This window comes from Brassica napus, chromosome C8 (genome assembly GCF_020379485.1).
Source record: "Brassica napus cultivar Da-Ae chromosome C8, Da-Ae, whole genome shotgun sequence".
NCBI lineage: Eukaryota > Viridiplantae > Streptophyta > Magnoliopsida > Brassicales > Brassicaceae > Brassica > Brassica napus.
Genome location: NC_063451.1, coordinates 44,757,373 through 44,882,266, shown reverse-complemented (window position 1 = coordinate 44,882,266; position 124,894 = coordinate 44,757,373). Strand labels below are relative to the sequence as shown.

The following is a 124,894-nucleotide window of genomic DNA, read 5'->3' as shown; positions in this document are numbered from 1 at the left end:
GGCTAACAAAATAAACAATATTAACATCACGCACAGATAAACAAAAGATTAAACTGACAGTTGACATGCTGTTTTGTGCGGATACTGAGTTTAACCTGAGAAAGAAAAACATTTTTTTGTGAAGTTACTCTTTTGTATACAGATTTGGACATTGTCTGTGACGAAAACTATTCTTGATCATGGCTAAGTTATGACTCTTTTACATTGGGTTTGTATTGTCTTGTCTCATCACAAATTTCTAGCACTCTAATTTACACTGAAATCTGTGCTGAAAAAAAAAACTAATCAAGAGTTTAATCTACTAATAACAATAGAAGCAGTTACAAGAAACACAAAAACAGTTTGAGCTTTTGATACTAACGTTTAGAAGCTTTCACATACACATTATACATCAAGGAAACAGAGAAAGATAAAACAGAACACTACATGGTACAGGTTCCACCTCTTACTTCTATTGTGGGTTTTATCTTTGTGATGATGCTTCCACAATTTGTTCATCTTCTGATGCTTCCATAATCTTCCAAACTTCCACTGCTTCTTTACTTTGCTTTGCACTGAGTTTAAGAAGTGTAGCTTCCCATTCCTCTTTACCTCTACCAGTTAAAAAAGACCCAAACAGTCTAATGGCCATTGGAAGAAACCCTGCGAGCTGAACCGCACGAACTGAGAGGCGTTCGAACTCAGGAGGAGGGTATGGCTGCCTGAAAGCAAAGCGTGAGAAGAGTTGAAGTGCTTCATCATATCTTAAAGACCCGACTTCGTACACATGATTTACTCCTGACTCCTCAAGAACACTCTTGTCTTGAGTAATTAAAATGATTCTACTTCCTGGAGCAAACCAGTTAGCATACTCTTTGATCCATTGCCCTTGTTCACTGTCCTTCACACCATCAGCTACAAGGAGAACTCTCCTGTGTTTGTTCCTTGCTTCGGTTATTTCATTCCTCTCATGATCTGAACTTGTTACATCTTCTTCCACTTCAATGTTTTCTAGAAGCTTTAGTTTAATGTCTTGGATGTTTTCTAGAAAAAGATGTGTATGAAACTTTACAAAGATCTCAGCATAGCAGTACCTCGCAAGCGTTGTCTTTCCCACACCAGCACAACCCCAAATGCCAACAGTACGAACCTCTTTGTCAGAGTCCAAAGCCAACAGCTCATGAAACGCTTTCAAGTGACGATCCATTCCCGCAAGACCTTTGAAGTCACTAGACGCACAAGAGAGAAACATAAGCCTAACGTCATCCGCCACCTGCTTGATCCGGTGCGTTCCGTGAATCACCGCAAGGTTCCTAGAAAGTGAATACTGCGCAGCTATGTTCTCCAGCTTGGCGATCACGGTCCTCCACATCCTGTCTCTCTCCGGAAACAGGTGAGAGACTTCTTCCATATCCAAAGGACGCTTTGTTAAAAAGATTGGTATGACTGTGAGTGAACGCTTCTCTTGAAACTCTAGTATTACAAGGAGCTCTTCAAGGAACCCAACGGAAGAAGCTTCTTCATCAGAGGTCATGACGACTGCTACTTTGGACTCTGTCAAAGCCTCCAGTGTTTGTCTATCGATCGGCTTGAAACTCTTCTCCTTCCAGCTTTCAGATTTAAAAGACTTGATGCCATTTCGTGACAAATCATATCCGAAGTCCATGTCAAGAGCTTTCTTACCGCTGAAACTCAAGAACACATCCAACTCTCTTCCAGCCAACAAAAATGAATAAGAAGAAGACATTTGGTTTCTGGTTCACTTCTATCTTTTGTGTCTTTGTTTGGGACACTTTTTTTTGGGACCACTTCTATCTTTTGTGTCTATGTGTGACAGTGTGAATACTAAAGTGAGTCCCATGTGGAGGAAATAGAGAATGAAGCCACTTAGCGTTGACTTGTAACTGAAAAGTCAGTCAACCATTAGCATAAAATGATACTATATGAGGAAAATATATATTATAAGAGAATTATTTTTATAGAATGAAAATTTCACACAAATTTTCTTCAATCAACAATTACTCAGAAATAACCAAAGCTGCTCTCACATCACATTTAAGAAGAAGAACGAAGCCATGGTCCATTATGCATTAACCACCATAGAACAAACCGTTCAACGACTTTGGTTTACTTCAACAATGGCGTCCTCCTCCTCTGTTCCTCGTGTATCCAAGTATGACGTGTTCCTCAGCTTCAGAGGAGAAGACACTCGCAAAACCATCGTCAGCCACCTATACGCCGCACTTGATAGCAGAGGGATTGTTACATTCAAAGACGACCAAAGACTTGAGATAGGTGATCACATTTCCGACCAACTCCACATAGCCCTCAAGGGTTCGAGCTTCGCGGTTGTGGTTCTGTCCGAGAACTACGCTACCTCGAGGTGGTGCTTAATGGAACTTCAGTTGATAATGGAGTTTATGAAGGAGGGAACACTTGAAGTCTTCCCTGTCTTCTATGGAGTTGATCCTTCCACCGTCAGGCATCAGCTAGGGAGTTTCTCTTTAGAACGGTACAAGGGTCGTCCAGAAATGGTGCACAAAGTTCAAAAGTGGAGAGAAGCTCTTCACCTAATAGCTAACCTTTCAGGCGTGGATTCAAGACACTGGTAAGCTCTTCTTACCATATATAGTTACAAAATATATATATACTTACCTCTTTTCTTTAGAAATATATTTTCTAGTGTTTTCACACATATTAAGAAAACACATTAAATCATTATTATAAATAAATCATTTTCTGTAATTATTAATTTCCAGTAATTTTAACTAATAGTAATTTAATAAACTTAATGTTTTTGAAGTTTGCAATTTACGCATAAGAAACATAAAAACATCTATATTTGTAAAACAATTTTTTTGTTCTAAAACATCTATTGGAAAGAGGGAGTGTCTTTGTAAGTATTGGAAACTTGAAGTAGCATCAGTGTGTGTTCATTTTGTTTAGCGTTGATGAGGCTGTTATGGTTGGAGAAATTGCCAAAGACATATCAAGACGTGTGACACTGATGCAGAAAATAGACTCAGGCAATATTGTTGGGATGAAAGCTCACATGGAAGGTCTTAATCATCTACTGGATCTTGAGTCCAATGAGGCTGTAGTGATAGGAATCTGGGGAATGGGAGGGATTGGGAAAACCTCAATAGCCAAGTGTCTCTATGACCAGCTCTCACCTAGATTTAGAGGTCGTTGTTTCATAGAAAACATCAAGAGTGTTAGTAAAGAGCATGACCATGATCTAAAGCATTTTCAGAAAGAAATGCTCTGCATTATCCTCTCTGATGATATTAGCTTATGGAGCGTGGAAGCTGGATGTCAAGAGATAAAGAAGAGGCTTGGGCACCAAAAGGTTTTTCTTGTGCTTGATGGTGTGGATAAAGTGGCGCAGGTACACGCTTTGGCCAAAGAGAAAAACTGGTTTGGTCCAGGGAGCCGAATCATCATAACAACTAGAGATATGGGCTTGCTGAACACCTGTGGAGTAGAAAACGTTTATGAGGTTAAGTGCTTGAATGATAAGGATGCTCTCAAGATGTTTAAACAGATTGCTTTTGAAGGAGGAGGAGGAACAACTCTCAATCCTCCTCCTTGTGATGGTTTTGAACAACTCTCAATCCGAGCTACTCGGCTTTCTCACGGTCTTCCTTCTGCTATTCAAGCCCATGCATTGTTTCTCCGTGGAAGGACGGCTGCTCCTGAGGTGTGGGAGGAAGCTTTAACTGCACTTGAAAGCAGCCTTGACGAGAATACAATGGAAATCTTGAAAATTAGCTACGAGGGATTACCAAAACCACACCAGAATGTGTTCCTTCATGTTGCTTGTCTCTTCAACGGAGACACTCTCCAGCGTATCAATTCCCTTCTCCATGGACCCATACCTCAGAGCAGCCTGTGGATAAGAGTTTTAGCTGAGAAGTCTCTCATCAAAATATCAACCAACGGATCTGTAATCATGCATAAGTTGGTTGAACAAATGGCAAGAGAAATGATCCGTGACGACAGTTCTTTGTCTCGAAAATTCCTCAGAGATCCTCACGATATTTGCTATGCACTGACTAATTTCAGAGATGTAAGCATTAATAGACAATTCTTTGACCTGTTCTAACCTGACCTATGTGTTTTTTTTTTTTTTTTGCTTGTCTTGATATCATCAGGGAGGTGAACAAACTGAATGCATGTCCCTACACTCGTGTAACCTGGCCTGTGCATTTTCCATGAAGGCCAGTGTCGTTGGCCATATGCATAATCTCAAGTTTCTAAAAGTCTACAAGCATGTAGATTCCAGAGAGTCAAAGCTGCAACTCATTCCAGACCAACATCTCTTGCCTCCTAGCCTACGGCTATTCCACTGGGATGCATTCCCCTTGAGAACCCTGCCTTCTGATGCTGATCCATATTTTCTTGTTGAACTCAATCTGCGTCACAGTGATTTAGAAACGCTCTGGAGCGGAACACCGGTAATTTTTCTCTTTCATTCTGCAGCTAATTAATGTCTGTGTGAATATTCTGATCCAACCTTTGTTGTTGTATCTTGCTTAGATGTTGGAGAGTTTGAAGAGACTAGATGTAACAGGATCTAAGCATCTCAAGCAACTTCCAGATCTTTCAAGTATCACTAGTCTTGAGGAACTGGCTTTGGAACACTGCACAAGACTAAAAGGCATTCCAGCGAGTATTGGAAAAAGATCTAGCATAAAGAAGCTTAAGTTATCTTACTGTGGAGGCCTTAGAAGTGCCTTGAAGTTTTTTATACGGAAACCTACAATGCAGCAACATGTTGGACTGGAGTTTCCAGACGCAAAAGTGAAAATGGATGCACTTATAAACATATCCATTGGTGGAGACATAAGTTTTGAGTTCTGTTCAAAATTTAGAGGAACTGCTGAATATGTTTCTTTTAACTCTGACCAACAGATCCCTGTCACATCTTCAATGAATATGCAGCAAACGCCTTGGCTTATCTCAGAGTGCAACAGATTCAACTCCCTTTGGATCATGAGGTTCAGCCACAAAGAAAACGGTGAATCTTTCTCCTTTGACAGCTTTCCAGATTTTCCTGATCTTAAAGAGCTAAAGCTAGTGAACTTAAACATCCGGAAGATACCATCTGGGGTTCATGGGATCCATAAGTTGGAGTTCATAGAGAAGCTGGACCTCAGTGGGAATGATTTTGAGAACTTACCAGAAGCTATGAATGGTCTCTCCCGTTTGAAAACTCTCTGGCTTAGAAACTGCTTCAAGCTCAAGGAGTTGCCAAAGCTAACACAGGTCCAGACACTGACTCTTACCAACTGTAGGAACCTCAGATCACTGTTGAAAGTATCTGACACAAGTGAGGAACAAGGAAGATACTGTTTGCTTGAGCTTTGCCTTGAAAACTGCAACAATGTTGAGTTTTTGTCAGACCAGCTCAGTCATTTCACCAAGTTGACAAATTTAGATCTCAGCGGCCATGAGTTTGATGCATTGCCATCAAGCATCAGAGATCTTACCGCACTGGTAACTCTTTGCCTTAATAACTGCAAGAATCTCAGATCAGTGGAAAAACTCCCACTGAGTCTACAGTTTCTTGATGCACATGGATGTGATTCCCTTGAAGAAGCTGATTCTGTAGAACATTTTAGGGACAAACCAAACGAAGAGGTGAATATTTATACTCTGGATCAAGTCTCTACTATTATTTATGTAGTTCTTTTTTGAAACAATCTCCTTTCTTTTATAGGTAAAGCAAAGAACCTTTTTCAAAGAAACTGAGATGCCCTTTTATGTACTGAATCATCAAGCCACAAGGATCTGCCATATCATCCACCTTCTCAAGAATACAACTGCACTCATGTTTATAGGCATTCCTATCTGCATCATGCTAGTGGCTGTTCTAGTTGCTTCTCTCCTACGTGTTTTCAAGTGAACTTCAAGGCTCAAAACTAATGTGTAACCGCTAAGTAATAGTGTTATACATTATTTTGCAGGGAGCGCGACTGTGATCAGTTTCACCACACCTCCTACAGTTCCTTGCTCTTCACCCTATGACACCTTGTTGCATGAACAATCAATTTGATGTTGAGAACTTTCAATAACGGTTAATGATATTAATAACAACTCACATCAGTGCATGTTCGGTATAGCTGAAGTTATCTTAGGTCTACCTTGAATTCACCTTTTGACAACATCCTTGTCTTCTTTGGCCTACCAGGATGACACTTTGTAATTGGAGGTTGTTAGGCTTAGAGATCCAAGTGTGTATGCCTCTGGTGCATGTGTCATGTAATCTCCAGCCGTAATCAAGTATAGATGCTGACTTTGGTTGTGGTTCAACTATTAAAATAACACATGCGTTTATAGTTAGCATATAAGATCAAAAATTAACATTCAATATAAACTAATATGTCACACACTTATGGTCAGTACCATACTTTATCTACTACACATAGACTTTCCCAAAAATTTCTTCAGATTTTCGAATGTACCTAACATACTTTCCTAATAAAATGAGTGGAAAGAGAATATAATAGCTGTAGACCTACATGACTACATCTAAATAGTGACCTAGGAATGTACATAAAAAAATCACGCCAAATCAAATTCCTCTCTCTTTTTCATGTTACGTGTCCAAGGTACATTGGCAAAACGGGAATGTAGGACACAATTATCTACAGTGGATGGAGATTTTTTATTGTTTCGGATAGTTACCTAATCTCTCATTGATTTGGGTATATTGACCCAATTCGTTCTAAAAATAATTGATTGTTTGTTAAAAAGAATGTCAACATTTTGTCAACTTCCTTTTACAAAAAAAACATTTTGTCTTCTTTATGTTTATTTTTTTTCCATAAAAGGTTTTATAATAGCTTTATACTCCACGTGTCATTTTCCAATCATTAGAAAACACAAAGTAAATCAATAAAGAAATACAATTCTGTTGTGTCAGTTATGATAAGACTGGCGGTATCTTTCTCTCTCCTAGACTCACACAAAGATGGAATCTCTGAACAAAGTCATCGGTAGAGGAAGGCAACCTCGATCGCGAGCGATAGAAGATCAGAAGATAAAGGATGAAGTTCAGAGCAGCTTGAGTTTGCTTGTGGAGAAGGTTACAACCGAAACTAAGGCGCCTTCAAAGACGGTGGGAGTTAACAGAGAACACCGGAGATTCAGACGGAGGAATCTGATCTGAAGAAGAGAGCAATGGTGAAGTTAACTCACTTGTGGAAAAGGTTACGACGGAAACAACTCCGGCATCGGCGAAATCTCTCACAAAAAGCGGTGTGAACGAAACTTTGGGCGGATCTGGAGATAAGGTGGATCCGAGGAGCAGTTGTGAAGCTCGGAAAGAGGACATGATTTGTAAACAAATTTCAATTTATATTTTTTTTGTTTATTTGTGTAATTTAAAAAAGAACGAAACAAAAACTTTAAAATTTCAATCTTTTCATAATATAACCTTAATCTTAAATTTAAACTTGAAATTTAATTATTTTAAAATCTTAACCTCAAACACCAAATCTTAAATCTACACCCTAAACCCCAAACTTAAATCTTACATACAAAGTCATAAATCTAATATTTCAAACTTATAATATAAATTTTAAATTTAGAGTCCAAGTATATTTTTAAACTCAAACCATATACTTAATTCTAAATCTTAACCCTAAACCATCAAATTCATATTAACCTACATCATAAATTTTAAATTACAAATTTCAAAAATCTAAATTGTACTCTAAATTCTAACACATACACTATAACTATGAACTTTAATTACAAAATCTAAATTCTAAACTTAATCATACGCATACACTATAAACGCCAAACACCAAACCCTATGTCAAACCCTATTCTTCCAATTTATACTCAAACTCTAAATCTTTTTTAATAATTCTTAGAAATTTTTTTTAAGAAAATCATAAGTATATATCATAATTGACATTTTGCAATTACAACTTGTAATTACTGAAATTAATCATCACTTGATCTTCGAACATTAGTCATTGTAAACATATAAAATGATATGTTAAACTTAACAAAGTGTTGAAAAATTAAATTAAAAAAAATAAAAGAGGATAATCTCTCTGTCTCACATCCTTTTAGAGCATGATTATTGGTGGTACCCTTAATTGGGTTCTTAAGGAATATTATAGTAATAAAGTACACTTAAGAACTTTTCTTAAGAAACACATTGTTTAAATGCTCCAATGGTTGTTTCTTAAGTAAGGGTTCTTAAAAAAAATTAATAAACATAATTTAATTAATGATTAATTTTTTTATTAAATATGACATAGTGAAAAATAACATTTTAATCATATATTTTAAAATAAAAACATAAAAACATGAAAACAAAAATTACAACAAAAAACGATAATAATTTAAAAGATGCATCGAAGCTTAATTGTTATCTTGATCACGTCCAAATTTACGTTACTTTTCTTTTTTTTAAATAGCAATCCTCGTGATTTTTTCCTATTGGTTAATACAAGAAAGCGAGGATAACTTCTTGTTGTAATCTTAACCGTTGATGAGTATAATCTAAAGGACATAAACATTTTGCTTTTTTAATGGTTTTCCCTCTCTCTTGTTCTCTCTCCATCTTTTTTAATGGGGGGGGGAGAGGATTAATATTGTTGAGACCAACGGCTCCACTCAGGGGGTACGGTGAGTCCACTCTGGTGCCTACGGGGACCAACGTCGGCTCCACCCCCGCCACCCCCACCATTGGTTCCTGCCGTGAGCAACCCCGCCTCACCTACGTGGAGAACACCACCACCCCCACCATGGGTCCTGCCTCTGCCTGATAAACACGAGCTTTCAACCCAAAACCTTAAAGCTATAGGTGAATTGGCTCATGTGTATTATATATTACTTGAACGACTATGAGATTACCGATGTGGGATTTATACACTAACAAGATAGCTCTTGACATGGACTTTGGATATGATTTGTCACGAAATGCCATCAAGTAATTTTAAATCTGAAAGCTGGAAGGAGAAGAGTTTCAAACCGATTGATAGACAAACACTGGAGGCTTTGACTGAGTCCAAAGTTGCAGTCGTTATTATTAGGGACAAAGGTCCCACATCGGTAGTTGGAAATGATCTTTAGTAATATATAAGATAGATGGACCACTCCACATATCACCAATTGGTTTTAGGTTGAAAGTCCATCTAGCTTAACTTGGTATCAGAGCCCGATCCACGCAGTCCAACCCGATCCACATCGACCCGGCCCAAAGTTGGCCCTCGATCCTTGTCCAAACATTCCGAGATTGACGCTTAAAGAGCCATCATCTCGAGGGGGCGTATTAGGGACAAAAGTCCCACATCGATAGTTGGAAGGGATCTTTAGTAATATATAAGATAGATGGACCACTCCACTTATCACCAATTGGTTTTAGGTTGGAAGTCCATCTAGCTTAACAGTTATGACCTCTGATGAAGAAGCTTCTTCCGTTAGGTTCCTTGAAGAGCTCCTTGTAATACCAGAGTTTCAAGAGAAGCGTTCACTCACTGTTATACCAATCCTTTTAACAAAACATCCTTTGGATATAGAAGAAGTCTCTCAGCTGTTTCCAGAGAGAGACAGGATGTGGAGGACTGTGATCGCCAAGCTGGAGAACATAGCTGCGCAGTATTCACTTTCTAGGAATCTTGCGGTGATTCATGGAACGCACGCACCGGATCAAGCAGGTGGCGGATGACGTTAGGCTAATGTTTCTCTCTTGTGCGTCTAGTGACTTCAAAGGTCTAGCAGGAATGGATCGTCACTTGAAAGCGTTTCATGAGCTGTTGGCTTTGGACTCTGACAAAGAAGTTCGTACTGTTGGCATTTGGGGTTGTGCTGGTGTGGGAAAGACAACGCTTGCAAGGTACGCTTATGATGAGATCTATGTACAGTTTCATACACATCTTTTTCTAGAAAACATTGAAGTGGAAGAAGATGTAACAAGTTCAGATCATGAGAGGAATGAAATAACCGCAGCAAGGAACAAACACAGTAGAGTTCTCCTTGTAGCTGATGGTGTGAACAAGGAGAGTGGATAGCTGAGTATGCTAACTGGTTTGCTCCCGGAAGTAGAGTCATTCTAATTACTCAGGACAAGAATGTTCTTGAGGAGTCAGGAGTGAATCATGTGTACGAAGTTGGGTCTTTAAGATATGATGAAGCTCTTCAACTCTTCTCACGCTTTGCTTTTAAGCAGCCATATCCACCTCCGGAGTTCGAGCGATTCTCAGTTCGTGCTGTCCAGCTTGCAGGGTTTCTTCCAGTGGCCATTAGACTGTTTGGCTCGTTTTTAACTGGACAAAGTAAAGAGGAGTGGGGAGCTACACTGCTTAAACTCAATGCAAAGCAAAGTAAGGAAGCAGTGGAAGTGTGGAAGATTATGGAAGCATCAGAAGATGAACATATTGTGGAATCATCATCACAAAGATAAAACCACAATAGAAGTAAGAGGAGGCACATGTACCATGCAGTGTTCTCTTTTTATCTTTCTCTGTTTCCTTTATGTATAATATGAGTATGTTTAGCAAAAAAGATGTATAATATCCAAAGAGCTTATATTATGTATAATCATCATCGTCGTCCTGTTTAGCAAAAAAAAAAAGTATAATATGAGTATGTGAAAACTTCTAAACAGTAGTATCCAAAGAGCTTATATTGTTATTTGTAGATTAAAACTCTGATTATTTCCTTTTTTCAGCACAGGTTTCAGTGTAAATTAGAGGTGCTAGATATTTGTGATGAGACAAGACAACACAAAGCCACAGTAAGAGAGTCACAACTTAGTCATGATCAAGACTAGCTTTCTTCACAGACAATCTGTATATAAAGAAGCAACTTAGGGTGCCAACACTTGGAATTATGACGAATAATCTAGTTGATTATGAAGAGTAACTTCACAGAAAACATATTTTTCTTTCTTTCATCAAAGCAAACGCATGTAATTGTCAGTCTAATCTCTGGTCTCTGTTACAGAAACGTTACGTTACCATTTTATGTATTTTTGCAGCTCCTTCCCGAGCATCTGAGTCGTTGTAGTATAGTGGTAAGTATTCCCGCCTGTCACGCGGGTGACCCGGGTTCGATTCCCGGCAACGGCGTATTTTTTTGTTATATTCTAATAAATTTAAATATTTTCATGAAAAAACATTTTAATGGCTTCGCCCGGGTTCGAACCGGAGACCTTCAGTGTGTTAGACTGACGTGATAACCAACTACACCACGAAACCCTTGTGCTTATATTGGCAACAAAGATTTTTGATAATTTTGAAATTTAAGAAAGCTTAGATGTTTTGGTTTCTGTCTATAAAGTCATCTCGACTGCTCTGAACTTGATATTCAGCTGATTGATACAGTATTTTGTTACTCGTATTTTTAAAAAATGAATCTTTATATCAATTCAATCTCTAAGTTAAACTTATCGGTTCAAACCGGCTAATGTATATCTGGCAATAGCAAAAAGAATAGGGATCGAAACTGAGGCGAGTAAAATCACCAAAGTAGTAGCAACATGTGTCTTTATACCAACAAATCATTTGAGTTTCAAACTGAATAACAAAAGGCTTTGGATAGGGCATCTTTGAACAATCAACTCCTTAACAGAAGATGCTCTTCTCACAACTGATCATTCTGTTTGGGTCGAAAAGCGCCTTGCTGCACACGGAATTATTCCCATATCGAACCAATAATGTTAAGGAATGGAACTTTGAACGATATGTAAAGAACATGAATAATCCAACACTCGTGAGGTTTTTTATTAACTTGTTTATAATAAAACTATTACACCAAAATTGAAGAAAATCAAAATCTTGCTATCTCTCAAAATCTATATACTGTAGTACTATTATTTCTCAGGATTCTGCTCTTTATTTTTTTACTTATTTCCTATATTACGCCATTCCATTTTTGGAATATTTTAATTTCAATTTAGACAGCTATAAATTCAACCAATAGAAATCATCCATTTCATGACCATTCACATTGCAGTTTAGAATTATATCTCTCGACTAATCACAAGATCCATCGAAACAATGTATTATAGTTTCAGACCTATAACATAAATCTTAACATTCGTTTATATTATCAGACAGATGATATTATCTTCGACAAACAATCGTTGCCTATGTCTCATATTTTTTGAAGTATTGTATACCAAAAGTATGCCAGTATATATAGAGCTTAGAAAATATTATCAAGTAATACTTTTATGATGTTTATAATATAACTGACTTTCATCGTATAAAACTTTTAGCAAGCCTTAATAAGAATATCGATTTTTGTTATAATAATATTATTGAACTACCTTTTATAATATGGTCATAATTTTATTAAAAAAAAAAAAATTCCCGAAAATTGCTGGATATTCAAACTACTTGCTCATCTAGGCTTGGGCGTTTGGGTCTTCGGGTCGGGTTCGTATCGGTTCTTTTTGGATTCGGGTCCATCGAGTCTTAGACATTTCGACCTAACTAGATATTTGAAAACTTTTGGTTGGTGTTCGGATTGGTTCCTCTCGGGTCGGTCGATTCGGATTTATAATTAAAATACTTATAAAATACATATAATTTTTAGGTCCATAGAGGGTTCGCAATCGAAAAAGACTCAAAATACTTAAACTCCATCAAAATTTTGCTAAAATACACCATATTTATCTTACATTTTGTAAAATAACCAAGATAAACTATTAATAACTGAAACTAAACATTTTTAAATATAAATTTGACATTTATAGTTTTATATTACTTGAAAGTGTTACAAAATAATAATAAAGATCGCTAATAATTAGACTTTTCAACTAAATTATAAACTAAAATATATAAAGCAGAACAAATAAACTTTGAGTTTTTGATATTCATATTTCTAGATCGAGTACTAATCGGTTTTTATCTGGTCGGATTTATTCACGTCGGGTTTTTTTGGGCCGGAGTCTATTTGAGTTGGTTTTTTTTCGGTTCTAATTCTTTCAGGTATAGGAATATTGTACTCAACTAAGTACCTATAAATTTTTGATTCGGTTTTAGGTCGGTTATTTTCGAATCGGATCTGATTCATTTTTTTGAATCAGGTAGAATGCCCATGCCTATGCCATGCCTATGCTCATCGATCAATATCAGTGATCAATATCATTGAACACAAACTAACTCCACGATTTGCTATATACAATAGATGGAAAACAATATCTTTTATTCTTTAATTATTAACTTGGGCAACAATCATTTTTACTGAACGCCATTCTTACATTACTGCACACCATTATATATTTAAATTATATTGCAAGTCATTTTCAATTTAATTTATATTGCAAGTCACTCTTAATTTAAATATATTGCAAATCATTTTTAATTTAATTTCTTTGTGAAGTTTGTAACAACAAAATAATTATTTTCACAACATTAACATTTTGTAAAGATATTGTTCTTTAAAAACATATAAAAACAACTCTTAAACAAAATCACAAAACACATGATATAATTTTTTAGTAGAAATACATATGATATAAAAATACATATGTAATAAGAAACAATCACGCGCTTTAAAAGCGCATGTCAAAATCTAGTGTAGTAATTAATTTAGAAACATTCTTCGTTATGCTAATCCATTTTCAGTAGAGACTATTCTCTTCCTTGCCTTCTCAGCCTGCAAATTATATATAGATTCCATTTACTTAAAAGCATTATTAAAAAAAAAAAAAAGAATGTGATATAGATCAAGCTGAAATGTCTTTGTACCTGTTCCTTCCAATTCATGGAAGATGTGACTATAGCCAGAATAGTTGCTTGCACAGCGGATCCAACCACAACACCGCACCACAATCCTTTCCCGTTAAACCCACGTCTGAAAGCTAAGTACAGTCCAACCGGAGCTCCTACGAGATAATAGGCCACCACGTTGTTCCAAGCTCCAATGTGTTGCCACCCACTTCCCCTAGCAACACCGTTAAGAACTGCAGTAAATCCATCGAGAATGAAGGAAAGACACAGCAGAGGAGATAGCTCCGCAACATAGTCCACTACTTCGTTGCTGTTGCTGAATGCGTAGCCTACGATATTCCGGCAGGTGAAAAGAAGTGTGCTAAAGAAAACTGACTCCATCAGCCAGAAACAAAGCCCTGCCATTACTGATACCCTAGCAACTTCAGGACTCCCAGCTCCCAAATTGTTTGACACGCGTGTGCTACAAGAAACCAATCCATGGTTGAGGAGAGGAGGTTAAAGATGTTTTGAGTTAAAAATTCAGATCATACCTCACACCTGCCGCAATTCCAGATGAAATTACATAATGCAAAGTTCCTGTTGTAAGGCTGACATAGTGACATGACATGAAACAAATATGATTAATACTAAGGGCCCTGGGGGACAGCCCAGTAAAATTATATAAAATTTACTTTTTATCAAAGTTCTTAATAAATGTTAACTGCTTTCAAAATCTCAGATCCGGCCCTATTAATACTTTGTCAATCAATTGAAGTATGTGTATATTTTACTTACCATATTGAAAGCACAGAGGTCTCGAGTTTAGGGTTTGGGAGTAGTCCTGAGGAGAGTATGAGCAGCTCAAATAGCCACCATTCTAGGCTATTATACATATAAAAAGGACGAAAATTGAAAGTGAGATAGGAGGATGCAGACCCTGACCCATCAATAAAGGTAAATTGACTTACCACACCATTGCTGCTGATGGGACCCCGAAATGGAAGAACTGTTTGACACAAGACACGAAATCATCGGATACAAAGGAGCGAGTCTTCTCACAAGAGGTGGAGAATCTCACGTAGCATGCGAGTATCACAGCGTAAAACCAGAAAGACACACTCATAGCCAAAGCAGCTCCATTGCTTCCAAGACCAAACACGGAAACCAAACTCCAGCAAACCGGGATGTGGAACAAAAGGGTGGTTAGGGCACAGTAGAGAAGAGGAACAACCAACCCTTGCGTCAGCAGAAACCGAGTTACTGGTATGACAATAGCATGTCCGAACAAAGCCGGTATGAGCCAAAAGGCGTAGGAGCCAGCGACTCTGGAGATGTCAGGGTCTTGTCCAAGAGAGATCAAGAGCTTGTCCATGTAAATCCAAATAATTGATATGAGGATACAGATTGGGATATTGGAGGCAATGGCAGAGTATGTGTACGTTCCGAGTTTCTCGTATTCTTTGGCTCCATAAGCTTGACCACAAAGGGTGTCCAATGCACCCACTAATCCATACTGCACAAAGAGATTTCAAGAATTTAGAGCCAGTTTGAACAGGAGGGTGTCCAGTGTTAAAACCAGATGGCTTCCAACTGGAGTGGTTTATCTATCTTATATATTACTAAAGATCATTTCTAACTACCGATGTGGGACACTTTGTGTCTAATATCTAGTCCCGTGTCTAGGTGTTGGGAGTCCTAAGGCTAAAGTTAAAAATGTTTCCATAATTTTATAGTAAACATTTATTACATAAAATCCCACAAAATGATATATTCAATATTTATAAATCCATATGAAGAACCAAACATTACAAGAATACAAATTGTATAGTTTACTATAAAAAAATAATTAAGAAACATAAAAATGTCTACAATTATCTACGCTAATTTTGTAACTATTTAATCAAATATATTATATATGTTAATCTAAATAGGTTAAAGGTGGAGATAGAAATGTATTACTACAATAATAGAAATAAATTTATATGCGCTAATAATTTTAGGATACAAACAAGAATAAAAATACTAGTTTTAGGAATACATATGATGGGATCTCAAAGGTTTGTTAAGACCAAAGACTAATCCCACGAGGCTTTGCATCTGGATACGAAACTAGCCCATCAAAATGGTACGGCTAGGTGGAATGTGAATTGATCCTAAGGTGGAAGCTTCAGCTGAGCTTTTTTACTATTAGACCAAGACAACTTGGTTTACATACGAAAGTTTAAATTCGTAAATTCTATAATAGCTTGAACTGAAATATATCTAAATATTATAAATTAAATTATAGTAAGAAATTAATGCATATACTTAAGATAAATAGAAAATCTCTATATATGAAAGTGTAACTAATCGAATAGAACCATATATATATATTTTTTTTTTTTTGAAGATTCAATAGAACCATATTAAAATAGAAAGTCTAGCATAGTTATTACCATAATACTGAAACCGGAGACATTTGTGAAGGAGGTGGCAAGAGCGACGCCGGAGAGCTGAAGCTCGCCTTTGTGGCCGGCGATCATAACTGATATGACAGGCAATAGGTATTGAGCAATGGTCACGGTGGCCATAGGAGCAGCTAAGCGGCCCACTTTCTTTAGCTCGTCAGTAAGCTGACCTCTTTGCCATGTCGTTTTAACGGGAACTAACTCCTCCTCTCTCAGAAGAAATGGCTCTTCCATTGTAGTGTTCCAAGTTCTTGCAGGCTTTGCCTTTGTTTTCAAGAATGAAATGGAATCTTTATAGACAGAAAGAAACCAATATCAACGAAGAAATTTCTCTGCAAATCGTGAAAGTATATTATTATTATTAATTTACTTGACTTTCGAGTAACAAAATATTATAAATTTTTCACGAGGATCCTGGTGAGATCTTTCGTATCATCAGATAGTATATAATAAAAATAAATTATAATGTATTAACGGAGGCGAGAGGATGGCGGGGGAGACCAAATTGTATTTATGAATCACCAGATTAATGAATTTTCTATAATATGGAGAGTCAAGTTGGTAAACCTTCGGTTGGATGATATAAGGATCGTCGGATCTGTGAACTTTCAATCGCATAGATTGCCAGTGGACTTTTGGTAGTATATACGTGGATCGTCGGACTGGTAGGCTTTCGATCGTATGGACCGATAGATCAGTGTTGGACATTTGGTTGTATGATATGTGAACGGACCGTGTGATCAATGGTGTCGTCAGTTCACTGGACCTTCGATTGTATGGACTATGGCATCATCGGATCTTTAATGGTAAACATGAATATAGCTTAGTAAAAAATATATCAAGTATCGTCGAATATGTTAAGTAATAGAAGTGCCAAAATACTACAGAATTAACTAAATAATGAATAGGTAAAACAGTTTGGCATATTGCTACTTGCTAGTATGAAATCGGGAAAAACGGCCGATTAGTACCTGAACTAGGGTCATATTGCCTAATCAATACCCAAACTATTTCACTGTGCGTATTTGTACTTGATCTCACAAAAATTTGAATTTGATACCTGGATTTATAGAAAAAGGCTTTTACGTACCCACGACTGAAACCGTGTCAGTTGACCAGTCATCTAATAGGTCATCATGCTGATGTGGCACAGAGTTACGGTCAAACGTTTCAAACGATGTCGTTTCAATTAAAAAAAAATAAATGGAGCTTTCTAGCGCCGAACCCGCGGGTTTAAAGATTAACTCGGACATCATAAGCCATTTGTGCTACTGAATAAACTTTGTTCATATACTTAGCTTCATAAGAAGAAGACAAAGAATAAAAATAAATTATATTTCCTCAATCTAACATATATTATTATTAATTCCGTATATGAACAAAGTTTATTTAGTAGCACAAATGGTTTAGGATGTTTGATTTAAAGCTTCAAACCCGGGTTCGACGATAGAAAGCTCCATTTATTTTTTTTAATTGAAACGGCATCGTTTGAAACGTTTGACCGTAACTCTGTGCCACATCAACATGATGACCGATTAGATGAATGGTCAACTGACACGGTGTCAGTCGTAAGTACGTAAAAGCTGTTTTCTATAAGTCCAAGTATCAAATTCAAATATTTGTGAGATCAGGTACAAATACGCACAGTGAAATAGTTTGGGTATTGATTAGGCAATATGACCCTAGTTCAGGTACTAATCGGCCGTTTTTCCTATGAAATCGTATGATTAGTTCGTTAATTATACCGTGTTCCAAAAATGTGTGTGTGATATCGAGCGTTTTTAACTTTGATGTAAATGATAATTAGTTGTATGATAATGAACATGAAGCGGCTATATAGAAACCATCAAAACATGAATATTTTGACTTAATTAAAGACTTTCTGTGTTTTGTAATAACAAAATTTGTAACTTTATTGTACTTTTGTGAAGGGTTGTTCACTAATAAAGTTTGATATTTTACATTATTCTTTTATGTCTATTCGACGAAAACATTTATTGGATATTTTACATAGAAAATTATCGGTTTTAAAGACCCATGTTTTAAAAGAAAAAAAAATATTTCAAAAAAATATATTTTATATTTTTAATGCGTTTTTAAAAATTAACAATTGTAAGTTGTAAATTTTGTTAAAAATAATTGTGATTATTAAATTTCTATTGATTAAAAGTTATGGGAAATATAAAATCACGAAATAATACATTGATAATAAATTAATTTAATATGTTATTTTAATATATCCCCTATATATTATTTGAGAAGCATTACAACTTCTTTTTGTAGCCACATGTCATCACTAGAATGATTCTTAGAATCATTAGAGAAATATGTTGGTCCATCTAATTATATAATAAGCTTTTTATTAAACTAACAATAAATTCATCATTAATGTACTTTATTATTTCCTTAAATAAAATTTACGGAATTTCCTAATGTGGCTAAAGTATATATGGCAATTAATGATTTTGAATAATAAAAATTTGATAAAAAAAATAGTGTATCTTCTATCATATTTGTTTAATTTTAAACTATTAAATAAATTAAACAACCATAATAACCATATAATAAAAATTTAGATTTTTATTTATATGTTATATTTTGAATTTATACAGACGGCTATAAATTACTAAAACTGTTAAGAGTCTCACATTCAAATTTTATGATCCATGGTTTAAAAATTTTGTTATGACAAAATACAAATGATTACAAAAGTTATATAAGTAAAAAGTCTAATTTAATTAATTATTAAGATTAATATATATATATATATATCGTTTTAAATTAAACTATAAACCATATAAAATACAATATTTTAGTTTCAAAATTTACTTTGAACAATTTTTTTTGATAAAAATTTTAAACAATCATTGACAACTTATTTTTTTAAAAAAAAAATTATAAATTACTAAAACTATTAATCCCACAATGAAAATTTTGTTATCAGTAATTTAAATTTTTTTCTATAAAAGATATAAATGATCAAAAAACTATATGAGTAGAAATCATCATTTAATAGACATTAATATTAAAAATATACTAAAATATATTATCTATATCAGTATCATTTAAATTTAATTACATATCATATCAAATATAAAAAAAAATTGGATTAATAAAATTGGTTTATATGTTCGCATCAATTTAATTATATATTTAATAGTTACTGAACTTTAATTATTTAATATATATTAATTATTTCATAATATGTAAAAATATTTAATAAATAATATAATTTTTATATATAATGTTGATCCCGCGCAAGGTGCGGATCTTAACCTAGTATATATATATATATAATTGTCCGTCAGCATCCATTTGAAATACAAAAACAGTCAATGCGTTATTAAAGAAATATAGGATAATATACTTGGGAGTCACGTACAAGCAGCAATCAACGACTAAAACAAGAAAGAGAAATTAGTCAAAATTTTGAGCTCAACAAACGTGACATACATGGAGCAAAGAAGCAAATTCGTTTTGACTTGTTTTCAGTTTATGAACTATTACCAGCAAATAGGCAGCAAATTCCGTAATACTATATTCATCAAAACTATACTAAAAGCAGGATATCAGGGTCTATGGAGGTGTCCACGTCGACAGAAAAAATCGACCAATAGGAGAACAGCTATCTGCCACGTCAGATACGCGTTGACAAACCCTTATTTTCCCAAAATCGAATCTCGGACCTCTCTCTTCGTCGTCTTCGTTTCATGCGTTTACAGTTAATCGTAACCCACAGGCCATTTGCTTTTGGAATCTATGTTTGGAGGCGTAATTTTCTGTGCCTGTGAATAATCCTCACTTGCGCAAATCTGGAAGTATACTGCGACTTCGCGTGCCTGATCTATACCCTCCTGAGGATGAAGCTCACGGAGGAGCGCGTGAAGTCGATTGTCTGCGACGCGGTCGAGATCGAGAGGGAGTTTGTGTGCGACGCGCTTCCGTGTGCGTTGGTGTGGATGACCCGTGAGCTGATGAGTCAGTATATCGAGTCCGTGGGGGATAGGCTTTTGGGTGCGCTTGGGTACGGGAAGGTGTACGGTGTGGCGAATCCGTTTGATTGGATGGAGTTGATTTCGCTTCAGGGGAAAACGAACTTCTTCGAGAAGAGAGTTAGTGACTACCAGAAAGCTTCTGTTATGTCTAGCTTCCGTTTGATAATCATTGAAACTCATGGCTAGGTACTATTGCCAAATTGTGAAGCCCTTTTAGTCCTTAGCAGCCTCGAGGTTTTTTCTTCTTTCACCCAAATTCTTGGACTTTCTGTAGAGATTTGATTTTGTAGCATAGAAAGGAGCTCTCATGTTTGGCTTTTTTCTTTTTCTGTGTAATATAATGGACTGATTTGAGATTTAAATCTTTGATTCTTCAGGTTGCTCTGTATGTTGGTGGTCTTTATATTTGTGGAAAGGTTGGAGATTTTGATTTAGCTTTTGATTTGCCTCTTTAGTTTTGAACTCTTTTCATTATATGAACATGTTTAAAAAACTTGCAGATTGGATGGGAATCTGTAATGAAAATGGGACAAGACACACGAGAACTGTTCTTCAATGAAACATTTCTATATTACAACCCTCTCCTTCTCATTGTAAGTCTTTGTCTAAATCAGAAACTCAAACCCTTAACGTGTGTTTCATTCCTCTAATATATATTCAATTACTTTCAGACAATGATGGTTTGGCTCTGGGGTGTTAATCTTTGGGTGTTTTCTCGAACCGGAGTCAGCAATATTTTATCTAGGACCAGATCATCATAGTCACAAAGAGATATGGAAGGTATTACAATTCCTTAGTTACCTACCATCTTTATCCAATGATTTTCTAAAAAATCTGAGGGTGTAACAGTGTGCTAGGTGGATGACGACGATAATATTAACTAGCATGACTGCGTATCTGTATCTATACTCGCATGGAGATGTGTCCTTGGCTGCTTCTCAACCAGTGTAATAGATGCATCTTCTCTTATTTTTAGAGATATTTTTTATTCATTTTGTTTCATAGAGTTTTGACATTTTTTTTCTGATGTTTTCCAGATTGTTTTGTATCTCTCTGTTGTGATCATTCCCATCACCCCTTTCGATATCTTCTACAAGGTAGGTTGATCTCGACGAAAAAACATTTCGATCCAAGTGATTGTTCCTGCAGTAGAAAACGTTGAGGTACCAACCAAGACAGTGGAGGAACCCGTTGTGGTTACCGAACAGGCGGAAGAAGTCGTGGCCGCGACAGAGTCTGCTCCAGCTCCAGTCGCCGTAACTGAACAATCCGAAGCACCAGTCGAAGGAACGAGCAAGGAAGTGGTTGTGGAAGAGGCAGAGAAAAAAGATGAAGAAACTGAGAAGAAACCAGAGGAGCCAAAGGTAGAGGAGGAAGAAGACAAGACAGAAACTCCGGTCGTTGTGGAGGAGGCAAAAACAGAAGAGAAGGAGGAGGTGACTGAAACTCCGGCGGTTGTGGAGGAGGAGAAGAAGGCTGAGGCAGAGGAAGTTGTGGCTGTTGGTGAAGTCGCCGCTGAGAAGACCGAGGAGTAAAGCGGAAGAAACTATATATGCACCTTTGGTCTCATTTCGTTATCTTATTAAAATATTTATTTTATCAACATTTTATAAGTTTCTATGTTCTGTTGTGTTTATTATGATGAACTCAGATGTTTGGATAATTTGATGGTTGCTATATTGCTTACATGCTTGGTCTAGCTTCTTTTTTTTTTGTCAGCAAGCAACTACTACTTGCCTACTTGGTCTTAGCTACAAAGTCCAAGCTAGGACATGGAATATTAAAACCGTTTTGCGTTTACAATTAGTCAAAAGAGAGTATAATTGATGATCCAAGTGATATACAAATCCTCAAATTTCTTTCCGTTTTTCAAAATGAAAACATAATCCGACGTTTCCAAAAAGAACACCGACCATAAGTGGATCATCACAGATGATTGTTCCCATGAGTTTTTGAAAGAGTTATTCAAAAGTAAAGATAATAATTTCCAACGTACCACTAACTAACAAAATATTCGTAGTATACATGAAAAAAATCATAGAACTAGGGTATTGATCAACAAAAAAAATACTGAATAGTTTTAAAGTCATGTTCGGCCCAGCTCACTTTACCGTATTATTCAGGCCTATCTTTAATCCAAATCTATGTTTTGGTTTTACTATAAAAGCCTAATTCCATTCATTAACTGAGCATAACTCGCGTTTAACTTAGAAATAGCAGTTTACTGGGCTATGAGTGCGGAACATCATATTTGCCGACGGTTGCGAAACCTCAAATTAAACCTTCATTACAGACTGAATTGTGAACAAAATATTTTACGTAAAACAAAATCAACGTAGGAAAAAAGGGGTAGCGATCTTGATAAATTCAATCACCCAAAAGAACCGGATAGATCTCGACAAAGATAAATATTGGGCCCATTTGTTAATTACTGTAACAACTAGATTGATGTGCCCATCAATAAGAGCGGACAAACTTATCAAAACAAGTTGAAATTCTTTAAAAGCAACTGCAAATCAAATCTTAAATTCGAAAACTCGAACGAGATTTTAAGTTGTTACATTTAAATCACCATACTGCAATAAAATATCCTAAAATACAAATTCCAATGTTTATTTAATAAATATAATATCAATGTTTTGGGAGAGTTCGGTCGCTATGTAGCGGCAGTTGACATCTATTAAAGATATCTATTAAAGTTGGTATCGGCAGTTGAAATTTATTGAAGTTAGTAATCTTGAAGAAGTTGACATCTATTAAAGATATCAAATCTCTCGACATTAAAACACGAATTTCTATGTTCTCACTACATAAAAAACCTGGAATCATCTTTCGTAGTTGTTCAGAATTTGATTGCTATAGTATTACTTCTATGTTTAATTTTGCCACTCTTTCTTTACCAGGATCTTCGAGATCACATGAGCTCCAATGTTACAAGTGGAAGCTTAGAAACATTTCCATGAGCTGAGCCGAGGTAAAAACTTCACCTGCATAGCTGTTAAAAGCTAACATTTGTCTGCTTTCTAACCAAAAAGAGTCTTAGCCTATTGTATCTGATGTTGTTTAATTTATATGCCCCAGATTCAATGGTCCTTGCAATTAAAGATTGGAAAACAGGGCAGTACCTACAGATTATGTTTGAGAAACCACAAAAGTTACAAGAGACCAAGAGCTATTCCATCACTCAAGCAATGAAATCGCACATCTGCCACATCCGAATCTGGTTTCCAAACTGATCCGCTTTGGTATCAATGAAACTAAAAGTTCATTCCATTTTTTGTTTTTATTTTTAATTCGTGTATATATATATGTGCGTGTATATATTTGGTACAAAAATCCATATAAGAGAATGCAATTTCTTAATTAAAAATTGATTAAATATAAAGAGTAAAAAAAAGGTGTTATTAAATATATAAACTACAAATTAAATATGCTCAACGCAAACACACATAAAAGTGAGACATCATATTTGGATATATTTAAATAAATAATTTTAAATACATTATATTCTTGATAATTTTAAAATTACTTAAATAGAAACTAAATTATTAAAAAATTAATATACAAATAAAACTAAAGCAATATTTTGTAACGCCAAAATAATAAATGAATAAAAATATATTATGTTAATAAAATAGATTTTAGATTTTAAAGACTTCTAATTCATGTAATATTACAAAATTCAAAAATTGTTTATTACAATTAATATTTTACCTTTAGATATATTAAAATAATATTATAGATTGATATTCAATTGTCAGTTTTCAACTATTACACGTAAAAAAAAATATTATTAAGTACGCTTATTTTTTGAAAAGGGGGTTTTATATTTTAAATAGGTTATTGGAGTACTTTTTCTTTTCGTGAATTTATTCAAGATGAGATTCCGATCTTTTAAACTAAGTTAATATATGTTTTATACATAATTATATTTTTTTACATAACTCTAAAATCTCGGACTTGATTCTTCATATTTTATTAGTTAATTGTGTTACATATAATAGAAATGCTTACTTCAAACTAAAAATATAAAAAAAATCAAATTTAAAAATTAGTTAAATATAATTTAACATACAAAAATTCGCATACAAATAAAAATGATAAATGTAACAAATTTAAATATATTATCCGCGCGTAGCGCGGAGAAAAGATGTAGTTCCCATAATGATTAGATATCGTTTAATCTGTAATGATTCTCGGTCCGAAAGATTATGAAACTAAGACTTACCATTTTTTTATTACACAAAGAAAAGAAGAGAAAACGGTCGTAAAAATAAAGGGAAATCTGTTTTTTTAGAGCAAAAAAATGGTAACTATGTCCCTTTAGACTAAATTATACTACTTTATGTCCTATTAGACTATTTTTTTTCCAAAATGGCAGTAATGCCCTTAAAATTGTATTTTTTTTAAAAAGATATATATTGAGTTCGACAAGGGGGATCGATCAATCCCACTTTACAAGTTATAGTGGATCGATCGATCCCGATCATTATTCAGAACAAAAAAAACGCGAAATATATACTGATCGACCTGATCCATTTCACTCGATCGGCGAAGGTCGATTTACACAGATCGACCGATCTGTAAGAATAGATCGATCGATCCCGTGCCGAGGAAAGAATCCCAAATCGATTTTTTTGGTTTTGTATGATTATATCCGGATTGATTCCCACTTGATTTGAACCGACCAAGCATGATTTCAACTCTTTAAACTCGATTTCTCTGGGATGAAAGTGAATATTCTCAAATATTCTCAAATATTTGAATTTCTAAAAATAGGAATTTGAATTTCTAAAAATAGGACACGCCTCTTCAAGAATGTTCTATCGACAACAACCAGTAGCACCCCTTTGAATTTGAATTTCTAAAAATAAGATATGTTTCTCTGGGATGAAAGTGAATATTCTCAAATCGATTTGTCGCTTTTTTTTGTTCCTTTTTCGTTTTTTTTTAAATCGATTTTTATAAAAAATATAAAAGTGAATATTCTCAAATATTTTGTTTCCATATTTTTAGGAACTGATTTCTTATCCGTAGAATACAACTAATATGTAGAAATCAGTTTCTACAGTTTTTTAGAATTATAGTAATGTTTAGAATTTGATTTCTACATGTTTTAGATTTATAGTAAATCTGTAGAAGTCGGTTTCTACATGTTTTAGAATTAGATTAATGTCTAAATTTTGATTTCTAAGAATTTTAGAATGGTAGGTTAAGCGCGGAATGTGTATTCTACATATTTGTAGAATACTCCTATTTACGTAGATCACGTATTCTAAACATTGTAGATTCAATGAAAAAAGTAGATTTCGTTTTCTACTTCGTAGAATATCATTTCTACTTTTTTTAGAACATAATCTGAAATTTATAATTTTAACTTTTTTATAACTGAAAAATATACCATTAAGTTTATATAGGTATTTTAACAAATGTTACTATTTTTCCAAATGTTTTTTGTTTGTAAAACTATTTATTAAAATTATTTTCATAAATATTAAATGGTATTATAGGAAAATATGACACAAAATATAGATTAATTTAAAGGGACATAGTTACTATTTTTTTGCTTTAAAAAAACAGTTTTCCCAAAAATAAATGATATGTTGTTGTTAGGATAAAATATTTGTAGTGATATTATGAAAACAAAGAGTAAGAGATCAAAATAGATGATTATTGAATATGAGCCAATGGAACTGCCAGTGGCGGAGGCACGTAGGATAGCATGGGGCAGCTGCTCCCAATAAAAAAAAAATTAATTTAATGTTATTTCCTTAGATTAGTAACTATTGTCCCCATATTAACAGCAAAATTTGTTTCCACTATTCCATTACTTATTTGATAAATTTGTTCCACTTTAAATAATTTCTAGATCCGCCATTGGGAGATGCCAAAGTTTAGCCCTCTGGAAAGACTAAGTTGTTGTCACATGATATATGTGACCCCGTCAAATCCGTAGTCATCAACCACGTTACGAGAGAAATGTGAAACACTCGGAAGCAAAGTGTGCGTGCTTCCTTGAGATAAAAGAGCATATTCAAACCGCGTAACTCCTCTTATAAAGCAGGACTGGAGTACGAGAACAAAGTCACCAAGGACTTAGCTGAAGGATAGTATTCCCAAGCAAAATCTACTCTTTGTAACTCATTTGTTTAACCATCAATTTAGTATTCATTTCGATTTATTTAATACTTATCCGACAAAGATCTTGGATCCTTTTATATCATCTCAACCTGAAAAACTCATTGTGAATCTAGCATCCATAATCGTGATTCTATGATCACTATAACATTATATATTATTATTTTCCTCATACCAGCATCACTATAATCAGTTGTTTAGCATTGTCCAGCCGCAGAAAATTAGCAGAATTGAAGGTTTCCAAGTTGGAGGGGAGTGGTGGGCTTAAATGAGCCACGTTCAATTGTTCATTTGTTCAATAACGCTATATTTAGATATATAATATATAATAAAGTAATTCGGCAAGTCTGCTCTTTCTGGCCTGGCCTTTCATGACTTTTGCAGTTTTCTCCTCGTTCTCTTATATTACAATCCCCATATGGCATGTTTTATTGGCTATCAATCACCTCTTTTCACGTGTAAATTCAGACAATGCCAACGTGGCCTGCTCTTGTCCCCGTGGCACCTTTCTCCTCGTCGTTTTGTGACTAGACACATTTGTATAGTTGTATATGTGATTTGTGGTGATTTTATACGTCGTTCTTTCATGCTGAACACAAGAAGCATGTCCATTAAACTCGGATGCGATGGTGTCGGTCTTGGTCAGTTGGAAATTATTATTTGTTTTTTTCCTAACATTTCATCTACTAAATAAGAATATCAATCATGATTAACAAGCCAATCTCTAATGACAGAGATTACCAATGATTAACATAAAATGTGATAATATGATCATCAAATAATATCAATTAAGTTTGTGAATTGCATAATCTACACAATAAACCACGTGAAAAAAAAATGAAAGAAATAAACTTTCCTGACAAAAGAAAAGTTTGGAAATAAACTTTCCGGTCATGTAAGAAATTATTGGCCTATCATCGAAATAGCCAAGTCATTGGATCAATTCGTCATAATAGTGGTATGTTGTTATGATGAGATATTATTACCTTCGGAAATCATATCCCATATATTAGATGATTAGCGTAATTATCCTCTAGTGATTGGAGTAATTATCTGACTAATTAAATTCCTAAGATCATTTACATTTACGTATAGAGATGTATTTAAGAGTCGAAGATATGTCCTTGCATATAAATGAGTTGTTATTACCTTCATCGAAGATATGTCCTTGCACAATCCCCTGTATATTAATTGAGAAGCATTTGAAAAATTAGAACCTTAATTTTGTATTAATTAAAAAAAACCCCAAATCCTAGGTGGCACTCTAAATGCCTTCTAAATTCTATTTCAAAGAATTCTAGAGCATCTAATATAAAGTATAGTTTAATCTAATGGTGTCACATTATTCCATAATTATATAACACTAGAGAACATTATATTAACCTAAAATATAGGAAGTGTGTATTATTTCCTTAAATAAAAGCTACGGAATTACCTAATATGATTTACATATATATGGCAATTAATTAATGATTATGAATAATAAAGATTTGATAACAATTTTTGCATCATTCTTCATTTTTGTTTAAATTTATATTATTAAAAAAATTAAACAATCACATTAACCATATAATAAAAAAAATAGATTTTTTCTTATATGTTATATTTTGAATTTTTTTAAATGACTTTAAATTACAAAAATGAGCAAACCTTATATGTTATATATATTTTTTAAATGACATTAAAATACAAAAATGAGAACACCTTATATGTTATATTTTTCTTATATGTTAGAATTTTCTTATATGTTATATTTTGATTTTTTTTAAACGACTTTAAATTACAAAAAATATAAGTTTTCCTTAAGTATACGACTAAAAACATTAAAATGACATGTATCAATTCGATGGTTGATTTGAAAGCTTTCAAAACCATATGGAAGATAAAAATAAAAATAATTTAATTGTGGAAACAATACTGTTCAATTTTTTCAAGAATGTGTTCGATGGAAAAAATAAGGTTTTTATGTCATAATTTGTTTAATGTCCACTAGAAAACATTATATTAACCTAAAATATAAGAAGTGTGTATTCTTTCCTTAAATAAAAGTTACAGAATTACCTAATATGATTTACATATATATGAAAATTAATGATTATGAATAATAAAAATTTGATAACAATTTTTGCATCATTCTTCATTTTTGTTTAATTTTATATTATTAAAAAAAATAAACAATCACATTAACCATATAATAAAAATAGATTTTTTCTTATATGTTATATTTTAAATTTTTTAAAATGACTTTAAATTACAAAAATGAGGAAACCTTATATGTTATATTTTTTTTAAACGACTTTAAAATACAAAAATGAAGATACCTTATATGTTAGATTTTTTCTTATATGTTATATTTTGAATTTTTTAAAACGACTTTAAATTACAAAAATGTAAGTTTTCCTTAAGTATACGACTAAAAACATTAAAATGACATGTATCAATTCGATGGTTGATTTGAAAGCTTTCAAAACCATATGTAAGATAAAAGTCAAAATAATTCAACTGTGAAAACAATACTGTTCACTTTTTCAAGAATGTGTTCGATGGAAAAAATAAGGTTTTTATGTCATAATTTGTTTAATGTCCACTAGAGAACATTATATTAACCTAAAATATAAAAAGTGTGTATTATTTCCCTAAATAAAAGCTACGAAATTACCTAATATGATTTACATATATATGGCAATTAATGATTATGAATAATAAAGATTTGATAACAATTTTTCCATCCTTCTTCATTTTGTTTAATTTTATATTATTAAAAAAATAAAAAATCACATTAACCATATAATAAAAAAAATTAGATTTTTTCTTATATGTTATATTTTGAATTTTTTAAAATGGCTTTAAATTACAAAAATGAGGAAACCTTATATGTTTTTTTTAAACGACTTTAAAATACAAAAATGAGGACACCTTATATGTTATATTTTTCTTATATGTTAGATTTTTTCTTATATGTTATATTTTGAATTTTTTAAAACGACTTTAAATTACAAAAATGTAAGTTTTCCTTAAGTATACGACTAAAAATATTAAAATGACATGTATCAATTCGATGGTTGATTTGAAAGCTTTCAAAACCATATGGAAGATAAAAGTCAAAATAATTCAACGGTGAAAATAATACTGTTCACTTTTTTCAAGAATGTGTTTGATGGAAAAAATTAGGTTTTATGTCATAATTTGTTTAATGTCCAATCCGATCAATCTATGATGTATTAATTATAGTTTTGTTCCATTATTTTTAGTAAAAATTGATCTGATCCATCAGAAAAAAATTATATAATAACAACAAAAAATATTATATATATATAAATAAAATGATCAAATATATAAAAAAACTATCGATAATATATACAAATAAACTCACCCTGCGCAAGACGCATGTCTTATCCTAGTAACATGTTAATTTTCAAGGAACATTAAGGAATGCAATGATAAAAACTTCCTTTTTAGTGTGTTCGAGCGCATTATACGTATCCCATTTTCCACTTTTCTAATACATACACGATCACTGTTCAATATTTCACTTTATGGGAGCTTAAGGCTTTATAAAACCTCTCAGTTGTATACAGCTCTATCTTCACATTCACAGCACATCACACTTGCAGCAAAGATAATCGCTCTCTCATATTTCAAAAGAGAAAAAAAAAAAAGTAAATGACGACATACGGCACAAATCCAACGTCAGCTAACGACCTAGCACCAAAACTCGAGTACATCACACGAGCCGATGACCACCACAACGTAAGACCCGGCCTCGCCACGCGCCGTCCATGGAAACAAATGCTAGACCTCCGCTCTTTCAACTTTCCGCGCAAAATAGCCACCGTGATCACCAGAATCAAAGCGAACACCGTCTACTTCCAGACAAACTACACCATCGTTGTCCTCTTCTCCGTGTTCCTCAGTCTGGTCTCGAATCCCTTGTCACTCCTAATCCTACTCGCTATAATCGGCGCGTGGCTCTTCCTCTACTTCCTCCGTGATGAACCACTCACTGTATTCGACCGCGAGATCGACCACCGTGTCGTTCTTATTGCCATGTCCGTTCTCACTCTCTTGATACTTTTCTTAACCGACGCAAAGCTCAATATTGCGGTGGCCGTCGTGGCAGGCGTTGCGGTTGTATTGTCCCACGCGGCTGTTAGGAAAACCGAAGACATGTATCAAAACGAAGATGAAACCAGTCGTTTAATTCCCTAAGTATAAAATGATATTCAATTGCTAGAATATTTCACATTATTAGTTCGATTGTTTAGTTGCGTTAGGCTTTTCAAATCTGTTATCACTAAAATCTTGTAACAACCATTGTTTATTATGTTTGTTTTTTATGTTCCACGTTATAGCTTATTAGTATTCGTCCCATTTTCTCTATAACCACTGACAATAGCCTATATATGTATTAGGTAGGTTAACAGAGAGTCGTGAATAATTGAGATAATTTCCAACTCCGGTTAGGTTTAATATAGCAAGATGAACTATAATTGTTGGTAGTTAATAGCAATCAAGAAAAAAAAATTATCATTCAATATAGTTTGAATTTTTCAAACTCAAAATAGATTTTCTCTTGTAAGAGTTTGTCCTTGCAACTAGTGGGTAATTAACAAAATATTCAAAATCAAGATATAGAAAATATAAATTAAATTAAAATTTAGGTGGTGTGACTATGAAATATATAAATAAAGCTGAGTTATCTAATTATTATTCATTACCTATCTATTAGAATTTTATATTTATAAGATGCTTAAACCAAAATTTTCTCGATATTTTTTTCTTCACTCGCTACTAATGTATATAAGTTTAATAAACTAATTTTCAAAATCTAACATTATTATTCACAAAATATCATTAAATCTTGATTTTAATTCAAACTAAATGAAAATAAATAGCACTGTAAACATAAATTTTTATTATGAATATATTGAATTCATGATTTTTTATTTTATTGTAGTAATATAAGTTTTTAATGTTTTATAGTTATATAATATTGTTAACTTGTGTTTAACTGTATGATAATTGACTAGTTATAACTTATAATTATTCTAAAAATGCACTTGTTTTCAACTACTACATCAAATATCATATGTATCGTCTAATGCCACCACAAGTACCATCCACTATGGCAAACTCTAGCACCACTGCAGTTAAACCAACTACGGGAAATATGATTCGCGTTTTAAAATTTGTGGGGCGAGGCCGGCTTTAATTTGAACCATGATCTTTGATGGACCGATGGGCCAGAATTTGTAACAACAACAGAAAAAAAGGAAAAGAGTATCACACAGCGACACGGGATAAAGGGTTACATTATGATTTTTTGCAATAAGTGAGCCTATTAATTTAGACTCTGACGTAAGGCCCGTTAAGCTTCCAAGGGAATTACATCAATAAAAATTAACGTGGTACAGACACGTACATTTTTCTGGATGCATGAATAACATTGGATGAACAAAACAAAAAATCTAAGATTCTTTGTTCTCTTCAGTCTTCATCAATCACTTAACGAGGTGTAGAGGAACTTGGAGAGAAAGAGGCAACAGAGGTTCATGAACAATCCCAACAACAGATATTTTGCAGTGATCAGCTGAGCTCAACATCTTCTCCTTCTCCTCTTCTTCATCTGATAATATAATCTCGTTGACAGTTCCCACTAATATCTTTTCCATAGCTTCACCATCGGTCCAATCTCTAATCATAGCCTTAACCAAGGTCTGGTTTTGACTTATCAAATCCCAAACCGGGAAATACTTCCTTGGCATCATGTAATCTTCAGCTTTGAGACTAAGACTCGGACAGTAATCACCAGCACCATCTCCAAGATAAATCATCTTCATCTTACTTCCTTCTTTGGTAAAAGAAGCTTGAATCCTCTCAATTATCAAACCCTATAAATAAATAAAAAGTTAAGTTAAGGCTTAAGAGTATAAAATAACACAAGTGGGTACGTAAAGATTCAGCACATGACATGTACTGATCGTAGAATACATAAAACAGAATCAAAGATAACATATTCTATACAAAAAGTTCTCCAAAATTCATGGAAGTATATTTGACAATTGGAAGTGACTTAATGTTTATTCTCTCCTTAATGAAATAATGGTCGAAAGAAGAGCAATATTAATTGTAATTAATTTGTAACTACTAGTGCATGTAATTAAAGTCGTATAGAGTACGTACCTTGCACATGTGAGGAGGGCAACGAGGGCAACCATGGGAAGACTTGTTGAAATCGTGGTAAGGAGAGATTCTTAACCTTCCTTGTTCATCTACAAGTCCAGGGTTTGTGTTAATCTCGGAGAAATACTTCCTAATCCCGAGATGTTCAACGATCGTTTCGATGAAGAACGTGTTCGCGTCACTCACTATTCTCAGCTCGCACCTGGAAAATTACCAAAACGTATTAATGAAAACGTGTTCATGTGATTTCTTTAATCAGAGTTTAATAAAACGAAATTAAACTTATGAAATTAATTAAAGAGAAAAAAATAAAAATAGCACTAAATCAAGTTTTTGTTCTCAAACTAGCATTCAAGGTCAAAAAATCACAAAAATAGCACAGAGTTTAGGGTTTAGAGTTGAGAAATGAGGTTTTGGGGATAAGATTTCAAATTTTGAAAAATAAAAAAATTAAAATTTTCAAAAGATAAAATGCTATTTTGGTCATTTTAGTTTTTGAGTGTTATTTTTGTGATATAAAAAAATAGAAAGATGATATTTTGGAGATTTGCACTTAATTAAATACCCTAAAGCATGAGCGGATTTGATGGCAGGGATGACACGAGGATGAATAGGGATTCTTCTCAAGACTTGTTTGATTTCTTCTATGGTTTTACCATGATCATGAAGCTCCTTCATCATCCTATCCTGTTATTTATGTACAACCAAATATCGCTTTAGTGGTATGCTTAATTAAATTTCAGACAGAAGATCTAGTTAGAGTACTAGAGATCAAGTGAACAAACCATGAGAGAGTTCCAAGGCATTGTCGGAAGAAGCTGGTCGAACAACTCGGTGAACCCAAGTTCATCGACGACCCAATTATCGCTATCCACGTCAATGATAGTCTTGTCGAAATCGAACACGACGACAATGTTGTTGTTCTTGTTAGCCATTGTACAAGAAAAGAATATTGTTGAAAACCTTAAAAGTTTCAAAGTGTTTTAGATGTATGTGTGTGAATATGGAATGTGAAGAAGATGAATGTGATTTATATACAAGTGGAAGAGAGTGGAGAAGAGAGATCAGCGAATAGGGATTTTCTAAGAAGATGCTATTGGAATATTACCTTGAGAGTATGGAATGTGGTTCTTATTTTCGTAAACCGTTGGATCTGATAACATTTTGGCTCAAACATTGACTAGGTGTGCTGATCCAACGGTGTTTACGGCTCTTGTTTTATCTTGTGGGTATTATTAAAAGGGCAAATCTCCAAAATAACACATTTCTAAGTTTATATCACAAAAATAGCACTCAAAAACTAAAATGACCAAAATAGCAACTTTCTAAGTTTATCCTTTGAAATTTTTAATTTTTTTATTTTTCAAAATTTGAAATTTTATCTCCAAAACCTCATTTCTCAACTCTAAACCATAAACCCTAAACTCTAAACCCTAAACCCTAAACCATAAACTCTAAACCCTAAACCCTAAACCCTAAACCCTAAACCCTAAAATCTAAACCATAAACCCTAAACTCTAAACCCTAAACCCTAAACCCTAAATCCTAAACCCCACCCTTTAACTCTAAACCCTAAGTTTGTGACTTTTGATAAAACATTAAGTGCTATTTTTGTGACTTTTGACTTTGAGTGCTAGTTTGGAAACGTAAACCTGATTTAGTGCTATTTTTGTCTTTTTCTCTTATTAATATTTAGTTTGACTTTTATTCCTTTTTTATCATGTGGGATTAGGCAGTTGAGAAGACAAGGGAATGAGATAAAAGAATATTCCCCCTATTAATCCGTTTCTTTATTTTGTATTTATTATAGGGAAAAATAATTCTTTACCAAAAAGAGCTTTTTGGTACATGCTATGAATATATTGTTTCGGCAAAACCAAAAGAAAATGGATTTTTTGGTACGGATATGATTATGGATAATATTTCACTATTGAGGGGTCACATTTGTTCTTGTATATTAGACTATTAGTTTTGATGAAAATTTTCAATTTTTCATAATTTTTCAGACGTTACATTTCTTATGGGCAAAACATTTTGTTTTATACTGATACCAGATTTTGGATGAAAAATATAAATGCATGTATATGCATGGGTGTAGTGGCTATATATATCGATTAGGTCACATACTTTATCGATAAAGTTTAAACCACAATATTGTAACTCGGTTGGATTAAACCTTAAAACATTGAATTTATCAATATATCAAAGATTGGAATACATATATGGGATTTGAATCAGAAGGCACTAGCACGTAGCAAGTAGGGGAGGAAAGTTGGAAGGAATATTGAGTGACAAATCTAAAAAAGGAATATTCTTGGAGTTAAGGAACATCAGCTTTCTTCGGTGGCCACATCTTTCAATATTCATCAATTTGATTTCTTCAATATATCAATTAAATATTTCCTAAAACTCGAAAGCAATTTGCAGTTGATCACCAAACATGTCTTAGCATGACAACACAACACTGTTTGTGTGTATATCTCTCTATCTATAGAATATACATATTTTATCAGACGTTATCAGAAGATCCGCATCAAAACAAGCTTCTTTTATTCTCTCCTCACGTCTTTAGATAACAACCATCTGTAATATATATAAAGAAGGAAATATTTTCGTTGTAAATCTGTAGCACCACGAAAATCCATGGTAGACATGCCAAGCTGATCATGAGATTTAGTGAACTATAACCATTTTAAGATGAATAATAAAAAAAATTACATTTTGGCACTATACATTCTTTGTATAATAAGCTTTTGAAAATTTAGGGACCAAGGTAAATGTTTGTGGAAAACCGACCCTATAGACATAACTAATCACTTGACCAACTAGTTGAATGGTTTACTTCAATATGTTTTGCTCCCTGCACTGTTTCAGGAAGGGCAATTCTATATTCTCCATACTATATCCTATACACTTAAAGATGCGTTTTCACAAGAATTATTAGTAAAAAACCTCAGTCTTCATACTCCCTTATTTTGCTCTATTAACTTGCGAAACAGTCATCATAAGAGTCTGAGTGCCGAAAGCAAAAGAAATTGTAGTCAATTATAATATTGTTACTACAATTGAAGATATGATGATACAACTACTTTTTATTGGTAAAAAATCAAAAAAGGGTGTCTGAAAATATAATTGAAAAGGAGACATAGAGAGATCATAAGGTGTGTTCAAGTAAAAAAAAAGATATGACAAAAGAATCAATAAACAAATTTGAAGCACAACCCTCCCAATCGTCTCATCCTAAGAAAATCACAGACAATAAAAGAGTAATAGAGTCGAAACTGAAAAAAATATTATCCTCGGCAACAAGGTCTCTTCTTTTCTTCCCCAACATTTTGTACCTTCTAACTCCTGAAAGATTATACTGTTGCTTCTTCCATGGCCTGCGTCGCAGTGACTGATCAGTGTTTGGTGTTGTTCATAGCATAACTCTGTTACTACACCTTTTGTGGTTACATGATCACTTTGGTAGTTAAAAGAGAAAGAAAGAAAGAAAAGATAGAGAGCCAGAAAGGGAAAGTTAAACTGGAGCAAGCTAGTTCCATTTTTTTTTCTTCTCTCTATCTCCAGTTCCAGTTCCAGTTCATGCATAGTACATGTACAAGCTGTTTGCTGCTGCACAAGCAATTGAGTTCTCTGTTGGATGCCAAGCCATATGCAGCAACTTATTTGTAAAATCATTTGCGTTCCCATTCTCAGCTCCGGGACTCTCTGATCCTGCACCCAAACACTTTTTCACACCACAAGATAACAGTAAAAGCTTGATGGGTTGTACTGTGACCACTACCACTAACCTCGTCTAATCATACTGGTCATAGATCTGGAAGGTCTTGCAGGTGTCTGGATTTGCCTCCTAGTATAAACCATTGATTTGCAATTAGTCAATATATAATTCTATGACTTGTGTTTAACTATCAATGTTATCTGTTTTCTGATTTACCTGGTGGGGTTTTTGCTAGCTTCCAAAGTTGCAGCTTCAGTACTTCCTTTAGACGCTCCAAATACACGGAATAGATTGCTGGTTTCACGCATAATAAATTGTGTAATTTATCCATCTCTTATATAAGCTAGAATAGTACTGAAGTGACCATAAGATAAGCAATCAAACCTGTAAGAGCCTGTTGCTACCCTCAATCCATCGCCACTGAGACAACACTCAAATTTATCAAAGATGGAGTCATTTTCATATAGATCGCATAGCTGCAACCAGGTAAAAACACAATGTGATTAGTTTTCAAGACATAATCATCAAATGAGAGATGCCTACAGAAAGAAGCTCTTACCTTGGGTCTCAGATGTTCATGAACCTGGTAAGATGCAACTGGGCCAGAATCCATGTTTATGTCCCACAGCTGAAACGTCAGAAAGGGCAGATATCAGAAAATACTTAATGATACACCTATATTGGCCCACTATCAGAAAAACTATACACAAGGGATTCAGATGATTTCAACCTTAAGGGTCATGTAATCGCGACTAAGTATGTATCTCCCATCCCTTGAGAATTTAATATCTGAAATCGAGGCAATTATCTCTGTGAAAAATGATCTTGAACCAGGCGCTTCCGGTTCTTCAAACCTGTGATAGGAAGAAGCAATCGTCAGTGGTCTTCAGCCTAATAATCTTCACTTACTAGTCATTTCTGACATTGACTACTTATTTATATCCCCTTCTTACTTAAAACATATCCAGAAAAAGACATTTTCGATAAAAGATGAAGAGAACAGAACTTACAATTTCGTGTGAGAATCACACAGAGCTGATTGCCTCATATCAATCAAACGGATGGAGCCTTTTGAACTGCTATATGCGAGCATATTACAATGGATTGGATGAAACTCAGCTGATGTAATAACCTCTGCAGAGACCATGTAGTATAATGTTTTTAAATAGTAAACGTGAAAAGAAGAGAACTCCAAATTGAGGAGGTTGTTAACATATACAACAATGTAAAGACAATACCAGATATAACTTCAAACAAAGTAAGGGAAGAAAGCATACCAGTTAAGTCCTCCATGTTTGTGGGCTTAACATCAACAATATTGAAACTCTGGTTGCTGATCTCCAAATTCCAGAGATTTACTCGCAGATCATCAGCAGAAATGAAGGTTTCTCCATCGCTTCAAAAATTAGGGGAACGATACATTATTTCAAGGAACAAAATCATGGAGAAATACATTATAAACGTGATCTAAGAGATATCTTGTGAGAATACTTAGGAAAAAAAAATACCTGCTATTTGAGATTGAATTAATATGGTAATCATGAGCATGAGCATACACTCTTCGGCACCTGGCCACGAGGCTGGTCTCCTGACTAGTCACCTAAACATGCAGAACAACCAATTATTCCAAGAAAAGTATCGATTGAGTAATGCGTGATACTATGTTGGTACTGAGCTCTAGTTACGACAAACGGGAAAAACCAACTAGTTCCTACGTTTCACAACTCATGTAGTAGGATCATCAACACGATGAACACAGCCACATCTTCCACTCTCAAAGTATAAAGCAATCAAAAATATTACTGGATCAACTGTTTTTACTGGACAAAAGCTAAAGGCATAACCAAAAAATATAGTGGACATACTGGATATCTATATGCCTTTAGGTTTCAGAATCCTGAAACTAAAACTCACTTCATTTGACAGTAAAAGGGGGAAAAAATATTGCATTGAGTACAAATACCATAGGCAAACGCAGAGATGGAATGCCTCCTGGCGGGAAAGAGAAGTCCTTGCTGAGGTAGTCATGTACTCCATTAGCAAGTAATTGAGGAGGGCTACTTGGACTTGGTCGATTGTCTCCTAAAGCTTTCGACGGATCAATATTCATTTCAGAAATTTTCTTGATCTTCTTCTCTTGTACCTGTTTGATCAAAATGAGTGGAGGGGTTAACAAAAAATTTCATCTTTTCTTCTTAATGGTCTTGGAAGCATAACAGTTTCTAGAACCTTATCACATGTCACACCTAATATATTTTGAAATAAAGATAAAAGCCCGTCCAGGTGTCTCACCTTCCAGTATTTGATGGTTTTATCATTTGTGGAAAGCAGAAACAATGCACCATTTGCTGGCTGGCACCATCTGATTTTGTTGATTTTCTCCTCTATTTCCAAACTCTTGAGATAGTCAAACTGAAAGAGATTGGAGAGCGATATTATTTCGTAGCAAGTAGCAACACACTAATTCGTAAGTGGAATCCCGTGGCGTGTTTCAATGTACCTCTGGTTCATGAGACTGAAACTCTGTTTTATATCGAAACTCAGGATGCTTAGCTGCGTAACCCATCTGCTCAGCATCCCTCCTGGATCCACCATGCTGAAAAACATCGTACAAGAGTGAATTACGCATTTTTTTCAAATAAAAACTGAAGTAAATCTGGCAGAAGAGAAAGGAAGACGCACATCTTTAGTATCAGTCCTCTCAAAAAGAACAACTCGGCCCCCACGGTCACCAGTTGCAAGATGGTCTCCACTTTTATCAAACTCAATGGCTGAAATGATGTCAACTGCAGAAAGAAATCGTCACATAAGAATTCATCACAAAAATTGTAAGAGCTAAAACACATTAAAACCATAAACTGCAGCTCGAATACTCTCTTCTCCATAACATAAGAAGAGTAAATCTACTCACAGTGAAAATCTTTACAAATTCAAGTCACACAGATTCATCAATAGCTCACTAATCATCCAAATCAGATCCAAACCACAAATCAAATCACTAGTCTTCAAATAACCTCCGGATCTAAAACTCAATCTCTAACGCGTTACGCCAATTATTACCTTCCTGGACTTCTTCTCCGGCGGTTCGCTCGCCGAAGACCTGAGAGAATCTCCACTCTAGAGGAGAACCAGCGGAGGAAGCGGCACCGTTCATGTCTTTTTTCCTTTTTGGTGTAGATAATCCGGATTAAAAACCAGAGCTTGGAGAAAAATAGAATCTGAGCTTGCAAATCTTAATCACCGAGTCGAAGATCGCGTCATCACCATAACCAAATCCATCGATTCACATTCCATTCAGATAGTTTTCTTCATCGATTGAACCACTTTGATCGATGATTGATCTCTATCTCTCTCTCTCTCTCTAGAAAATGGAAGAACGAGAGAAGAAGAAAAAACGCCTTCCCCTTTTTCTCACTCTAAAAGGGTAAAATTGTAATTTCCGATATTTCTTTCTTTCTTTGGGACCATCACAATATCGAATAAGTTAATGTTTGTCTTTGATATGAACTATAAAGGTTATCGATTCGTTAGAGTTACAAGGTGGTGCATTTCTTTAATCAGATCCAGTATACATGAGTCGAGGGTTGACATGTGATGTCGCATATCATTGTTCAGTTGCTGAGGTGAGGTGCGCTTTGCCGCTGTTATATGACGTGAATACGTGTAATTATCACCAGGCCCGGCTCTGAGGAAAACATGGACTTCCGGTCTTTAATATTGTTATTTGCAAAGTTTCTTTTAGTTTAGTGGCAAAAGCACATTAGTTAAATGTTAAAGATATAATGGATGCTTTTAATTTGTTTTCAACACTAATGGCTAGTTTCAGCACAAGTGGCCATAGGTTATAGGTTCATCCTGTTGAAGAAGAAAAGATATTCTTGGTCTTAATATTGTCATAAGATTTGAATACTACTGCTTTTCCAATTCACTGATTCCTAATAGGTTTCTTCTTAATCATAATCATCAGAAAAAATATAATGGATGCTTTAACTTCGAAAAGAAAGAAGAGAGAAGGAATATGAGCAGCTTGCAGTATGGTCCGGAGATGCATACATTGGTTTTTGATGTGATCAACACTAAGAAACATGCGACAACATCTCTGTACCCCAAAGGCTCATAGTCAAATGTGCCATTTGCATCAGAAGATTCTGAGTGGGAGCTATTGTTATGATAAGGCTCATGTAATGCTTTGAACAATGTATACCAAGATCCTATCTGCATCTTATTCTAAACAACTGTTCCAACTAAGACGCAGGGAACAAACATGTTTAGTAGATACATCTAAAAATTGTTCATTTTTTTTTTACAGTAAAAAATCCTAATAAAGAAAACAATTAGACGGGGAAAAATCATCTGCGTAGAAAGAATCTAACTAAGCTATTAAAAGAGATAGATAACAACATACTCTTACTCTAAAGCTAACCACTTTGTTGACTTGTCGGCCCTAATCGCCAGTATCTGATCCACATCCTGAGGGGCTGTCACTGTCAAAATCTACTGATAAAAAAAAAGAGTGATGTGATGCTGATAAGGTGAAAGGGCTGACACAGAGTTTCAAAGTTTACCACTAAAGCAAGATCATGTGTCACTGCTAGAACTATTACAACTACTTGATCCAACTACCTTGTTTTCTTGCCGGACAGGAGATGACATGCCAATTGCTTTTCTGGTTAAATATAAATATATAATCATTATTCCATTGTATTCTTTTTATTAATAAACAGTAATTGCATCTGAATATGGCATGACCTTGTGAGCTAGAACCTTACCTGATTCAGTAACTCTCAATGTTTGGTCCGATTGGGCTAGATTGGTCTGTGAAAGCAAAAGAAGAAACAATGACATGAGCCTCAAAAAAAAAAAAAAAAACATAAACACCGGAAACAATAACTTTGGCCATGGAAAGAAATCATACTTTACATTTATATTTCTACTTTACTAGTAACAAGAACCATCTTGTTGCATCACAATTTGCATTGTGCGGCATTTAAATGAGATAGATTAAGTTGTGAATTAATACAAGCTTTGTTTGTACATATTGAAATGAAAATTTGAGTTCTGACAAGTTTCACACACAGGGATAACCTCAAAAAATTGACTACTAGCTCTTTCTAGAACAAGCTTTTGATTAACTCCATTAACGTGTACTTGGGAATTCTTCTGCATTTGTTGTATTGTCAATTGATCACTTGCACATTGTACATCAAACGAACACAAAAAGTGGGGATGCAATGAGAAATATTGAAAGTTACATACATCTCATTTTCATATCTTTGTAAAAGCATTTCTAACCATTTTTAACTTACAATAAAATATGTTTAAATTCATCTCTATTTTAAATTCTAAAATAAAAAATTACTAATTTATTTTATATTTAAAATAAATAAAGAATTTTATTTTATAATTTGTAAAATAGCCATTCAAATTTTGACTTTTATTTATAACTAAAATTAATAAATTAACAATTTATGATATAAATATATCAATATTGATGGTTGAACCAAATTTATTGGTAATTTGTGGATACAAATGTATCATTATTTATGGTTAATCCAAACTAATTATTATATATTTTATATGATATAATGTAGTTTTATATAATAAATGTTGGTCTAAACGCAATAATGCAATGAACAACAACATTCTTTTAAGTAGATTGCACAACGTATGAACCAATGATAAAGATAAGTTAAGAAAATCAATGACACATTTCTGAAAAACATTGGCTGGTTCTGGAGTTCCAAGTTCCAATTTTAAGTTGATCTTTGTGCATCATTTTGATCAGCATGAAATCCATGTAGATATGTTTTCTTCAATAACATATATTGTAACTATTCTTTTTTCTTTTGCAGTTAGCGCAAAACTTTGGTGATCATTTCATCTTGTGAGCGATGAAGATAATATTCTTATGGAGATAATATCTTTATGAAGATAATATCTTCTTCGTGCATCGACTCTTCCTCCTCTCTTCATGCCACTCCTTCTCTTTCTCTCGTTGTGATCTTCTTTATTCTTCCCCTTGTTCTCCTTCTTAATAACTTCGTCAAAATCTTTTGAGCAATATCTTTCAAGAAGAAAGTCGTTTGTTGTCCATCTTCCTCGTACATATATGTAAAAACCAAAAAGTACAGTTAAGATCGGTTGTTTTCAAACTAGAATGGAAACCATAATGAAAAATAACTATTATCCTTTAGCTTCTTCCATGTGTTTATTCCCACCGTCTTGGCTAGGGGATTAGAAGAGCAAGTATATGTCATGATCTTGAAAAAATAATGTATCTTTAACTTCGAAAACAAGAAGAGAGAAGGAATATGAGCAGCTTGCGATATGGTTAGGAGATGCACACATGGGTTGTGATGTAATTAATACTAAGAAACATGCGACAGCTCCAGAGACCAAAAGCTCAGAGTCAAATGTGCCGCTTGCATCAGAAGATTCTAAGTGGTAACTATTGTAGATAAGGCTATCTGAACAGTATATATACCAAGATCCAATCTGGTTATAATATGGAAAAATCAAACTTTCAATTGTTCCAATTAAGACGCAGTGGAACAAATATGTTTATTAGATCAATGACAAGAGACAAAGACATCTAAAAATTTTTGTTCAGCTTCTTTCTGTGAAATAAAAAAAAAACTCCAAAAACAGATAACAATCCGAACGTGAAAAGTGATCGACGTAAAAATATTCTAACTGTGCTATTAAAAGAGATGGATAACAACATACTCTGACTCTAATTAAGCTAACCACTTTTTTGACTTGTCAACCCTAATTGCCAGTATCTAATCCACGTCCGGAGGAGCTATCACTGTCAGAATCTGCAGATCCAAGAAGAGAAGTGATGTGAGCTGTGATCCTGATAAGGTGAAAGAGCCGACGACACAGCTCAGTTTCAAAGTTTACCACTAGAGCAAGATCATGTGTCACTTCTAGAACTATTAGAACTACTTGAATAATCATTATCCCTTTTTTTTTTGTGTGAGAATAAATACTATGGTAGGTCCTCTGTGAGCTAAAACCTTACCTGATTCATTAACTCTCGATGTTTCTGTCCCAGTTGCTAAAGTGGTCTATGAAAGCAAAAGAAGAGACAATGATATGAGCTAAAATCAATAAGAGCATAAAGACCTGAAAACAAATATCATTTAGCTACAGAAGCAAATATTGCCGGTTCTTGGATAATACTGTGAGCAGATTCAGCATCTCTTTCTGAACCAGACTCCTGGTCCTCTTTTTTATTACTCAAGCTCTCCTTATACCCAGTCACAAATCTATACAACTCCCAAAGCGTTTCGATGTCAAGACAATCAATATCCAGCTCAATCTCATCGTCTTGTTGAGAGAGTTCCGGATTACTCTTCTTTATAATCTGAACAACTGTCTCTAATTTGTCACAAGGCAAGTCCTGAAGCTCTTCAATGAGTCTCCATTTCTCATCCAGCGTAAGGTCCCTATTATCTACATTAGCCTCCTCTTCTTCTCCAACATTAGCTGGTAATGGGTCTACAATGGGAGCTATTTTCCTATCACGAGTTGGTTTAACGTTCCTAAGAAGACTATCAAGCTGCACTTCAATGGAAACCCACTTCTCCTCAAACATACTCAGTAACAATTTAGCCATACTATGCACATCATTCCCTATTGGATTATACAAGATGGCATTGTTAAAAGTAAGTCTAACATCTTCAGCGAAATCCAACGGTGAGTTATACAAACTCTCCCCCAACTTAGCCTTCACTGTACCCAAATCCATAGGCTCTTTAACAATGGTGTGGTAATCACGCAAGCAAAGTCCTTCAGCATCCACTGGGACATTGAACACCCATCCATACTTATGCGTCATCAACTTCCTAAGCAAGTTGTTACAGTTCTTGAAAATATGAACCGTATAACCTCCATGCCCGCTCTTCTTAACTGTTTCTATCTTCTTGTTTCCACCTTGGGGATCGAACCGTGTGATTACGATCCTAACTTTATCCACCTCAGAGATTAGTTTTAGCTTCAAGGCTTTAACCTCAGGCTTTGAAGTTGAGCTTAAGCTGACGACCTTTAGCATGGGATCTTCGTCTTCAGACGCAAACGAGTGCGACGTAGACACGAGAGGAACATTCACTGACCGGTCATGTCTAGCAGCCACCATTGGTTTGGTGCAGTTATGATCGAAGGTCAGACGATGAAGTCGAAAACCCTAGGGAAGCAATGTAGCAGGGGATCGCGAGAATAGCGTAAGCTTTAATCACGCGCGAGAGATTATATAGGGGAAATAAACACGTGTGTAATAGAAAAAAGGAAAGCAGCAAGATACAGAACCGGTACTAAACCGGATAATACCAATTGAATGCCCCTTTTTGGCATCAGGGTCGGCTTAACGGATTAAACAAAAAATTTACCCTCAAAATTTTATATTCATTTTAAAATTTAATCAGTAATATTGTGTATATTATCAAATAATTTTTAGTCCTTTTTCAATTTTATTTATTATATTTATAAATTTTTCATATATAAAAATATAGATTTATAGAAAATTGGACCTTTTAACTATTATTATAAGGAGCACACGGACTTGTGTTCGGGACGGTCGCACTGCTTATCCCCCAAGGTGAACCGGCCATGTTTGGCGTGACGTGTATCTGTAAACCAATTGCAACATCCAACCTTGGTTTTGATTTGAGTTTTTGGCTAAATCCCATATATTCAGACTAAGCATGTAAACAGTAAGAATGTCATGCGACCTAAGAGCACTTTTAACAGCAACTCTTATTGTTGTCTTTAAAAAAAATATATTTAAAAATAAGTAAGTCCCACCTTATAATCAAGAGTTGCCCCTTCTGCTTCTCCCGTAGGAGGCGACTTTAGTTTGGGCTTTGGACCATACGCGGACTCCATCGATACGTTGGCGATTCACGATTGGTTCGATTTTTTATTTTTGCTTTTTTTTTAAAAAAAACACCTAAAAACTTGTGCCTAAGAGCTGTGGCCATTAATTATGCTCTAAGACCGTCCACAACGGTGGTCCATAACAAATCCTTAGCATTAATCCTTAAGATTAATGAAATATAATAATAATATTTTGGCTTACCTAACCAAGGATCAATCCTTCGAGAAGGATTCGAAGGACTCGATCCTTGATACACGTGTCCCCTTACTCTGCTCTTTTTCTCTCTCTATCTCTCCTCCCTCGCTCTCTCTCAATCTCTCCTCGCTCGCGCCATCATCTCCCATGGCGGAAACAAGGGTCGAAATCTCAGATCATGTGGGTGGTGAGGTCTCTCTGACGGACTCGGAGGTTTGTTCATCTGATCTGTGCTATTTTCTTTTGTTGCCACTGTGTTCCATCTGATCTGATTGTGTGGATAACTGCCACTTCTTCGTCGAGGAGTGAGGAGGTCTCCTTTTGGGTCAGCAGAGAAGCTCTCATTCACTATCCAGATTCCTCCGTAAGTTGTTCGAACCTCTGATCTCTCGAAATCAATTTAGTGAGGTTGTTTAGCTAAGAGATGATTCATTTATAGCCCTTCTCTAAAGATGTAATTTTTATTCTATCTCTATTAGGTTTTTCAAGAATCGCAAATGGACGGAAGCGGCGGCGGTGGTGACGGTGGTGGTTCCATAGCCACGGTGGCGGTTGATCCTGAGCTCGACCTCTCCTCTGATGCTGGAGCTTCTCTCCCTACTCGAGGCTCTGATGAGTTCAAGCCTTTTATCCGCCGTCTCCCCGAGTTCAAATTCTGGTTACTCTCTACGCTATTTATTACCTAGCTTGGTTTCTTTAATTTGATGGGATTGAATCTGTTTTTCAGGTACTCCATGACTAAGGCCTTCTGCATAGCTTTCCTCATGACGTTCTTCTCGGTCTTTGATGTCCCTGTCTTCTGGCCTATTCTGCTTTGCTACTGGGTCGTTCTCTTTTTCCTCACCATGAGACGCCAAATCTCCCACATGATCAAGCACAAGTACATCCCTTTCAGCATCGGTAAACAGGTAACCTTTCTTTGTTTTCTTCCAATAACCCTTTTTTTTTGTCATTAGTAATCTTCTTGAGGTTGAAGTTGCTAATGTATTCTCAACTGTGTTGGCAGAAATATAGTGGCCGTAGATCTTCTGCGAGTAGCGGTGGTGCCTCTCGTGCGGATTGATTCTGATTATTAGTTCCAGTTTGTTTCATGTTGCTCTCTGTTAGTTCCCTCGGAAGTACCTCTTCTGTAAATATGATTCATTTCTACTTCAAACCGAACTCATTCTCTTTGTTTTTTGTTTCGTTAGTTTCATTTCAGCTGAGTGAGCAAGAGGATCTGATTGTGTGGATAACTGCCGCTTTGATTTCTAAGAACTCATAAAAGGGGAACACCATTAGACACACAAAATAGTGTAGAATCCTTAATTATTCAAAAAAAAAAAAAAAAAACTATAATAATCTTAAGGACTCCAAGAGCAAGTCCACCATTGTGGGTGCTCTAATGCACCTGTCTCAAATAAAAAGACAAAATAAGTGAGGAGAAACCGGATCCAATATATTTAGAGACCTATGACTATCCATATGTCAGACATGCATAGACGTATAGTCACAACATGGATAATTTAAACACATATACACTCTAGAGGATCAGGTAGGGTCGAGGAATGGATAGACACGAACAGGATCCACGTGCTAAGCTTCAGACACTCTCATATAACATCTGTCTCCAAATTACTTCCACTTTGCTGCTTCTTTTAAGCGCTCTCTCTTTTCAACTCTTCTTTTCTTGCCTTTTCTTCTTTTATCAACCATCTAGGTTTGATCTTCTCAGGTTTATAAATGGCAACATATGCTAGAAGAACATACGGATTCGGGAGAGCCGACGAGGCGTCTCATCCGGACTCCATTAGAGCCACTTTGGCCGAGTTTCTTTCCACTTTTGTTTTCGTCTTTGCTGGAGAAGGCTCCATCCTTGCTCTAGGTACAAAATGAAACATTCGACAAAAAAAAAACATTTTGAGCCAAATATTATTGCCATCTTTTCTTGAAAAAGTTTTAATCAAAAGTTCAGAGACGTATTTGTATAAATGTCTATGGATTTAACAAGATTTTTTGGTTTTGATAAGTAAATAAACTATAGGAACAAGAAAAATATATAATTCATTTGATAATAATATTTGGTTCGAACCATGCATCGTCATGCATTTGTGATTTGAACTATATACGCGTTATTGGACAGACAAGTTGTATTGGGACACGGCGGCTCACACGGGGACAGACACGCCGGGAGGGCTAGTATTGGTGGCGTTAGCTCATGCACTGGCCCTGTTTGCCGCTATTTCAGCGGCCATCAATGTCTCAGGTGGTCACGTGAACCCGGCCGTCACTTTTGCTGCTCTAGTAGGAGGCAGGCTCTCAGTGATCCGAGCTATCTACTATTGGATTGCTCAGCTTCTTGGTGCTATCCTCGCTTGTCTCTTGTTGAGGCTTGCCACTAATGGCTCGGTATCAAAACTTCCAACCAATCTCTATATTACTACTACACGTATATATACGATCGTCTAAGTTTTGATATGGTTTCCGTCTTGCAGAGACCAATAGGTTTCCATGTAGCGTCTGGAGTGAGTGAGCTTCATGGGCTATTGATGGAGATCATACTTACGTTTGCCTTGGTTTATGTCTTCTACTCGACCGTTATCGATCCGAAGAGAGGGAGTATTGGGATCATAGCGCCGCTAGCCATCGGTCTCATAGTTGGGGCAAACATGTTGGTAGGAGGACCATTCGAAGGCGCATCAATGAATCCGGCAAGAGCCTTTGGTCCATCATTGGTGGGATGGAGATGGCATAACCATTGGATCTATTGGGTTGGGCCCTTCATTGGCGGTGCACTCGCCGCACTTATCTATGAGTACATGATCATCCCAAACGTTAACGAACCTCCTCGCCACAGTACACACCAACCATTGGCTCCAGAAGATTACTAGACCGGACCAAGCTTCATGTTGAAGGTTCACTCTTTGTATCAATAATCTCTGTTTTGCTTGTGTTGTTTGTCTCTTTGGTTTTTTTATATGTATAATTGAGTCCAGAACAGTACCTGTTTTCTTGTAATTTATCAAAATAAAAATAAAGGATAAAAAAATGGAGGCATTGATGGTTTTCTCTCAAGGAGCTGTACATGTAACAATGCCTAACTTCCTCTGTTTCTATAAATTAGCTTTATGTATATGAAACCTGCAAAAATCTTATTCCTTCTCTATGTTAAGAAGGTCCTCTCATCTTTTCAACAATCTGTCTACTCTTTTCCTCCATGTGACGCCTCTTCTCCTCCAACTTCTCCCCCATTTTCTTCCCAAGACCCAGCATCCTTGCTCTCCTTCCCAGTTTCTTCCCGCTTGAATCATCTTCATCGCTTGAACGTATTGACCTAGATGGTGACTGAGCAGTAGTCATCTCTCCGGTCCAGTCTCTTGAGTTTGTATACTGCTTTTCACTGCTGCTCGGTCGCAGTAATGGAGTTTTCAGTTCTTCCCGGGATTTGTCACTTGATAATGTAACGGTTGTGGATGATCTTGACAATGGCGTAGACATGGCTTCTGCTTCAGTATTCGGTTTCTGAATGGCACTGGCAGCTTCCTGCACTTGTTCAGACTGAGCACAGGAGGAAGATGGTTCAGGAATAATCGGCTTCTGAGTGACGTTTATAGTCTTCTGCATTTGCTCGGAGTGAACAGAGGAGGAACAAGTGGGTGGCTTGTCGGATTTAGATTTCGCTTCTGTTGCATGTGAGCTATTGTGATCGCTTTCTTGATTCATCCACATGAATGGAGCGGCGTTGCGTTGAACCCAGTCGTCTTTTTCAGCAATCATCCAAGGAATCGTTAGGCTTTCGCAGTTTGGAAGAACCACTGTTTCTCTTATTGCACTCTGTAGAATCATAATGTTAGCTCATTCTGTAAGCTCAAAGAGAAGAGACCCCTAAAGGTGGAAGGTGTACCTTAAACCGGTTGATCAAGAACATAGCAACATGGCTGTTGGTGATTTTGTGTTCCCCAACAGAAGATGCGAGATCGAATTCTATATCAGGCATGCTCGTGAAACCAAACCATAACTGATCAGAAGGAGGCTGCTTCAGGTGTACCCTCAGTGTCCCTCGAAGAGAAGACACCCGTATTGACAAAGAGATAGGCACCTGAAATTAAGAAACAAGAGACAATCTAGCAAATCCAACTAGCAAGAAATAATACATTGAAAAGGAGAATCAACCTGGGAAACTTGTTCAGCAATGTTTTTAATAATAGACTTCCACCTAGATACACCATTTGGAGATGTCTTCGTTCCTTTTGATCCCTTGGATTCATCTACAACCAACAACAAAAATGGTAAGAACAGTCCTACTCTCTAGCAAGAACTCTGACTGCATTAATCAACATTGAACTAGCCTGTTTTATTGGATCCACCATTTTGAACTAATTGCTTTTCAAAATCTTCAACACCTCCAACAGGGTTTGACGAGACTTCCCCTGCAGAACTTGGGTGCAACCTTGTGTCGTTTATACCTTTTTGCAGATCAACCTCACGGATATCAACCCTTGTTTCAACGTCAATCATCGCGTCACCAGAGTATTCAATATCTAGTTCGAACGCCCAGACACCACTCATCTCCATTGGAAGAACCCGAGTACCATGTATATGAGGTGGGAGGTTTCCAGTGTCAACATCGGAGCAGATTAACTCGCCTATGTAGCTTGGAGTCCTCATGTTGGATAACACTCTCTGTTTAAAACACAAAGATACATCTTTGTTTGGTTAAAGAAATCAATTCATCTCATAATCATGGATAGTGCAGACCTGGATTCGTGCTTGCACTGAGCTCGTCACTCCTGTTTTCCGTTTGAGATCGAAAAACAGCCTAGAGATCAGCAAGTTCCACGCCAACGTCCCTTCATCCATGTCGAACTTCTCTTCAGAGTCTCCATCTGAAACCCCAGAGATCTGACTGCTGCTATGGCTCACAGAACGTGAAAAGATAGGCACATCAGCTTCATCAGCGCTATAATCTCCCGTCTTCCTTCCAGAACCGCTCCTCCCTGAGCTACTTCCATGTTGCGAATCTTGGTAAGAACGCACAGAGTTTTTCCTATCTTCCCGATGCGATCGCTTTCTTGAAAACCTCTTCAAGAACAAACGAACCTTTGAAGAACCACCACCATCAGTTCTGTTCCCTTTGTCAAACGTCTCAAAGCTAAACCCAGCGGATGGTTTCATAAACGAATGATACGCAACATTGAGAGACGTGACGTAGCTGCGAAACTCTTGTTGCAGTTTAGTAGAGTACCAAATAAACCTTTCCGGAGAATCGCAAGCAGCAAGACGAAGAGCTTTACACCACGATTCCTTCTCCCAAGAAGTCTCGAGATAGATGTAAAACACCTTGTTTCCCTTGTATAACTCTGAAGATATCTTGCTTTCAACTTTTATAGGAAACCTTTTCGCCCTAAGAAATTCAAAAAGAAGAATGAAACTTCATATATTCAAGAACCTGATTCTACCAAAGCTTCACAATTCAAACAGCTATATAAGATACCACAAGAACAATGAAGCTTCATATATTCAAGGACCTGATTCTACCAAAGTCTCACAACTCAAAACTGCTACACAGTTATAGATAAGAGCTGATACCATTTTCTTGTAGGGAGATGGTTGCCAGAAACAGCCTCAATAGAGCAGCATTTTAAAGAAACTATCGCCGGAGTGCTATCAGAACCAGCATCTGATAAGAGCAGCTTGTGATCTTTGATCCTAGCGAATTTTCGAAGAGGATGAACCTCCAAGAAATCTCTCTTCTTCTTGTGCTCCTTTGGTACCTTCTCCTTTCCCCAGTTCTTAACACCTTCATCCACCTCCAGAATCCAAACCATTCCCTGTCATTCATTCATTACCAAACATCTCAAACTTTGAGAAATTGTCCGAAATTGTTAAAGACTTCAACATTTTCAAAATTTTCAACGGATAATCGAGGAATTGAGATCGATCACCTGTTTGTTGAGAGAGAAATCGGCTGGAGGATTGACGATATCATCGGTGGATGGATCAGAGGCGGGTTTAGAACCTCTCTTCCGGTTCAATCGGTTCACGAGATACATCAATCCGGCAGCTTCGGCGGCCAAGATGGCGACGATTCCGAGGAAAACTCCGGAGAGGAAGACGAAACCAACGGACGAGAACATCTTCTTCTCCCTGCTTCAATGCGGTGAAGGTTTCTTGTGAAGGAATCAAAAGGAGATTCGTGGCGTCGTGGTTGGTTGTTCATGTCAGTTATACGAGGGACCAAAGGAAACAGAGGAGAGAGAGAGAGATACAAGTTAAACTAATGTTTAATTAATAATATTAATTAAGTTTGATACTATATATTCAAAAATAGAAATTAGCTTAGTGATCAAAAATAAATATTTTAAAATTCCCCACCAGGACCTTTTCAAAAATAAACTTTCATAAGGAATAGATCATTGCAAATTTAAGGTGCAAAAAGTAGTAAAATTAACTAGCACTCTAGATCATCTCTAGTTCTGCAAGTTTTGAAGTAATCAGATACGTGTCTGTTTTTTGTGTTTGAAGGATCCATGGTGTGAGGCCTTAGGATTGAGTTGTGTGCATGTTTGTTTCATCATGTTCTCTTGCAGCTCCTTCATGACCCAACCCAAGAACCATAATAAGTATATTAAGTTATTAACTGGTGTTTCAGAATATCTAATGCATGCATACACATTATTTTCACACTTTAAAATGGTAACCAAACTTGCAAAATCCCTTTTTGATGCAGCAGATATTGTTATCTTGAATCGAGATAATAAAGATTTGTATGAGCTATACTGTAACGTACTTGCTATCTCTGTAACGAGATGAAAGTTCCGAGTAAACCATATCTAAGGAGATAGAGAACCTCAGCAAAGGGATTAAGAACATCAATCAATTGGATAAAAACCTTAAATAATTATCTGAGAACGAACAATCTGGTCGGAAACACTACAAAAACGGATCGAGCGAACAAACGTTTATAAAAGATATGTAATAATCAAAGTGCGGTTTCATATGCTGTGATCTCGCTCTTCTTCTCTAAGAAGAAGCAGCAGCAGCTACTTTCTCTTCAGCAGCAGCTTCGAATGTCTCACCAGCTACAAGATCTGGGACATCATCGTCATCATCCTCTTGGATGGTTGCTGAGGCATTCCCTTCAACAGGGGAATGATTCTTAAACTGCTCTGCTAACTTCCTCAGATTGTCCATGTTGTCTGGTCCTGAAACAGATACATATTTTAAGGATCTTTGATTTGGGGTTGGTTGGGGGAAGAACATGTAACAGGTAAAACACATTCAAACATACCGAGTTGGCTGAGAATCTGAGGAAGGATATCTTCCAATTCTACACAAAAGCAAGTTTTATATTAATCAGGTTAAGCTGAAACGAAGATGAAGATAATAGAGATGATCAGATGAATACTTTTGGTCTGAGGAGAACCGCTAACAACCCATGTGTTTGCAGCAACTGAAGCTTGAACTGTAGTTAAGTAGGAGACACACAATGATCATCAATAACATGAAAAAAGTTTTACAAGAAACAAGATGGTAAATCAAGAAATAATTACCCTTGGGGTTGGTGAACTGAATAACAACATCATCCTTAAAGATGTTAACTTCTTCAATAGCTGGAATGGAATTAACTCCAATTCTCTTGAGGGTGCTTTGGAGCTTCTTGTCATCAGTTGTATTGGTCTTGTGCACAGCCTTCTTCTTCCTACAGCCAAAGATCAAATGGTTCATATAAACATAAACCATAAGTAAAATGGAGAAAGAGAAAAATTTGTTACCTTCTGACTGTACCCTTCCCGCCAGTACGGACAGTGTTAGCCATCTTCATCAATTTCTCCCGATTCATCTGTGTATACACCATGAGAGTCAATATAACCTTGTATATTGCGATTAAAACTATATATTATACAATCACAAGGGCTGGGCATTGATACTTGTTACTCGGTCAATACTTGCTACTTGATTCGTACTCGGCTTGAAAAATCAAGTAAAAAGTCTACAACTCTTATTACTTGCAAGTACAAGTCAAGTAACAAGTATAATGATTTTTTCTAATACTCGACCCTTTACTTGTTATAGGTTCTAAAAATATGTATTACCAATTAAAATACTTGTTTTACTACTACTATTGTAATAAAAATGAAAAAAGTATATTAGCTTTTAGGTATTTGATTTAATATGTAGTTATTTCAAATGAGTCACATACACACACTAAATCAAATGACTTGAACGGATTAAATAGAATAACAAGTATATGAAAAATAAAAGTAATTGTTCCAACTGTACTTATAAGTTTGGATACATTTATTTAAAAATGTAAATATAACTAAATAAACAAGTATCAAGTATTACCAAGTAACTTGCAAGTATATTTAAAATATAGATAAGTACTTGACTATCTAAGACTCTAAGTACTTGATCGAATCAAGTACAAGTACAAACCTAAAAACTCTAGTCAAGTAGCGGATAGGGCAAAAAAACCAAGTACCCGCCCAGGCACAAGAGCTTTGATTTTATACAAGAAATCAATGAGAACATAATCAATCAAATACAAAACAGAGCGCCAACAAATTTAAATTCAGATGGGTGAGCTAACGGATACTATTGAGATTAGCCTAGGAATCAATTAGGTTACTCTCTTTTCGATCAAAAATATGCAGAAGTTGCAGATCAGTAAATAAACACCGACACAACTCATGTAAAATCCATGAAAGAGGCAACTAGGGTGGTGGATTTACCTTGAGGATTGATGATTAGGGTTCACTGTTCTTCGATGAGTGGAAGGAGATAAGTGAAGAGAGACGGGGGGGGCGGCGCAGAGAGGGTTTTTTTTGCGTTTTAACTATTTGCTATTCGGAGCCAACCTCTTCTTTTAATCCAACGGTTGACATCGTACCGATCTACAAAGAAGCATCGATCTCTACCGTTGAATCGTGTTAAAAAGGCTCGATTTAAATCACGGCCCAATCATTTCCCTCATCTATAGGCCTAAAATAAGATGGGCGTTCTCATTTAATGGGCTCTCTTGTGAAATTATCAAATAACCAACCCGTTAGCTTAATCGTTTCTTCAAGTTTCAAAATCGATGATACATATCATATCAATTACCGCGTTTTTGAAAGGCTTTTTTTTTTTTGTCTGTTTCCTTTTGATTGGAGTTCAAATGTACAATGAAGCTACGTTCTGGATATCATTGATGAAAATGAATTGCAGGCTCATTGATTATCTCCTTGGTTTTGCCTTTTGCTTTCTGATAAACATAATCGTTTAAAACCTAGACCGGTTTAGTGTAACCAGAATCATGTTTGCTTGTGAGTGTTAGAATAAATGCTATAGGTTTTAGTTACGAAATATGGTAAGAGTTTGGAAGCCAGTTTATTTTTTTAGTATGGTAAGAATGTATTGACTTCCTTCCCAACTAACTCCACCTATTTTCCTACTAAAATTCACCAGTAATTAATTTGGTTTTCTTCCTCCACACGTGCAAGTGAGCTCTAAAACAATTTGATTATGATTTACCTAGGATTTAATATACTTCCAACCAGTCCTTAAAAACAACCTATAAACAGTTTTGCAAGCAATCCCAAGGAAAGTTTAAAGTACAATATATATTACCTTTTCAGGTTTTCACCTTTTTTCCAGCTCTTCTTTATCACTCACAATAATTTTGATTTTTCTTATTTTTAGGATGTGTGGGACATAAGTTGAAAATAGAAACCGTGATGAATACAAATTTCATGTTCTAAGTATTTTTTTTGTAAAAACATTAGTCTCTTAATTTTAGAAGGCTAAGAGTACAACCGCCGTAGAAAAGAGATAAAGTAAGTAGTGATGTGCTTCGAGACCAAATGCCCGAGCAAATAAGATGCGACGACTTGTCGAAAATAATATTTTTAAAGTATAAATTGCGCCACTAATATATCAATCAGTTAGCCAATTAATTAATCAAGACACACGGTCGTTTTAGGGTTTCCACGTTGATCCGATCTAAGCAAAAGAAACATTTGGTTAGGTTTGAAAGGTTAACAAAACATATTCATAAGATATTTTATGATTTATTATACGTGACCTGCAATTAAACCTCAGGTCCCCAACAGCTTTACCAAACCATCTCCTTCCCACCAGTTTTCAATCTTTTTAGAAATGTGTTGATATCTTCGGAAGTTAGAAAAGCAGTTAATGTCTTGTAAACTGTAATACTCCATTAGTTATACCAAAGGCAGTACGGTAGGAATCTATTCATCAAGTTTGATATCCACAAATCCTGGAATAACAAAAGTTCCATTGTCCCATGTTTTGGCCAACTATATTGTCTTTAGTATGTAAGATGAATTAATAACTAAGCTGAAAAATATTTCCACGTGAGATAATACATCTGTGGTATGTACATGATTACTTTTTTTATATAGTTTCATAATTAATGCATTTAAGTTTTTCTTCAACTCTTACAAATTATAATCTTAAAACAAAAATAATAACATATTTTCCCTTTAATAGTGTATCTTAGACTAATTTGTAAATATATCCTTCATAAGCAAACAATATACATTTACATAGGAAAAGCAAATATTCATAGTTTTTAACCTTTTTGTAATTAACTTTCTTTCTTCTGATAAGGATATAGTTTTTAACATCTGAAACGTATAATGTATATTCGGTGCCGTAAATTGTAGTACGTACCTCCCATCTTGAATCATATGTTCTAGAAGTTGTCCATATATGTAAAACTGTGGAGTATAAATTATTTCGTACCTATATACGGTTATATGATTATATATGCGTATAGAATTGCTGAAGACAGTGAAGAGTGTACAACGTAATTGAAGTATATATTGATTCTTTCTCAAAAAAAAAAAAGAAGTAATATTGGTGGCCGAAGTAGAGGGTTTAGGTTGGAAAAAATATATTTAAGAGTAGACGTTGAAAGTTTAACGAAGATTCACCCCACCAAGCAATCTCTGATCCCTCTGTGTTATCTCCTTTTCTCTTTTTTTTTGTGTTTTATTTTAATTATTCATCAACTAAAAAAATCCCACATAAACGAAAATCTGTAATGGAATATATTTATACAAGAAATAAAATATTATAAGAAAAAAGATGTGGAAAGTGTTCCAAAAAAAGATGTGGAAAATTAATAAGAACAAAAGGTGGATTACTTAAAAGAGTGTGTTTGGTTAGGGAAGACGTTGGCATCAGTCACCGGTGAAAACGTCTCTCCAAACTCCTAACGAAACTTATAATATTCACTATTTTCAATTCTCCATATAATATATATGTGTATGTATGGTGCTGTTGCTCTTCAGCTTTCTTCTTGTTCCTACATACACATCTTCTCTCACCTACATCAAACCTAGGGTTTCTTATTATACCAACATCTAAACATCTATATATATTTATCTGTCATAACATAAATCACAGATTCACAGAGATTCAAAATGATGTGTAGTCGAGGACATTGGAGACCTGCAGAGGATGAGAAGCTTCGAGAACTCGTTGAACAGTTTGGTCCTCATAATTGGAACGCCATAGCTCAGAAGCTCTCTGGTCGATCTGGTAACAGCCATTTACTTTTTTTTTAACAAAAAAATCATTTACTATAATTTCTTATAAAAAAAATTATTATGTTCATTCGGGTAGGTTTTATTTACTTATTTATTTGATTTTCAGGTAAAAGTTGTAGACTAAGATGGTTTAATCAGTTGGATCCTAGAATTAACCGAAACCCGTTCACGGAGGATGAAGAAGAAAGGCTTTTAGCTTCTCATCGGATCCACGGGAACAGATGGTCCGTGATCGCAAGATTTTTCCCCGGTCGAACCGATAACGCCGTTAAAAACCATTGGCACGTCATCATGGCTCGTCGTGGCCGAGAACTGTCCAAGCTACGTCCACGTGATCTTGGCCATGATGGCACGAAGGCTGCGACGATTGGTTATGACGGCTGCGATAAGAAGAGAAGATTGGCAACCGCAACCACTATCAGTTATCCTCACCAGTTCTCACATATTAGTCATTTTCAGCTCCTCAAAGAGTTCTTGACCGGAAAGATCGGGTTATGCAATAATACTACTCCAATCAACGAAGGTAATTAAATTAATATGGATTAAACTTGTGTGTTTATGTAGATAGATAGATGCATATATAAACAAACATGTGCATTTTCCTTCATAACCATTAGATAAATTGCAGTTAGTGGTGCAAATGATTAAAAAAAAATCATTTTCTTTTAGTTTATATGGATTATAATTCATGTTTTTCAGCAAATATTGATTTAATTTGGATTATCAAATTTGTAAAGAATTCTTAAATAGTTTTTGAATCGAACATGATAAGTAAAGATGCATATATGCACATGCTTGCTTGTGTGTACAATTATATAATTGTGAGATATCTAAAAATTAACGATATGATCATCGTTGATTTGGTCAGGAGCGATAAACCAAAGCAAAAGACCGATGGAGTTCTACGATTTTCTCCAAGTCAAGACGGATTCAAAGAAACCCGAAGTGTTAGACAATTCAAGAAAATACGAAGAAGAAGATGATGTTTCTGAACACAACCACAATCACAACGAGAATTGTGTTCCCTTTATCGACTTTTTGTCTGTTGGAAACTCTGCCTCTCAGGGTTTATGTTAATCCGTACAACATGTACTATAAGGTAGATCATCTGTTAATGACATGTAAAGCTTACTAATCAGTTAGAGCTCTTGTTTGAGCCAAATGTTAACTAAGACAGCCCAACTTTTCTTGTACATCAAATCTAAGATTGTTTATTTAGATTTGTTTGGTTTGATTACGAATCAATTAGAGCTCATTAAGAGGTTTTATTGTCAACATCAAACACAATGTTACTAATGATGAAGAAAATGCATCACTAAATGATTTTCTTTATTGAACTTATGATTTCATAGGCAGACTATTTTGACTCGGATAACTTGTGCTGATGAATGAAGCTCTGATCTTTTACGTAACTAGATGTAAAGAAATAAAAGAAAATTTTGAAAATTGTAAAAAAAAAGACTTTTACAAGGTTTTGTCTAGCATCTTTAATTGTGAAGTATAATAAGTTAATAACGGAAAGACGAAATCGAGGTTGGAGTATAGATATGATTAAGTTGGGAGTAGTTATCAGCCACCAAGAAATATATATCCAAAGTAGCAAAAATCTACCTTTGTTTTATTATAATTCGTTTTATTTAGGTGGAGATGAAGAACATACATCTTGACACGACTTATAACCATACTTCTACAGGTATACTTTCGAAATAGATTAGTTTATATTAATTTAATTAGAAAGTTTTTCTTCCACTTTGTTTTCCTGAAATTGATGTCATTATGATTGCAAGGATTTCCTCGTTGAGTTAACTAAGTATGTCACTTTTTTTGTTTAAGACAATACGAAAGAACAACCCAAATGATAAATACATAATTTTTTATGAAACATAATCAAGTGCAAACGTTGATTATTGTACAAAGATGTTGAAATCAATCAAATTTGGATAAGATTAAGAGACCCGCTAGGACATGTATAATTTCTTGATTAGATGTGTATACCTCACAGGAGATAATACATTTTATGGTGGTGAAAAGTCGATCACTTTGAGACGGATCTATTTTTCAAAGAATAATTAATTTAACATAATTTTAACTTTGTTCTATGAAAATATAGGAGCCTCCGGATCAAAAAATTATAATCATTAAAAATTGAACACTTTGAGATATAACATACGAAATCATTAAAAGTGTTCACTTTTTGATGATTAGAATTCTTATATTTACAATAAATAACGAAAAAAAAAGAGGAAAAAGAGTGAGATACTCATTTAAAATATTGCTCTTACTCATATACTATTATTTTGATGATTCAGTTTTATAAAAAAATGAAATATTAATATATTTTTATTTATTGAGAGACAATGTAAGTTTTTCCTGATGATGATGCTCTAATAATTTTTAAAGGAAACTATAAATCTTCTGCAAGAAAAACATGGAATAAAAAATTATCCTTAGAAAAAAATTGAACAAAAACAACAGAATCCAATATGAAATACCATCCCAAATATTACTCTTTTAAATAGAAGTTTATAAAGGTTTTGTAATGCGATAACATCCATAACAAATTTATAGAGGTTTCCACTGAAAAGACATAAACCAATATGAAAACCAATAAAGAAACACATGATCAACAAACTATTAAGTTTAAGCCCATTGAATTTCAAAGAAATTTGACAATCCTGAGCTTGAACACATCGAGCAGAGCGTCAACGCTCATCATTGGAACTTTTGAACGGTCTGAACAGCTTGAGTCTCTGAGCAGAGCAGTCACCTGAACACAAAATATTTAATGTTTAAGAGAGGCTTGATCGATGCTCATACAATCTCATATATAGGAATGAGTATAACTGATAGCTCTAACCTGTCTCGTCGCAACTTCTTCATCACCCACAACTAGAATGTAGTTGTACTGCACGATCTCAGCTTCTCCCACCTATAAAACAATTCAAATCATCACTCAAAATATGCATGCATACAGGAAAGAACTATACAATTGTGTATGTGTTCAGGGACCTTGTAAAAGTTACCTTCTCACTGATGTTTCTGTCTGTTGTGTCAACATCAACATGGTACCCAGCTTCATGAATCTGTCTTCTCACCTGTTTGAATAATTACAAACAAAAAAAAATAAAAAAAGGCAGAGATAAGACTCTCCAAGTAACTGCAAGTGCTCATATGGAGGAGTTGCAGTCAAGACTGTAAAACCTCTTCTGCTTAGGAACGATCATTCTCATTGTTTGATGAAGAGCAAACTATGACCTGCCTTGGACTAATCCAGAACGGCCATTTTCCTTTGTAATGGTCTAACAATATGGCAAGCATACGCTCAAAAGATCCCAACACCGTTCTATGTATCATAAAAGGTCTCACCCCTTTATCCTTATCCTCAGATCCCAACACTTTACTATGTATCATAACATTTTCCTTTTTTTCCTCATCTGAGGGTGAGTACCGAAGTTTGAAGTGATCAGGTAGTTGAAAATCGAGCTGATATGAGCAATAACAACAAGCGTTACACTAAATAACCTACCAAGATAAATCCAGCAAGCAAAAAAAAAGGTTAAAACTAAAAGAATTTGGGAGCTGCCTAACCTGTATACTAGCACACTGGAACTTCCTTTTCATTGCATCAGACAATGTTATGTCTATCTTTGGGCCACACAATGCACCCACTCCTCTGTTCACCTGCAGAATCCATAAATATTTATTAGAATGGATGCATACTCTGTGACTAATAAGCTTTGAGTAGAAGCATCAGAAGTGGTTTAATACAGTGAATGGCTTTCCAAATTCTTGTAGTGCTTCTACAAGATCATTTTCACCTTCCTCCCATCTTTGAAAATCTTTAGTGTTTTCCTCTGGCCTCTGAAATTGAGATAACATGCAATGATCATATCACACAAAGTGTATCCACATGTGGTAGATGAAATCATAATATCCTACCGTTAAGAGCTTTAGCTCATAGGTAAAGCCAAATTTTGTGTAAACATAGTCAACAAAATCCAATACATCTTTGACTTCCCTTTTAACCTGCAAAATAGACAGAATACTTCTAACAAGAAACTGGGAGGATATGAAAATCCAACTTTGCTGGATAAAAAACAAATAACACAAACCTGGTCCTTTGTACAGAATATATGTGCATCATCCTGAAAAAAAAATGCAGCATGCAAAGGGGTATAAAGTAAGTGTTGGACTCTTAACTTCACCATGTCTCTAATGTTAATGCTAGAGTGCAAGAATTTTTATTTCTGATCTAGCTCTACTCCTAGAGAAGTTTAACTACTCCATGATCATTGTATGTCTCTTGATGTTGTTTTTCTCCAAGTTACTCTCACTGTCTCACATAAACCTTAAAGTTTTCTTAGTTCTCTTTACATAAAATTTTAAACAGGAGAAGTCTATAAGGATGCAAAATATACCTGCTGGAACCGACGGGTATGGGTCAAACCACTAAGAGCTTCACTTGCCTCATTTCGATGTAACACTCCAAACTCAGCCAGCCTAATGGGTAATTCTACATACCATACCATAAAGCTGGCGTCAGCAAAGATAAAAAGATAGATTACATTCTTATCATGAGTTAGATTTATAAAGAGAAAAGCATTAGTTCTCCATAATTTTCTTGTAGAAAAGTCACAAGGAACAAGGTTCATGTGTTCGAACTAGATCAAACTGCAGTACAGGAACGGAACCAGACCTCTACAGGACCGAACTCTGTGTTCGAACATCAAGCAGTGACCAGGGCCATTGATAGATTTGAGCCCAAAGTCTTGTTTATCAATCTGCACAAGAAACAACAGAGAAAGTCATTTTAAATTTCACCTATATAGATAAAGTAACAAAGTCAAGAAGACTGCGTGAAGCTTTCGTTGCATTCTTACATCAAATGTAAACATATTTTCCTTATAGCTTGCAGCATCTTTGGATTTTTCCCTGAGTTTCATGTTGTAAATATTCGGTGAAATAACCTGGAAAAATTCAAGATTAAACTTAGCAAACCCTAGTGCACACTGTAATCAAAGTATACTGAAAGAGTAAAAATGACTAGTAAAGATAAAACCTCTTCGTAACCCCTTTTCCAATATTCTTTCTTAATGAATTCAATCAACTTGTTGTATACACGAGTGCCGTGAGGGAGGAGAAAGCAACTCCCAGGGCTGAAATACTTACATATATCATTAGTTTTTGTCGTGGAACACAAGAAAGAGGAACTACTGTATTACAATAGCAGTGAAAAGAACCTCATTTTGTGACAATGGAAAAGTTCATCTTGTTTCACTGATGAAGTATTCTGGATGACGACTGAGAGAGAAGGCTCATCCTCGGGATGATTATCCGCCATCGATGGAGGAGCACAGAAAGTGATGGAGCAGAGGAAGTCTAAGAGATCTTGTAGAATTCGAAAGGACAGATGAAAGAAAATTCTCAAAGACCGAAGAAGTTTTTTAATTTATAAACCTTTTATGTAGAAAGTAACAAATCTGATAGATTTTAATCATTTCTTTTATATTAAAGAGATTTTCCCTCAGATGTAATGATGTAATGGTATAATATATTTATTGTATGTAAATACTGTTATTAATTTCATTATATAAATATATAATATAATTTAACAAAAAACAATTATAGAATAATATCCATTATATTTCAATTATAGAATATAATCTTTCATTATATTCTATTTCAATTATAGAATATAATCTAACAAAAAACAGTTATAGAACATTATATTATCTTTTAGAGCTAAATTTTCTTTTTATCTTTTATTGTCAAATAAAACTAATTTTCTAAAGAGAAATAACGCCTAAAAAGTCCTTTTCAAAACAAAATAACGCCTAAAAAGTTTTTTTTTTTTTGGGCAACCGCCTAAAAAGTTAAAAAGAAACGCCTAAAAGAAAACGTGCATGTCAAAGCTTTTGGTAATGACACCAAATATTTGTGGTAACACCAAAAAGGAGAAAAAAACAATCCAATTTCTGCTGTCGTATTCTAGTGCCTAGTTTTAAGCACCCAAAGTACCTAATCAGTTTCAAGCCGTGTTCGGGAACGCGCTAGGCGCTAGTCGGACTGTCGGATTGGGCCTAGCGCCTAAAGAGAAAATCGGGGATTAATCGGAAATTATGCGGGACGGAATTTTTAGATGGTTTACTATGTTATAAAACATGTTAATCTTTATTTGTATATAACATTAATACATTTTCATGTTTAAGATTGTATAAAACACACAAATAGAATATAAAAACTTAATATAGTGTAATTTTCATCAAAATTATGAATATAAATGATATTTATAAAATTTTAGATCAAATAAACAAATAAAAATATTATTTAAAATAAAATAATAGATTAGGCGGCTAGACGGTCATTTAGGCGGTCTAGGCGAAAAAAATCGGATATCCGATTTTTTTAACCGATTTTGCATAAATCGGAGCGGAAAAGTGACGCGTAGCGCCTAGGCGACCGATTTTTAGAACAGGGGTTTCAAGTGGTGTCATTGATTCGATTCAGTAGACAGATTAAACTGTTTGGAGCTATAGTCAGTTGTAGCATCCCTGCGCCATGTTGGTTTATAAACTCCTACGCGGCCGATTTTTAGAACAGGGATTTCAAGTGGTGTCGTTGATTCGATTCAGTAGACAGATTAAACTGTTTGGAGCTATAGTCAGTTGTAGCATCCCTGCGCCATGTTGGTTTATAAAGTTGTCTGGTTTTAGATTCTTTAGCAATCACAAGGGTTTACTTTGGTACAGATGTTCTTTTGTTAGTTTTTGTTTGGTGTGTGGGTTTGATAAGCAATAAACAAACTCAGAAATGAGAACTCTAGTTCGGTTAGAGAATGGAATCTTACCATCCTTTTGTCTATAGCTTGGTTAAAGTATGTTTCAAGTATTCAAACCATTTGGCTCTTGCTGCAGACCCGGAACTCAAAGTCTTTAGGACTTGTATTTTATGATTCTTATCCAAACGAGTTTTACATCGAACTCAAGTATTCAGAACTTGCTTTAACATCTTAAGAGACGAAGCATAATAATATTAAATCCTTCTTTTACACAAAGTAAGAAGCAGCCTTCAGTTTAACCACTCGAATTTGGATAAGCTCTGAGATTCTTGGCCATGTAGGGCACAATCTTTATTACTTGCCATTGGTTTTGCCTAGAGACGTGAAGTTCAATCTGCGAATAATCAGACAGCAAAAAGCAAGCAAACGTTGTCAAATCCTATATGCAGATTCAAATGGAGTACAAGTATACAAACCACTTACTTGATTATCGGTTTTCTCTGCTGCACTGAAGCCCTATGCGTCACCTCAGGCTGTCGCATTGGAAGAACCTTTAAGAAACAAGGAGAAAAGAAAAATCAGACAAGAACAAGATCACGAGACCATTTGAAGTATCGAAAGACAAATAAAGAACCTCGAGTTCTTCAAGTGCTTCATTGGAGAATGGTGAGCCATTTGAAGTAGTGGCCTCGAACGGAGGTATAGTTCCAGTAGCAGTGACTTGGTTTCCAAAGTCAAAGCTGCCTTCAAGCTCCTCTGTTTCTTCACTAGTAGGAGCTTGAGGAGTGGCTATCTTCTCTATTGGATGACTCTCTGGTGCATCCTCCTTACTTAAAACAACAACATTCTCCTGTGGATCCGTGCTGATGGGATCAGATTTACCGTTTGTACAACAATCTTTCATAGGACTAGAGCAAATGGATCCAACAGATGGATCCGGGCTCCCGCCTTCACCGTTCTCAGCAGGCATTGGAACAGCAACGTGTTTAGAGTTCCTTAACTGATCCGCGAGTGTCTCATCATCTCCCCGTTTTCTCTTCTTCTCATCTCCTGGACTGTTGGAACCAGCTTTACTTTCAGAACTCGTTTCATTTGTTGTTGTTGCAGTAGTAGTAGTAGCTGCACTTGCTGTAGAAGAAACTCTATGCTCTGCGCGGCGTTTGCTGTCCCATGTTCCTTTAGAGGCATGCGAAGGTCTAACACCACCAGGAAACACAAAGCTCGGTAGACTCCTTCGCTTTATGTGGCTGACACTAATCTCCATCCCGGGAATCCACAGCATGTAACCGTTAACTGTGTGTTTAAACTCCTCAACTGTTCTTCTGATATCAAACGGCTCGCCTTCGGCTGCTGGAACTCCTTGTTTGCGCTGCAGACCCATGAAGTAAGAGCAGTGAAGCGGTCGGGATGCGTCTTGAAAGTCATGTGGATGAGGGTGGCATTGAAGCATGTCATAAGTATGTCTCTCAATCTAAGAATACATTGTAAATATCTAAGTCAGATAGATTCTTTTTTATCAACAATCAACAGAGAATAGACAAAGAGTATCACCTTCAGTGTGAGCTGTCTGAGACGAGACTCAACCCATCCTTTCCACTTTCTTAAATCATCGACATTAGCGGCAGAGATGTCGATCTGAAGATAGTTTTTATACGCTTCAAAGAATGCAAATGGCTCAAAGAGAGTATCCCAGTCAGCTTTGTTCGCTTCCATAGCCTGCAATGCATCAAACGACTATCATAAGCCCCCACAATCTGCATAGAAGCCAAAACAATCCAGACTATCTAAATCTTTACCTCACATATATCTTTGCCTCTCTGAAACTCTCCTGTCATAATCCGCAACGTACTTGCAGAGACATTGTAACTTGAGTTCATACAAGGATAAGCAGGGGTAATGATGGGCATCATGTGCAACCGGTCTTTGGGGTTTCTTCTAGGATCCCAAACTTGAAGACCGAGGGATCCTTCATCCATAGAACAAAGAAGGACTGGATTCGGCCAACGCCATTGAGTGTAGACTCTAAAGAACCGAGACGCCAACATATTAGGGAGAGCGTTAGGATAAAGTTGGCATATCCGAGCTACAAGCAATGCCCAGTTTATACCACCAAGAAATCCAGAGACCTAGCAATCGTCGGAAAAAGACTTTGACATAAGTAACTTGGGAGTCACATAAATGAAATGGAGTTAAAAGAGTTCTGGAGAAGAAATACATTAGAGTATACTCCACGTCGCTTGGCCCAAAACCGCATGCATCTTAATGTTGTCCTGAAATTCTGCTCATAAATAAAACATAGAATCAACTAAGCAATTCATATGGATAATTATAAAGTTTTATAAAATTAAGACGTGTCATCAGTAAGCACAAAACCTCAATGTTAGGAACCAGACGCAAGATCTGGTCAGTAACTCTACAACCGTTGAGGCTTCGAACAGTTTGCTCATCAGCATTCTGTAGAATGGAATCCTGTGATATATCTAAGTCCTGCACCATAAACATCAGGCAGGGAACACTGTTAAGATTCTTCCAAGAGATCCACTCATAACATCCATTCAAATCATTAACATATTGGAAGTGCATAAACAACGTGAAACTATTTGGTTTTAACTAGTAGGAATGAGTTTAAACTGAGCTCAACAATCAAACAACCACCTCTCTGTAAATCCAGAAATTACCTTAGGTATAACCCAGAGTGGAAGTTGTGCATAGAGGAGATCTATAGACACTCCATTAAGTTTGAATCCCATCAAGGGAACATGAGCATCAGGCACAGGGTGAAGCTCAGTTACTTCCGGCATTTCGGACAGCATCCTTTGCAGCTCACCAAAGAAATCACCCTATTGGCAATTTAAAAAAAGAAGAATATTACACTTAATACATATTCAGGCCAACGTATAGATGCAAGAGATTAATAGTACTTCTCTAGTTGCATGTCTAGGCCCCACACATAAAGTGTCTATATCAGCACCAGGTCCATGTACCTATTTGAGGAAATAAAACAAACTGTTATAGGAACACCAGATACAGTAAAATAAGGGTGTTAGTCATGTTACAAAGAACAATCATCAACTGCAGAGGAGTTCACTAGGACACTGACTGTTTAAGAAGAAAAAAAAATTATCTCCAAAAACCAATTGCAACCAGTGTGTCCGACATTTAACAACAATTGAAATGCCTGAAAAGCTCATACAGAGATGATACAAGTGATATAACATTGATCTCAATATGTTTGAGTGACACAAAAGAGCATCTGAGACAAGTCACAAGTGATGCCACTTCCCACACATGTACATCTAAAAGACAACAGCAAACAAACACACAGCTTTCACCAATTCATGATATGTCCCTTGCCTCTACACCAAAGTGTACACAGTACAAAAGGAATGAGTAAAACAAAGTTAATCTTGTATAAATCTTAATGGTTACCCCTAGCCGATAAGAACCGAAAGTAAATATCTCGGCGTTAGCCTCATGAAGCAGCTGATCATTCAACCCTTTGGCGCGGCTGATTGTTTTTATCCATGTTTTCACAATCTGTACACAAATAAACAACGAAGACCTTACCGTGGATCTTTTACAAACATCAATCAAAAATCCATAAACCTTCCAAAAAAAAAATAGTAAGAACCTGATCAAGTCTCCCAAGAACCTCCTCCCTTCTAACAGCTTCCTCCTTACTCTCGTACAATCCAACATCTTGCAAATACTGAACGAGTAACATAAACATATTAGAAATCAGCAAAGAAACAAATATACAGTAAACTATATAGCATAGCAAAAAAAAATACAAGCTTTAAGATATGAGCAAAACCTTCTCGAGCTCTCGTGTCTTGACCACATCAAGCTCCGTTGGTCCTCCCAAAGAGATAGGTTCTGTAATACCATACCTCTGCCCATTCTGCTGGACACTAGCCATCGATCTTACCTACTTTTTTTTTTCCTAACTTTTTTCTTTGCTCTCAATGTTTCAATTAGATTCTTCTACAAGCATAAACTTTCATCTTTTTTTTTTCTCAACGAGGATAATTCGAATAATGTTAAGCTAAAAAAAGGAAGACTCTGAGAAGATTACTATGGAGAAAAGTGTTGATCATACATCAAAGGCTTTGCTAAATCAAAGAGAAAGCCAAAAGTAGAAAAGAAAAAAAAAAAGCGAAACACTATGGAATCATACAACAGTAGCCAAGCTCTTCTCGGGAACAACCCTTAAAACCCTAATCCGAGAAACTGGTATTACAACGAAGAGAATCGCATAAAGTCTCGTCCTTTTGAACACCCGGCGCTAGATGCAGGCCGAATCCACCAATCGGAGATGATTCTCCGGCGAGAAGAAGAACAACAACGAGTTTCACCCCCTTCTCTCGCTTTGGGATTAGAGATGATTAGCTATATTCCTAGGAACCGTGTTTCTAAACCTGACCCGTTTTAAGATCCGACCCAGTATTTTAACTGGGCCTCGCTATTTATCCTCTTTAAATATTCCCGATTTTTAGATCAGACACGATTTTAGATCCGACCGTTTTTAAACTGCGGTTCACTATTTTTTCTATTTAAATATCCATATTTTTTTTTGTTTTGGTCAACGTTGAGAATTAATTAGTTACTAGATCTTGATCCGCGCTACAAAGCGCGGGTATATCGTTTGTTTTGTTTTTTCGGAATATTTTTTATATATAGCTTAAAATGAATATCACCTCGTTCCTGGTTGAACAAAAAAGAAGAATATCACCCGTTCCACATTCGTAAAATCAGTTAAATGTAAAAAGTAGTTAAATGAAATAGGTATGTGTTTTGCTCGTAGGAAGCAACAAACATATCAATATACAATTTAGTTCTCAATATTATTTAGTATATGAACTTTAAGATTTTTAAAATAATTTCAATGGGTTATTCGAACCAGAACTAAAATTTAAAAATATCTGAATGAGGCTAAAATATTAAACTCCGAAAACCCAAAATCCGAATTAGATCCTAACCAAATCGGAATGAGTACTCGAACGACCACCCCTAATTTCTGTATAAGATATTGTATAGGTTTAGACACATTTATCCAGAACCAAAAAACTAAAACCAAATGTAAACCTAATTCATAAATAATCAAGTGAATCATATATCTCTGGAACCAAAAAATTGAATTGAACGGAACCAAACCGCTAACCAAATAGGTATCCAAAATTTTAAAATGGAATTATATACCCACAAATATTAATTATACTTAATTTTTAAATAGTTAAATATACTAAAAATACTATTTATTAACAAAATTACCCGAATATTTTTATCCATAAATTTAAAATTATCTAAATTATTTGATATTTTTATTCAAACCGTCCGATATTTAAAGCTGATATAATTATTTATTTATTTGTAAACATAGTTATTGATACTATGAATATAAATGCTATTAATTGTTATTGATAATGTATATACAGAATGGTATCAGGCATGCGAAAATCAAAGCATCTAATAGATGAATTGGTTGCTGTCAATGATTGTAGTCGAATACTTTTTCCACTCAAAGTAATGCATCCCGAAATGATAGGAAGTAAAGGGAAGAGGAAGTTATTTTTTTTCATTTTTTTTTCATCGGGAAGTTATAAAATATCAAGGAAAGAGGAGGTTATAATATATATATACATGTCATGGCAGTTAAATTTTTAAGAAAATGGTTATAAATAATTGGACCAAACAAATATCAATTGGTCATACAGGAGTTTTAATAGAATAGATATATTTTTTTAAAAATATTTATTCTTATCGGAATATAAGAAACGTCTTTTAATTTTTAATTAAAAAAACTAAGAACCAGCTTTTAAATAAGAATTTTTTTAGTTAAAAATTAAGATACGTTTTTTATATTCCGTTGAAAATCCCATTAATCATAATCATGATCTTAGGTAGCCATAATTAATGGTCATGTACCTTTCGCTCTCGAGTTATTACAGTTAGATACTAGATCAGATTAAAACTTAAATTCATTAATTAATATTCTTTTTCCCCGTGACATCTCCGCCATTGAAGGAAGAATCATTTCAAAATCACAAACTAAAGATCCGAGCTTTGAGTTGTAGGACAGAAACATTCTTATCTTCAACTGCTTTCTGACCATGAGTGTAATAACCGAAGAAGAAAAAACGAATCACGGCGGAGTTGTAGAGGAGAAGCCAAAACGATGGCGACTCAACTCTCCTCTGTCTCAAGTCACCTTAATGGGCTTCGTCTGTTTCTGCTGCCCAGGCATGTTCAACGCTCTCTCCGGCATGGGAGGCGGCGGTCAAGTCGATCCCACCGCCGCTAACAACGCCAACACCGCCGTCTACACCGCTTTCACCGTTTTCGGCGTCTTGGGCGGCGCGTTCTACAACGTCCTCGGTCCGCGCCTCACGTTAGCCGCCGGCTGCTCCACTTACGTCCTCTACGCCGGATCTTTCCTCTACTACAACCACCACCACCACCAGGCCTTCGCCATCGTCGCCGGAGCCCTCCTCGGCTGCGGCGCCGGGCTTCTCTGGGCGGGAGAAGGGGCAGTGATGACGTCGTACCCGCCTCCGCACCGGAAAGGCACTTACATCGCGCTGTTCTGGAGCATCTTCAACCTCGGCGGCGTGATCGGAGGTTTGATCCCGTTTATCCTCAACTACCGCCGTAGCTCCGCCGCGTCGGTCAACGACGCGACGTACATAGCTTTCATGTGCTTCATGTTCGCCGGGGTTCTCCTCTCGTTCGGCATCCTCCCGGCGAACTCCGTCGTCCGCGACGACGGATCTAGGTGCTCCGCCGTGAAATACTCCCGCGCCTCGACGGAGTTCGCCGCGGTGCTGCGCCTGTTCCTCGATAAGAAGATGCTGCTCATCGTCCCCGCGGCTTGGGCGAGCAACTTCTTCTATAGCTACCAGTTCAACAACGTGAACGGTCTCCTCTTCAACCTCAGGACCAGAGGCTTCAACAACGTCTTTTACTGGGGAGCTCAGATGGCTGGCTCGTTCGCCATCGGGTACATAATGGACTTCAGCTTCAAAAGCAGGAGAGCGAGGGGGTTCGCCGGAATATCTTTAGTGGCGGTGATCGGGACCGTGATATGGGCAGGAGGGTTGGCGAATCAGCACGGTTACTCGTTTGACAATCTTCCGGTGAAGAAACTTGACTTCAAAGATTCAGGGAAAGACTTCGCCGGACCGTTCATGCTGTACATGAGCTATGGTTTGTTAGATGCGATGTATCAGAGTATGGTGTATTGGTTGATCGGTGCACTTGCGAATGATTCGATGACTTTGAGTAGGTACAGTGGATTCTACAAAGGAGTGCAGAGCGCAGGAGCTGCGGTGGCTTGGCAGATAGATACACGTAAGGTACCGTTAATGTCGCAGCTTGTTATAAACTGGTCACTCACTACGGTAAGTTATCCTTTGTTGGTTATACTCGTCTATGTGTTTGTTAAAGACGAAGTTGATGGTGATGATGTTAGTGGTAATAAGGTGTAGAGCATTGAGTAGTTTCTAGTACAACTGCGTTGAAATGCATTTGATAATCATATGCAGTGTTTTCTCGTTTAAATTACATTTGATAATCGATTACGTATCTAAATAACAGAAAGAAACAAAGATTGGAGGCAGTGCAATGTCTATGTACTTTAAGGTATTTATTGAGACTGGGTAAAGAGAAGTCCTTTGTTGAGTGTTGTACACAACTTTTTGATTTTGATTAGTAGCTAAGGGTACAGAATCTGACTTCACTGAATGTATATAGATGTCTTGTTGCGCGCGACAGTGTGATCTGTGTTATTTTTGGGACAGATGAATAAAACTGACTGAAAACATCACCTCGATAAAATTCTCAAAATCTGGAGAAGTTTTTGAAACAAGACAGTATGATAAGTTGTTTGCTTCTTCATGACACTCATCAGTTTGAGTTTTGCCTCAATATAGCTTATTCAAGAAGTTATATCAATTGTTGTACTATCTGAATCATCATCACAAGATGGAGAGAAAATATCTAGGGTAGACCCAGCATGCAGTGTTCATTGTAGACTTTATGGAAGAAAAAAAAAGTGGCCCTTGGTCTAATAAATGTTCATAGAAGACGACGGTTTACCTACACAGAGTAGTCAACACACGCTAGCACCACCAGATCGTCCCATGCATATATTTATTATTTTTCCACATGTCACGAACACAGACTCCAAAGTCTTGGATCACATAGGCAAGACACAGTACATGGTCTAGGGTAAAGCTAAGGGTACAGAATCTGACTTCACTGAATGTATAAAGATATAACTTGTTGCACACGACAGTGTGATCTGTGTTTTTTTTGGAACATATGAACAAAACTGACTGGCTAAAACATCACCTCACTAAATTCTCAAACCGGGAAATTTTAGTAACAAGACAATATAACGAGTTGTTTGCTGCTTCATGACACTCATCACTTTTGAGTTTTGCCTCAAAATAGCCAATTCAAGAAGAGTTATACCAACTGTAGTACTATCTGAATAAGAGTTGATTTAAAAATGTGGGCCTTGGTCTAATAATTGCTCACAGAAGACGACGAGTATGCGCCGCTTTGATCACAAATGAAAGCCAATCAACACACGCTATCACCACCACATCTGTACCATTTGAATATAATTATCTTTCCACATTTCACATACACACACTCTCTACTCTTGGATCACATAGGCAACAAACAGTTTCACTATTGTCATTGGATTCCATGGAGACCAAAGAGAGTAAGAGTATCCCTCTCCTCAAACCTATAAGATGGGACCTTTCAATCTTTCTCACAGGTAACTGTTATTCTTCTCCTGAATCGTCAGTTTAGTCTGGAAGGTAGGAACTAGGATACTTGACTTTTCTCTTTGAGTTGTAGTAACAGACGGTTCTGAATCAGGGTTGTTGTAGCGCCAATGACGAGACAGAGAGCGTATGGTTACATAGCTCAGCCTCACGCCAAGTTATATTACACTCAAAGAACAACACCTGGTGGTTTTCTTATTTCTGAATCTTGTGCAATGTCCCACACAACAAAGGGGTATATATACATATATTAAAACTGCTTTGGATCAATCCTCATCACTTACATCTTGTCGAAGTCCACCAACACCATCACCTCTGTTTGTGAAGCTATCCGGATATACCTGGAATATGGACCAGAGAGCAAGTGGAAGCATGGAAGCCCATCGTAGATGCGGTTCATGCCAAAGGTGGCATCTTCTTCTGTCAGATTTGGCACGGTGGCAGGGTCTTTCATCAAGGTTTACCATTTGGAATGAAACACATAATGTTTTCAGTCCTTGCTTTGTATATTTATTATTTGCCTCCATTCTTTAGACCAGCCAAATGGGGAAGCTCCTGTCTCCTCTACAGACAAGCCATTGACGTGTAATAACATCTATGGAGGGCAGTTTACTCCTCCAAGACGGTTAAGTACCAAAGAGATCCCTGCCATTGTCAATGACTTTAGAATTGCTGCAAGAAATGCAATGGAAGCTGGTAAGAAAAGTCTTTTTCCCCTTTGGATGTACGATGATGTTAGCTGAACATGACACTTGTGGTAATCATAGGCTTTGATGGGGTGGAGATTCACGGTGCACATGGTTACCTCATCGACCAGTTTCTGAAAGATAAAGTAAATGACAGAACTGACCAATACGGTGGGTCACTGGAGAACCGCTGCAGATTCGCTGTGGAAGTAATAGAAGCAGTGGTGAAAGAGATTGGTTCAGATCGTGTGGGAATCAGACTCTCACCATTTGCAGACTACATGGAGTCAGGAGATACGAACCCTGAGGCATTAGGACTCTACATGGTGCAAGAAATGAACAAGCATGGGGTCCTTTACTGTCACATGGTTGAACCTAGAATGAAACTCCTTGAAGATGTGTTTGAATGCACTGAGTCGCTTACGCCAATGAGAAATGCCTTCAAAGGAACGTTCATAGTAGCTGGAGGTTACTCTAGAGAAGATGGGAACGAGGTGGTGGAAGAGGGAGGAGCTGATCTGGTGGGTTATGGACGGACGTTCTTGGCTAATCCTGATCTGCCAAGGAGATTCGAACTCAATGCACCGTTGAACAAGTATGACAGATCAACGTTCTATACTTCTGATCCTATCGTGGGTTACACTGACTACCCTTTTCTTGACAACACAGACACATCTGCTTCATGTTGATGCCACTTGCTCTAATTTTTTTTTTTTTTTTTTCCACTTACAACTAATTAATAAAACCTTTTTGAGGTGAAGAAGATAAAACACTTGCACGTTTGATTATTGAACTGAGAACTCTTTCTGGTGCAAAAGATGCCCAGAGGGAAAAGTGGAGAGCTTTATATTCATATAGTACATGATTATTAGTTTACAATCAATAAAGCAAATAAGACAAATACAATTAAGTAACATTGTGAAATTAAAGGAGGGACAAAGGAATAAATCGCCACTTACACCAGCGGTAGTAAAAATGACAATCTAACAGTGTTGTAAACTGAATATAAGAGAAAAGAACATTACTATTAGAAATCAAGATCGAGCTTCCTCTTCAGATGAGATCTATCGGCACTACAAAATGAACAACAAGAAGAAGCTTTTAAAACACATTCAATCTTGAGCCTGCAAAAACAACTAATCAAAGTAGATTGCTCTATTTGTTGTACCTGGTGATGGTTGGTCGGTTAGAAGGCCGCTCAGCGAGGACGGTAAAATCTAATGACATGGGTGCTTGTTGATCCTTGTCAACGTGAGACTTCATACCATCAACCCTCCCACGCTCAGGCATTACTCTTCTAATCTTACGTGGTGGTGATACCACTTTAATAGCCTCATGTTTACCGTAAGAGGCTTTAGATTCCTGCTTTCGAAGTGGCTTTGGGAGTTTAGCAGGGTCAGTAGGAGAAGGTGCAGAAGTAAAGTACCTAAAAATATGAAAGCAAAGTTGTGGTGAAAACAGAACTATATATGTACCTTCTGTCTATAAATATGTGGTGAGCTTTAGGCACCTGTGTTCTAGAGCCTGCTTAACAGAAATTCTAGCCTTTGGGTCATATGTAAACATCTTGGATAACAAGTCGAGAGCATCTTCACTAACTGATGGGAACAAAGAACGTAGAGAAGGTGCAGGGACAAATTGATACTCCACGTAATCAGGAAGTTTTTTCACGTCAGGCCATTGATCCGCTTTTGGTGTCCCAAAGGCAGCAAATATTTTGCTTAATTGATCGATATCACTGTTTCCCTGTGACGAAAGGAAGACTGAATATGTAAGCATACATAACAAACAATGCTTAAGAAGTATTAAGTAGACTGACTGAGAGTATAAGATCCAACGAAATGAAGATTGGACTAAGCTAAGTTTTAACCATGAGGAGTTGAGTGAAGATTATTGAACCTGGAGAAATGGTCTGCGTAGCAGAATTTCAGCAAATACGCAGCCAGCAGCCCAAACATCAACTGCAGCACCATATTGTTTTGCACCAAACAAAAGTTCTGGCGCTCTGTACCATCTAGCAAACACCTGCGCATTATCAGATATATATATATGAAAACAAGTAGAAAACAACAAGAAATAAGGTGCACCGCACATATATTGTAATCATAAGCTCAGGGTCTTGTTAATGGCACAATTTCTAATACAGAGATGAGATAACAACTGCTACATCATGTATTTTGAGTTGAGACTGTTTAATACATGCACATGTTGCATTGTCGATAGGCGATAATTATTTCATCAATTACGAAATTAATATACAACAAAACTTCACTGTTGACACAGCACAGCTACTTTAATGAATTCAGATATGAGATTCATTTTCTACAAGTCATTGTTAAATTCTGCAAGCAACAAATAAAATGACAATGCGGAGCAACCATACCTGATGGGTAAACTTACGATCAGGAGTACCAAATATACGTGCTAATCCAAAATCTGCAAGTTTCAGCTGTCCATCAGGTCCTATCAACAAGTTATTTGGCTTCATATCCCTGAAGTCAAACAATACACAATCAGCGCTAAACCTAACAGCATTAGATATAGTCCAAAGAAAGTTGTCAAGTACCTGTGCAAAACCCATTTCTCGTGGCAATAAGCAAGTCCTTTAAGTGTCATCAGGAGGTAAGATTTGATGTCGGCAGGTGAGAGGAACACGTTTGAATCGCGAATGACTCCTTCGAGGTCAGTCTCCATGAACTCAAACACAAGGTGCAAGTTCTCTTTGTGAGGAAACGCATCGATCAAGAGAATGATATGCGGATGCTTTAGCTCTTTGAGCATTTTGATTTCCCTGAGAGCCGTAATGTTTACACCTTCCTTGTGTTTACCAAGCCTTATCTTCTTGATTGCTACAGTTTCTCCTGTCTGCAATCGAAAAAAAACAAAATCAAATGACAAAGTTTATAACTTGCGAGTCTAATTAACAATCAAAACTAAACCCTTTTCGATTCGAACCCAAAGCATACAAACCATGCAAAGATATAGAGTATACGCGGCAGATCCTAAACCCTAATTTCGTGGAAGAAACCAATCACCTTAGTATCAGTGGCCTTGAAGACGACGCCGTAAGTACCTTGCCCGAGAACCTCTTGCTTGAGATACCTATCAGCTACTTTCTTCGGCTGCTCCATTTATCGTATTCGGGGTACTGTAAACACACACACCACACTACAGCCGATAATCTTTCTTCTTGTTCACGTTGGTTATCCTTCTCTACAACTCTATTGCTTTTCGAATCTGAAATTTTCGACGACTAAGAAGGATTTAGGGTTCCCACGTTGAGAGCTCCTCCGTCTCCGGAGGAAAAAGTAGCCGTTGGCGCGTCGGTAAGTCGAGGGAACAAAAGAAAAGAGAAAAGGAAAACTCTCTCTAGCTGGAAAAGTGGGTGAGTGCGCTTATACTAGAAGTAGATGATAAAGGTAATTGACTAATCGACACTCTAAACGATGACGTTTTGTTCGAGACAAAACACAATTTACTGGACCCGGTTCAAGTCAATCAAACCAAATGCCGATGCATTTTAGCACCGCAACATAAAACCACCCGGTTTTTACAGCAGCGAATTGCGAGTGACTTTTATACATTTTACAAGTTGAAGTGAGCTTGTTTTAAATTCACATTATACCAATGAGCTGCATCGGCCATGTCGCATGAAGCAAGAACACGAAGAAACAAGGTACTTGCGTTTAAGGAACAAATAGTGTTTCCTCAAAACTAATTAAACAGCAAACTCCAAAAAAAGACGAAATACAGACTCGGCTAAAAAGGGTAGTGATTGTAAATTTAGCAACAAAAATCTCTCACTCATGTTCATCATAATACTTTTTTTTTAGCTTTTAAATTTTCAGAAAACGATCTCAGGTTACAACTCTAAATTGGCCACCATAGGGAGATGGAACTAAGGTTTTGAGTTTAGGGAACTCAGATTCACTTCAAGAAGCTTTTTTCCTAATTCCACCACTTTGTGCAACCCGTAAGCTCCGTTTCCTGCAATTCAAAGAACCAGAAACCAGTTCAGATTGGATGTTTCTTCAATTTTATGGTATTCAAATTTACTGAAATCGTAAAACTAGCAAGTCACCTTTTCCTCACAAAATTTGGATCAAGCGCTTGAGAGCGCAGTCACTTTTCCCACCGCAACTGTTTTCCCTGTTGTGACACCAAATAGAATTTGTAAATCATGCACATAAACTAAGATGTAATATGAGTGGTCACATTATGCATTGCACTTGATATTTTTACCTTCAGTTCGTAGAGTGAATCTTCCAAGCTGAGGGAAATCTGAGAATTTTTCAACACAGATTGAATTGGTAACCTGCAGAGATACAGCAACGGACAGCAGAGATTAGGATTAGAAAGACTGGCAACAACTTGCTAAAGATGTTGAAACTGAAATCTCGTGTGGATTCCCTCCATGTTTCTGCTAAGCTTTGTAACAACCGTATTAGTTACAGTCCATCTAGTGGCGAAACGACTGAGAACATTTTATCAGTCTTGTCGCAAGAAGAATACTACACATATACATCCAAAACATTGCACCAAGTTCGAGATGAAATAATATTTCAGGCTTTTTCTTTGACTGAAGTAGAAACGTAAACCATAACTTGGATGAAACTTATCGCTATGAATAAAAGTTTCAAGGAAAGAAAAGGAACTGGACCTGTATACGGCAGATAACAGCAGCACCATTCTTCACAAACAGAATTTTCTTTTTCATGGGTTTCCTCGTCTTCACATCAATTTGGCTTATCAATTCGATGATCTCACATTCCTCAACCACAGCATGAATGTGGAGAATAGCCTTGTAACCAGCTGTAAAAATAGCCTACATGCGCAGAAAAATCGAAGACGGGATCAAATTTCTGAATATATATGCAAGAAAGAAACACTATTCAGAAAAGATATACTCAAAAGTTGTCATTTCAAGAGGAAACATATGCTTACGTTGTCAAGCAGCTCGAGGATTTGTAATTGGGCAACGAACTCAGTAACGGCAGGTACAGGCTTTACTGCAACAGAAAACAAAGAATACTCCAGATTAGTCAACTATGACAAAAGAATACTCCAGATATCAACAAAATATACGTGAAAATCATGATACTCACCCGCGCTGGATAAAACAAAACCTGAAAGGATATCCTCGTCCTCAATGCCAGTTATACGGACTCTCAAATTCTCACCCGGTCCAGCACGCTTAACTTTATCTTCATCACAATATATTGCAACAACTTTCACGGGTTCCTACATTGATTCGTGTAAGTTATTAGGACGACAATGAGCTGGCAATTAAATATGAAATGCGCGAAAACATTTGGAAAGTACCTTATTTGGCATAATGACCAAGGAATCACCCTCCCGAATGCTGCCCGATTCTACTTTTCCCATAACAACAGTCCCCATGTCTTTGAATTTATCAATGATGGGCATCCTATACAATTCATAAGATCAATTATGAGTTAACACGGCCTGCAACATACAAGGATAACTTTACAGAAAATAGTTCTCCTTTCAGTTAAGAGAATGAGAAATGTATTATAGACACGATAAAACATATGCCAAGGTTGGGAGTGGTGCAAAAAACAATGCACATGGATGTTAGTGCCCATAAGCAACATGAACACACGAGTCATGGATTTCATGAATGCATCAACCAATATTTAATAACAACGAACAAACCTGATTGAAAAAGAATAAGAAACAGGGACAGTAAAAAGTTCACCTGAATGGGCCGTTAGGATCTCGTGGCGGAACTTCAATTGAATTCAAGACTTCAAAAAAGCTAGGGCCACTGAACCAAGGACAAACTTTTGGATCCATCCTCTTGTCCATATTAAACCCCATTAGACCAGATATAGGCAAGAAGACAACATCTTCACAGCAAAGGAATAAGAGAACAAATTAAACGTGCAATTAAACCATATAGTTAATCTGGAACGTTTATATTTCACTGCATACCTTTCTTTGTGTTGTAGCCAGAGGATTTAAGAAATGGTACCATTTTTTGTTCTATTTCATCGTACCTGTAGAAGAGTACATACGCCGATGAATGGAAGTAGATACGAAAAACAGTAACATGAACTAGAAAGGTTAATGCACATACCTCTCTTTCGACCAGTTCACAGTTGGATCGTCCATTTTGTTCACAACGACAACCAGTTTCGACACACCCAATGTTTTTGCCAGTTGAACATGTTCACGCGTCTGCCCACCCCTCTCATATCCCGTCTCAAATTCACCTTTACGAGCTGAAATCACCTACAACAGAGGGACCAGGACAAGGAAATTAATAAGCTTCAAACCAAAGACGCATGCTACAGTTAAGAATCAGACCAAATTAACATAATAACTAACCAGTACACCAATGTCCGCTTGAGATGCTCCGCTGATCATATTTGGTACATAACTCTTGTGACCCTACAAGTTCAATAAAAGGTGCAAGAGGATTAGAACAAAATACTCTCATGAAAGACAAATGAACAAAAATCTATTGTTTTAAGTTGGTCTCATACCGGAGCATCCAAAATGGTAAATCTCGTGCTCGCAGTTTCAAAATGAGCCCTTCCAACTTCAACTGTTTTGCCCTGTTCAGTGTAGCAAGTAAGTCATAACAGTTAGCTAAGTTAAATTCAACCATAAACATTGCTGGAAATTCTACAGACACGTGAACTCTATCATCTCTGACACATTTATAGCACACAAAGAAACATAAATAAAAAATCAGGAAATACCTTCGCCCTCTCTTCTTCATTTGTATCCATTATATAAGCCATATACCTAGCATAGAGGACGATAACAAGTTTATTAAAAAAAAAAATAGAACAAAAGAATTCCTTATCATTTCAAATTAATCAGAACCACCCACCAGCTTTCTCTACTTTTTTCTTTTGCTTCCTTTTCATACTTTTGGATTTGTCGGTCGTCCACCTGACCGCTAAGGAAGAGAATTTGTCCTCCAATTGTAGACTTTCCAGCATCTACAATTGAAAAGGTGACCATGTAAAGATTAAATCAAGAAGCTTAAAACACACCGACTAAAAGCTCACGATCCTAATTTCAAGAATGTGTTACATACGCTTTTAAGCCCTGAGTCTTAACAAAACTGCAGATGATTTATCTATTATGAAAGTAGAGCTGATGAAAAGAAATCAACAAGTAGCCATACCAACATGCCCGATGAACACCACGTTCAAGTGTCTTTTCTTGTTTGCTTCTGCCTCTTCTTCAGCTTCCTCTTTGGCAGCCTTCTCCTGGGCTGCCTTCTCTTTAGCTGAATGGATTAAATATACGAAAGAGATAAATAAATCTTCAACCAGACAACATGAACATCAAAAGATGAGAAGACTGTAGAATGAGAGATCTAAGAACCTTTCGCAGGGTTATGCACTGCATGGTGCACTTCTTGATCATGATCCTCGGAAGCTGAAACCACCAATGACCAGCAAAAATAAATAAAACCCGCCAAACTCAGGTAAATTAAACTAACTGTTAAGAAAAATGAGATAGAAAGAGAACATAAAAGATCTAGGAACCTTGTTGCTCATCAGGAACCGGTGCTGACTCTTCCACCTTGTCCTTCAGGTCTACAAAGCAAAGGATGATACCTAGTATTAGAATCAGTGTTCGATCTCATGATAGTATAACCCTCCCTCAACAACTAGTTAATGTCTTACGCATCTAATAAACGACCCACAGATAGCCAAATTTAAACAATGTAACAAAGAAAGTATAAACAATAAAAATGTCATGCTACAATGAACCTTCTTCTGATGTATCCAATTTCTCAACTTCATCTGAGTTATGAGCTTCCGGGATAACAACTCCGTTGTTTTCTTCTGCACATATCAACACCAACATTTAGCACCAATGCGAAACAATAAAAAGATTATAAAGCTTGTCATCTACAGGAATAACCTGCCGAATCAAGCTGTAATGCGCGGATGTCAGCCTCAAGATCTACATATAGTTGAGAAAAAGATATAAGACAGGGGAAAGTTGAAAACAGAAAGAAAAAAAGTCCCAAACGTTACCACAAAACAATGATTTTATTGGAAATGGAATTAGTAACAGTATTATGGGGAACATACAGCATACTTGTCAAGCAAAAATTCAACAATTACACAAAAAGAACTAATAACCAATCAGCTTTCACATAAAAGGAGGGTTACTCTCGTGAATCGATGTTAGATACAATCCACAACGTCACCAACCAAGAGAACAAAGTTACTGAGAGCTAGAAGTTAGTATACAGTTAACCAATAACATAATCCGAACCCTAATGCCACAACACTCGATAGATCCATCGCTAAATTCACTCAAGTTACAGATAGATTTTGCTAAACAACTAAAACCCCTAAATCCGATTACTAATTCTCACACGGATAAGTCTCCTTCCGATTTCAGATCAATTACCAGAGCAAACGAATCCACAGACTCTAAAAACCATTGGTAGGTACGCAGTTGGAAACAAGTACACTCAAGATATAGATAAGATCAGATCCGCCGTAAGCAGGCGATAACAGACGAGAATCAAAATAACGGAAAAAAAGCGAGGAGAAAGAGAGCTCGGAAAGCCTACCCATGGTTGATGCTGGGATGAACGAAAGGGAAAGCTCTCTCTCTCTCAAGCTCTGTCTAGGTTTTATCGCGAGAAGAAGAAGAAGAAGAAGAAGAAGAAGAAGCGCGTCACGGGATCCACCAAATGAAAACCACTGCCGCTTCTAAAGAGGCTGTAACTTTTGCCCACTTAAGCCCGTTATAAAGGCCCACTTAATAAGATGGCTCAAGTCCATAATTGGGAAAAAATGTTAGTAAATTCAGAAAATATTTTCGGTAGAGTTTGTACCAACACAAATACACATATTCACCTATGTGTAATCAATCAAACAGATAGAATTTTGTTTGTGATTTAAGTTTTTTCTTTGTAACACACCAATATATATATATATTTTTTTGAAACATAACACACCAATATTATCTTTAGAATATAATAATAATAATTTCTTTCAGGTTTACAAAGTTGAATGCAAAACACAGGTAGCAATATGTAAATTTTTAACACCAAGTAAAACCAAAAAGCCCATTTACGTAAGACCCATTATTACACTTTATAATCAAAGCCCATGAAATGTAACCCTAATTCATTTTGTTGTCTCTCTCATATAAACTGAATCTTACGTCTTGACGCCATTTCGTCTGTATCTCCGCCTCCCCGAGAAACTGATAACCCCAAGCTTCACACGCACTTCGACAATGGCGGAAGGACTCGTCCTGAAGGGCACCATGCGTGCGCACACCGACATGGTGACCGCAATCGCCACCCCCATCGACAACTCCGACACCATCGTCTCAGCCTCCCGCGACAAATCCATCATCGTTTGGAAACTCACCAAGGACGACAAATCCTACGGCGTAGCTCAGAGGCGCCTCACCGGCCATTCCCACTTTGTCGAGGACGTCGTCCTCTCCTCCGACGGCCAATTCGCGCTTTCCGGAAGCTGGGACGGCGAGCTTCGCCTCTGGGACCTCGCCGCCGGCGTCTCGACTCGCCGATTCGTCGGACACACCAAAGACGTCCTCTCCGTGGCCTTCTCGCTCGACAACCGTCAGATCGTGTCGGCCTCCCGTGACCGCACGATCAAGCTGTGGAACACTCTGGGGGAGTGCAAGTACACTATCTCCGAAGGAGGTGAGGGGCACCGTGACTGGGTCAGCTGCGTTAGGTTCAGTCCCAACACGCTCCAGCCGACGATTGTGTCGGCGTCGTGGGATAAGACCGTGAAAGTTTGGAACTTGTCGAACTGTAAGCTGAGGTCGACTCTTGCTGGTCACACTGGGTATGTTAGCACTGTGGCTGTGTCGCCTGATGGTTCTCTGTGTGCTAGTGGAGGCAAAGACGGTGTCGTTTTGCTGTGGGATTTGGCTGAGGGGAAGAAGCTTTACTCTCTTGAAGCCAACTCTGTGATTCATGCTCTTTGCTTTAGCCCGAATAGGTACTGGCTTTGTGCTGCGACTGAGCAGGGTATTAAGATTTGGGATCTTGAGAGCAAGACTGTTGTTGAGGACTTGAAGGTTGATCTCAAGGCTGAGGCTGAGAAGTCTGATGGAAGTGGTACTGCTGCCACCAAAAGAAAGGTACAAAGACATACAAGTTTGATGCTTTTTGTATGGATTGATATTTCTGTAGTTGAGGTAAACTGTTGATAGAGAAGTGTTTATAGAAATGGTTCTTATGGATTGATCTATTGAAATGCAAACAAACGATGCATCCAATGGTTATGGTTGTTTTATATCCTTGTTTCTGTTCTGTAAACCTGTTTGTTTTTCATGTTGATGCTCAAATGTCTTGTCTGAATTTACCTTTATACATGTTTGCCATAGATTGCAGTATATTGTTGGCTAGTGTTTTATCAATATGTGAATGTGAATCTTGTGTATCAATCGATAGATCTGATATAGATTCTATCTATGGCAATTTTTGAATGTTTTTATGTTTTGTTAACAACTGTTTTTTTTTTCTTGCTTAGATTGAGAAACTAGACTTAAACATTTACTTTGTGGACAGGTTATTTACTGCACCAGCCTGAACTGGAGTGCGGATGGAAGCACCTTGTTCAGTGGATATACCGATGGAGTTATCAGAGTTTGGGGTATTGGCCGTTACTAGTTTATCCCATCTCTTTGCCCTGTCTCCCTCCTTGGTTGTGTTTTTTATCTATCACTCTTTTGTTTTGTCAACAAACTGAGATTTTGCAATAATGTTTTGTTTTATGTCAATTCTAGGCTTCGATCTTTTTATATTGTTTGTTGTGAGAGATCTTACTGTTTTTAAGTTGCTTCTGTTTTGTTTCAATGTTATATCTTTGATAATTTATCAAAATATCAAAATGAGGGAATAGAGTAGTCACGCTTGAATTTGTACTTTCTTAATAAGCTTGGCGTGTATGCAACAAGTACAATGTTTAAAGGTGTACAGAAAATGGTTAAAATGGAACTCTAGCAACTCGTTTCTGCCCTTAGAACTAAACATTAACATAGGTGCTCACAAGAGTAGTTCTTTCCCGTAGCTTTCTTTTCCACCAATTAGAATACAGTGAACAAGCCCTCCTGTCGTGGAGTCTGTAAGAAACCAATAGCGAACGTGAAGTTACATTCGATTTGTCCGAGCTTTGATGATTCTTGAATAAAACAAGACTGAGAATAGAGAGAAGGAAAGATATGAATCCACAGAAGATGTAGTTGCAATTCAAGGAGAGTGCGTGGATCAAAATCTATAGCCCGGAGTTTCAAAGTGAAAACAAGCTATATAGGTTCAGAGGTATAGGTTCAGAGGAGAAGAAGGCCAATAGCATTATTAATGCGGTTTCTTAGGGTAAGTTTTTAGCGTAATATAAGAAATGTCTCTTAGTTTTTAACTAAGAAAAACTAAAACGTCTTTTTTTTTGTCGACGCCCATCTTTTAAGACTAAAACGTCTCTTATATATCTTATTTAAAAGACGTTTCTTAGTTTTTCTTAGTTAAAAGTCAAGAGACGTTTTTTATATTACGCTAAAAATCCCACTCTAAGAGACCCGCATTATGATCAACAAGAAAAGCTAGTTTATTTAAGTTAGCCTAATTTTGTTGGAATTAAGCTTGTAACTGACATTTGTATTATTCTCGAGTTTTGGGTTAAAAGTTAATAATATGATATATTTTAACTTAAATCTTTATAAATAAAGTAGACTTAAGTCTCTCCACAGGCGTCCACGTCACCCTATAGGGTTCGACATTTCACGACACGTGTCGGCACTTTAAGTTGTTTGCGATTTTTGGTTTTTTTGTTGGATCTCTTAATCCATTGATATGATATGGGTTTTTATTTCTTCTGCACAGTTAGCCCAAACTTGAGCACACATGTTGGAAACCCACTTGCATTAGAGTTCCCTCTGCAGTCTTCTTCTTGTGCGCGACCTCAACGATGAAAACACACAGAAGCCTAAAGTGACGTTTCGAGCTACATAACGTCTCCACCATCCATAACTCTGTTCTTTACTCCGCGTTACCCGTAGTTAATCCACTTGAAGCAATCAATCTACCTCTTCGTATCCCACCGTAACCGGTTTCAGCTTCAGCTATAAATATGGCATCACACCTTCCTGTGATGTACAGTTCAACTCACTTATGGGAATCGACATGGTTTCGATTGATGAGAAGGTATGTCTTCTCCTCGCATGTGACGTATCTATATAATTGTTTAGAAATTTTGAATTTGGTAAATTTTGATTTTTTTTCTTTCGTATACAACCTTTTTAGCAGTTACACAGCCCACAAACCCTATACCTACAGAGTTGTTCATGATCAACTGATGTTACTTGCCAATACGAACACCCAATTATCAGGTTTGTTTCCATAACATTGCGTTCATACTGTTTTGCTTAAGTATTGTAGATATAATGCTGAGCCTAAGAATTGAGAGGCATGTAACACATGAATCATTTTATATATGTTAATTGGATTCATAGATGTAGCTTTTGTTTTTAGCATGTTCTATGATACCACGTCGTCCCTACTCTAAAGTGACACAACTGTGTACCTCAGTGTTTTTGATGCTCGCACCAACCTCCATGACAAATTGAATCCCCTACGTGTTGAGCCTAATTAAGGTCATCTTAGCCATGAACATTAGTCCAAATTAGTTGGAGGTACTCTTATTGTGATTTACACCAATGCTCTCCTTTACTTTGCTATCATGTTTACTCTTCCTGTATGCTACATAGGGCACACATTTCTCTTTTGATTAATAGTGTCTACCCAGCCAGAACTTCCTGGAAGCGTTAGACTTTCCACCGCCCTCATTTCAACTATACACTTAGCGTGCTTCAGTTCTCAATCTCTGAAATATAACATTACGCAGGATGTGTCAATGATGGCGGGTTTTCCTCAATCTCCACCAAGTATGAAGGTGTCCAGAAAATTGATTCTGTAATCACATGAAATCCAACTAATAAAAGTTTGATTAATTAGTCTTGTCTCTCTCGCTTCTAAATTGATTCTAGGATGGAGAATGAGAAATCAAGCCCTCCATGAAGAGTTTTAGAGATAAAAAAAAAGAATAGTTTGCAATAAAGATACAACCCCGCACAGCTCACGGTAATATCGCTCCTACATTTGGAAATGTGTTAGGATTTTTTTCAAATATCAACACAGCATACTGGAATTTTTTTTGTGAAACAGGATGCATCTGTTGAAGACACAGAGGCGAGAACACTGCCAACATAAATAAAGGATTTAGTCAGAACCTACACTTTTAAGTTAAAGCTGTTCGAATTCAAGTTTTCTTCTTCTAAACATCAGTTTTTAACCACAGCAAGGACCTTTGATGACAATGAACGTCAGCCCCTGCCAAACTTTGCGGAACATGTACTACCCATTGTCTATATGTGTACTCGGCTCACTCTATTTAGTTCTCCGTTTTTTGAATTGTCTATGCACAGAGAGGAACCCTGGCGCTGGAGCTGTGAACACTTAAGGCTTCTCATGGTGTGACCAGAGAAGCCTCTGAGACCAACGGTGGGATTGATGTTGCTGATGGTTGAAGGAACTGTGCAAAGCTTAACTTCTAAAGTTGTGTAGTTCTCATCACGTCTGTCCACCGCAACTACTCCCTTTGATTGAGGCTTTTTTGTATGTTTGAATAGATGCGTGTTTCTTTATTTAATACATGTTACTTTTTTTTCTTTCATTTGGTTGCCTTGAACTCGATGTAAGTTTTAATTCTAATAACTTAAATTCCAGTCAACCCTCAGCTTACAAACAACCGCCAACAAACCACCTTCATGTTATTTAACGATGGCATCAACAGAACAAACAACCGCCAACTCCACTCACCTTCACTGACGAACTTGAGAACACTTGCATCAACAAGATTCCAACTTCTACAAAACTCTTCTCGCCTTCAGCTACGAACAGTTGCTCTGTTCCTTATCTCTTATAAATCTTGCATTATAACTTATCAAGGTAAAGAAAGCCTGATATCGGTGGCTGGTTCAGAAATATTTTTTAATATGAGCATAATTGTTTTTTAAATAATAATAATAATATTTATTTAAATAAATCATATTTATAATTAAAAAATTATTTATTTATATTGCATTACATAAAATAGTAAAGTGGATCATTTGTAGCACACAAAATTATTTTATTTATATGGTTAGTATATATCTTTAGTATTTTTGTCAGAAATATAGGGGCTTTTTTTGTTGGAACCAACCAAAATAAGCTAAATACACATCAATAGATGAGTTTTCAATAAACACATAAATACAATTAGATAACTAAATAAAATGAATTCCACAATAAAAATATTAGCAAGCTAAAATATATATAAAAATAATGAGCCAAGTTATTAAATAAGTATATCAACCGAAAAAATAATATGTATCTTGAGCAAACCAATATAGAAAGCAGAATTTGAGCCAAGCCCCTAATTCTACTTAGGGTTTTCTAATTGAAATTTGGGAGTTTCGTGTTGTTGTTCTTCGGATGACACATTTGAGCTTGCTTTGTTGTTTGAATCCAATATGGAAAGCATAATCGGAGTTACAAAGAATAAATTTCAGGAAGCTTTCCTTTACATCTTACGAATAAAGATCTTACGAATAAAGATGAGCTTAACTACCTTACTTTTTGGTAAGAAATTCAGATTAGTCTATAAAATAAAATTTCAAATGCCGTTCTTTCTATATACTGTCCACATGGTACTCAACAATATAAATTTGTTCTCTAAATAAAACATCAACTTTACTATATGTTTAAATTTTAACTAAATAAAATTTGTTACAACTATCAGTTTCTACTTTTATTGAATTGATTAGTTACAACCACTTATGCTATTCCACTTTGACTAAGCAACTAAAAACAAAGCAATACACAATGGTCGCTAACCACTATGAAATGGATCGAAAAATATCATTTTCTTTCAACATATTTTTATTTTCACATTTTTAACATAATTCTTTACTAAGACCAGAAATGTAAATTTATGTGAGAATAAAACATATGAACCGGCGCTACCACTGGTAATTTACATAAACTAATATGGTGGCTGAGCGAAACTAGTTTATTTAAACAGGAAATATATCATTTTGTTCGAATTAAATTTGTAACCGACATTTATATTTCCGAATTTCGGTTCGAGAAATAATAGTATATTTTTTTTAATAAGACAGTATACTAGAATTTTCATTTTTTTTTGTTTATCCTCCCTTCTTGTTTCTTTATAATTTGATACATACTATTATTTTTTAGTTTATTTAAAGATAAATTAAAGAAAACGAAAACCATATATTATACGCAAGCCACTTAATATAACACACAAACATAAACATATTTGTATGATTGTATATGCATCTACACATATATATAGTCGAGAACCGGATGAAACAAAATATGGTTTGATATATAAACCCCATATTTCTTTCCGGTCCGGTTTTTAGGTAAAACCGGAAAAGGCTCTCTCTTTTATTTTGGTTGACATGCATCAGCGTCTGCGCGAAGCTGGCTCTTTCTGGGCGTTGAAGTAAACTGTGGCCACAGGCAAACCAAGATCAAGATGTCCAGCGAACATTCGGGTGCTGAAGTTGGCTCGCGAAGGCGGCTGCTGCACCATCATACCCACCGGTGAGTTCTGTCTGAAAAGTACAAATATGTAACGGTGAATCCCCACCGGTGGTCTCGGCTCCATATATGGCAGTATCTCCTTTCCTAAAATGAAAAACATGCAAGTATATATATCGATTTCAACGTTTCTCGTGGTACTAATAATAAAATAAAGTAATTGTCGTCCTCTATTCACTTATGTTTTGTCGTGTTTAAGGTATTTTTATGAAGACATGTGTCCGTTGTTTAGTTGATATACATCAGTGTACACGTACAGACATACATTAGATGTTGGTTTTAGAAGACACCACGTATAATTTTGGGGCATAACTTGAAACCAAGGAAAATTACATAGTTACTCTTATACCTATATATGCATGTGAGAGTCATGCATATTTGTGTTGTTGAACCAATCAATATCGTGCAATACGGGGAATCCATTTCATATCAAACCGAAAGCACGACGTTGCAAAGATAATATGTTTAAATGAATAAAATATACTAGTGTATCTGATTTTTCGATTAGATTCAAACACGTCTTCGTGGACATAGTTAACCATTATCATATATATGTTCTTAGTGGCTTTCACACCAACGTTACTTCATATCTAAGCAAGCGAGTTAAAAAAAGTGAGTTGAAAAGTGAAATTCATTTGTAAAAAAAAGTTAATTTAGAAAAATAATAATTAAGAGATTCCGGAAAATAGCGAAACAATTAAAATTCAAAAATCGAAAATTTAGTTTTGACTTTTATTTTCATACCTTTCGAGGGGTTGGTGCCTCCCGGGATATCTACGACAATCCTGAAACATAAGAAATCGTTGGATTATATAATTACAATAATAAGCATAACATATAAAAAAAATTTGTATATATATTTCTAGAAGAAAAAAAACAGAAAATATTATTGAGTGCGTCACGCGTACTCACCAGTGGACCCATTCTCTCATATTCGGCTCGCTCGGGCTAGGTGCGTCCGGGTCAGTCATCACCTGCATGCATCCAATTTTTGCATTTAAAGACGGCCAGTAAATTTTCAACTCATGCACGCATGACGCATCACTAAACGAACGAACAAATCAAGCTCGAGTAATTAAACATTACTGTAATCGAATTTTCAGCTAACCGCGATTAACTCATTTAAGCATGCACTCAAATCTCATTGAAACTTATCTATGTATATAAATACGTCAAGATATATGTCAATGTCCTTTTACAAAAAAAAAAATATATTTGAATGTACCAGAAAATATGTATGAACTATGAAGTAATTTTTGCATGTTCCTGTCACAAGAATCATGAATCATGATCATGGGGAAACATGTTACGCATGTGTGCGTAAATACAAGGATGTGTGTGTAAGAGACAATAAGATAGCACAAAAAGTGGATAGAAGTGAGAAGATTAATATGTATACGAGAGTGTAAAGCTCATTGGAGTTGCCGGAGATGCTGACTTTTGGAGGGTTGACTGCGGCGGAGGGTTTGATCTCACAGCCGTTAGTTATGTGTTTTGGGCCAAAGTAGACAGACATGTTGGCGGTGGGGATGAACATGTCCAACACATCTCCGATCACTCTTCCAACCACCAAAGGATCAACCGAAGCTGCCATCGATCCAGAGAGAGAAGTGGAGAGAATAGAGAGAGAGATTCTCTTAAAAAGAATCGTTTGTTGTGTTCAGCGCATGTCTGAATTGGGATGCACATCTATGTAATAGTTTATATAGATAATATTTATTTTATAGCAAAAAAATATATAATTAAATCATCGACAAATACAATGAATTTGAACAATGATTTACATGCAGTCCAATTTATTTTACATGTGTGTTTGCTTTTTATATGTAAAAAAATTCTTGTTTTTATTTTCATTTTTATATAAAATATATCTTGAAAGCTGTAAACCCAATTCATATATTTATATTTTAAGCAATGTGATATATGCCAAGAAAACTACACAATGCTAACAATTTATTTGACATGCGTGTTTGCTTTTTATATGTAAAAAATATATTGTTTTTATTTTCATTTTTATATAAAATATATCTTGAAAGGTGTAAACCCAGTTCAATATATTTATATTTTAATCAATGTGATATATGCCAAGAAAACTAAAATGCTATCTATTTAACGAAAAATGTTAGATTTTGATTGCATTTTTGTAACTTGTTGGTATTTTTATATATTTCAACAAAATAGCATAATATATTTTAACAAAATAGCATGATGCGTTATTTTGTCGTCAGTGGTGCAAATATTATGAGAATCCACTCGTGTCTTGTAGTTTATGGTCATGTCCAGATTCATCACTATTGTACAAACCATCAAAGCTAATGCTATATTACTCTGAAACTAACTTTATCATAAATAAACCAATGTTAAAGATGCCTTAAGTATATGTAATCCTTCATACTTAATCTAATGTTTTCAGGGAAATACACTGCAGTTTCTGACTTGGTTATAAGCGAAAGAAGAAAGAAAAGGAAAAGGTTAAAAGAAGCTTTTGGTCAGATTAGTGTAACCTATAGACCATGCATAGGCCATTTCACACTTCTTTTCATCCACAAACATGACACGTGCCGTATCTCGGTCTCAGCTGTTACCCACGATCCCTTTGGTTCGTCCTGCCACGTTACATCATTCCTGCCGTCAGTTACGAGGATCACTCCTTGCACGTGGATGATCCTCGTTGTACTCGTTGGTAAACTAGTTTCTACTGGTGGTAACTCTTACACCAACTGCCAGTAATCTACTAGTAAAAGATACTTCGTCATGGATAAGATGTAACTCTCTTGGTTTGATTTATAATAGAACAAATCATATAGGAGTAAATTGCAATTAACTGAAAGGTATGAGTATAATATCATACTACAATTGCAAGTCTCCTTTCGCTAAAACAAAGAAGACAACTCTGATGCATTTCGAAACAAATGCCATGCAACTATATAAATCAGATGAGTTTATGTATATTGATTACCCTGGTAAATACAAAAGGAAAATGTTCTGAGAGTGATATATAAAATAAATCTTTAAACGAACTGCGACTTTTTACTAACATTTATAGTCGCATAAATAAACATTTACGATCTTTAAATTTAGTATATAAAATTTACTCGAACGCGAGTCAGGCAAAACTTGTTTTCAACCGGTGAAGGTGGTATCTACACCGACAAAATTGTCGGTGTCATTTCTTACATTAATAATTCTTTACCGATGTAAAAGGTTTTCTAATTTTGTGATCAAATTAATATATACAAAAACAATAAACACAATGATCATCAAGCTTATTTAGAGTGTTTGGAATTTTATCTATGTTTTATGTTGATTTTATTCTACCAATCTGATTTTTTGAATTGGATTTAGTTTAATTTAATATAACTATTTTTGAAAAACACTTGTAGTAGCATTAGTATGTATATATAACTAATATAAAAGCAAACTGCATATATATTTTTACTTCAACTATAAAGGTTTTAATTTGATGTTTTCCTTTTTAGTATACTATTTTTTAGTTTAGTTCTGATTCCATGATGTAATTAAGCAAATTGAATCGGTTAAAACTTAAAAGCTTGAAAGAACAATTTATAGAAAAGGATAAAAGAAATTACATGGAGATAGATGTCCTTATTAAAAGTTCTCATTCTCACCTCCAAACTATTAAATACAACAAATCAAACCCAACCACGAAGATAGATGTGGAAGAAGGGAAAATAAAATATAGAAACCAATTTTTTCACCAGAAAACTTTCACCAAACGCCAAAAAAAAAACAAAAACGTTTTAAGAATTACGAAGAGAAGCAACTCTATCAGTAAGCTCCGCCACTGATTCACCATCTCCCTCCTCAGCTATGGTGTCCTGCAACACACAAGAACAGCAACAACAGTAAGTAAGCCAACTCCATCTCCATGTTCCTTTCAAGATCCTCTGTTACTCTGCTAACTAACTAACAAACCTCTTTGTCGGTTTTAGATTGGACACCGATGCATTTAGAACCGCTGATGCTCGAACTCTTCATGAGGCTACGAGCACTGTAACCTCCTCCATTGTCTGCTTCCTCAGATTCCAAAGTTGAAGCCACAGCAGCTGCTGCTCTTCTCTCAACATCACTGCTTTCTTCTGCAGTCTCACCACTCTGAGCAGGAACTCTCTCTCTACAACACACAATCACAAAGAAGCATTATGCATTCAGAGAGAAAGAGAGATTCTGTGAAAAGACATTACCTTGGCAAGGAAGCATGGTGTCTATGCATTGCAGTACTTCTTCCTCCTCCTGCCCCTGCTCCTGGTTTACCTTGATTCTCTTCAAGGTGAGCAAACTGCCTCTTGAATCGATCAACCCCACTGCGTAAACAACAGAAGAGTTCTTGGTTTCATTCTGTTTTCAGGGAATTCTAGTTCATGAGTTGTTTAATTAGCTAACCTAGGGTACATGAAGCTAAGCTGATCACCACCGCGCTTGTATTCCTCCAGCATCTGAGGATGATACTCCAATATCTACATGTTTTTTCCAAAGATAAGTGATTGTTAGATCAATGAAGAGAACAATAAGACAGAGTCAAAAGCATTTTTTTTGTGTTACCTCTCGGTAGATTAATTCTCTGACGTCATCTTTGTTCAACTTCTTTCTCTCAAAATCAAACTCAAGCTTTGAAATCGGCTGTGTTGATGGTTCACGCTCTGAGTTTGACAGACCACTGAAGTATGGATCAGCTAGTGCCTGTAAATAAGGAAAACAAAACAATAGAGTTTCAGTTTTTGTAATGGAATATAAATTAAAAGTTGCTTGTCGCTTACATCTTCAGCTGAGACACGATCTTTAGGATCAAAGGCAAGAAGGCGTTCGAGAAGGCGGAGAGCCAAAGGATCAGCTTTAGGGAACTTGTGAGAGAAAGGAACCGGCTGTTTCTTCCTCATGCTGCTTAGATATCTCCTCGCTTTTTCATTTCTTATCTGTCACATTTTCAAGATTTGCAAAAAAAAAAAACTCATTAACTAGCTCTCAAATGATGGGAATGTAACACATGTTTTGAGTGACTAACCCTTGATATGGACTCAGGCGGTGGAGTGCCAAGAAAGTCAGTCATAAGATCAAGTTGGTGCACGACGTTCTTCCCGGGAAACAAAGGCTTGCCCAATATCATTTCCGCAAAAATGCAACCAACACTCCATATATCAATCGCAGGAGTGTACTGAAAGTTAACTTAGCATTAGACGGTATGTCTTATGAAAATATAGGACCTAGATCAAGAAGTCCTTTCTTGTGATACAGAGAGGTGCAATGAATGAAAAAAAGAAACTTACTTTGGAGAAAAACGATCCACAGAGTTCAGGGGCACGGTACCACCGAGTAGCTACATAATCCTACAAACATACATAAAAGAGTGAGTTCACAAACACTCTAATGAGAAGCTCTGCTGCATTCAAATTAGATGACTCACAGTCCAAAAGATAGCAGTTGGGGCGTCGTTAAAAGAGACACGAGCGAGTCCAAAGTCACAGATCTTCAGTTTGCAATCAGCATTAGCTAGAATGTTCTTTGGTTTCAAATCCCGATGAAACACATTAGCTGAAAAAATAAACCATGTTTCAATAAAGACCATAAGGATCGAAAGAGAAGATTGTTTTAAACCAGAATCTTAACCTGCGTGAACATATTTGAGACCACGGAGCAGCTGATACAAGAAGAACTGATAATGATCAGGAGTCAGATCATCATTCGCCTTAATCACCTGATGGAGATCAGACTCCATCAGCTCAAACACAACGTAAATATCCCTGAACTCTCTACGAGAAGGAGGCAACATGATGTGCTTAATCTCCACCACATCCGGATGACGAAGCAACCTCAGCAACTTGATCTCCCTGAGAATCCTGGTAGCGTCAGAGACATGCTCAAAGACGTCGTTGATCTTCTTGATGGCAACTCTTTCGCCAGTGTGTGTGTCTAGAGCAGAGGCCACGACACCGTAGCTTCCTTTACCAACGACTTCTTGAACCTGGTACCTGTTTGCTTCTCCGTACTCCGTGAAGAAGTCCTTTTCCTGCACACCCTGAACAAACAGTAGGATCCAATCAAATGGAAACAAAACTCAGATTCATCCAGCAAACAAAACCAGTGTTCTAAAACTCGGGTCTAAATAAAAAGTTTTTTTTTTTTTTTTTTTTTTTTTTTTATAGATGTTCACAAAATTGGTCTAGACGTCTGCCTAATCAATAATCAATAAAACCCTATATAAAAGGCCTAATCAACATCTAGCTAACAATGCACAAAACTAGTGTGACAAAACATTAATAGAAGTAAATTTCAATTAAACAAGATCACAGATCAAACATTCTCAACACAACAAAAACAATCAATGATCGCCCCAAAGGTACCTTCTTTTGAGGATCCATAGGTAAGTGATGACGTTTGGGAACTTTGATAAGCTTTAGACCAGAGAAATCGAGATCTTCGGTAATGACAAGCTCAGATTGATGATCGGGATTAGAAAAAGTATCAGACTTTAGAACAATGGGCTCTTGAGGATTATTATTATTGGAAGAAGAAGAAGAAGAAGGTCGTTGAAAAAGCCAACGACGAACACCCTCGACGAGATTCCCACCACCACCCATCAACTACTAATTGAATTAGAAAACAGATTAAAGATTGGTGATTTACGGTTTTGGGTCTCCGAATTTCCTTCTCAGCCTAATGATTCTCGTCAAAATCAGCTTATTTATCGGATCGTCTCTCGGTTTTGTCCTTCGGAGTTGGTCACGACCTTCTCCCTAATTGATTGGAGAGAGAGAGAGAGAGAGAGAGGAGAAGAAGAAGAAATAATTTAGTTTTTTAATAATTTCGACGACCCGGTTTAATTTACCGGTTTATCCTAACCGGATTCGGTTTATCACTGACAGTGCGAAGAACAAGACACGGGATCGAACACTTGGTTGACTTCTGTCTTTAAAATGCATCACACGAACAAGATAAGCGTTTATTATATACTTTTAATAAAGCTGAGGTTTTCATTTTATTTTATGCCGAAATGGCGAATCTATTCACCGTTACAGCTCCGTTCCTTTCAAAGCCGTTCACGAAAACGGCGCCGTACCACCTGTGTTGCGCCTCTTCTTCCACTCCTCCGGAGCAGAACCCTCCTTCTCAGCCGGAGTCTTCTCCTCCTCCTCCGTCTCAATCCATAAAGACGGAGCAACCCCTCGCATCGCAACAGAAGAGAAAGAAGAGCGTCGAGACGACGGATTGGGTCGCTTCTTCGTTGACCAGACGGTTCGGAATCGGCGCGGGTCTTGCCTGGGCGGGGTTTCTAGCTTTCGGTGTGATCTCCGAGCAGATCAAAACACGTTTTGAGGTTTCTCAGGAAGAAGCTAACACAAGGTTTTCACATCTCCATAGCTTCAAGTTACTGTCTTAGTTGTCATCACTCTCACAAAGCTTTGGAACTGCTTTTGTATGGTGTGTTTGCAGAGACGTAGAAGAAGAGAAGGAGATCATATTGCCCAATGGCATTAGGTACATTTTGTCAATGGGTCTCCTTAGCTTCGGTCAAGTCTTGGACTTTATTGAATCAAACTATGCAGGTACTATGATCTGCGTCTTGGAGGAGGGGCAACACCAAGAGCAGGTGATTTGGTAGTGATTGAACTGAAGGGACAAGTGCAAGAAACCGGACAAGTGTTTGTGGACACATTTGGAAGCAAAGACCAGAATAAGAAGCCATTGGCTCTTGTGGTGGGTTCAAAGCCATATAGCAAAGGATTATGCGAAGGTGTAGATTATGTTCTGAGGTCGATGAAGGCTGGAGGTAAAAGGAGACTGATCGTTCCACCATCTTTAGGATTTGGAGAAGAGGGTGCTGAACTGGAATCGGGTTTTCAGATACCGCCTTCTGCTTCGCTGGAGTATGTAGTTGAGATTGAAAGAGTCTCAATTGCTCCTGCTTGAGTTCTAGAGCTTTTGTGTTTGTTTACCAAATCTTGTATGAGAGAGATTATGGAGGGAATATTGTGAAGTAGTAATAAATTACAAACTTTTTCTTAATAGAGAGACGTGCATATAGGGTCTAGGAATCTTGGGACAAGGCTTCGGTTCCAGACATACATTTGTTTTCTTCTATGAGCCTTGACACAGCCTGGCAAATAACCAAAATTGGGTTGTGTATGAAGAACAAGGCTTTTCTTTTGGGAATTGTTCCACTTTTTATTTATTTTATCTCAATCATTTTCAATACTCACTCCGTTCCTAAAAGATTTATGTTTTAGATTTTTTCACACTTTTTAATAAAATATATTAAAATTTAGCTATAAATGCATAGGTTTTTTTAATTTTATAATTCATATATTTTTAAACCAATAAGATTTTAAGAAATGCAACTAATGTTCTTGAACTTCACAGTTTCTCATTATTAGTTGACAAAAATTGCATTGGAAATATAAAATATGTATGTTTTTGAAACAAAAATTTTCTCTAGAATATGGATCTTTTATGGATGGAGGGAATATTATATTAGTTCTCTCTTATGCTTACCTATGTAGTAAAAATAAAAATAAAAATAAATTAAATAATATGTACTTGTGGGGTGAATAGGGCAAAACCAATTTTCAAAAAAAAAGAAGGTTAGTTTTGTATTTGACTTTAAGTTATAGGTCAATTCTGCAAAAAACCCTATATATAATGCATGTTATTCATGAATATTTTCAATAGCATATAGCCTAAATTTTAAAAATCATGAGTTAAATTTATAGTTATAATTGTTTGAATTATTGCATTTTTAAATTAATTATTATTTTTAGTTAATTTATGTTAAATTTCGTAAGTGAGAGATATGTTGTGTTTAGTTCACAAGAATGGAAAAAGAAGAAGGGTAAATCGATTTTGGGAGCATTAAGAGCTTCAAATTGGTTGTTCATGGTGGTTGTGGTATTGATGACAATGGCAATCTTGTAATTACTTGAAAATGATGAGGGTGAGAGAGTAAAAATGTTATTTTCGAAAAAAAAAAGAAAAAAAAAATTGATGGCATTTTCGTAAATTATATGAACTTGTGGGGTGAATATGGCAAAACCAATTTTCAAAAAAAAAGAAGGTTAGTTTTGTATTTGACTTTAAGTTATAGGTCAATTCTGCAAAAAACCCTATATATAATGCATGTTATTCATGAATATTTTCAATAGCATATAGCCTAAATTTTAAAAATCATGAGTTAAATTTATAGTTATAATTGTTTAAATTATTGCATTTTTAAATTAATTATTATTTTTAGTTAATTTATGTTAAATTTCGAAATTATATATATATATATACACTAAGTTAATATATGTATAATATTTTTACTTTTGTTAGTTTGCCTTATTCGATATTGATTTCTTTTTTATTATGAAATAAACAGTTTTTGGGAAACATTGACATATTTAAAAAATAACAAATTAAAATGCTTATTTGTCATAATATGGTTGGTTGTTTTAAATCATACGTGGGCGCTTTCAATGACTTATAACTTTAATTTTTACTAGGGGGTAGTCCGCGCTTCGCGCGGAATATTATTTTGTTATGGTTAAATATGATATTTTTGGATGATGTAATTATGTGGTCAGTATTTATTTGTGAAGAGCATGATTTAATATTTTATTGTGTTATGTAGTATTAGGTTATAGATTAATATATTATGTGTTCGTCTTTTCAATAATGTGTTGTTGTATGTATAGTAGTATTTGTTAGTGGTGAATTGAGCTTTTAATGTAAAGCATATTGAATTTCAACCACTTTGAATTTAAGCATTTGTTGATTCTAACATTAACGGTTTCAGCGTCAAAATTGTATTTCATATTTTCACATTTTTGAACATTATTCTTTTTTTAACAACATTGAACATTATTCTAATAAGATGTTTTTTTCGTCTCCGCATATTTTGACTTGAGCCGTCACCATCTATGTATTTATTTACATTTCCGGTATGCGGTGTTTCTTACCACCACCGGAAAAGGCTCACATTTGTTGCTCTTGTTTTTCCTCTTCTTCTTCTCTGTTGAGATTATCTGATATTTGTTGTAGATCAGGTTTATGAGTTCCCGGTTGTGCGGTTGTTTCTCATGATGTTGTACGCTATTCTTGTCAATATTTTTCCTCTTCTTCCGTAGATTTGGCTAATGTTGTGAACTACATCTCCTTGGGTTGGATCAGAGTTTAGTTGTCTTCCTCGTAGTTGGCTTGCCGTTGATAGTCCCTGCTAGTCTTGGTTTTCAAGATCTGGTTTTTGGTGATCTGACTTTTATGTTCTCTTCATAGCTCGAGGATGGCTCCACAGTTTGCTGATTTTGTGTAGTCTATTTTTCTTTCTTTGTTCTCTCATCTCGTTGCGCTTTTCATCGCTGGTTGTGTCTCTGGTGGCTCTCCATTTCACATATATGTCACTCAAGGTTTGGATAGTGTTTTCCTTCGTGTATGTTTTGTGGGCTTGGAAGATTATTTTTTGTCTCAAACTTGAGCTCTGATTTCTCTGTGGTTGGCTTCCATTCTCCCTCCCTTATGTTGCTTTTCTTCTTCTCCTGCTTCCTTTGGTATAGGTGTGTGTGAAGTTAGTCTTTTGGTGCTTTGGTCTCTTCTATTCAAAGTTTTATGGTTCTTCGTTGGCATGAGCTCCTTGTATGTGGTTGTTTTGTTTGTGAGGTGATTCATATATTTTAGCTGGTGGTTGTGCATTATGCATGTGTTTTCCTGCTTCGTGGTGACTTTGGTCCGCTGATTATTCTTTTTCAATCCCTTTTTTGGTGTTTTGGATTGGTGCTTGATCGCGTTCATTTGTGTTTCAGACTTTTATTGAGTAAGTGTTACTATAGTATTCTATTTTTTCTTTGTGATTGTGGAGATTTAAGTTTAGATTATGTGTCTTACTCTAGTTATTTTTAGTTTAGTTATTTTCTGATTTTTAATAGTAAAATAAATTATAATTTGTAAATAAAATAATAGAAAAGTAATAAAATAGTAAAATTTTATGTTATTTTTAGTTGTGAATAAATAAAATATTTAAAATCTATTTTTATTTTTTTTATTTTTTCTTTATTCATCTCCAATTTTATTGACTAATAAAATATATTATAAAACTTCACATAATAATGGTTAGTATGAGAAAAATAATAGTGCACAATTAGAAAGTATTAAGCCAAATTGCAATAGTGTAAAAGAAGAAAGACCTAAAATATAAAAACAAAAATACATGGATACACATGTCATCAAACCCCCTTGCTACTTGTCATAAGAAGAAAAAAAATTAACTTTATATATATAGATAGAGATGATTTTTAAATTTGGCGCTAAATAGTTAGAGAAAATGTTGGTAAATTGGAAATCATTACTATTATTAGAATTTTCTCATTACATATGAATATTAAGTTTTTCTTTTTGAACACAACATATGAATATTAAGTAACCAAAAATATTGTCCAAAAAAAAAAAAGTAACCAAAAATAAGTTCAAACAGATTAAACCTATCTAACAATGAATAAAGACGTAAATGTAATATATAGTAGTAGATCAGAAGAAGGTTGTTGCCAATGCCACGATAGTCGATGCGAAGCTTAGTCCGGCGAAGTTGATGGCCGGAGCAGAGCTTGTCGGTGTGGACGACGTCGAATTCGTAGTAGTACCTTGGTCAACACAGGATTTAAAAGCTAATTAGGAACAAAAAAACAGTAACAAGAAATCTATTAAACGGCGTCGTAATAAGTTACTCACCATTCGCGGGGCTGGCTTTGCATAGTGAGATGTCAGGGTTGGCGCCACAAGCTTTAGGGATATCAAGAGCGTTGTCTTTAGTGAGGTTAAGCGATTTGAGCATATCCACGTTGTTGAACACGGAGCAAAGACACGTCGCGTCGTTGGCGACCATCTCCTTCATCGACAGGCAACACGATGCAGGCAGTGGTGGAATCACCGAGTGGAGATACGGCTGACACGACTTAAGTTTCTGTATACACGGCATTGCCCGAGCATCTCCTCCTCCGCTGCCTCCACCGCTAGGAGGTGCAATTGCGGCGTTAGATGATGAGACAGAGACAAGTACAAAAAAGACAGCGACGGTGAATCTAACAATCTTCATTTTCAAAAAACAAAGAGCTTTGAAACAATGTATGTAGTTCCTGTAAGACGGTGGTGTCTTTATCTTGTGTTTGAATGTTTTGTGAATTTGTAATACATTTCAACATGTATATACGTAACACACACGTTGACGTTGGTTATAATTTTGAATCTAATCTACTTCTTGCTGGTTTTTCGAGAAACAGTAAATCTTCCGATCATTACGCAACGGATCGATAAGACTAAAGGTCTGGATTAATTAGTTAATTAAATCAAACTAACCCAAAATAGACTTGTCAGTTGTAAGAGTTTAGGTAATCATTTGATATAGAAAGTCAAGTGATCCGTAACCTTAAATTTATAAATAGAAGAAAAACTGTTATTACATCACAACAACAGAAATTATATAATATGAATATATATGTTGTCTTGTGGTTGTCAACCATGTTCCCAAATCTCACCTTGGCAACTACAATTTTAGCTTCTGCTAGATATTAAAAAAAAGACTTAACGGCTGGGGCTTTGTCATTTCTTTTGGAGACAGAATAATATCCATTTAGTCTTCGTTCTTAAACAAATAATTAGCATCTAATCCGCCATTTTATTTCATTTTAATTAAAGATTTTGAACTTATATGAAAATGTATTGCAAGTGTTAGAGTTTGATCAAATATGGAGTTCATTTTTAGATAAATTTGTGGCATATATTTCATTTAGTTATTTATGCTTCTTTTTTTTGGGTCTAGAGATCAAAATTGTTTATGCTAGTTTTTATTTAAAATATTTATGACAAAGTAATTTTTATGTGTTTATGTTTTAATAAGTCATATTTTACAGTTTATGGTGGAAAAACAAATTTAAAACAATTGTAAAATAATATATTAGTTATTCAAAGTTTTTTTTTTGAAAATAGTAAGTTTCAAATTCGTCGGGGTAGCCTAAGATATTAATTGAAATAAAAATCAATATATTAACACACCTTGACGAAAATATTAATTGCTAGTGATCTTAGAACACCGTCGATAAAAATATCTTATGTGAAGTTTTTAAAATATTATGAAATATAATATACTATACAAGTTATTATGTTGGTATTTCAAAATTATGAGAAAAAATACTTGTTGTTCATGATCATGAACAAACATCTTGTTCCATGTTATTCTCTTCTTTTTTCCTTTATGTCTTTGATTTTTCACTCGCTTAGTAGTATATTTACAGAAACTACACACAAAAAGTTGATGTTTCTAAAATACTTTTCTAGATTTTCATCTTATATATATTTTTTCATTTAACTAAAATCAGATCTATATTTTTCACATGTAGTTATATACTATATCACAACATCTAAATTTTAAATACAAAGTTTTATTTTCTTAACTTTTTCTCTTATTTGTGCTCAAATTTTATTTATGTTTTGCTTATATTTGTGTGTGTGTGTATATGGTTATAAACATAAGAGAGAATTGATGAAATAAAATGAATGAGATTAGATGAATGTAATATATGAAAAATAAAATAAATTCGTTTCATTCATTCCTCATTAAAATCGTTTATCATATAGTAGCACCAAATCGACTTCTGACACCCGGGGAAGTCAATATCTTGACAGTAGCTAAAAGCTAGCTTCGAAAAACGTTAGCTATTAAACTCTAATGATGTACATATCTATTTTATACTACTTGAGGTATATTATACACCATAATTTATATTAATAGTTTGAACTAGTAACATTATAATGTTATATATTCATAATTCAGATTGAGTTGTGGCTATGTAGATGTTTGTCAATCGAATTGTATGTAGGCAAGACGTACATACTAGCTAAATGGTTTATAATATTCCAACTAGCTCGTTTCCTCCTTGACTCCTAGGTATTTAAAAGAAGACGAAATATAAAATAAAAACTGTAATAAGATGTTAGAGAATGTTGGTAAAGAACTGTTGAAAATTAGAAATATTATTAGAATTTTTTCAATACATATATTAATCAGTTACCAAACATAATTTCAAACAAATTAAACCTATCTAATAATGAATAAATACGTAATGTAAATAGTAGATCAGAAGAAGGTTGCTGCCAATGCCACGATAGTCGATGCGAAGCTGAGTCCGGCGAAGTTGATGGCGGGGGCAGAGCTTGTCGGTGTTGACGTTGAAGAAGCTGATGCTCCGGTGGAACCGCTTCCTGTTGATTTATTTTAAAACAAAACTAAATACTCCACAACCGCTTATTGTAAATCTTTCTCATTTTCTTTCTATTTACTACCCGAATACTTAAAAAAAATCCTAAAACCATGAGAATAACTTTTACAAAATTCGAAGATTATGTGTTCATACCAGTGGAAGACGCCGGAGGAGTTTTGGGAGTTGCCGGCGACGTCGAATTCGTAGTAGTACCTTGGTCAACACAAAATTTAAAAGCTAATTAGGAACCAAAAAACAGTAACAAGAAATCTATTAAACGGCGTCGTAATAAGTTACTCACCACCCGCGGGGCTGGCTTTGCATAGTGAGATGTCAGGGTTGGCGCCACAAGCTTTAGGGAGATCAAGAGCGTTGTCTTTAGTGAGGTTAAGCGATTTGAGCATATCCACGTTGTTAAACACGGAGCAAAGACACGTCGCGTCGTTGGCGACGATCTCTTTCATCGGCAGGCAACACGATGGAGGCGGTGGTGGAATCACCGAGTGGAGAAACGGCTGACACGGCATAAGTTTCTGTATACACGGCATTGCCTGAGCATCTCCTCCTCCGCCGCCTCCACCGCTCGGTGGTGCAGTTGCGGCGTTAGATGATGATACGGAGTAAAGTACAAAGAAGACGGCGACGGTGAATCTAACAATCTCCATTTTGAAAAACAAAGAGCTTTGAAAGAACGTATGTAGTTCTTGTAAGATGGTTTCTTTTATCTTGTGTTCGAATGTTGTGTGAATTTGTAATAGATTTCCACATGTATTTATATACACAACACACACGTCGACGTTGGTTATAATTTGAATCTAATCGACTTTTTCTGGCTGATTTTGTTTGAGAAACAGTTACTAAACCTTTTCTGATCCGATCATTACGCAACGGATCAAAGACTAAAATCTTGGTTATTTAGTTAAATCCAAAACTAATCCAAAAATAGAAGAAATACTGTTATTACATCACGAGAACAAAAATTACATGATACGTTTTCTTGTGGTCGTCAACCATGTTCTCGAATCTCACCTAGCAATACAAAATTATCCTCATTTTTTATTACTTTTAAAATATGTGTGATATTTTTGGCCCGTTCCAAAAATATTATGGTGGATGCTAAATTAGGCAGACTCTCATGTACAAAGGATAGCTTGACAAGTTGAAGATTCCCAACAAAAACCATAAACATAAAAATTGAAACCTTGTTTAACAATGATAAATATTTAGCTTTAAAGCTTGTAAAGAGTAAATTTCAACAAAAACTATAAACATTTTATTTATAGTTTGTTTTTAGGTTCTAAACCGTGCCAAAGCATGTGATTGTAATCTAAAATATAATATCTATGTTTTTTTGTTTTAAAGATGCATCTCGACAAAATATCTTGAGAATTCTGAAAATGTTGATATCAATAAAAAAATTTATAGATTTAATTTAACGTATTATGAGAATATTAGGTATATTCTCAAATTGTTAGAAATATATTAGTGTGAATGATAATGGAAATATTGATAGATTCATTTAATACATAACTGAAATATTTAGTAATTAATGAGAATATATAGATATATTCTCGAATTTTGCTAGATTATTTTGTTAAGTTTCCAAAATTTCAAAACTGATATATCCAAAATATACAACATATAACAAACAGTTATATTATTTTCGAACAAAAGCAATAAATATGAATATAATATTATATATTATATATATATATATATATAATCTTAGGCAATTTCGGAATGTTTAATATATTGAAATAAATTTGTTATACATTTTGAAAAGGCATAGTGGACTCACACAAACACGATAAGTATAGATAATGTGTAAATGGTTTTATGTGAAGTGTACTATTTTATTCGATTGAATATTGGTTTGGTTATAATATTAGAAACTGAGTAACTAAGGAATAAAATAATAATTTGTATCACTTATAGTTTCCTAAATTATAGGTAGATATAAGTAGTTCCCTTAATTATAGGTAAATATAAATATTTACAATTGGAAATATTCAATATAAAAATATTAAATTTAAATAGCAATGACATACTTGTAAATATTGAAAAAAAAAGAGTTAAAAACTGTACTTTAATTTTAATAGTATAGATTAATAGTATAGATGTTAGTTAAAGTGGTCACTCTTTAACTTCATTGCTTCAATCTTCTGGACTGCACCAGTCAATAAATATTTTCCTTTTAATCTCTCATTGAAATGCCCATGCACCTAACACCAGCTTTGAGTAGATCAAAGAGTAACAACCAAAACTGTTCTACCATTCCAGTAGTTGTCATCTACTCAAAGCTTAAAGCTGATGTTATGTGAATCTTTGTTGCCCACTTAAGAGCATGATTAACCATGGAACCCCATTAGAGATTCTTAATGAATATTTTAGTAATAAATGTAGATTAAGAACTTTTGTTAAGAAAAGTTTAGTTTAATTGCTCCAATGGTAGGTTCTTAAATTAAGGGTTCTTAAGAAATTTTTTTTATTAAACATAAATATGAACCCATTCACCATTGAAGGACCAAAGCTAGTAGACTTCTCAGCCAAGGGCGGGGAAGTGGTCTAATAAGTGATAGAAAAACACATAAAGGCAAAAGAGGAGCAGAGAAAGAACGGCTTGTCACCAGCAACAAGAAGAGACCAAGAGAGATGAGACTACAACATAAGTCAGTTCTATGATTGATTATAAGCAAATGTCTCTCAAGAAATTAGGTAGTTTTGTATATTTATGTAAGCTTCATGTTATAAGATTTGAAAACACTTCTTTGATTGATTAGAGTCTAGGTATTGATCGTTGCATACCAAACACCAACATGAAAATAATGCATATTAGTATATGAAATCACATTTTTGCACCAACAATGTTGTCTAATTAAAAGAGATGTGTTCTACAGCAGAGACGTACCTTGTTTTTAGAAGGCTCAATGACTTGTAATACTTCAGCAAGCTCATCTTTAGGTACCTGCAGGAAGAGAACAACTTCAACATGGTCATGAATTCAAACAACAACATCAAAGCAAGACAAGCTTACACAACAACTATAAACAACATCAAAACAAGACAAACTTAACCTCAGAGAGAACAAGACAAGCTTACACAGAAACATACAAACAATAACCAGAAACAGAACAAACAAGATTAGCTTACACATTAAAAACGATCTCCATGTTGTCAAAAAGCTTATTTTCAAGGCTCATCAACATCATTTCCTGAAGCTGTTTGTTAAGAGACAGAGGAACTAAAAAACATTAACTCTCATTGATTCCAGAAGTGGTTTCTGCAACCCATTGCCTCTCCCGGCACACCCTACACTTAATATCACCACTTTAATCTCCTCTCAGCCTCACCGCGGCACCACCGCCTTCATCGACGCCGCCACTGACCACGTCGTCCTCATCCTCTCTCCCAACTCTATCTATTTCCCCGTCGTCTCCCTCGCCGTCATGTCTCTCGGCGCCGTCGTTACCACCGCGAACACTCTCAACACCGCCGGTGAGAGGCAGTGATTCATCATCGTTGAGAGCAACAGAGAGAGCCGGAGTGTTGAATCAGAAGATCAACAGAGAAATCAATCGGTCATTGAACCGTCGAGAGAGAGAGAGATGGAGTTAAACGCAATACTCTCTGGTTGCCACACGTGTCTTGCAAGAGGCGGCTCTTAAAACGCCTAATTAGGATCCGATGCTTAACTTAATTTCTATTTTTCTTATTCTTTAATTACTAAAGACCCTAAAAACCCCACTTAAGAGTCTCCGTTAAAGATGGTCTTAGGAAATAGATAGGTACGAAGAGAATTCTAAAACAAGGTTTGACACGTGCGAACATTGCAGTCACATCTGTGAGAAGACCAACACAACTCTTCCATAAATGTCAAATACATCTCTGTAATAATCAAACACATCTCTCTTTCAAACACGATTTGCTCTCATTGATCGTTTTTTTTTAATGTCTAAAAATGTCTAAACGATTTGCTGGAGAAATTGGTAGCAGTGCAATTGACAATGATCAAGGCGCTTCTCCACGGTGATTTCGATGTCGAAAATAAAATATAAGTGAATGTTCTGGTGAAATTCAATAGCATCGGAAAGATAATAGCATTCTGCAAGACGCGAGCCAGTTGAAAAGAAGACAGTGAATATTAAGAGGAGGAAATTTAATTGTCTCTGTTTCCACTTTAAATCTCACCAAAGAAAATATCCCACCAGAGAGGCCGAAAGGGTACACCATACCCTATAAAATATTTAGGGCCCTAGTTTATAAATTTATATATATATATTTATATATAGGGAAGTGTATATATTGGGCATTCATCATATATATATCGATAATGAACGTTTAAATTTTAAATCTAAATATTTCTTATTTTATATTTTTTTTTTCTAATTTGTGCTTAAATTTTACTTATGTTTTATTTATACATTATTTTCGAAAAATGTTATTTTCGGAGATATGTTAAACCGCGAGTAAATACCACTAGTTGTTAAAGCACGATGTCTTAGGAAGCACGAGGTAAGCGGAAGCACGAGGTGTTAAGCTAGTGAGCGGCCGAGAAGAAGCTATCGAAGTACATATGGAATTAAGAGCTGAGGCTTGGAGAATCCAAGTATTTTGAAGGTATCTAAGTTTGAAAGATGAAAAACTTCGGTTTATTTAATGGAAATTCGAGGTTGGTCGAAGAAGGACCTAGTTCGAGCCTCAAGAAAACGCTGACAAATTTAGATCGTAGTCGGCCAGAGATGATTGCGGCACAGAAATAGTCACCGATGGACGACTGCTTATAACAGGCAACCGGCCTCGGCCGACTACTAAGGAATTTGGGATTTTTTTAACCACAACACATTGTAATTCACTCCAGAAACCAACCGAATAGCTCGGCAAATTTTCTCGATTGATCATGTGGAAAATACTTTGATATTCGAAAATCTGAACGGTATCTAATAGACCTGAAATACGAACTAATTAAAACGCTTACCGAGATCAAGCCGAGAGAGTCTAAGGATCGGGAATGACCTTAGAGTCGGAGATATGTTAAACCGCGAGTAAATACCACTAGTTGTTAAAGCACGATGTCTTAGGAAGCACGAGGTAAGCGGAAGCACGAGGTGTTAAGCTAGTGAGCGGCCGAGAAGAAGCTATCGAAGTACATATGGAATTAAGAGCTGAGGCTTGGAGAATCCAAGTATTTTGAAGGTATCTAAGTTTGAAAGATGAAAAACTTCGGTCTATTTAATGGAAATTCGAGGTTGGTCGAAGAAGGACCTAGTTCGAGCCTCAAGAAAACGCTGACAAATTTAGATCGTAGTCGGCCAGAGATGATTGCGGCACAGAAATAGTCACCGATGAACGACTGCTTATAACAGGCAACCGGCCTCGGCCGACTACTAAGGAATTTGGGATTTTTTTAACCACAACACATTGTAATTCACTCCAGAAACCAACCGACTAGCTCGGCAAATTTTCTCGATTGATCATGTGGAAAATACTTTGATATTCGAAAATCTGAACGGTATCTAATAGACCTGAAATACGAACTAATTAAAACGCTTACCGAGATCAAGCCGAGAGAGTCTAAGGATCGGGAATGACCTTAGAGTCGGAGATATGTTAAACCGCGAGTAAATACCACTAGTTGTTAAAGCACGATGTCTTAGGAAGCACGAGGTAAGCGGAAGCACGAGGTGTTAAGCTAGTGAGCGGCCGAGAAGAAGCTATCGAAGTACATATGGAATTAAGAGCTGAGGTTTGGAGAATCCAAGTATTTTGAAGGTATCTAAGTTTGAAAGATGAAAAAATTCGGTTTATTTAATGGAAATTCGAGGTTGGTCGAAGAAGGACCTAGTTCGAGCCTCAAGAAAACGCTGACAAATTTAGATCGTAGTCGGCCAGAGATGATTGCGGCACAGAAATAGTCACCGATGGACGACTGCTTATAACAGGCAACCGGCCTCGGCCTACTACTAAGGAATTTGGGATTTTTTTAACCACAACACATTGTAATTCACTCCAGAAACCAACCGACTAGCTCGGCAAATTTTCTCGATTGATCATGTGGAAAATACTTTGATATTCGAAAATCTGAACGGTATCTAATAGACCTGAAATACGAACTAATTAAAACGCTTACCGAGATCAAGCCGAGAGAGTCTAAGGATCGGGAATGACCTTAGAGTCGGAGATATGTTAAACCGCGAGTAAATACCACTAGTTGTTAAAGCACGATGTCTTAGGAAGCACGAGGTAAGCGGAAGCACGAGGTAAGCGGAAGCACGAGGTGTTAAGCTAGTGAGCGGCCGAGAAGAAGCTATCGAAGTACATATGGAATTAAGAGCTGAGGCTTGGAGAATCCAAGTATTTTGAAGGTATCTAAGTTTGAAAGATGAAAAAATTCGGTTTATTTAATGGAAATTCGAGGTTGGTCGAAGAAGAACCTAGTTCGAGCCTCAAGAAAACACTGACAAATTTAGATCGTAGTCGGCCAGAGATGATTGCGGCACAGAAATAGTCACCAATGGACGACTGCTTATAACAGGCAACCGGCCTCGGCCGACTACTAAGGAATTTGGGATTTTTTTAACCACAACACATTGTAATTCACTCCAGAAACCAACCGACTAGCTCGGCAAATTTTCTCGATTGATCATGTGGAAAATACTTTGATATTCGAAAATCTGAACGGTATCTAATAGACCTGAAATACGAACTAATTAAAACGCTTACCGAGATCAAGCCGAGAGAGTCTAAGGATCGGGAATGACCTTAGAGTCGGAGATATGTTAAACCGCGAGTAAATACCACTAGTTGTTAAAGCACGATGTCTTAGGAAGCACGAGGTAAGCGGAAGCACGAGGTGTTAAGCTAGTGAGCGGCCGAGAAGAAGCTATCGAAGTACATATGGAATTAAGAGCCGCGAGTAAATACCACTAGTTGTTAAAGCACGATGTCTTAGGAAGCACGAGGTAAGCGGAAGCACGAGGTGTTAAGCTAGTGAGCGGCCGAGAAGAAGCTATCGAAGTACATATGGAATTAAGAGCTGAGGCTTGGAGAATCCAAGTATTTTGAAGGTATCTAAGTTTGAAAGATGAAAAAATTCGGTTTATTTAATGGAAATTCGAGGTTGGTCGAAAATAATAATACTTTGATATTCGAAAATATGAACGGTATCTATATTTCAATGGTTAACCGAGTATAATGATGATATCAGATTATATGCGAATTTCAATTTCAATGAACTCTCTATATTATGTTGCTCGAGAAGGTATGGAACCGAGAAGACATCTAACAGCGACTCGGTGAGTATTTGTGTAAACATGTGTAAACCTGAGATAAATGTCAGTTACATTATTTGAGAAGTTCGTAAAAATGAAGAACCGTTTAATGACAAGGAGAATGGAAAATTTCAGTATTATTATTATAGTTGAGACTGGGAAAACGAAACCTTAGCAAGGAAAACATAATAGAACAATCAAACAAAGTTTTGGATTTATAACCTCTGGAGAACCTTTGTTGCGTTTCTTATCTTCTCCATAGTAACATATTCATCGGGCTGAGACATTGAGGCTCTAAGCTCAGCCAATGCTACAGCTGCATCTTTTAACAAAACTTTGTTCTCCTCCAAGCAGGTTGTAAGAGACGATATTACTTGTTTGGCCTCCTCTTTAGTTTTGGGGCTTATTCCAACTTCAACACGTTTTTCAATTTCATCTAAAGTGTGTTGAGCTATTTCTTCCGAGAGAGAGGTCGTAACAATGATTTCTCTCCTAGTACTCATCCAGCAAGCTTCTAACAAGAAAGGGAATCCAAAGCCTAACTGAGAACTACAGCGAGTAGCAGCAGCAACTCCCGATCTGAGTGCCTGGGCCCTAGAAATTAAAGAAAAAAGGAGAGATTCTTTAATACAAAATTTCATAATTCAACTCAACAGATCGTTTCACCAGCAATCAAAACCCTATGTAGCTTTCAATTTCCCAGCAAAGACCATAAACTTTGAACAACAGAACAAACAAGAAATTAATTGCATAATCCAACTCAACAGATCGTTTCATTGCCAATCAAATTCCTAAGTAGCTTCAATTTCTCAGCAAAGACCATAAAGCTTAAAATAAAGCAAGAGCTTAATTGCATAATCCAATTCAACAGATCGTTTCATTGGCAATCAAAAGCCTAAGTAGCTTTCAATTTCTCTGCAAAGACCATAAATTTTGAACAACAAAACCAAACAAGAGATTCTTACATATGAAACCTTGAAATAATCCGGGAAACAGAGAACATGCTCGTCCGTGTATATGTCCTTGAGAGTATGAGCAATGAGAGCTCTTTTTTTATGAAAATGCCATAAAACATGAGAACATGTTCTCAACTTTTTCTTCTCTTTCTTCTACTTTTTTTTTTTTTTTTTATTTATATTTATTTTGAGTGCACTAGGGAAGATCAGAATCCATCAAAGAAGAAATGTGAAGAAGGGACAAACAAACTTAGGTCTAGGATTCGTTCGAGTATTTTTTGAGTTCGGTTCGGGTTCGGATCCGGGTATTTTGGGTATTTATATTAGGAACCGAAAAATTCCAGTAATTGTTCAAATATTTTTGGTTCTAATAGTTTGTTTACTTTTAAGTACTCGAAGTATTCGAAATATCCAAAATACCCGAAAATATTCAAAATAGTTGAGTAAAATATTAAAAAACTACCTAAATAATTTTAAAAATAAATAATATTAGAAATAAAAATTAAAATTTGATTATTTATATTATATATATTAATATAAAACATAAACAATATTTTGAATTTATAATTATTTTGGATATTTTAAGTACTAATTCAGTTCTTTGTTCGGTTTCGGTTCTTTCGGGTATTAAAATTAAGATTCGATCGGGTATTTCAAAAGTTCGGATTCGGGTTCGGGACTACGGGTTCAGTTCGGTTCTTCGGGTTCGGATATTTTGTCCACCTCTAATTTGACAATGAATGTGTGAGTTACACAGTTATTAGGTTTTTTTTGGTTACAGTAAAAATCAAAATGCAAAAAAATGTTGGAAATATATATTTTTTTTTCGGCAAATGTTGGAAAGATAAGAGGGAAAATGGGCATTTAATTCCCGAAGTATTTGAAATCGGCAGTTTTAATACTCAAGTATTGCTTGCGCATATTTATTCCTCGACTAATAGTTGACTGCGCAAAATTGGGAACAAAATAGTCAACTGTTAACTGATGAACGGAAAATAACGGTTTCCGTCAACTTTTTAACGGTAGAATATTCTAATCATGATTTTGCGCAGTCAATGATTAATTGGGGAATAAATATGCCCATATAATACTTGAATATTTAATTTTCCGATTGAAAATACTTGAGGAATTAAAAAATCATTTTTTTCTTTATATTTCGTATAAGATTGAAAGTCACTAACATCAATCCCTTTAAAAAAAACACATAAGTAAAAATATTTTCAAGTTAAATAAAATCATTATACGAGATATTTACCTTTAGAAATAGATTGTTGATTTTTTACAATGACATATAAAATAATACAAAATAATTACAGTTACATCGTATTGTTGATGTACTTCATGTTTAAATCACTTTAGATGATTTTTAAAATAATTCATAGTTAGAAAGGTTCATAGTTTGAAATAATATACAAGATATTTAATCCCGGAAAAAGATTTATTTAGTTTATAAAAGCATAAAAAATAACATAAGATAATTACATTTGCATTGTATTGCTGATATACAATATATGAATGTGTAAAGTACATATAATTATATATGATCATCTAAAGTAGAGATCCAATGTACAACATATAATTGTCTAATCGATAAAACTCTCGTATATTGGTTATATCTAACTTGAGAATATTTCAAATTATGATTTTCTAAAAAAAAAAGATTGTTGTTTTTAATTCCTTAAGTATTTTTAATCGGCAAATTAAATACTCAAGTATTATATGCGCATATTTGTTCTCCAACTAATCATTGACTGCGCAAAATCATGATTAAAATATTCCACCGTTAAAAAGTTGACGGAAACCGTTATTTTTTCGTTCATCAGTTAACAGTTGACTATTTTGTTCTCAATTTTGCTCAGTCAACTATTAGTTGGGGAATAAGTATGCGCAAGCAATACTTGAGTATTAAAACTGCCGATTTCAAATACTTCGGGAATTAAATGCTCATTTTCCCAAAGATAAGAACACTTATTGTTCTCATTGAGTGTATTGAGTGTTTTGGTGACCAAACGTGTCTCGGTAAACTGAAAAAGAGAAGATTGAAGTGACTATCTTTATTAAAAAAAAAAAACTTTACACAGTTATTTTTTTGTTCGGTAGAAAAAGATACTTCTCTGTGTTACACAGAGCTTAACACAGAGCTTAAAAAAAAACTCTGCTGTTTGCTTGCGAGACCTACTGGTGGTCTCTTCCTCAACCACAATGCGGACTGTTTTCAAGTTCGGTTCAATAAGAAAGAGTTTGATAGAAAGGTTAGCATCTCAATATCCTTTGTTCATCTTCTATTTTTATCTTTTATACTGTAGCGTTTATATAATAGCTTCTACCCTCTAATCAAACCATCAAAGCACAATTGTTCTTCACAATAAGAAGAAACCTGAGATTCTCATTGTGCGTGAACCGGGGTTATGGTCTCGAATTCGCTATGATTGTGCTCTTCTTTCTTTGGAACATTTTCTTGTTTGATGATTTTGTTAGTATTACTAGTTTTTTGTCTTCTCTGTGTTCTTTTTTCTTTTGGTTTGGCGGCATTAATTTTGATACCTTGAGTTGATTATGCAATTTGAGTAATTTCTCTTTTATTTTTTGTCAGCTCAAAACAACGAAGTGGAGTTAGTGCTCTCTCCTATCATTACTTGTTAAGAAACCAATGGCTTAGTACTAAGAGGACATTCCCTGTTACGTCCTCCATCCCGCCAGACAAATTTCAAGGTCTTATAGATCAAATTGAAAAATGTGTTGATGTTCGAAGAGAAAGCCTTACTCATGAGACGACCCAAAATGCGGAGTCAAGTCTTGCAAACAAATTGAAGCAGAGAGAGGATGAAACTGAAAACTGTGTTGGTTTTGGAAGAGGAGGAATCTTTATTAAAGAGACGGCCCAAAATGTGGAGGCAGAAGTTGCAAAAAGATTGAAGCGGAGAGAGGTGTACACAGAAATTGCATATAAAGCATTGGATGAGCTTAGACAGTCTCTGGCCAACAATGATATCTTGCTTAAGGAGAAGACAATGGCTACAATTAGACTTATGGAAAAATTGGATGGTGGCCAAACCAGTCGCGATTTCGGTAATCTTGGTGATATTGTCACCATGGCTACAATCTTTACTCTCTCACCCTCGTCATTTTCAAGTAATTACAAGATTGCCATTGTCATCAATACCACAACCACCATGAACAACCAATTTGAAGCTCTTAATGCTCCCAAAATCGATTTACCCTTCTTCTTTTTCCATTCTTGTGAACTAAACACAACATATCTCTCACTTACGAAATTTAACATAAATTAACTAAAAATAATAATTAATTTAAAAATGCAATAATTCAAACAATTATAACTATAAATTTAACTCATGATTTTTAAAATTTAGGCTATATGCTATTGAAAATATTCATGAATAACATGCATTATATATAGGGTTTTTTGCAGAATTGACCTATAACTTAAAGTCAAATACAAAACTAACCTTCTTTTTTTTTGAAAATTGGTTTTGCCCTATTCACCCCACAAGTTCATATAATTTACGAAAATGCCATCAATTTTTTTTTCTTTTTTTTTCGAAAATAACATTTTTACTCTCTCACCCTCATCATTTTCAAGTAATTACAAGATTGCCATTGTCATCAATACCACAACCACCATAAACAACCAATTTGAAGCTCTTAATGCTCCCAAAATCGATTTACCCTTCTTCTTTTTCCATTCTTGTGAACTAAACACAACATATCTCTCACTTTCTCTCTACAATGAGCTAAAAAAACCCAAGATTTTGATTCTAAATTTTTTATGGTTCATAGAGTCATAGAAGGTAACGATTCTGAGTGGGTTACTTTCGTTTGTGATTCTGTGTGCTTGGAGAAACCTTATGTATGCTAAGGAACTTATCTCACCAATTTAAGGTATGACATCGAGTTTTTTTCCAGATCTGTTCGTCAGGCGACTTACTTGGGAAGTCGTCTGGCTGTAGACAACTTACCTGGAAGTCGTCTGGTCAACGCAGAGGTTATTTTTGCAATTGACTTTGAAATCTGTAACCTGAGACGACTGAAAGTTAAGTCATCTGTTTTTGTTTGGTTTCAAAAAAAATTCCAAAGAACCTAGACGACTTACATTTCAGTCGTCATAGGTTAGTTTTGCATTTGACTGGATAATTTCAGAAGTTTGACTTCCCCAGACGACTTACATTTCAGTCGTCTGGCGAAAATTAAAATAATAATATTTTTTAAAAGTAGACGACTAACAGTTAAGTCGTCATAGGTTAGTTTTGCAATTGAAAAAAAAACTTCAAAATTTAATTATACACAGACGACTTATAATTCAGTCGTCCACGAGACGACTTACTTGTAAGTCGTCCAGGATTTTTTTCCGAGATTCTGGTCAAACCTCGTAAATCCTGGACGACTTACATTTCAGTCGTCTCGTGGACGACTGAATTATAAGTCGTCTGTATATAATTAAATCTTGAAGTTTTTTTTTTCAATTGCAAAACTAACCTATGACGACTTAACTGTAAGTCGTCTACTTTTAAAAAAATATTATTATTTTAATTTTCACTAGACGACTGAAATGTAAGTCGTCCAGAAAAGTCAAACTTCTGAAATAATCCAGTCAAATGCAAAACTAACCTATGACAACTGAAATGCAAGTCGTCTAGCTTTTTTGGAGTTTTTTTCTAGCCAAACAATAGTAGACGACTTATTTTTCAGTCGTCCGAAATAACAGATTTCAAAGTCAATTGCAAAAATAACCTCTGCGTTGACCAGACGACGTATAGTTTAGTCGTCTGGACAACTTAGATTGAAGTCATCCGCGTCTTGTCCGCTAGTTTTTAAGTCTTCTACGTTACTTTTTGAATAACTTGTATTTTTAAGAGTGATAAGTAACTTCAAGATATGTAAAACTCATATTTACAAAATATGTTCTCTCCCTTAGTTTTACTAAATTTGACTAAGTTTTTCAACGTAAATTTATAATAAAATATGCTTCTTAAAATGTTATGAGTTGGAAGAAGGGTTAAAATGCTTCTTAAAATGTTGTATCAATATAAAGCTACCAACATTCTTGTTTATTAAGATGAGAAAAAGGTCATTGGAGTTTATTATTGCATATGAGAGATCCAAAGATAAGAAAAAGGCTACTGAAGTCTATTATTTCATTGATTTGTAAATGTGTAAACACATTGTTAGCACATTTAATACATCTTGGAAAACCTTATTACTAGTTTTACAAAAAATTCACAACTAAAAGAGTAGACATGCAATTCACAAAACAGACCACAAACAAAACTATTATAGATCATTCCTCTACAAAGACAAGCTTGGATTCCACTTGAGTAGACAAGACCACACGACTTTTAAGAAGTCCAGACGACTTCTAAGAAGTCCAGACGACTTTCAGGAAGTTCAGACGACTTTGTCAGAAGACTTTTAGGAAGTTCAGACGACTTCCAGACGACTTTACAGGAAGTCCAGACGACTTTACAGGAAGTCCAGACGACTTTGTCAGAAGACTTCCAGGAAGTCCAGACGACTTCCAGACGACTAACAGGTAAGTCGTCCCAGAAGTCTTCCAGATCTGAAAAACCTGCATATTAAATCCAGATCTAAAAAACCTGCATATCCAAAAACGTTCAAATGGCTTAAAAACAGAAAAATGAGTGAAAGATTAGATAAATCTACCTTTACAGAACACACAAAAATACATATCTAAAAATAATAGATCTACCTTTAAATTAGTGGAAGATGAGTACCATCTAATTAAAAACCTGCAAAAAGATAGATTAGTAAGAAAGACATGAGACAAAACTGGAAAGTTCATATAAAGTTTGGTGTTTTCAAGTCAAAGAGATTAGAGTGGGTTTGGAGAGTTTTAGTTTGGGAAAAAAGTAAGAACTTTATACAACAAGAAGTTACCAAATGAAGAAAAATCAGACATAAGAACTTACCAAAACGCTCAGATCTATTATGAAAGGGAGACTTCGCCAGAAGACTTCCATGAAGTTCAGACGACTTCCTGGAAGTCCAGACGGCTTCCTGGAAGTCCAGACGGCTTCCTGGAAGTCCAGACGGCTTCCTGGAAGTCCAGACGGCTTCCTGGAAGTCCAGACGGCTTCCTGGAAGTCCAGACGGCTTCCTGGAAGTCCAGACGACTTCCTGGAAGTCCAGACGACTTTGTCAGAAGACTTCCAAGAAGTCCAGACGACTTCCAGACGACTCCAGACGACTAACAGGTAAATCGTCCAAGAAGTCTTCCAGATCTGAAAAACCTGCATATCAAATCCAGATCTGGAAAACCTGCATATCCAAAAACGTTCAAATGACTTAAAAATAGAGAAAATGATTGGAAGATTAGATAAATCTACATTTATAGAATACACAAAAATACATATCTAAAATTAATAGATTTACCTTTAAATTAATGGAAGATGAGTACCATTTGATTAAAAACCTGCAAAAGAGATAGATTAGTAAGAAATACATGAGACAAAACTGAAAAATTCATATAAAGTTTGGTGTTTTCAAGTCAAAGAGATTAGAGAGAGGTTGGAGAGTTTTAGAATGATGAACATTACATTTTTGTTGCAGCCATTTGAGAGGAGGAGAGAGAATGTGTAAATTTTTCTTTATATAGGGAGACAAAAAATCCAATTAGGTTAAATATTTTTGACTCAGACGACTTCCTGGACGACTTACATTTCTGTAGTCTGGTGAAGAAATTAAAACAGACGACTTACATAGAGTTTAATATTTTTAGCGGGAAATTAAATATTTTTAGCGGGAAACTAAAATAGAAGACTTTCCAGACGACTTACAAGTAAGTCGTCTGGTTTAAATTATTTAAGCGGGAAAATAATTTTTTTTAAACATTTTAGGCGGAAATATTTGGACAACTTACATGTAAGTCATCTGTTTTAATTTCTTCACCAGACGACTGAAATGTAAGTCGTCCGAGTAAATTATTCAACAGACGACTAAAATATACGTCGTCCGAGTAAATTATTCAACAGACGACTGAAATATAAGTCGTCCACACCCTAAACATAACCCCTAAACTTAATTATCTAATTAAAGACTTCATAAAATCAAATCAAACTTGAAAAGTGTTTACTATACACATAAATAAACACATATAGGTGAAAACTAATTTTTGAAAAAAACATTTTAGTTTTCCAAAATCTAACCCTAACAATACATACAATACTACAACATATATTTGCCAAACTCCTAAACCAAAGTATTTCATGATTCACTACTTCCACTCATCTATCTTCAAAACAAATCAATTTTATCATATCTTAATTTATATCACTTAAAATTGTTTATAATTACTTGATTTTTATTTTTCATGCATCAAAATATTTTTTTACAAGATTTATAAATTATTTTTAAAATAAACCGGTACCAGACGACTTACACTTCAGTCGTCCAGACGACTTCCAACATCTCAGACGACTCAGACGATTTATTAGGGCTATATTCGTAAAAATAGCTTCTGTTTTTTTGTTTGGTCACAAGGGGCTGAGCTGTAATTTCACTAGGCTTTTAGGTTAGTTTTGCATTTGATTCAAGTTTGGGTATAAGTTTGGGGTTAAAATCAAGTTGTGGGTTAGTTTTGACAAAAACCCCTTATATATAACCTAAGACTATAAATCAGTGAGAAACAATTCATTATATTTTGATTAGGATTTAAAAAATTCCATAAGATCATTTAAAATAAAATAGAAACAAATATCAAACATGGTAAGTTAACAAAAGTAAAACATTATAAATAAATTTACTTAATATATAATATTTCTCAAAATGTTACATTAAAATAAAATACAAAATTAGAATTAATATTAAGAATAAAAAACTTTCAAACAACTATAAATAAATTAATTTAACTCATGGTTTTCAAAGTTTAGGCTATATACTATTGAAAATATTCAAAAATAACATATACCATGTATGAGGCTATAAGTCATTGAGAGTATACACATAGGATTAGAGAAAAAACAATCAAAGTATAAAAAATCATAATTATAGTTTACTATTTTTAAAATATTAAAATTTCCAAAATTGATAATACAAAATGGAATTCAACATCAAATAATGTATACTAATAAATAAATCATCAAAATTAAATTGATTCATAGATATAGATACAATATTTTTCCTTCCAGAAACACAAAATAAAAATATACTCTTCAAAATAAAATTTCAAAAGTGTATTTTCAAAATAAATTATAAATCAATATCAAATGTGTTTTCTTTAATAATATCCAAATAAAAAAACCAAACATAATTTTCATTAATAAGGAACGCGTCAAGAATATAGGATTTGAAGTGAATGAACAGTAATAGTGAATGAGAAATTGTACAAAGAAAAATGTAAAACATCCGCGAGAGAAAGTCGACATACAAAGCCAAAGACAAAATCCAATAGAGAAAAAATGTATCACACCAAAAAATTGGATAGAGTAAAGAATAATTCCAATATAAGAAAAATATTTGAAATTTAGATTTCGCTCTCTATGAAAGATGTTAAGTAAGTGAACAAAGATAGAGAGAGAGAATCGCAAGCCATAATTTATTTATGAGTTTCAAATTATTTTTAATCAATCAAAAAACTAACGAATTTATTTATCCATTAAAATTTTAAATATTAATCAACGTTATTATTTTATGTTTGTACAAATATTGTTTTAGTTAGTTACAGTCAAAATCTTCATAGAAACTAAACAAATAAGCTATGCTGAAATAAATCTAACATGATGTGATCTACAAGATTTTTAAAAACAGTTGTTATTAAAGTAAACTAAATGATGAATTCTTATAATCATTAGTCTGATTCACCTCATATAACATATAAAGTTTAAGATGCTCTCTGTTGAGTTATGTTGAAGAAAATATTTAAACAACAATGTTTACGAGTTAGATAAAAAGATTAAAGAGTTTAAGAAAGCATTTCAAATAAATTGGTTAAGATTTTTAATAAAATTATAAAGACGACTAGCAATAAATTAGCATGAAATATAACATAAAAGAATGATCGAAAAAATAATCAATATGAATTTATCATCAACAAACTAAAAAATACAAATTTAAAAACTTATAACATTTTAAAAAATCTAAAGATTACAATGAGTATACTATCTAAGACGTTCGTTATCTTATCACCAGCATTTAGAACCTAGAAATATTTTTTTATCAAATTATATAATAGTTTATAAAGGATCTTAAAAATATTCATGGAAACTCTGAAACAAACATATATTATCTATCGTACCAAAATAATATTTTTCATATAAAAAAGTAAATTATGATATATTGTAATGCTATACAACTAAATAATTAGATCAAGTAATATATAAATATTATACTTTAGGTTCTCTATAATATTAATTCAATAAATAAAATATTATTTAACATTTCTTTGATTCATTATATTTACTTTAAATTTATATTATCTTACAAAGATTATTTAATATTAATTAAGGTTCGTCAAAATATTTGTTGCCATTACATTTTAAATCTCAATATTATACTATTACATATCTATATATGTATAACAATCACACATTAATTATAAAGTTTTTCTGAATATAAAGGAAATTTAGATATTATACAGATATTTTAATCGCTAATGTTATTCTAATAAAATATGTATAAATTTTTGATAAAATATTATGATTTATTAACAGTTTACATACATTGAGTAATCTACATAATATTTTAAAATATAATTTAATATTTCAAAAACTATGAATGTGTTTATAAACATAATTATTGCATCTATAAATACAAATAACTAAATAACTAATAACATGATATAATTATAAATAAACATAAATATTAAAATCAACAAATCAGATTTCAGATAAGAAAATTATATAAATCTGTTAAATTGTTAGCTTCAAAGTTATTATAAAACTAAACTAAATTATTAATACATACACGCGAGTGTAAAATCTAGTACAGTATATAGTTGAGATTGAAAGAGTCTCAATTGCTTCTGCTTGAGTTCTAGAGCTTTGTGTTCGTTGTCAAAACCTTCGATGTATATGTATGAGAGAGAGAGAGAGAGAGAGATTGTGGAGGGAATAGTGTGAAGTAGTAAAAAGTTACGAATTCTTTCTTATATAAACATAGGGTCTCAAGGTACATTGGAAATCCACATACAGCAATCTTATAAAAATGAAAGTGAATATGAATTAAAGAATAAGTAGTTTACAAAAAATCATGAAATAATTCATCTTTGGTAAGTGAGTAGAACATATGATTCAAAACGTAATTTCTTTGATAGTTTCTAAGGGCATGATTATCGGGTAAAACCCGTTTGGGTTTCTAAATTTTTTTTTTTTTTTTGTTTTTGTTTTATCTGATTTAAAAAAAAAAAATTAAAAACGGAACCAATCGCGGGCCGCCACGTGTCGTTGGGCCCGCGAAATAGTGTAACAAACGGACCGAAGCCGTTTCTTATTTCGCGACATTTGAAGCCCCTTTTTCTGAAAAGTGTGGGGTCCAGTCTTTAAAAAACGCATAACATCCTGCGTTAAAGATGGCCTAAGGAAAAAGCTGTTGAAGAGAACCCTTTTTTTTTTTTGAATTATACAGAGGTATCCTGGCCCCACAGAAGTGATCCAGACTAGCCACGTGTTGCCACGTATCGTTCCTCTATCCCTGGCGATACCGAAATGTTAATTCCCCATTGCCCGGATTCGAATCCAGGTGGCGGTACTCACAGCTGTAAGCCCTTTACCATTAGAGCTAGAAGCCCCGGTTGAGAACTTTTTTTTTTTGTCACAAAACTTAAATTCATTCCTTTAACTAGTTTGGTGGGGAAATTAAATCTTCCACAACTACCTGTTGTTCAAACAAAGACAAAGCATTCTTTGATATCTCATCCGCAACCACATTCTCCAAACGAGAAATCCAAACAAAGGCAACAAATTCAAAGGAACTTGCCATAAACAAAATATCTTCCACGATACCATACAACTCGAACGGCGGTTCCCTCCTGCTAATGGCCTTGATTAACTGAGCAGAGTCAGACTCAAATCTCACTTCTCTTTTTCCCTGGGTTTGACACACAGCAACCGCATCTCTGAGGGCCAGACCTTCTGCAATTAGCGGTGAGGAAATGAAACTGGCGCCTCTGTTTCCCCCATCTGCCCTGTTCAGGCGTCGTCACAATCCACCCCAATCCTGCATTATTTGTCGCTTCTGACCACGGAGCGTCCGAATGTGCCACCGTGTCAAACTTCTTGGTGGGTTCCAAGGGCTTAGCCATCGGTCGCTTATCCACTTAAGTTTGGGCTGCTTCCTTTGCATCAGACGATATGCAATTTGGTTCCATGCTCCCTTTGCATCAGACGAGTAACAACAACTATCATGAACTATTTAATTTGTACGAGTCGGTCTGTAACCGAATCCTTATTCCCGAACTCAGGTCGATTTATAATATTCTAATTAAAAAATATATTCTAAATCTTTAGATAACTTATCTACTAATCCAAAACAGAGTTGTGACGTAATAACAAACTTTCTTCTAAGGGTCTGACTGGTTTTCCCGGTACAACCCGCAAACGCAACTTTTGCGGTTGGTAGCGGTTGACAGCGTTTTGAAACAATCATGCAAACCGCTCCAAACCGTTCCAAACCTCTTAAAATCAAAAGCTGATTCCGACTAGCGTTTGCGGTTGCAGTTGAGGACGATTGCAGGTGGAAAAACAAATATATAATTATTTTCAAAAATATTTTAAAATTAAAATTTTAAAATGGAAATATTATAAAAAATATATATACATATTTTATATATTAATTAAAATTCACAAACAGTATCATAATTTGCTTTATAAAAAATTTAAACTAACTATTTATTAGAATTTTTAAACATTTACATACACACATATATAAAGATATACACATATATAAAACGAAATAAAATATTTTTTAATTTTTTTAATATAAATCTTCAAAACAATTTTTATTAAAACTATAACTTTTAACTAATTTAATTTTTTTTATAAATAAACATAATATTTTTATTAATCATATTATATTGATAATTATTATATTTTATTACAATATTATGTTTTTTATATTTTTAATGTTATAATATGTTAATATGTGTAATTTATTATTAAACCGCTGCAATATTTTATAATTAACCTGTCACAAATATTCCGCAAACGCAACAATTTTCAAACGTTGTACCAGTCATACAAAACGCTGAATAATGCTTGAAACCGTAACCACTCGTATCTGTAAACTTCCGCACCCGTAACCGCAACCGGTGCGTTTAAACCAGGTGGACCCTAATTCCAAATTTAAGGTTACGGGTCATTAGACTTTCTATATCAAACCTAAACTGTTACAACTGACAAGACAACTCTATTTTGGATTAGTTTTGGATTTAACTAACTAATCCAAAGCTTAGTCTTCGATCTGTTGCGTAATGATCGGATCAGAACATATTTAGTAACTTATTGTCTTAACAAATTATCTGAATTTGAAATAATTTAAATAACCAAACCTCGTTTTCAACACCTCTTTTTTAATTAAGACGCGTGAAGACTTAATTCAAAAGTTATTTTTGGTAAATAATTTGTTCGGTTAGTTAAAGCGATATGTATTGTAATTAGGCATGGGCATAAAATTCGGAATCCAAAATCCGAACCGAAAAACTCGATCCGTTATCCGATCTGAAATGTAAAAATACCTGAATGTGTTTTGTAGGGTGGTACAAAAGATATTCAAACTCAAATTGTTATTAACCAAACACGAATGAGTAACTCGAAAAATCTAAGATTAATAGTCAATATAAGTATTTTGATATATATATAAGTATTTCAATTATTAAATTCAATATTTGTGGTAATATGATATATAATAATAAATATTAAAATTTTAATAAATGCTTTAAGTACACAGTTAGTTATAAATAAGTATTTTATAATTTGTTCATTGAAATAAAAAGTCAACTCTTTACAAGGCAATACAAATTGTTTACAAATGATGTTTATTTTCATGCTTGATTTAACATTTTATTGTTATTTTATCAATTTTATGTGTGATATATTAATTTTTATTTAATTTAGATGTTTTTCTTTATGTTTTGTTTCAAATTTTTTGTTTTTTACTTAGGTTATATCCGAACCGTACCGATATAACCTGAATCCGTACAATATATGATTATTTTATGGGTTTTAGGACGCAATACAATTTTGAACCGAACCCGAAGTGTTATTATCTGAACCTGACACGTATTAATAAAATTCTAGTATGGGACCTATGAGCGTAAATCCGAAAACCCTAAAACCCGAAAAACCTGATCTGAACGCCAACGGGTGCCCGAGCGTCCATGCCTAAATTGCAATGTAGCTAATATCCCATATAACCTCCGCATATCTCTATAATATTATTTGAAAAGTCAGTTTTCTACGTGTCACGCTCACGTTAATTCTTACGACGATTATTTACAGCGATACCGTTAATGAATTAAAAATATTGAATTTTTAGTTTCCTTTTAAATTTCTCCAAAACATATATAAAAGGAAATATTCATAAAGTTTAAAAACGAATTTAATTCGAAAATATATGTATATATAATATAATTTCATTAAAAAGGAAAGTTAACAAAATAGTAATATTCCGTTTAAAACATATTTTTACATAACAAAAATATAATTTCAAAGTAATAAAAATACTTTCTTTATATCTAAACTTTTTTTTAGATGAAAAAGAATATATTTTATATAATGTGATCTCATAAAA

General features: G+C 35.3%; 24 protein-coding genes, 2 non-coding genes and 2 pseudogenes across 33 annotated transcripts; 11 read left to right on the top strand and 17 right to left on the bottom strand.

Annotated features, from left to right (window-relative positions):
* Positions 1-264: 264 nt before the first annotated feature.
* LOC111212682 (disease resistance protein CHS1-like) lies at positions 265-1,757 on the bottom strand. The gene has a single exon (XM_022714258.2). The coding sequence runs from the start codon at positions 1,724-1,726 to the stop codon at positions 464-466; it is 1,263 nt and encodes a 420-aa protein (XP_022569979.1). The 5' UTR covers positions 1,727-1,757; the 3' UTR covers positions 265-463.
* A 297-nt stretch (positions 1,758-2,054) lies between these two features.
* Positions 2,055-6,103, top strand: LOC111212681 (disease resistance protein RPP4-like). Its single transcript, XM_022714257.2, has 5 exons — positions 2,055-2,587; positions 2,926-4,048; positions 4,134-4,436; positions 4,519-5,622; positions 5,702-6,103. Exons 1-5 carry the CDS (start codon positions 2,055-2,057, stop codon positions 5,885-5,887), a joined length of 3,249 nt encoding a protein of 1,082 aa, XP_022569978.1. The 3' UTR covers positions 5,888-6,103.
* Positions 6,104-6,372: 269 nt separating this feature from the next.
* Positions 6,373-10,611, top strand: LOC111212680 (annotated as a pseudogene).
* A 389-nt stretch (positions 10,612-11,000) lies between these two features.
* On the top strand, positions 11,001-11,072 carry TRNAD-GUC. Its single transcript has one exon. It is a non-coding gene; the product is annotated as a tRNA-Asp (tRNA).
* Positions 11,073-11,127: 55 nt separating this feature from the next.
* Positions 11,128-11,201, bottom strand: TRNAV-AAC. The gene has a single exon. It is a non-coding gene; the product is annotated as a tRNA-Val (tRNA).
* Positions 11,202-11,341: 140 nt separating this feature from the next.
* On the bottom strand, positions 11,342-16,840 carry LOC111212686 (protein DETOXIFICATION 3). Its single transcript, XM_022714264.2, has 6 exons — positions 16,100-16,840; positions 14,633-15,177; positions 14,460-14,546; positions 14,216-14,272; positions 13,701-14,145; positions 11,342-13,608 (listed from the first exon to the last, which is right to left on the bottom strand). Exons 1-6 carry the CDS (start codon positions 16,343-16,345, stop codon positions 13,558-13,560), a joined length of 1,431 nt encoding a protein of 476 aa, XP_022569985.1. The 5' UTR covers positions 16,346-16,840; the 3' UTR covers positions 11,342-13,557.
* A 12,898-nt stretch (positions 16,841-29,738) lies between these two features.
* On the top strand, positions 29,739-30,583 carry LOC125591274 (PRA1 family protein F1-like). Its single transcript, XM_048765174.1, has one exon. It carries the CDS (start codon positions 29,908-29,910, stop codon positions 30,451-30,453), a length of 546 nt encoding a protein of 181 aa, XP_048621131.1. The 5' UTR covers positions 29,739-29,907; the 3' UTR covers positions 30,454-30,583.
* Positions 30,584-31,335: 752 nt separating this feature from the next.
* Positions 31,336-33,450, bottom strand: LOC125591273 (inorganic pyrophosphatase 2-like). Its single transcript, XM_048765173.1, has 4 exons — positions 33,213-33,450; positions 32,993-33,114; positions 32,428-32,629; positions 31,336-32,135 (listed from the first exon to the last, which is right to left on the bottom strand). The coding sequence occupies exons 1-4, from the start codon at positions 33,360-33,362 to the stop codon at positions 31,746-31,748; spliced, it is 864 nt and encodes a 287-aa protein (XP_048621130.1). The 5' UTR covers positions 33,363-33,450; the 3' UTR covers positions 31,336-31,745.
* Positions 33,451-35,579: 2,129 nt separating this feature from the next.
* On the bottom strand, positions 35,580-39,576 carry LOC111213739 (serine/threonine protein phosphatase 2A 55 kDa regulatory subunit B beta isoform). Of its 3 annotated transcripts, XR_007327222.1 has the most exons (15): positions 39,212-39,576; positions 38,834-38,937; positions 38,652-38,747; positions 38,444-38,563; positions 38,112-38,294; positions 37,660-37,751; positions 37,429-37,547; positions 37,162-37,285; positions 36,882-37,005; positions 36,711-36,779; positions 36,536-36,627; positions 36,368-36,445; positions 36,222-36,280; positions 35,865-36,144; positions 35,580-35,828 (listed from the first exon to the last, which is right to left on the bottom strand). XR_007327222.1 is itself a non-coding variant. In XM_022715560.2 (14 exons), the coding sequence occupies exons 1-14, from the start codon at positions 39,303-39,305 to the stop codon at positions 36,011-36,013; spliced, it is 1,488 nt and encodes a 495-aa protein (XP_022571281.1). In that variant the 5' UTR covers positions 39,306-39,576; the 3' UTR covers positions 35,580-36,010. The 3 variants fall into 3 exon arrangements, 2 of the variants coding, with proteins under 2 accessions (XP_022571281.1, XP_022571282.1); XM_022715560.2 differs by having other exon boundaries at positions 35,580-36,144; XM_022715561.2 differs by having other exon boundaries at positions 35,580-36,144; positions 38,115-38,294; positions 39,212-39,571.
* A 942-nt stretch (positions 39,577-40,518) lies between these two features.
* Positions 40,519-44,610, bottom strand: LOC111213738 (transcription factor GTE5, chloroplastic). The gene is made up of 2 exons (XM_022715559.2): positions 43,176-44,610; positions 40,519-42,969 (listed from the first exon to the last, which is right to left on the bottom strand). Exon 1 carries the CDS (start codon positions 44,289-44,291, stop codon positions 43,293-43,295), a length of 999 nt encoding a protein of 332 aa, XP_022571280.1. The 5' UTR covers positions 44,292-44,610; the 3' UTR covers positions 40,519-42,969; positions 43,176-43,292.
* A 670-nt stretch (positions 44,611-45,280) lies between these two features.
* On the top strand, positions 45,281-46,412 carry LOC125591272 (protein RER1B-like). 2 transcript variants are annotated; one of them, XM_048765171.1, is made up of 4 exons: positions 45,282-45,588; positions 45,704-45,882; positions 45,952-46,132; positions 46,231-46,412. In XM_048765171.1, exons 2-4 carry the CDS (start codon positions 45,722-45,724, stop codon positions 46,285-46,287), a joined length of 399 nt encoding a protein of 132 aa, XP_048621128.1. In that variant the 5' UTR covers positions 45,282-45,588; positions 45,704-45,721; the 3' UTR covers positions 46,288-46,412. The 2 variants fall into 2 exon arrangements, with proteins under 2 accessions (XP_048621129.1, XP_048621128.1); XM_048765172.1 differs by having other exon boundaries at positions 45,281-45,882.
* Positions 46,413-46,842: 430 nt separating this feature from the next.
* LOC125591271 (probable aquaporin TIP3-2) lies at positions 46,843-48,278 on the top strand. The gene is made up of 3 exons (XM_048765170.1): positions 46,843-47,088; positions 47,347-47,612; positions 47,699-48,278. The coding sequence occupies exons 1-3, from the start codon at positions 46,947-46,949 to the stop codon at positions 48,092-48,094; spliced, it is 804 nt and encodes a 267-aa protein (XP_048621127.1). The 5' UTR covers positions 46,843-46,946; the 3' UTR covers positions 48,095-48,278.
* LOC125591270 lies at positions 48,240-51,467 on the bottom strand. The gene is made up of 7 exons (XM_048765169.1): positions 51,149-51,467; positions 50,793-51,034; positions 49,962-50,607; positions 49,553-49,886; positions 49,377-49,471; positions 49,108-49,302; positions 48,240-49,037 (listed from the first exon to the last, which is right to left on the bottom strand). Exons 1-7 carry the CDS (start codon positions 51,338-51,340, stop codon positions 48,372-48,374), a joined length of 2,370 nt encoding a protein of 789 aa, XP_048621126.1. The 5' UTR covers positions 51,341-51,467; the 3' UTR covers positions 48,240-48,371.
* A 595-nt stretch (positions 51,468-52,062) lies between these two features.
* Positions 52,063-54,073, bottom strand: LOC125591269 (basic transcription factor 3-like). The gene is made up of 6 exons (XM_048765168.1): positions 53,939-54,073; positions 52,979-53,046; positions 52,757-52,905; positions 52,612-52,668; positions 52,495-52,533; positions 52,063-52,408 (listed from the first exon to the last, which is right to left on the bottom strand). The coding sequence occupies exons 2-6, from the start codon at positions 53,044-53,046 to the stop codon at positions 52,227-52,229; spliced, it is 495 nt and encodes a 164-aa protein (XP_048621125.1). The 5' UTR covers positions 53,939-54,073; the 3' UTR covers positions 52,063-52,226.
* A 2,231-nt stretch (positions 54,074-56,304) lies between these two features.
* On the top strand, positions 56,305-57,954 carry LOC125591268 (transcription factor MYB52-like). Its single transcript, XM_048765167.1, has 3 exons — positions 56,305-56,753; positions 56,868-57,284; positions 57,630-57,954. The coding sequence occupies exons 1-3, from the start codon at positions 56,636-56,638 to the stop codon at positions 57,836-57,838; spliced, it is 744 nt and encodes a 247-aa protein (XP_048621124.1). The 5' UTR covers positions 56,305-56,635; the 3' UTR covers positions 57,839-57,954.
* Positions 57,955-59,264: 1,310 nt separating this feature from the next.
* LOC106365332 (threonine--tRNA ligase, mitochondrial 1) lies at positions 59,265-62,430 on the bottom strand. Of its 2 annotated transcripts, none has more exons than XM_048765166.1 (13): positions 62,002-62,430; positions 61,821-61,917; positions 61,642-61,728; positions 61,458-61,542; positions 61,180-61,274; positions 60,874-60,906; positions 60,701-60,787; positions 60,530-60,622; positions 60,350-60,442; positions 60,017-60,244; positions 59,785-59,856; positions 59,619-59,690; positions 59,265-59,528 (listed from the first exon to the last, which is right to left on the bottom strand). In XM_048765166.1, the coding sequence occupies exons 1-13, from the start codon at positions 62,100-62,102 to the stop codon at positions 59,418-59,420; spliced, it is 1,254 nt and encodes a 417-aa protein (XP_048621123.1). In that variant the 5' UTR covers positions 62,103-62,430; the 3' UTR covers positions 59,265-59,417. The 2 variants fall into 2 exon arrangements, 1 of the variants encoding a protein (XP_048621123.1); XR_007327221.1 differs by having other exon boundaries at positions 59,432-59,528; positions 59,963-60,244; positions 62,002-62,426.
* Positions 62,431-63,680: 1,250 nt separating this feature from the next.
* LOC106369039 (nuclear poly(A) polymerase 1) lies at positions 63,681-67,954 on the bottom strand. Its single transcript, XM_013809139.3, has 12 exons — positions 67,354-67,954; positions 67,171-67,248; positions 66,969-67,076; positions 66,461-66,523; positions 66,218-66,379; positions 65,913-66,026; positions 65,755-65,817; positions 65,336-65,665; positions 65,091-65,255; positions 64,174-65,010; positions 64,023-64,090; positions 63,681-63,933 (listed from the first exon to the last, which is right to left on the bottom strand). The coding sequence occupies exons 1-12, from the start codon at positions 67,456-67,458 to the stop codon at positions 63,894-63,896; spliced, it is 2,133 nt and encodes a 710-aa protein (XP_013664593.2). The 5' UTR covers positions 67,459-67,954; the 3' UTR covers positions 63,681-63,893.
* A 1,569-nt stretch (positions 67,955-69,523) lies between these two features.
* Positions 69,524-71,224, top strand: LOC106369040 (UNC93-like protein 1). The gene has a single exon (XM_013809140.3). The coding sequence runs from the start codon at positions 69,650-69,652 to the stop codon at positions 71,021-71,023; it is 1,374 nt and encodes a 457-aa protein (XP_013664594.2). The 5' UTR covers positions 69,524-69,649; the 3' UTR covers positions 71,024-71,224.
* Positions 71,225-71,438: 214 nt separating this feature from the next.
* LOC125575669 lies at positions 71,439-73,813 on the top strand (annotated as a pseudogene).
* On the bottom strand, positions 73,784-76,409 carry LOC125591267 (cyclin-dependent kinase D-3). The gene is made up of 7 exons (XM_048765165.1): positions 76,056-76,409; positions 75,587-75,885; positions 75,404-75,512; positions 74,920-75,045; positions 74,531-74,766; positions 74,189-74,446; positions 73,784-74,093 (listed from the first exon to the last, which is right to left on the bottom strand). The coding sequence occupies exons 1-7, from the start codon at positions 76,149-76,151 to the stop codon at positions 74,048-74,050; spliced, it is 1,170 nt and encodes a 389-aa protein (XP_048621122.1). The 5' UTR covers positions 76,152-76,409; the 3' UTR covers positions 73,784-74,047.
* A 271-nt stretch (positions 76,410-76,680) lies between these two features.
* Positions 76,681-81,756, bottom strand: LOC106369044 (eukaryotic peptide chain release factor GTP-binding subunit ERF3A). Of its 2 annotated transcripts, XM_013809142.3 has the most exons (20): positions 81,596-81,756; positions 80,932-80,973; positions 80,778-80,852; positions 80,550-80,600; positions 80,386-80,439; positions 80,183-80,287; positions 79,883-79,994; positions 79,749-79,794; positions 79,530-79,601; positions 79,372-79,434; positions 79,121-79,275; positions 78,976-79,040; positions 78,740-78,890; positions 78,343-78,448; positions 78,126-78,261; positions 77,965-78,029; positions 77,681-77,845; positions 77,263-77,335; positions 77,102-77,169; positions 76,681-77,007 (listed from the first exon to the last, which is right to left on the bottom strand). In XM_013809142.3, the coding sequence occupies exons 1-19, from the start codon at positions 81,597-81,599 to the stop codon at positions 77,123-77,125; spliced, it is 1,587 nt and encodes a 528-aa protein (XP_013664596.2). In that variant the 5' UTR covers positions 81,600-81,756; the 3' UTR covers positions 76,681-77,007; positions 77,102-77,122. The 2 variants fall into 2 exon arrangements, with proteins under 2 accessions (XP_013664596.2, XP_022547106.2); XM_022691385.2 differs by lacking the exon at positions 80,932-80,973 and having other exon boundaries at positions 81,596-81,687.
* Positions 81,757-82,159: 403 nt separating this feature from the next.
* Positions 82,160-83,887, top strand: LOC106369045 (guanine nucleotide-binding protein subunit beta-like protein). The gene is made up of 2 exons (XM_013809143.3): positions 82,160-83,151; positions 83,582-83,887. The coding sequence occupies exons 1-2, from the start codon at positions 82,270-82,272 to the stop codon at positions 83,681-83,683; spliced, it is 984 nt and encodes a 327-aa protein (XP_013664597.2). The 5' UTR covers positions 82,160-82,269; the 3' UTR covers positions 83,684-83,887.
* A 4,434-nt stretch (positions 83,888-88,321) lies between these two features.
* On the bottom strand, positions 88,322-90,378 carry LOC125574959 (protein MOTHER of FT and TFL1). Of its 2 annotated transcripts, none has more exons than XM_048765164.1 (4): positions 90,075-90,378; positions 89,588-89,649; positions 89,420-89,460; positions 88,322-88,762 (listed from the first exon to the last, which is right to left on the bottom strand). In XM_048765164.1, exons 1-4 carry the CDS (start codon positions 90,267-90,269, stop codon positions 88,539-88,541), a joined length of 522 nt encoding a protein of 173 aa, XP_048621121.1. In that variant the 5' UTR covers positions 90,270-90,378; the 3' UTR covers positions 88,322-88,538. The 2 variants fall into 2 exon arrangements, with proteins under 2 accessions (XP_048621121.1, XP_022547105.1); XM_022691384.2 differs by having other exon boundaries at positions 90,114-90,366.
* Positions 90,379-92,223: 1,845 nt separating this feature from the next.
* On the bottom strand, positions 92,224-95,483 carry LOC111213700 (mitogen-activated protein kinase 8). Of its 2 annotated transcripts, none has more exons than XM_048765162.1 (11): positions 95,035-95,483; positions 94,301-94,709; positions 94,098-94,225; positions 93,961-94,020; positions 93,699-93,848; positions 93,454-93,609; positions 93,239-93,376; positions 93,080-93,153; positions 92,881-93,000; positions 92,612-92,810; positions 92,224-92,514 (listed from the first exon to the last, which is right to left on the bottom strand). In XM_048765162.1, the coding sequence occupies exons 1-11, from the start codon at positions 95,269-95,271 to the stop codon at positions 92,437-92,439; spliced, it is 1,749 nt and encodes a 582-aa protein (XP_048621119.1). In that variant the 5' UTR covers positions 95,272-95,483; the 3' UTR covers positions 92,224-92,436. The 2 variants fall into 2 exon arrangements, with proteins under 2 accessions (XP_048621119.1, XP_048621120.1); XM_048765163.1 differs by having other exon boundaries at positions 94,301-94,700; positions 95,035-95,457.
* A 153-nt stretch (positions 95,484-95,636) lies between these two features.
* LOC111213699 (peptidyl-prolyl cis-trans isomerase FKBP17-2, chloroplastic-like) lies at positions 95,637-96,697 on the top strand. The gene is made up of 3 exons (XM_022715510.2): positions 95,637-96,034; positions 96,125-96,169; positions 96,238-96,697. Exons 1-3 carry the CDS (start codon positions 95,685-95,687, stop codon positions 96,599-96,601), a joined length of 759 nt encoding a protein of 252 aa, XP_022571231.1. The 5' UTR covers positions 95,637-95,684; the 3' UTR covers positions 96,602-96,697.
* A 3,428-nt stretch (positions 96,698-100,125) lies between these two features.
* Positions 100,126-100,751, bottom strand: LOC125591265 (non-specific lipid transfer protein GPI-anchored 3-like). The gene is made up of 2 exons (XM_048765161.1): positions 100,388-100,751; positions 100,126-100,323 (listed from the first exon to the last, which is right to left on the bottom strand). The coding sequence occupies exons 1-2, from the start codon at positions 100,749-100,751 to the stop codon at positions 100,187-100,189; spliced, it is 501 nt and encodes a 166-aa protein (XP_048621118.1). The 3' UTR covers positions 100,126-100,186.
* A 1,916-nt stretch (positions 100,752-102,667) lies between these two features.
* On the bottom strand, positions 102,668-106,613 carry LOC111213698 (non-specific lipid transfer protein GPI-anchored 3-like). The gene is made up of 4 exons (XM_048765160.1): positions 106,063-106,613; positions 103,214-105,877; positions 103,066-103,125; positions 102,668-102,913 (listed from the first exon to the last, which is right to left on the bottom strand). Exons 2-4 carry the CDS (start codon positions 103,575-103,577, stop codon positions 102,789-102,791), a joined length of 549 nt encoding a protein of 182 aa, XP_048621117.1. The 5' UTR covers positions 103,578-105,877; positions 106,063-106,613; the 3' UTR covers positions 102,668-102,788.
* Positions 106,614-110,211: 3,598 nt separating this feature from the next.
* On the bottom strand, positions 110,212-111,356 carry LOC125591264. Its single transcript, XM_048765159.1, has 2 exons — positions 111,146-111,356; positions 110,212-110,774 (listed from the first exon to the last, which is right to left on the bottom strand). The coding sequence occupies exons 1-2, from the start codon at positions 111,253-111,255 to the stop codon at positions 110,396-110,398; spliced, it is 489 nt and encodes a 162-aa protein (XP_048621116.1). The 5' UTR covers positions 111,256-111,356; the 3' UTR covers positions 110,212-110,395.
* Between the last annotated feature and the right edge of the window lie 13,538 nt (positions 111,357-124,894).

Coding starts and splice junctions, on each gene's coding strand:
- LOC111212682 (XM_022714258.2), bottom strand. CDS start 1,726: ATGTCTTCTTCTTATTCATTTTTGTTGGCTGGAAGAGAGTTGGATGTG.
- LOC111212681 (XM_022714257.2), top strand. CDS start 2,055: ATGGTCCATTATGCATTAACCACCATAGAACAAACCGTTCAACGACTT. Junction 2,588..2,925: donor GGCGTGGATTCAAGACACTG/GTAAGCTCTTCT, acceptor CATTTTGTTTAG/CGTTGATGAGGCTGTTATGG. Junction 4,437..4,518: donor CGCTCTGGAGCGGAACACCG/GTAATTTTTCTC, acceptor TATCTTGCTTAG/ATGTTGGAGAGTTTGAAGAG.
- LOC111212686 (XM_022714264.2), bottom strand. CDS start 16,345: ATGGAAGAGCCATTTCTTCTGAGAGAGGAGGAGTTAGTTCCCGTTAAA. Junction 14,273..14,459: donor ACCTCTGTGCTTTCAATATG/GTAAGTAAAATA, acceptor TCACTATGTCAG/CCTTACAACAGGAACTTTGC. Junction 13,609..13,700: donor CCATGAATTGGAAGGAACAG/GTACAAAGACAT, acceptor TATAATTTGCAG/GCTGAGAAGGCAAGGAAGAG.
- LOC125591274 (XM_048765174.1), top strand. CDS start 29,908: ATGACGACATACGGCACAAATCCAACGTCAGCTAACGACCTAGCACCA.
- LOC125591273 (XM_048765173.1), bottom strand. CDS start 33,362: ATGGCTAACAAGAACAACAACATTGTCGTCGTGTTCGATTTCGACAAG. Junction 32,630..32,992: donor AAATCCGCTCATGCTTTAGG/GTATTTAATTAA, acceptor GTAATTTTCCAG/GTGCGAGCTGAGAATAGTGA. Junction 32,136..32,427: donor GCCCTCCTCACATGTGCAAG/GTACGTACTCTA, acceptor ATTTATTTATAG/GGTTTGATAATTGAGAGGAT.
- LOC111213739 (XM_022715560.2), bottom strand. CDS start 39,305: ATGAACGGTGCCGCTTCCTCCGCTGGTTCTCCTCTAGAGTGGAGATTC. Junction 38,748..38,833: donor AGAGGACTGATACTAAAGAT/GTGCGTCTTCCT, acceptor GATGTTTTTCAG/CATGGTGGATCCAGGAGGGA. Junction 36,145..36,221: donor GACCAGTATGATTAGACGAG/GTTAGTGGTAGT, acceptor GTTTGGGTGCAG/GATCAGAGAGTCCCGGAGCT.
- LOC111213738 (XM_022715559.2), bottom strand. CDS start 44,291: ATGGTGGCTGCTAGACATGACCGGTCAGTGAATGTTCCTCTCGTGTCT.
- LOC125591272 (XM_048765172.1), top strand. CDS start 45,722: ATGGACGGAAGCGGCGGCGGTGGTGACGGTGGTGGTTCCATAGCCACG. Junction 45,883..45,951: donor CTCCCCGAGTTCAAATTCTG/GTTACTCTCTAC, acceptor TCTGTTTTTCAG/GTACTCCATGACTAAGGCCT. Junction 46,133..46,230: donor CTTTCAGCATCGGTAAACAG/GTAACCTTTCTT, acceptor CTGTGTTGGCAG/AAATATAGTGGCCGTAGATC.
- LOC125591271 (XM_048765170.1), top strand. CDS start 46,947: ATGGCAACATATGCTAGAAGAACATACGGATTCGGGAGAGCCGACGAG. Junction 47,089..47,346: donor AGGCTCCATCCTTGCTCTAG/GTACAAAATGAA, acceptor GTTATTGGACAG/ACAAGTTGTATTGGGACACG. Junction 47,613..47,698: donor GGCTTGCCACTAATGGCTCG/GTATCAAAACTT, acceptor TCCGTCTTGCAG/AGACCAATAGGTTTCCATGT.
- LOC125591270 (XM_048765169.1), bottom strand. CDS start 51,340: ATGTTCTCGTCCGTTGGTTTCGTCTTCCTCTCCGGAGTTTTCCTCGGA. Junction 49,303..49,376: donor TTGCTGAACAAGTTTCCCAG/GTTGATTCTCCT, acceptor TCTTAATTTCAG/GTGCCTATCTCTTTGTCAAT. Junction 49,038..49,107: donor TCTTGATCAACCGGTTTAAG/GTACACCTTCCA, acceptor ATGATTCTACAG/AGTGCAATAAGAGAAACAGT.
- LOC125591269 (XM_048765168.1), bottom strand. CDS start 53,046: ATGAATCGGGAGAAATTGATGAAGATGGCTAACACTGTCCGTACTGGC. Junction 52,534..52,611: donor CGGTTCTCCTCAGACCAAAA/GTATTCATCTGA, acceptor GCTTTTGTGTAG/AATTGGAAGATATCCTTCCT. Junction 52,409..52,494: donor TCAGATTCTCAGCCAACTCG/GTATGTTTGAAT, acceptor TATCTGTTTCAG/GACCAGACAACATGGACAAT.
- LOC125591268 (XM_048765167.1), top strand. CDS start 56,636: ATGATGTGTAGTCGAGGACATTGGAGACCTGCAGAGGATGAGAAGCTT. Junction 56,754..56,867: donor GAAGCTCTCTGGTCGATCTG/GTAACAGCCATT, acceptor TTTGATTTTCAG/GTAAAAGTTGTAGACTAAGA. Junction 57,285..57,629: donor TACTACTCCAATCAACGAAG/GTAATTAAATTA, acceptor TGATTTGGTCAG/GAGCGATAAACCAAAGCAAA.
- LOC106365332 (XM_048765166.1), bottom strand. CDS start 62,102: ATGGCGGATAATCATCCCGAGGATGAGCCTTCTCTCTCAGTCGTCATC. Junction 61,543..61,641: donor AAAATATGTTTACATTTGAT/GTAAGAATGCAA, acceptor TTTCTTGTGCAG/ATTGATAAACAAGACTTTGG. Junction 60,443..60,529: donor AATTTGGAAAGCCATTCACT/GTATTAAACCAC, acceptor TGGATTCTGCAG/GTGAACAGAGGAGTGGGTGC.
- LOC106369039 (XM_013809139.3), bottom strand. CDS start 67,458: ATGGCTAGTGTCCAGCAGAATGGGCAGAGGTATGGTATTACAGAACCT. Junction 67,077..67,170: donor TTCTTGGGAGACTTGATCAG/GTTCTTACTATT, acceptor ATTTGTGTACAG/ATTGTGAAAACATGGATAAA. Junction 66,380..66,460: donor CTAGACATGCAACTAGAGAA/GTACTATTAATC, acceptor AATTGCCAATAG/GGTGATTTCTTTGGTGAGCT.
- LOC106369040 (XM_013809140.3), top strand. CDS start 69,650: ATGAGTGTAATAACCGAAGAAGAAAAAACGAATCACGGCGGAGTTGTA.
- LOC125591267 (XM_048765165.1), bottom strand. CDS start 76,151: ATGGAGCAGCCGAAGAAAGTAGCTGATAGGTATCTCAAGCAAGAGGTT. Junction 75,886..76,055: donor TCAAGGCCACTGATACTAAG/GTGATTGGTTTC, acceptor TTTCGATTGCAG/ACAGGAGAAACTGTAGCAAT. Junction 75,513..75,586: donor GAGAAATGGGTTTTGCACAG/GTACTTGACAAC, acceptor GTTTGACTTCAG/GGATATGAAGCCAAATAACT.
- LOC106369044 (XM_013809142.3), bottom strand. Junction 79,602..79,748: donor ATGAAGAAGAGAGGGCGAAG/GTATTTCCTGAT, acceptor TACACTGAACAG/GGCAAAACAGTTGAAGTTGG. Junction 77,846..77,964: donor TCCTCGAGCTGCTTGACAAC/GTAAGCATATGT, acceptor CTGCGCATGTAG/GCTATTTTTACAGCTGGTTA.
- LOC106369045 (XM_013809143.3), top strand. CDS start 82,270: ATGGCGGAAGGACTCGTCCTGAAGGGCACCATGCGTGCGCACACCGAC. Junction 83,152..83,581: donor CTGCTGCCACCAAAAGAAAG/GTACAAAGACAT, acceptor CTTTGTGGACAG/GTTATTTACTGCACCAGCCT.
- LOC125574959 (XM_048765164.1), bottom strand. CDS start 90,269: ATGGCAGCTTCGGTTGATCCTTTGGTGGTTGGAAGAGTGATCGGAGAT. Junction 89,461..89,587: donor ATGAGAGAATGGGTCCACTG/GTGAGTACGCGT, acceptor CTTATGTTTCAG/GATTGTCGTAGATATCCCGG. Junction 88,763..89,419: donor AGGCACCAACCCCTCGAAAG/GTATGAAAATAA, acceptor TTTTCATTTTAG/GAAAGGAGATACTGCCATAT.
- LOC111213700 (XM_048765162.1), bottom strand. CDS start 95,271: ATGGGTGGTGGTGGGAATCTCGTCGAGGGTGTTCGTCGTTGGCTTTTT. Junction 94,021..94,097: donor CAACTGCTATCTTTTGGACT/GTGAGTCATCTA, acceptor GTATGTTTGTAG/GATTATGTAGCTACTCGGTG. Junction 93,377..93,453: donor ATCGTGTCTCAGCTGAAGAT/GTAAGCGACAAG, acceptor CCTTATTTACAG/GCACTAGCTGATCCATACTT.
- LOC111213699 (XM_022715510.2), top strand. CDS start 95,685: ATGGCGAATCTATTCACCGTTACAGCTCCGTTCCTTTCAAAGCCGTTC. Junction 96,035..96,124: donor CAGGAAGAAGCTAACACAAG/GTTTTCACATCT, acceptor GTGTGTTTGCAG/AGACGTAGAAGAAGAGAAGG. Junction 96,170..96,237: donor ATATTGCCCAATGGCATTAG/GTACATTTTGTC, acceptor CAAACTATGCAG/GTACTATGATCTGCGTCTTG.
- LOC125591265 (XM_048765161.1), bottom strand. CDS start 100,751: ATGAAGATTGTTAGATTCACCGTCGCTGTCTTTTTTGTACTTGTCTCT. Junction 100,324..100,387: donor CAAAGCCAGCCCCGCGAATG/GTGAGTAACTTA, acceptor GTTCCTAATTAG/CTTTTAAATCCTGTGTTGAC.
- LOC111213698 (XM_048765160.1), bottom strand. CDS start 103,577: ATGGAGATTGTTAGATTCACCGTCGCCGTCTTCTTTGTACTTTACTCC. Junction 103,126..103,213: donor CAAAGCCAGCCCCGCGGGTG/GTGAGTAACTTA, acceptor GTGTTGACCAAG/GTACTACTACGAATTCGACG. Junction 102,914..103,065: donor TCCTCCGGCGTCTTCCACTG/GTATGAACACAT, acceptor ATAAATCAACAG/GAAGCGGTTCCACCGGAGCA.
- LOC125591264 (XM_048765159.1), bottom strand. CDS start 111,255: ATGTTTTATGGCATTTTCATAAAAAAAGAGCTCTCATTGCTCATACTC. Junction 110,775..111,145: donor ATTATTTCAAGGTTTCATAT/GTAAGAATCTCT, acceptor TTTAATTTCTAG/GGCCCAGGCACTCAGATCGG.